Here is a 144,179-nt window from a genome sequence, read left to right as displayed (position 1 = left end):
TGGCTCGCAGCCTAATTATTACCAAATTACTATTAGAGCTGGCCTACTGGTATTATACAGCTAATATATATATATTGTTTAGTATTAAGCTTTGCTTGTTCCATATTCAGTTTTTCAGCAAAACTTGTTTGAGTCCATAAGAAAAGATTCATTCTTATATCTGGAGGAAGATTTTTTTTCCAATAAATATTAATGTTAGCCCGCGACTTTGTTCCAGTTTTAAATTTTGGCCCACTGTGTATTTGAGTTTGACACCCTTGATTTACTGCCACCAACATAAACATTTAATTTCAATAAATCAAAAGTTTACTTCCTGTCAACGTCTGTGACACCTAACGTTGAAGAAGGCAAGGTAATGCTCAGATTCACTAATCTGAGTTATCACCATGCACCTCATTAAAAAAAATTCAAGTACAAAAACTTCAGAGTGCAGTTTTATTCAACACAGTTGTGAAAGAATAACAACATGACAAAACAGTTAATTTACACCTTATAAAGTTACTTTCACACTAGTACCAGATACTGCTGGTAAATACAAGGTGAAGGCCTTTTTAATGGTAAGTAAACATGTAAAAAACTGTAAAAAACAAACAAACAAAAAACCCAACAACCCAAAACAGATGACACACCTTATCCAAATAACAATAATAATGATAATAATGATAATAATAATAATAATAATAATACTACAGTGCATCTGGAAGGTGATTCCTATAGAATCAAACCATTAACGCCGGTCAGTTTGACGCAGGCATTGTGAAATAAAGTGTTTCTAACTTAGATCATATGTTTAGACAGCTTTGAATTTTAGGCACAGCAGCTTACCGACTTCAGAAATCTTCCATCAGGTGATAAATTACTACAAGAGCTGGTTATTGTGATTTTCTGAGTTAAATTTCTGTCAGTCTGTGATACTCTGAATGTGCAACAGATTGTAAACATGTAAATCCTGGTAGAAAAATACTTCATAACTATGTTTTTTGTCGTTATTATTATTAGGATCCTATTAAAGCTGGTTGTAAGAAGTTTTCAGTGGTTCTCTTGAACGCCACTACCTACAGAAAACGCTGTGCGGGGTTAAAGTGCAGAAAGACAAAGCTTCCTCAACTTTGTGCTTGTAATTCCTCCTCATTTGTTTCTTTTTCACTTTTCTGTCAGATCTTTCTCTCTCTATTTTTTTCTTTATTTAGAAGTCCCAAAAATATTGGATCAGTCATCCCGATAAGTTGGCACTCTTAACACATGTTTAATTAAGTCTCTTCCACAAGATTGTGCGGTGGGTTTTCTTGCTCAAAAACCTCCCTTATTCGTGCTATGCAGACTTCTGCAGCCACATCCGTCTCCTTGGAGAGCTGGTACAGGCTGAGGAAGCCATGTGGGAGGTCCTTCGCCACTGTCAGACTCACAGGTTGGCCCATGTCTCGAAGCTTCTTGGCAAACATCACAGAGTCGTCCAGCAGGGCATCGAGAGCAGAGGCCTGCGTGGGCAAAAGAGTCAATTCAAATTCTGCTGTGAGTAATAGACTGCAGTTCAACTCACACTGGACTTTATATGAGGAGAAATCAAGTAAGCTAAATGTTAAAAGTGCCTTTTGTATCTAGTACATTTTCTAGAGCATCTCTCCCGTTGAGCCACTGTGTTACTCAGCAACCAATGATCAGTGAGTGCTACATATTGTCTCAAATGACAATCTCGAAGCACCTGTGATTGGACCTCTGGCTGTGGTCAAATTTTCTCCTCGTTCCTCTCACAAAACATTTCTTTTACCCTTTCTAAATGCATCTGAATGTGTTCCATGTGCCTCCCTGTTCTGCAGCCTTTTGAGCCAGCCACAGCAATAAAGTTGCTTTAGAAACACTCTCTTGTTATGTCTTTCTGCTGGAATCATAATCAATGTTTTTCTATTCCATCTATTTTTTTCTGTTCAGGCGAAAGATCTGGGGCTCATCCCAACTGTCATAGGGCAGAGACAGGGTACACAATAGACAGTCTGTCAAAAGACTAACACAATAGCCCTTTTCCAGTAGTACCTACTCAATTCGGCTCAACTCAGTTTTTAGGGTTTTCCATTAAGTGATAGTACTTGGTAACAGGTACTTTTTAAGTACCTGCTCAACCGGGATTCCAAATGAGCGAAGTTGATCTGAAAAGGTGACGTCAATGGACTGCATGCCACTGATTGTCCAATCAATGGCATCACTCAATGAGTCATGAGAGCAATTCCTTCACAAAAAAACAAAACCAGCAGTTCGAAGTCCAGAAAAAAAACGAACACTGTGGCTCATACGTCAGACAAAAAGCCATACACAGAGCAGTAGGTTCAGTGGCTTGCAAAATTATTCGGCCCCCTTGAACTTTCCCACATTTTGTCACATTACAGCCACAAACATGAATCAATTTTATTGGAATTCCACGTGAAAGACCAACACAAAGTGGTGTACACGTGAGAAGTGGAACGAAAATCATACATGATTCCAAACATTTTTTTTTACAAATAAATAACTGCAAAGTGGGGTGTGCGTAGACCCGCGAGTGCAGTCAGTTGCCCATAGACATGGCTCATAAGTGCTAATGACTAAATGTGCACCTGTGTGTAATCTAATGTCAGTACAAATACAGCTGCTCTGTGACGGCCTCAGAGGTTGTCTAAGAGAATATTGGGAGCAACAACACCATGAAGTCCAAAGAACACACCAGACAGGTCAGGGATTAAGTTATTGAGAAATTTAAAGCAGGCTTAGGCTACAAAAAGATTTCCCAAGCCTTGAACATCCCACGGAGCCCTGTTCAAGCAATCATTCAGAAATGGAAGGAGTATGGCACAACTGTAAACCTACCAAGACAAGGCCGTCCACCTAAACTCACAGGCCGAACAAGGAGAGCGCTGCACTGCACAAAGTTGGCCTTTATGGAAGAGTGGCAAGAAGAAAGCCATTGTTAACAGAAAACCATAAGAAGTCCCGTTTGCAGTTTGCCACAAGCCATGTGGTCCATCTAATCTGACTGAGCTGGAGCTGTTTTGCAAAGAAGAATGGGCAAGGATTTCAGTCTCTAGATGTGCAAAGCTGGTAGAGACAGACCCTAAAAGACTGGCAGCTGTAATTGCAGCAAAAGGTGGTTCTACAAAGTATTGACTCAGGGGCTGAATAATTACGCACAGCCCACTTTGCAGTTATTTATTTGTAAAAAATGTTTGGAATCATGTACGATTTTCGTTCCACTTCTCACGTGTACACCACTTTGTATTGGTCTTTCACGTGGAATTCCAATAAAATTGCTGTAATGTGACAACGTAAAGGGGGCCGAATACTTCTGCAAGCCACTGTATACCATCGCCTCGATGTCCTCCATTGTCACTTGTTGTTTGTGTCAGACACAGATGAAATCACAGGACTTTTGACCGCTTTCCCATAATGCCCCGATGCACATTTATGTGGTGCTTAGTTGTAATGGAAAACAACTAAAACGGAGTAGAGTCAAGTTGAGTCAAGGCGAGCAGAGAAGGCACTAGTGGAAAAGAGGCAACAGACACGCTCATTGATCTAACCCCATGCATGGAGAACCAGTTAAGAAGGCCACCGCTAGTAAGCAGTGACTGAACTTCAAAATAAAAGTGTGGGGATTGTTGTTATCCACTGGTTAGAGTGATAATTAAATAAAGAAAAAAAATAGTTTCAAATATACTTTGGGCAGCCTTTAGTATACATGGGCGTATATATGTATACACCCATGTATACTGGATGTCTATGAGTGTGAAGCCCATGGGCAAAACTGATCAACTAAAGAAAAAGACAGAGGTGTCTATTGTGTGACAACAAATCGAGTTTTATGGCTAGAAATTCCAAAAGTTGCCCAAATCCTAATGTAAACATGAACTCTTTCCATCTCCTTTCTTACCACTATGTGTACAGGTGGCAGGCCTTTCAGCATGCTGTTGGGAGCCAGCAGGGGTGACACAAATGGATTCTTTATAACTGGACAGGATGTTGGGTTAACCATAGCAAGAGACTCAGAGCGCAGAGGCTCAAAGCCTTGTGGGTAACAGAGCTGAGCTCCAGAGTTGGGTACGGAAGCTTGGTTGGACATGTGGGTTTCAGTCTGTCTCTGTGAAGATGAGCGGGAGAGCGAGCGACCTGAAGTCCGCCTTGGGTCCAGAAAGGACTGGATCCAGTTAGAGGCTCCCTGAGTGAGATCACTGAGCAGCATGGCCGTGTCTCTACTCAGAGTGCTCAGAGTGCTGCTCCCCATTGCAGGCTGCACCGTCTGGTAGTCCATACCTGAGAGGATACCAATGTTTGGTCAGCAGAGGAAACAACAAACGTGAAGAAAAACAAACAAACAACAACAAAAAACCCACACAACGGTCTGGCACACACTTGTGAGAATATCTACTGAACTACAAATCAGTAGATATGCCCAATATCTAAGAGTTTTACAAGTACTTTTTAAGGTACTTTAAAAAGAGGGTGTTCTATTGCTTATACATGAGAAGAATTTGTCACATATGAACAGATGCAGCTCAGTCCCACAGTCCAAAAACATGCTATTAGTGATTTTAAAGTGGCCATGGATGAGAGGTAGGTAGAGAGTTTGACCGTGTAACCATACAGAGCACTGTATGGTTATAAGAGGGTTGTATTTCAAAGTCTTTTCAGCGGTTAGTAAGTTGTACTTGAGAAAAACAACTGAAAAAACAGCTTCAGAAGCACTTGGGATTAAATCCATCGAACATCTATTGAATAACTCTTGGATTATCTTTGACAGAGACCTTCTGCTTCAGTCTCAAATATAACTGATGATCGTGAACAGTTGTATCACAACTACTACCCAACTACAACTTTGAGACTTTATTCTAGTTAGTCTTCTCATTTTCACCTTGATTTAAATCTAGATGTACTATTGTCTGTATACCAATAGTCTTGGGGGACTACAACACTCAGTCTCTTTTTGAACCTGAAACACTTCTTGTGTGCGGCTGAGTGCAAGAAGACAAACGCAACAAGTGCCATCGTTAAAAAACAATAACTCAGCAACCTAAAAGAAACCAGATGAAGAACATCAAAACAAATGGAAGATATGTGAAATATGAGCATTAATGGATTGGTGAGGCTGTGCTGGCTTTATTGTTTGGCTTATTACGCCAGTAATGACGTCAGAGAATGAGAGGCAGTGGTGGAGTGAGCCAAAAAATAAATAAAGAGAGGGAGCAGTGTCAATAAAAACAAAGCGATGAATCATAAAAATAATGCGTTATTTTCAGACTGTTTTACAGCAGTTACATTCCAGAGCGCTAATAAACACACCCAGATCTCTGCTGCTCGTAACTGACGAGCAGGCTTCATCACGTCTGCTGCGGCTCCTTTGTGTGTATCAACCGTCACATTGACATTCAGCTCTGAAATGCATTGAGACAGCCAGGATGTAATCTGCTCTGTACATTTTTAATAACAGGTTCTGTGATTCGTCTCTACGCCAGCTGACTAATTTGCCTATACAAGCCTTCAAATTTTAGCCAAAATGATCTTTTTAAAAGTTAATTATCTGGAAATTATCAGAAAGCAGATCAAACAGAGTACCAGTGCTGGTTTTTGTTACTCTGCATCACAGACATTAAATTGGTGGAGGGTTGCTAGTATATCCCATGATATTGATGCTTTTGGCTTTAGATTGTGACACTTGGATTAACTGTAAAATTGTTTGGTTCCAGTTTTTAACAGAGCTTAAGACTGTTTATTAAGTAGGTATATCCTGAATCTATGACGGCTACAACTTACATGAGGATGTAACTTGTAAATATATTTACAGATATTAAGGAAAATGTTTGCATGGCTTCATTAAATATACCAAATTATACCCAGTCTGCCAGCAGACTCAGTTCTCTTTATAAAGTGCCATATTACAGCAACAGTTACCTCAAGGTGCTTTACATCGTTTTTGTAGGCTAAACCCCAACAACAATACAGAGAAAACAGCGAAAACCCAACATTCAGATGTCCCCTATGAGCAAGCGCTTTGGCGACACTGGAAAGGAAAAACTCCCTTTTAACAGGAAGAAACGTCCGGCAGAATGAGGCTCAGGGAGGGGCGGCCATTGTTGAAATTATGTCATTATTTCCCGGTTTAAAAATGGCTGTGGTATGACAGCAAAAGCGGAACCACAGACAAACTGATCTAGTTTTTGTTTCTGTATATAGTGCAGGTCCACTCAGAGCATGAAACACTTATATTATTAGAATGACGGTGATAAATACATGTCTTTGTTTTTGGTAATTAACTAAATATGAGTGAAAACTATACATGGTTGTGAACAACAGGTCACATGACTGAAACCTTCCAGTTTTTGCTTTGGCAGTTATGCGTGGCTGACAACAGGAAGACATCTAGGCGGTGCGATGAAGATTAAATCGAAGGTAGGCACAGATTTTGTTTTTAGTACATGCTTAATTAGAAGTTTGACGGGGCAAGTTTTTCCTCCCGCATTTGACGGTTTATACATAAATCCTCTTGATATTCCGTGTTCTTGTCAGGTGGCACCTGGATGTACTTGTGTTAAATGATCTGTAAAACAACACACCTGATCTCCGAGCAGGCACACACGCCCTGCACACAAACATACCTGCATAAGCATTAATGCACTTGGTGAGTACACCTAGAGGCAACAGCGGGTCAATGAGAGTGAGCAGTCGGGAGGGTGAGGCATCGGTGGTGAGCAAAGTGGCGGGGTAGGCGGCCATAATGCCGTCAGGGATTCGGATGCCGGTGGATATGGCCTTCATGGACACGGTGATGCAGAGATTCCCTCCAGCACTGTCGCCTGCCAGACAAACTCGCTCTGCAGTGGAGCCTGACAATAAAAACAAAAATAATTCCCACAATAATTCTTTGGGACCATGGCTGCAGATTCAGATGTGCTGTTGTGATATTTTTAAACTGTAAAAATACTTCCTGCCATGATTTTGTCAATCTAGTGCTCAATCTACTACTTGCAGTAAATGCAGTCATTTATGTGTGGTGTACTGTTGTGTACTTTTTTTTTTTTACTTAAGATATCTCAGACTATTTATCATCTGTTTTTAAATTAATCTCTCATGAGAAAAAATTAAACAAAAGAAAATTCCTAAGGTATAAAAAGTAGAGAGTGGGGTAAAGGGCTGATTTTATGGCTTTCTTGGCTTTGGGGTTCATGAACAGTTTCAAAAATTCTCAGAAAAACTTATAAGAAAGACAAAATTTGAAAAAATAGGTTATTATGGACTGGTTTTACTGGTTTGCCCCACTTTAAATCAAATTAGGCAACATGTGGTCCATGAATTACAATGAGTTCAGCTTTACAGTAAGATAACACACACTGACCCAGCAGATGACAGTTATTCAGTGCCCAGCAGTAGGCGTAAAAACATTCCTCTAGAGCTCTGGGAAAGGGTGCTTCAGGTGACAGAGAGTAGTCGACGGAGAGGACCGGGACATTCAGCTCCTTCGACCAGCTGCGAAGATAGTTCTGCAACACGAGTGGGTTAAAAGGCATGCGATTAATTTATATCCACAGGAATGCAAGATCTAGTGCTACCTGTTACTATTATTATCATTGGAATTTGAGTAGAATTAATCAGAACAGCTATGACAAATAATAATAATAATAAAAAAGTGTGTCTTCTGTAGTGTACCTCGTGAGATCTCGAAGTCTGGGCCACAAAGCCCCCTCCATGGAAGTGGATGAGCAGCCAGGGGGAGCGAGGCTGTTTCTGTACCCAGGGCAGATGGGTGGAGATGGGGGGAGGCTTAGCACGGGACAAAACTAGAAGCTCTTCACTGTCCTGTAAAGTGAAAGGATGAGGAATGGGATCATAAAATAAAGGAAACAAAGCAATCAAGTCTTTTAACAGAAGTCATCTTTCAGCATGTGTACAACCACATTTTTGCAGCTCTCTAATAAAAACCTTGAATATTTCCCCTGTGCTCATTTTTCATTGCCCATCCATAAGCAAATTTTACTGGTTACTAAAATAGCTCTACTAGTTTTATCCAATCTCAAAAACACATAATACAAAAAATACAGAATGTATTTCCTCGCTTATTCTGTAAAAAGTCTGATCCTCACCATATTGGTCAGTTGTGTCAACAACTGTATTTACATATTATAGTCTTTTAAATGCCTTCTCTACATAAAATGTCTTTTTTTCTTCTTCTTCTACTCTACGAGTTGTTGACCTTCACCTGTCCTTCTCGGAGTTCATAGGAGATCAGACGCATGTGGACTGGCCCAGGGCCCCAGTGAGCTATTGGAGGTGACACGGTGACAGACAGCCTGGGGTCAGAGGCCAGAGGAAGGCATAGAGTGACTGGAGGCACGGTCATGGTGAAGTTTACTTGCACTTGTTTGGAGGCTATTCTGTTGAAGCCCTGAAAAGAGTAAGAAATGGAAGAAAGTTCAAATGCTGAAGATAACTTTAGGTAAAAGACAAGCAAAAGAAGGAGTCTGTGATACTACCTACTGCTAATAGGCCGGACTCTGTGAGGTTCCAGAAGGACTTCCAGAACTGCATGTCCAGATTCTGGGTAATGCGCTCAAACTCAGCGCCCCGGAGCTCTGGATCAATAACATACTTCCCTGATGTGAGGAGAGACAAGGCTGCTGTTCCTAAAGGAGGACAGATACTTATTTTAAAGATGGTTAAAGGTAAAAATGCCCATTTAGAAGAAGGAAATGTAACTTTTGACAACATCCTAAATAAAAAAAAAAAAACTCACCTAAGCCAGACTGTTGTTTACCATAGGTTTCTCCATATGAAACCATACTTATGACAACAGTCTGCAGGAACGGGCGAATGGAAGGGGAGTACTGTGAAACAAAATAAGAGGGGCATTTAATAAATACATTCAAAAGACAGGCATCTTACTTATTTTTACAAGTATTAATTACCACCACATAACATAAGAGACTTGTGTGAAAGACCTAGGGATCGGTTCACCCTGCCTGGGACAGGGTTACCAGGGGCTCGCCCTGGAGCCAGGCCCAGGAGCATCTGGTGGCTGGGCCTTAATCCATGGGGCCCAGTGTAAACTTACCTAATCTGCATATAGTAAGCGTAATGAGCCTATATTACAGTACTTGATGATAGTCTGTGAAGTCTTTGCTTTTATTTCTAAATAATAAAAATAAATGGAATTTAAGCTGCCAGAAATTAAATCGCAGTTAAAATCCTTGTCATGTTTTTATTAGGGGAAAGGTCTAAACCTACTGCAGGGCTGCAGGTGGCAGAATTGACAAATCAAACCAACAAAAATAAATAAATAAATAATAATAAATTTTTTATATATATATATATATATATATATATATATATATATATATATATATATATATATATATATATATATAAAAGAAAAAATACAGTTGATTACAAATATTTCTCCACTGTTGGCTGACCTGAAAGCCCAGACAGCGGCCGTAGAAACACGCTTTGTGCATGGAGGAGTACTCCTGCACAAAGCTGCGGCTCAGGTCCTTGTCCTGCAGGGAGTACAGCTGGCCGCAGTCGTTGTCGTTGATCAGCTGCTGGGCGAGATGGAGAAGAGCTCGGAGCTGGCAAAGGGCGCTGCAGTACGCCTCCATCTCAGACGTGTTGTGGTCAACCCTAAAGAAGGGGTTGTTGTAACTGGAGGCAATGTAACGGGCTTTGTGGATGATGTGCAAAAGGCAAGCCTCCAAGACCTGAAAGAAACAACAGGATGAGAGGTTGGAAGGCAATGATACATGAAATGCACATGTTTATTATGGCTTTTCATGAAATATAGTTAATTTTAAAAAAGGCTCTCATGCAGCCCAATCACACTGAGATGATGGGCTTTTTATATCTGTAGTGATTATTATAACATTTATGATGTGCTCCAAAACCTATGAAAATTTAAGATTGAACCAAGATTAAAACAATCTTGGTACCTACTATATAAATATTAGGAAGAACTACATTTCACAGTAGTGTAACCACCAAACCTTAAACCACACAGGAAGTCAACCATTTTTAAACCATTAAAGAATTTTGTGGTTGTTTTCCAATTTGCAGAGTTTGTACTTTAACCCTTTAAAGCCGGTCGGAGCGGGCACGCTCTGTTTTGCGTAACTATTTTTAAATCCCTGTAGAACTGGAACCACGTAAGCTAGCGCAATAATGTTTTTTGCATATGAAACCGGAGGAGTTGTACTTACATCTTATGCCATCAGCTTGTCCTAGGTCACATTTTCCTCAAAAATAAATCTATGAAGACACTCAAAATAAATGTCCTGTTGTTGTAAACTATTTTTTTTGCAACTATTTGTATTTAAAGTTTTGAGGGATAAGCCTCAAAGTAGACATATATGTAAAAAAAACAAAAACGATTTTCAATTTTTTTGTAGTTTATTGCACTTTTTTGCAATTTATGTAGTTACTATGGACTTAATGCATACATATTATTAAAATTTGGGCTATAACAGTTGTATTGATGTATAGCAACTTGAAGTGCTCCCTAAAATGACTCAATGGCTCAGCATGTAAAAATATAAAGTAAGCTCTGGCGGACTTGGTTCTATGGTAGGTCTTAAAGTGTTAACTCACTGCAGACAATTAATCAGACTGATATGATATTTTGTCAGTCTTCTACAGATTTTTGCATTACTTTGTTTGTTTGTTAATTTGTTTTATTCCTATGCACAATGTCTAATATTTCTCATGCTTTAGGAGTGTCTGTATAACTCAAGATATCAACAGTTTTTTTTTTTAAATTTAAGGTTTACACGTAAAAAAGATCTCTTGAACTGAATTGATATTTAATTTAATTGATATTTTTATATTGTCGCTGAATTTCTATAAACTTAAAAAAACAAAACAAAAAAACTCAAATGAAAAACCTAAATGGAAAAATATGTTAACTGAGCAAAAACAATAGGGTCCAACCCTCCCATGATCCTAAACCGGATAAGCAGAAGAAAATGGATAAACAGATGAATAAAAATTAGTGAATCGGTACTTGAATCATCTGAACCCCACACTTCTAGTATTTGCAGAAATACAAATATTAAAATGTTGTTGTTGTTAAAATGCAATAACCTACAATCTAATAAACTGTTTTTTTTCTAATCATTTAAACCAAAGATCTGAAAAACCAAACACACTGTTAGTCACATAACACACACGGTCCAGCCACCGTCATACCTTGACCAGCGTGCGGTAGCCATTCCCGGGTGTTTGTTCATCAAAGTCATAATGGTGATAGACGGCGGTGAAGCTGGTTACTACAGGCTCCAGGGCTCGACCATGTTCCTGAATCTGTTTCAGACAAGTGACCAGACGCTCAACAGCAGTGCCGTGTGGCAAACGAGAAGGTCCGCAAAAAACAGAGATGTTGTCTTGGCACACTTTCTCCAAGGTTGCAAACACAACCTCGTGGTCCATTTCTGGGGCTGTGAAGGAAAGAGAGAGAAAGAAGAAGAGACCACCGAGTGAAACTTGTCATTCATTTGAAGCTCTCTGTGTCGATTCAGCAAACCTCTGATGTGCGCTTTATACATCTAAATAAAAGACTTAGGGGAAACCCAAAGATCGCAATGATCTCATTGCCATCTCATGCTCATTGATTACACTGTATTATCTGTTCAAGGGTTGAAGTTCAACTGACCTCATGAGAGCAGCTGACTGTTATGCAATAAAGAGCAATAAAGATAAGGAGAAAACGTGGCAGTCACAAAATAATAAACAAATCTGTGGAAGACTTCTGTAATGGCAAAGATGGTGCATCTCCAAATGAAAATGAAATGAAACACGCCCTTTATTATAATATAACGGGGAAGGTATCCAGTAGTGTACTTGCCATTGGGTCTGTGCTGCATCATATTGTCAGCAATTAATCTTGCAAAAAATGTTTAAGTAATATAACAATGTCACGTTGCAACATCTTTGCTATAACAACACTATTTACCTTCCCTAACAACGATACATTGCGTGATGTCTTCTGATGATTTAGCTGTGGGTCGGGGAACTCCAGGGCTCAAGGTCCAGTGTCCTGCAGGTTTTAAATGTGTCCTTGATCCAATACAGCCGATTTAAATGGCTAAATTACGTTCACAACATGTCATGAATAGGGATGGGTACCGGTATCCGGTGCACATTTCGGTACGAAATGTCATACACTTTGGATTCTAGCCAATCGTTTTATCTTTGCAAGCGTAGTAGGCGGGCCCAGGTACGTACGTTCTTTTAGAGCAGAGCTACAGATTAAAAATGCCCAAGGCGAAGCAAAAGATGCAAACTCAGCAGCCTGCAACAAGTGCTTTAAGCTTTAACCCTTAAGGACCCACGGTGACACTGGTGTCACTGCCCCTTTACACTTAGAGAATTGGTTATATATGATCCATTTGATATAAGACCCCCGTAATTTTCATGAAAGTAGAAATAGGTCTGGGCTCTTAAGGGTTAAGGTGATACTGTGCAAAGGAGGTAACACCTCGAATCTGATGAAACACCTGGCGACGTATAGCATTTTGTTAAAAGCCGAGAAATGCGCCGTATTTGATAGCTTGCTGCGAGAGCTCACACCGAGCACATCTACTGCGGGTGGGTTGCCTGTTATCGGACCCGGAGTTAGCAACATCCCCCAAAAACCCGAAAAGGGGAGAGTCCTGGCCCCTAGCCCTGCCAGTGTAGCAGAAATGATGACGGCAGCAGCAGCTTCTCTGCGTGAGTAGCTTAATGTTGTCCGTGTGCAATTTACGTTGAGTAGGCTAACCACGTTATTACATTAAAGCATGTAAGATGAACTAGCAAACACCGTCGTAGTTACATGTGGCTGTCTTCTTGTTTGATGGCAGATACTCCCTTCACCCTGGCCAAAAAGGCTAAAATGACCAAAGAAAAAGTGAAAAACAGCTAAACATGAGAGGTTTTTGGACAAAATTAGTTTTTTCCATTGATTAAGCACTGCTTCCAGGCAAGAATGATGCCATAAATCCCCAATAGCTGCAGAAAAGGCTAACATTGTTATCTTTTTACAAAAAAACCCAGCTGAACATGAGAGGTTTTTGGACCAATTTTGTGTTCTCCATTCTTTAAGCACCGGTTCAAGCACCGTTTAAGCACCGGCACCGTTTCAAAAGTACCGGTTTGGTATTGGTATCGGATAAAACCTAAACGATACCCATCCCTAGTCATGAAGTCCTCCAGAGATCTGGTAATGAACTAATCATTTGATTCAGGTGTGTTGACCCAGGGTGAGATCTAAAACCTGCAGGACACCAGACCTTGAGGCCTGGAGTTCAACAACCTCCAACACAGAACTTTGCAAAACATGAAACAAAAAACAAACTTCCTACTAAAACAGGAAACAAACTACATACACAGGGTTACCCAAAGTGTCGTGGGATTGTCCACCATGGATGCACCACTTTGATATTTGGATCAGATACCCATTCAATCCCGACTAACAAAAGCTGGATCGGCTGTCAGTGGTAAAGAGCTGATCTATAGGCCCATCTGTTCACCCGTTATGTTTGCTGTAGCACTTGTTGGAATGCTTTTAATTTTTTATTAGGATTATTTAAATTTAACAGTCATGTGTCATAAAGCAGGAATAGAAACTACTATCCTGCACGCCAGAATCAGCAGACTCTGATCAATTAAAGGGAAGTCAAACTAGATGTTTCTTTACACATAAAGAATTCTTCCCGGTCTCTTCCCACAGTGAGGAATAGTTTTTTAATTCAACACTTGTGTCTAATTGGCACCCTATATTGAATTAAAACTGGAAAAAGTTGAATTAATGCATTCCTAAATATCACACACACACACACAACACAGGAGAGGACATTCACCCACTGAAGATCATATTGCATATGATGATTAAGAAAAAGAGCAGTCACAGTTTAACATGCTACATTAAAAACCATTGTGGAAATGGTCATGGAGACAATGGACCAGTGTGTGTGGTGTGGCTTTACTAAAGAAAGAAAAGTAAAATCTTTCATGTCAGCAGGAGCTGTCAGAGCACAGAGCCTGCAGCGAAGAGTGAAATCGGGACACCGTGCCAAATGTGGAGATGCTCATAAACACTGAAAGCTTTGTCGCAGTTTTGACACATGGTCGATTGTGTTTTTCCATTTCTGGGCAGCACTCCGTGCCTTAGAGAGATGACCTTTAGGCTTCTCACAATATTTTAATACTATAAGGGCTGCAGTGTGATACACATCTGCCTGCAAAGCCCACTAAACAGCAGTTAGAAACAAGCTCGCACAGATGACAAGGGCTGCAGCTATTCTATCGCTAATTGAGCAATAATAAATATTCAACAGAGTGAAATGAACTGCTTATTTTTGACATCGCAATGTTTTTATTAGTTTCACTGCAATCCACATTTGTCAAAAAAACCTTACTGCTGTATTTGCGTGCCATTTCAAAAACATATTTCTTAAGAAAATATTTTCTTAAATGCAAAATTAAATAATCTGAAGTAGAGCTGGGCGATATATCGAGTTTTTAAAAAATATCGATATATTTTTATACGAGATATAAGATGTGACAATATCCTTTATATCGATATAGTCTATGTTACTTGTGGAGCCGCAAGTTTGCCTCTCTTTCGTCCACTTTTATCTTTACGCAACATTACTCAGCCTCGCCTCTCCTTCACTGAACACAACTCCCCCTCCTCCCCCATCGCTTCACCTGCAGGAAGCGACAAGATGGACACGGCAAATCTCCGTTAACGAGTTACTGCACATCGCCCCGTGCGTGGGGCTGGACGCCGTCAACGTGTTAGCTAGCTAACCACGCTAACGAGCTAACCACGCTAACGACATGCAGCCCAGAGGCGCTGCACAGCCTAAAATCCTTTCATTTTCTCAAAAGTTGACAGTGCGCCTTATGTATGAATTCTGGTTGTGCTTGATGGCCGCGAACAGATTTTATGTGGTACACAGCGCTCAGCAATCTGTCAAAAAATGTTTTAGTACGACTTTGGTAAGCTACGGTGCTGCACCGGTTGATGGATTGTCGGAGCATTACGGCTACCGAGGAGCCTCGCGGAGTGATACGTACTGTGCTTCAACGTAATATTACCCTACTGTGTATAAGGACCATAAATGGCACCTGTTAAGAGACGTGGTTACGAAGAGGATTTCAAACTCAATGCTGTGAGTCACACAGTAGAAGTTGGGAACAGAGCAGCTATGAAATCTGTCTTTGTTACTATGCTCAGTGTCTTTTAGTTTACATTTTGACTGCACAATTGTGAGCTTTTTGTTATGCACAAAAACAACATTGTTTTCTTTTATTTATGGAGCATTATTATTTAATAAATGCTCATAATTTATTTTTGAGTAAATTTTATGTACATCTATGCTCTATGTTAATAAAAGTGCCTGTGTGACATCTGGGACACAGCTTTGACTAAGAAATCTCTTTTTGTTCTTACTTTATGGCTTTAAAAAAAAAAATCAAGATATATATCTTATATCGCCGTCCAGGTAAAAAATATCGAGATATGAATTTTGGGACATATCGCCCAGCCCTAATCTGAAGTATGGTGATATTAGCTAAAAATAGGTATACAAACTTAGATTAACAGATGGAAAAATAAGAGTTCTTACATTATTATATCTTCAGTATGAAGTAGATTTGGTGTGTGTTGTCTGTGTGTTTACATGTGGTAGTGAATAAGTGAGTTTGTAAGCCTATAAATAAGCATGTGCAATGAAGAAAAGCGAGTACATCAGCATTCTCAGAACTGAGGCTTGACCTGTGGTTTGATGTAAAATTTCATGGTGCAGAAAAAGTTCTGATGGTGTAGATGCTGATAATGTTAATAATTGATGTTAATAATAATTCAGTGCCCAGCCTAACAGTGCCAGGTCAGTGGCTCATGCAAAACTTTACTGGTTTGCTGTTATTTTTAGATGTTTAAGTAGTTAGTTAACTACTGTGCGTGACTAGCCAAATAGTTGACTAACCGTTGCTACTGTCACTAGTCGGTACCAGATGTAATAGTCATTTAATCGAATTGTTCTATACATTAATTGATACACGATGCCAGTAAATAGTTGTGTCCTAATGTTATGCAACCATCTACTACCAGATGCATATGATGAGAAACGACATTAAATCTGTTAACCTCGGCCCGATTTGTTGTTAACGCTATTATTGCTAGTTCTTTTAAAGGTGAAAAAATTAGATTGCAGATAAATGTATCATATATGCAGTCATACATCGAAAGGAGTCAGCTGAAGCCTTCTGGGTAAGGTGTTCCAACTGATGTATGCAGCGACTGACCTGGGAACACTTCGACGTTTCCCTTGATAAGCTGGAGGAGGTGGGTGGGGAGAGAGAATTCTCGGCTTCCCTGCTTAGGTTGCTGTCCCCATGACCCAACTTCAGATAAGCAGAAGAAAATGGATGGATGACTTATCGATTTGAACTTTTATTGAAGCGGTTGCCATGAATTTTCAAACAGCGTGCATAAAACACGGCACAAAATCACCCTTTTTAGTCACCATTTATTCATTTTTCAGGTGGTAATTTGTCATGTTTTTAACAACCCATTAACATGTTTGCAGTAACGTGTTTTTATATCATATTTAACATCAATTTAGTGTTTTTCTTCTTCACTGTTTAGACTACAATGTGCAATGTTTATAAAGCACCATGCAAGGTGCTGCACAGTTAAGCAACATGACTCGTTATTGAAGAATGGGGTTAAATTGTCTTTGTTTAAAAGGCTTTGGACATAAAACAGTTCCCAAATTTGGCTTTATATATCTGAGTGTAAATTTAAGTTTTAGCCTAGTTGGTTAGTCTAATTTACTTTCCTTGTTTAGTCGACAAGGAACTTAGTAGCCAGGAACATCCCTAGTTGTAAAACAATTTAATTTATATTTTATTGAGATTTTATAATAAATATGCAAAATAATGTTATCAAAGAGTTGAAATAATGTCACCCTCTTAGATTCCCCCCTGCTTGTTGTACCTACTGTTGTGACAGAAAACAGGACTGCTTTCATCAGCTTTCAGCAAATTGCCCAATTCAAACATGGTATCAGATTGGGTTAGGAGTTCATCTGAACTTCTCCAGCTTTAGCTTTGGCTTTACACTCAACTATGACACCATCACTGTCACTACTGCTGTTGTGTTATCGGTCTTTTTGTTGAAAAACTGGGGCCTGGATGGATTTAATGTTGTAATACTCTGCATTCACAGTGGGGGCTCTTACATACACTTCTACTACAGGCTTATTTTTAGCCACAAGTGTGGAAGAAACACTTGCCTTTGAATGGTGACAAGTAAGTGTTACAGAGTTGTGGATTAAAGAAAGCACCAAAGCAAATAGATTGTGTTGAGGGGTTTTTTGTGTAATCAAGTTACTGATTCGCTGCAAGCCTACAGATAACAAAAACTCTGTTCACTTCCCTTTTCTGAGACTGTTCCCAATGTAAAGGTCAAAGTGCAATTTCAAAGAATCATTCAGCTCCACTGTTTCTTAGAAACACCAGTGGTAACTAGGACCCCAACCACAAATAAACCTCAGTTCTTGGGAACATCATGAGAAAAGTTTATTCCTTATGGCTATACTTTGAAGATCTGTGTAAGTTCGTGGAAAAGCCTACAAAAAGAGATCACTTGCACTTCTTTGCATTTTCTTTTTTTCTCCTGTTGAGCTTTTCAAAAGTCTGATCAGACGATTAATCTTATTTTGTGCTTTTAGACACTATTTAGCTGCAGCTCTTGATATTATTTGGCAACCAATGCCTTTCATATGCTGCAGATCTTTTTCCCCTTCCTTCACAAACTTGAATAAAATTGCTTTCATGTTAGCCTACTTATCCTCAGCACAGGGCCATCTATCTATGTTTGTCTGTGGAAAAACAACAAAAACTACCTCACAAAAGGGTGGTGCTTGTGGCTCACCATCCATGGCTCCTCACATATGAAACTGCACAACTACTTTATCTTTTACATATACATATATTTTAATACTTGCTTCTGGTTTATGTTGTCTAAAGGTAGGATTATTACTGCTCATTACTAAATGAGTCCGTTTTGTTTACATTTTAACAACTGGAGTTTAAAATGTAAACGAATATCACCGGACAACGCAATCAACACTTAGCCCGAAACAACACCCTAAATTATCATTTCACTCTGCCGCTGGCCAGATGTGAAACGTGTCTCACTGTTCCACCTGCAATGGTCCGGTTTTGTGATAATATTACAGTGATTCCGTGTTTCAGTTTCGAAGTTACATAACCAAAACTAAACTAAATGAGCCATTCGTGGCAGCTTGGTGACATCTGTTTAACGATGAGTCCACGCCTCTTTCGACGGGAGCAAATGTGCTTCCCTGCTAAATCTCTTTATTTATCAAAGTAAAAAGCCTGGCTTGTCACATGGCAACCCCTTTCAAACTAAACAGCTAACAGTAGCAAACACTTGTCAGCAACAGCGGTAGCAGGCTGCTCTGTCCGCTATCAGTTGTCTTCCCGGACATTGGTTTCACATTTACAGTCTGTATCATTCCGCGTTTTAAACAGCAAATCTGATATATTAAACGCTGAAAACGCGCCCACTGTCGAAGCTAACAACGAGCAACAGTTTGCTACCGGTGACAACTTCGCCCATAACGCGAAGTTTCGGGACTGTAAGCTCTCCACCAATACTGCCAAATGCCACCGTTTACAAACAGATACAACCACCTAAAACGTCGCTAACGTTTGTTTAGCTGGATAACACTGTGCAGATGAGCCTAACACGACAGATGTTATGTTACGTGGGCGGTTATGTGACTTCGTTGAGTAGTAAATGCCTTCACTCACCTTCCCGCATCTTCTTCCTTGATCTTCTGACGATCTCTGTGAGCGCGCCCGCAGAATGCTGGGTAACGTCATGTGAGAAAAGCGCGTTCACGCGTCTACCATGACACCAGTTAGCATTATTATTAATCCACAGGTGGGATAAAAACAAGGATTATCAATACTGAGCTGCATATTTTGATGCCATGGCAGCCATTATATTATATAATCTGTTTTAAATCAAAGTTCTGATGACTAGGACATTTATTCACTATATATTAGTGGCAGGACAGTCAGGACAAGCAAGGCAATTGGTGTCTTCCTTGACAAATTACAAAGTAGAGCAATCTCTGTTCTTTCATCTTAGAGGCCTCTACTACTACTATCAAGATAACTTGAGGATTAACCCTGGGTTGTCTTTACTACAAAGGTGGCTCACTTCTTATCGGGGTCCCAAAAAGTTGATTCTGTTCATTTGGACATATTGTTTTTGTAATAGAGTGAATTGTTGCCCCCCCAACTAGCGACCAGGATTTTAAAAATTTTCAGTGTTAAAGAGGCTGTTGAGGGACTGTTCAAACATAAGAAAAAACACTGCATGTGGGTCGTGTTGTCGAATATAATGAATCGAAGGAAGATTTTGAGTCATATTTGGAGCAGGTGGAGAAATTGATGTGGGCAAATGATGTTTCCGATGAGAAGAAAGTGTGCCCATAAAGGACAGAACAGACAAGAGGGTAATAACAAAATAAAGAGCTGGAAGGGACCTAAAAAGACACAGGAGCAAAGCAACCATGCTATCAATGTGTTGGAAACATTCTGGACATGAGTGCCTTCCCTGTGTTCTACATTTAGTTTAGTGGAACAAGGGAAGGCACTAGACTAGAAACTATAAATATAACATAAGCAGAAAACAACTAAGAACCATGAATAGTACGAAATCACACAGTATGATTAAAACAAGAAATATACAAGGAGGAATTTAATGGGGAATCCAGAAGTTGTTTTTTATGATTGTTTATCTACTAATAGTAATTTTGTTTGCAAACATTCAGAATCTCTGAAAACTGGTAATAGTCAAATTGAACATTGTTGTCATAATAACAATTACAAAACAAAAGAATCAAACAGTAAAACAATCAAAAAAAGATTCAGAGACAGGTTGCTTATGTACTACAGTTAAAACATTCACTCCACGGGAGTCTCTAGTGGCCATCAGATTAGTTGCAGCTATCAGGACATCTATAGTGTACAGAATATTTACTAGAATTTAAAAAATGGACAATATGCAAGATTTTAAGAGTTTAAAACACAGTGGTCTGTAATTGTAATTTTCTGATATTTATTACAGAAAACAATAATATATATTTCGCAGGAAGCAATGTCATATTTGAGACACTGTAGGGAATAAAAGGCTGTAATGCAATTGCAAGAAGCCTGCAATTGCATTACAGCAAGCCTGTAATGTCCAATAATGCAGTTTTACAACTAGTTGATTAAAGTTAAGTAACTACCCAATTTTGTCAAGGTTAGCTCAACTTACAATAGAAAAACATAACTAATTATATTTTAAGAAGATTTTAAATGATTCGTCTTGGGTAAAGAAATATATATGTATATATTAAATACGTATAAACCTTAATGTTGAATAAATACTGAATGAAGAATTTGAAAACACCCTGCAGATTAGTAGATGTATAAAAAAGACAAAGAAAGCCATTTAAATAAAGAATTCTGTGCTTAAATAATGAATTGTACAATATTAATATTAAAATATACATTTGTAAATTCATTTACAAATTCATTTTTAATTAGTTTATTAATACAAACATGACTAAAGTATTTTTTAATGTAATATTTAAATTTAAAATAAAAACATTATATTTTAACCAATATTTCAAAATGAATTATTAATCTATTAATAGATACTTCAAATCGAAAATGAATTTCACAAAAAAGAATTAAAATCTCAAATAAAACCTAATTTTCAACATTTTTTAATTCCAAAATTAAAAAAACCCCCAGATGTTCAAAATCGCTTTTCAAAACACAATTTAAAAAGAGAAATAAGTATATGGATACAAAATTCAGAGATTCATTTTTGACATTTAAACTGGTTCCACAACTCATATGAAAATCTATTTCCCTTTGATGTTAGTTCACAGATGAGCATTTATATTAGCATATTGATTAGCTCTGGGATTAAACAGGATTAGCTGCCTGGATTTTTCTACACTGCTGTTTGTGCTCATAACTTTGCGTTGCTAATAAGTGTAAGCACGCACAAAAGCTAAAATTGATTCAGTTTAGTACTTTTCTCTGTACGCTCTGTGCTTATAATGGCCCTGAATACTGCGATATATTGAGCAAATGATGTAGAAATAATTTTAACAGAGGTCATAAAGTAATTAAATCACTGCTGTAATTTTATTTGTTTATATTTTGTTTTTGTGTGAAGGTTTTTTTGATGACAACTTGGACTCCTCCGTGAGATGAGGACACACCCACATCTGTTCCATACCACAGTCATGGAGGATGTTACAGCTCATAGTCAGCTTTGCGGCATCAGACACACACACACACACACACACACACACACACACGTAAACCACCAACTGGATTTCATGCAGAAGAGACTGCCTCAGTGATGATTGTCTCTGCGTCCTCTACTTTACCTCCTAACCATTATCCCCTTCAACACACAATATAAAGTCACACCAAAAGCATTGTGTAACTTTATTAAGAATGATGTTTGTAACTTGTACACATTTGTACTTTTACTTGTTTTATCAGCTCAGTCCGCAGGCACACTTGGAGGTTCAGCTCTCTGTTTCTCTGCAGGGTCCCTTCATTCTTCACATATCCGTGTTTGGCAGAGTGTCAATCCGGAGGCTGAATGGTCCTTGTGCAAGCACACACACTTCTTAGCAGTGCATGCGTATGTCCAACCAATCAGGGAGCTCCTTACACTGTTGCAAAGCTAACATGTATAGCTTCGGGATTTCAGAAATCAGATAGCTAATCCAATAATTAATCTGCCAGCTAATCCAGGACGTAATCCAGTAGTTAATCTGTTAGCTAAACCACTTTCGAATGAGTTGTGGAATCGCCATTTAAAATGTCAGAAATATATTTGTTGAAAATCTTTGATTTTTTAATCCACTTACTTATTTCTCTTTTTAAAATTGTGTTTTTAAAACAATTTTCTAAATCTGTTTTTTAATTTTGGAATTAAATTTTTTTTTTTGGAATGAGGGTTTGATTGAGAGTTTATTCTTTTTTTGTGAGCCTTATTTTGGATTTAAAGTATTTATTAATAGATGAATAATTCATTTTAAAATATTGATTTAAAAACAGTGTTTTTATTTTTAATTAAATTATTAAATAATATTAAATTACTTTAGTAGTGTTTGAATAAATAAAATTAAAAATGAATTTGTAAATGAATTTACAAATGTATATTTTATTGTACAATTCATTATTAAGCACAGAATTCTTTATTTTGATGCGTGTGGCTTTGTGATCCTCTATATAGCACTTATAAGTATCCGATTTGGGTACATAAGGTCATCACAGTCACAGTGTGTTTATTCAACATTCGGTGCTACTTCCCTGAACTGTCAAACAGGTCACACGTCTACTGATATTCATGCAGGTGCTCTTATTTAACATCCTCTCCTCTGCAGTTTCATACCATAAACAGATTTTATAAGACATAAACATGTAATGACTTTGCTTAAACAGATACTTTCATTAGCGGGAAAAATACAGGTATATTTCATGTCTTGAGCTTGTAAATCATCACCTTGACAGGAATGAGGAAAAGTTTTTATTTGCTTTGACTCAATTCTTCCGCTCTACCACTCAGCATTTTCTCCTGCAGACTTTTGCATCACACTTAAAATATGTTTACATTTTTAACATGTTAACAAAATTGTTAACATGAGTAACACAACTTGTATCTTTGTTGCTCCTAATTTAGCAAAGCACTATACTGTTGAAAAGACTTCTGGGGTGCAGGATAAAATGCGGTGAACCATATTAAACCAAAACACAAGCCACTGTCCAATCTCAGTGTGCTACTGTTCAAAGTAGAACCGCCTAAGAAGTGAACATAGCTTTCTATTTAACCTTTGGAGTGCAAAAATCCAACATTTTATCATGTAAAATTATGACTCAGGGTTGCATGTGTTCTGGAGCCTCTCCAAACTGTGATAGGGTAAGAGGCAGGGTACACCCAGGCAAGGTCACCAGCCCGTTAAAGGGCTCAAAGTATAACAAGTATCTTATATATGTGGTAAGACAACTCGGAAAAGTTGTATTCGACAATTTAGAGCTTCAGCTTAGACCACTACTATTACTATTTCCAGCACACTTGCTTGATAAATAGTCAATTGGCTACAGAAACTCTAAAATAGATAAAGAGGATTAAAAATCTGTCATAATTACACTAAACTTAACAACAACAATAACAATAATAATAATGATACATTTATTTGTATTAGATAGTATCAGATACCATCAGTGTTGGGAAGGTTACTTTTAAAATGTATTCCATTACAGAATACAGAATACATGCCCCAAAATGTATTCTGTAACGTATTCCGTTACGTTACTCAATGAGAGTAACGTATTCTGAATACTTTGGATTACTTAATATATTATCATGCTGTTGACAACTATGTGAATGTACTATTGCTGTGATTTATTACTGTTACTGAAGGTCCCCGGCTCCGAACCGTAGTAAAGGGACCTCTGGCTAATATGTCGAAGTATTAGCCAGAGGTCCCTTTACTACGGTTCGGGTTCGGGTTCCGTGTCTGGCTCGTAGCCGAAAACTAGCTTTACTTTGTTGTCTGGGTCAACTTTGCTAGCGAGAGACAGAGAGAGGCCTCGAAAGGCTGCTCCAATGGAACTTATTGTTTCGGAGGAAAACACGAACACAGCGTACAGAGTCTTAATAGCTTACTTACAACTGGGCTCCTCAGGCTCTCTTCTTGGCTGCAGTGGTTATTATTATATTTACATGCTTCCAGCTCCCGTTTTTGCTCGATGACAGCTTGTATTTTTCCTTTTTCTCCCTCCTCTTGCTCACATTCTACAGGCTACATTCTTTAGAGCTATACCTGTAGCATTCTGCCTATTAGCTTAGCACAACAACAACAAAAAGCCGGTCTCTCACCCAGGAAACACAGAGAGAGAGAGAGCGTCGCCCTGTAACCATGGCAACCGTAACGCTGCCGCCTGGAACAGCAGAACATAGCTGTCAAACAAAACCCAAACAGTCCTGACCCGCCACAATATGAAACAGGGAAGTACCGTGTAATCCATTTATTTCAACAAAGTAACTGTATTCTAAATACCACTGTAACGGAATACAGTTACTCATATACAAAATATGAGTAACTGTATATTTTAAATACGTAACGGCGGTACATGTATTCCGTTACTCCCCAACACTGGATACCATTCATGTAGGTCTATCTCTTGGGTTATAATATCTATTGTCTGCAACCTGCAGTGAAACAGATAAAAAAAAAAAAAAATCTTTATACCAGAATTTAAAATCGCTCATGCTGGACTGCTTAAACAGTATTTATAGTTTCTATTATTATTTTTGATTTATGAAATACTCTGTGCTACCTTGTTCCTCCTGAAAAGACTGTTTTTTAATGGCTTATGGTCGGTTGCAGGATAAAGGACTGTGAAAATGATTCAAACCAGGTTTGCTGCAGCTACAGCAGAGTACTATCCACAAAACAAAAACACTATAGTGAACACAACTATACTTTTTGTCACGATCCGCAAGGCAGAGCATGAGGAGATCACTGGTGAAAGATGTGGACTTAAGAGCAGACACTGACAACCGACTTACTGAGTGTGAACTTTATTCACAGTGGGAGGCAAAATACGAACAAAAGCAGAGAATGGCAGAAACTCAAACTAAGAAAAGCCTAAACTGACAAAACTACCAAGAAGCATGCAATCTGAGGCAAGGAACTAGAAAAACTTGAAACGCAGGTGAAAACTCAGGTATGACAAGTAGACGAACCAGCAACAAATAGAGGAAGACACAGGGCTAAAATACACAGGCAGGACAATGAAAGGCTGGGCAATGAGTGGGAAAACAGCTGGGACAAATGAGACATAACAAGACAAAGGAAGCTAAGCTCATCTCATCTTTTTAAACTTGCTTTTGGTTGATTTCTATTTTTAGGTTTTAGCTTCTGTGAAGCACTTTGTGATTTTATCTTGAAAGGTGCTATATAAATAAAGTTTTACTTACTTACTTACTAAGCAGAATACACTGACATAGGACAAGGACAACCAAAGTAAAACAGGAAGCACGAGACATTAGCAAAGACGCAGACTTGATACAGAGATGTGGAAACCATGACAGACTCTGTAACATGAAGCACAGACAAAAGTAACTAGATGAGGAACACAGGGAAGACATAAAGACAGAAGAGTAAGCATACAACACATGGAGAACAGAATTAAACCTTCACCAAGAACACAGCGATGGCACAGAAACAGAACAGAAACCTAGATACCAGGAACTAAACAAATAAACAAAACAAACAAATAAACAAACAATATAAACAGAAAACCATAATTCAAAGAGTATAACTTAAACCCAAAATACAAACAATGGGTCACCAGACCCAGTGCCGTGACACTTTTAGAGTGCATCTGAAACAACCATAACATTTTATTATGTAACATTACAACTCAGCATATTTGAAAGTTTTTAGTTTTCATGTTATGCTTAGACTGTTATGAAATACCATACATTTAGGATTTATCTTTTGGGTTGTGATATATAATATGTGATTTTCCATATGCTTCCAGACTAAAAGGAAAATAAAGATGTGGGACACGCCTGTGGAGGTGATAAAAGAGATAATTATGAGTTTGGGCTTGCGGTGTGTAAATCTGACATTTGAAGAGTAATACACATTTGAGAGCTTAAAAACATAAATTGGCAGAGATTTAGGAAATATTTTGAGCACTAGTCATCATTCCTACTAGTATGGGCCAGCGCATGACATATACAAATACAGGTCAACACAGAGGTATCCAACTCCAGGCCTCGAGGGCAGGTGTCCTGCAGGTTTTAGATGTGTCCTTGATCCTACACAGCTGATTTAAATGGCTCCTCAACGTGTCTTGAAGTTCTTCAGAGGCCTAATAATAATTTGATTCAGGTGTGCTGAACCAGGGTGCTATCTAAAACCTGCAGGACACCGGCCCTTGAGGCCTGGAGTTGGATGCCCCTGGGCCAACACAGGGACAGATAAAACAGATTTCCAGTAAACAGAAAACCATCCCATCCATCTATTGTCTTCTACGTATGCAACGGTTACAGTGGAAGCTGGAAGCCAGCTCTCATGAGTGCACAGAAAGGTTACACCCTTTGACAGGTTGCCAAGCTATCATGAGGCTCAAAGTATAACTACCATCTTATAGTTGCTGAGAATTATGTAAGAATCAACTGAGAGTGTCAGCTTCTTAGAGTTGGCAATGATATTTACTTCCGAGCACCACTAATCTAAAATTTGTGGTTTTAAGTAATACACTTAAAGCTTTTAGTAGCTTTTAGAAGAATTGTTAGATAATGAAAACTGCTCTCCATGTTCAAATTCATGTTGGTTTCTGTTACTCACATGAATTCATATTGGATAATATCATTTTTAGGTCTTTAATTTCTGTGTCAGTCTGTTGCTACCGTTTTGTTTTTCAAGCAAAAGTTAAAGGCTAAAGCATGACAGAAACCATGTGATAACCAGTAACCTTGGATAAATGTCTCAGACCTATCTTGAGTTAGTCTAACAACTAACGCAGCTAGTTTACCCATAAACTGTAAGTTGTTGAGCAAACACCTCGGACTTCCGTGAAGTTCATGCTGGCCTCAGTAAAGAGAACATAAAACTGACTCAGTATGTTTTTTGTATGTTTTTTGAGGGGTGGGTTAAAGAGATATATAGAAATATAGAAATAATTATGCTTTCCTTCAGCTCTTATGTAAAATAATATTAATGGATTATTTTTAATAGACTGTGTTTTTGGTCCCTGACCTTTCTGGATTTGCTTATGTTCAAACCTTAAGCAATTTTAAAGGAGAACATCATTTTTTGTTGGCATTTTGCCTTTATTTGATTGAAGAGTGAACTTTTTAGAATTGGCGTGTGGGGAGAGAGACGGGGTAATCCACATGCAGCAAGAGGCCCTGGGTTGAAATTAAGCCCAGATCAATGCATTGAGCCTTGTGGCATATGGCCATCTGCTCAACTATCCGCTCAACTAAAGAGACCTGAACATCACCATGGGCATCACCATGAACATCACCATGGGCATCACCATGAACATCACCATGGGCATCAACATGGACATCACCATGGGCATCACCATGAACATCACCATGGGCATCAACATGGACATCAACATGAACATCAACATGGACATCACCATGAACATCAACATGGACATCAACATGAACATCACCATGAACATCAACATGGACATCACCATGAACATCACCATGAACATCAACATGAACATCACCATGAACATCACCATGGGCATATCCATGAACATCAACATGGACATCACCATGAACATCACCATGAACATCAACATGGACATCACCATGAACATCACCATGGGCATCAACATGGACATCACCATGAACATCAACATGGACATCACCATGAACATCAACATGGACATCAACATGAACATCACCATGAACATCAACATGGACATCACCATGAACATCACCATGAACATCAACATGAACATCACCATGAACATCACCATGGGCATATCCATGAACATCAACATGGACATCACCATGAACATCACCATGAACATCAACATGGACATCACCATGAACATCACCATGAACATCACCATGGGCATCACCATGAACATCACCATGGGCATGAATTTTGTAGTAATTTCAGGCTTTAAATTGGTTTTGTGGACTTTTATTTTTCCAGGATTAAATGACTTTGCAGCACAACTTTAATGACTTTGTTTGAATATATTTTGAATTTTCTCTAATCCACCAAGGCCCAAAATTATGCAAACACTGCCAGTAATTTATTTGTTAAATGCCCCTTAGCAAGTTGCATCTCGACCAGATACGTTGGTAGCCATCAACATGTTTCTGGCAATATTTTGGCTGAAAAACTCTACTTTCAGTTGACTTTAGTGGACTTTAGTGCAGAGTAGAGCTTTCTTAACACCATGTTTGCTTATCAGCCAGGGATTCTGTTGGAGAGCCTGCCAGAGCCTCTTCAGGTTTCAGCTCAAAAAAGTACTTATCTTGCCAGTATCACTCAAAAAACCTCACTGAGTTTCTCAGTCTGTTTATCTTTGACATACCTAGCACACCCCTGGTACAGAGGCTAAAAATCCATATTGCAGGCATTGACCAGTCTTGGAATACAATAACTGACTAAAGTTCATTCTGTCACCTGTCCTTGGTATCCAGGAAATATGATTTGGAGGAGGTGTTTCTAACGAATGTGGCTTTCTCTCTTCCAGCACAGCGATTGCATGAATGGGCTGTAGACATTTACACTTTAATTATTGCAGGAAGCAATAATTAAAGTGTAAATGTACATCTTTTGGAAATGTACATCATGGGTTCCCTGGCAGTGGGCATCATCATGCCTTTGTCATCTCCACTCTGTTTGGGCTTTTTCTTTCTGGAGAAGAAGGGTGAGAATCTCAAACCATGCATCCACATTTGAATCAAATCTCTGTTAAAAACAAGTATCTGTTGCCTCTGTTGTCTTCCGCATTTGAACTCTTGCAGGGTGCCACCATTTTTTCAAAGTTGTATCTCAGTAATGCTTACCACAGGGTGTGGATAAAAGATACTTCAAGTATTTTGGGATCCCTTTTATGCATACCACTGCTCCAGCTGTGCTCAAAGCCATGGGTAACAATGTGCTGACTTCACCTTTGTCTGCTTGGATAATATTTTCATCCTCTCCAAGACCATTTCCAAGTATCAAAATCACATCCTGCAGGTACTGGAATGCTTATTGGAAAACGAACTGCATGTCAAAGGACAAGGATTTATATTGCATGTTGATTTTGTGGCACTTTGGGGATTTATTACTAAGCACAGGTAAAATGACACCCAGCTTAGGTTCAAATGGTGGAGTAGACAGTTTTGGCAATGATGAGAAATCTCCAGCATTTCTTGGGGCTTTTCAACTTTTACAGTCATGTAATTAAAGATGTGAATGTACTGCATTTGCCTATTCTGTCCAAAAGAAGTCCTCCAGTTTACTGTTCATGGGACCGCTTAGACCTCTATCTGTTCCTGGATGGCCATGCTCCCACATTTTCCTGAACCTCATCAGTGTCAATAATTGACCAGTTTTCCAAAAGTGCTCACTTTGTGGCTCTGCAAAAACTGCCCACAACTATAGAAAGGGCTCAGCTTCTAACTCGCCATGTATTTTTGCTTCATCCTACTGGAAACCATTTAGAATCAAGGGCCTCTGTTGGAGTTAGAGGTATCCCTGCCCTGGTACAACAGCCACTTCTATTCCCATCCAAGAAGGTTTGGTGTGCAGCTCCTTCTGAGCAATATCACCTCTCCCACTGTTGTCAGCTTTTGATGGCGGCCCGTGCAGCTCTATTGACGACACAAGAACGAAGCAAGCATCTGGCTTACCTACGGCATGGCACCCATCTACTCTGCAGGTTTGATTATCTTCCAAAAATATCCAGTTATGAAATGTATTTCAGAAACTATTTGACTGTGGGGTAACCTGCTGCATAGGTCTTGTTGCCACAGCAACATGTGGCCATGCAATGAAAATTTTCCTTGCCCATGTGAGTAAAGGGGCTCTGTAGCTTCATGATTAGTGTGCGTTTGTTCCGTTTTTTCTTACTTCACTTTGATTTGTGCACGGCTGTAGGGGAGGCTAACACAGCGGAGCTCCATCAGTTCATCACGCCTCCACTGCATAAGACGTGCCGGGACCTGAGGTTGTGTTGTTGTGTGTGTGTATGTGTATGTGTGTGTGTGTGTGTGTGTGTGTGTGTGGGGGGGGGGGGGGGGGGGGGGGGCACAGAGGGAGTGTTCGCCCAGGTCACCAAGCTAGGACCGCCCCTGCTTGCTTGTAACCAAACCTGTTGAAACTTTTATCTCAACTCCCAAGGTGGAGTCCGTCCTAGTGTTGACCCTTCACAAGAATTCTCCTCTGGTCTTCCTGTTCCCTTGACTTTGCCATTGTTCTGAGGATTAGTCACTCCAATGTCTGTTGTTAAACAAATCCTTTTTATGGTGCCAAAGAGAAACTACTGGTTATAGTCAATCATTATCACTAACATGAAGTCATGGGCTTCAGCCTTGTCAAGTTAAAAGACAGTGTAAAACCTTTAACATCACTTGTTTGTTTTATATTAACCACTTTTAGTTTTTTTTTTTTTTTTTTTTACCTTTGTGCTGAAAACATTTCTAGAAAATTCCTAATTGATTCCTGATCCTGGATATTTGACCAAAGTGACAGAATTAAAGAGGTATTCAAATGTAAACTCCAATGAAAATAGGAGCTGATATGGGTGATTTATTGGTTGAAAGGCAAGCCTTTATTAAGAAGTCGGAAAAAGAATCGCCACATCTAAACCACGGTTCATTTAAAAACGTCTGTCACCTAAACACGCCTGTATAGTGGCGATGAAGGCTCAACACAACTTTTGTTAAGTATAGGAGAGGAGGGGGTGATGGGAGCACAGGTGATGAGTCGATGAGTCAAATCACCTCTCGGCCCTTTTATCACTTGTGTCACAGACACACACGCACGCATGCACGCACGCACGCACGCACGCACGCACGCACGCACGCACGCACGCACGCATAGTTAAAAACAAGCAATTCTACAGGAAAGATCTGCTCTGCTTGTGTTCTTTCTGTTAGCCAGGAAAGTCCCCTTTAAATACTGCATTCAAAGATGATGTGATAGAAACTGTATGTAAAGTTAATTCTAGCACAACATATGCTACAAAAGCTTTCTTAAAACTTAATGCCAGCTGCTTAGGACACCAGTGCATTGGTTTTGATTAACTTGATCTCTATTGATCTGTTGGAGAAATGGCATTAATACCTATTATGCTATATATTATGCTTCCTGTTTATTGCACTATAGAGTGCATCACGGTGGCTTTTGTCATTCTCAATATTTTGATGTAAAAGGTTACAAGGCAATGCTTGTTTGTTTTGGAAAATTAATGGCTTCATGAATAACTTCATAAGGGGCGGCTCTGTGAAGAAAAAACTAGGAAGATTTACAAGCAATAATGTAAAGAGAATTTTTTTCTCTAGTAAAAGTAGTTGCTGTGAGCAAAAAGTTCAGACAGATTTTTCTACTTTTGACTCCGTATGATTTCATTGAGACAGCCTGAATACGGTCATGGTAGACACGCAGCTTTAGCTGTGAGTCACCCCAACTGCTTTTCATACCAGACGTGTAAATCAATTTGTGTGTAATTTGAGGAGTGCTCAAAGCAACACACAAACTAAGTAATTTAAACACGTGAAACTATTTTACAAATGTGTATATCCAAACCTGAAAACAGGTTATTAACATTTTTAAATGATTTGAGTTCAGTTTGACAAATTTGATTATTTTGACAATCTAAAAACTCCCCCTGTGTACAAATGTCTAAAAACATTTATTCACTCACTTACAGAAACTTAAAGGCATGTGCACAAATCTCCTGAAATGACAAATTTCACGTTGTCTGCTTCATGTAAATTGACATTCTGTGTTTCTGGGCTTCCTCTGTACTCCTGCATTGTTGTTGTAAACTAATGTCTTTAGATTTGACTACAGATGTAATCCAGCTAATGCAGAATAGCACTTAGATGTAAATCTTACTTTCCTCTGATAACAGTAGCCTGTGTCTAATCTTTGATTCATGGCTAATTCAGAAAATTTTGAACATTCTGAGTTCATCACAAAATTAACAGCTTTCAGCTGACATCAGCTTGAAGAAAACCGGGAAACAAAGTCTCTTAATGGTCCTGATCCTGGTACAAAAACACATGAAATCAAAAAGATGGCATTATGGTAACGACATGCAATATATTTACAGGTGTTTTCTTTTCTGATACGTGTAATAAAAACAGTCAAAGCAAGCTAATTCTGAATGGCTGGTAGGTTTAGATTTAGTCAGCTTTAGGATGTGTATTTAGTTTATTCAACAGGCATACAGTAATAAAATCATCTATCTGCTGTTTTAATTCCTGCTTCTATTTTAACCAGCATTTTTTTTTATTTATTTTTGTGTTTTTTTTTAATGAACTTGGACTAAACCATGCCAAATCTGACTGTTCCTTGTGTTCTTTTGACAGCGTGACCTCCCCCTCCCCCCCAAGTGCAAGCGGTTTAAAATAGTTCAGTAACTTTATTACCTATTTACACTTTAAGAAACTATTGCTTTATAATTACAAATTGTGCTGGCTCAAACTGGAAACAACATTGTTATGGAGGCTCAGTGGTTTGTGCCACTGTAAACCATTAACTGTCCTCCCAGTCTCCCTTCATGGTTCAGACTATCAGTCTCTGCAAACCTGCACAAATATCTATCTTATCAAAAGAATATCTGTGTTTGCTTCCTCTGCGTGCCAACTACTGTTGAATTTTATTTTGCATGAAGTTTCAGCACTTTTCTCCTTTTTCCACAGGCTTTAATGAAACACATCACAGGAAGAATGAATGTGTTTCGTACATAAGCTCTTCAACACACAGCTGGATATTTTCAATTGTGAGTTTGTATGTAGTAGAGAAATGGTTTTCAGCTCTGTCACAGGACATTGCTCAAAAAGAATTAATTAATTGTTCTGTAGTGAAGCTTAATCCATATTCCCCACTATTCTCTGTTATATTTTCTTAGAATAAGTAACAGGGACCAACCAAAGTCATATGTAAGATTTAAGATAGATATATCAATTAAATCTTCAGCTATTGTCGGCAATACAGAATTTTTATGCTGCATTTTCTAGAAGGCAGTTTAAAGTGCTTACAAGAAACATTAAAAGATATGGTTAAGGCAGGTCTTCCAGGTGCCGCTTTAGCCCACAGGGTGATTGGATGACCACATGCTAAATGGCACTATGGCATGTGCCTTCCTGCTTTCCTGTCCAGTATTTGTTATTGAGCGCAATAAGACAGGTCTTCTCTCTTCCTTCACAGCTTGTCTGCATAGTTGTAACAGTAAAGACACTGTTCGAACACATTCTGAATATCAAAGCTAGTGTTTCTGAACTGTGTTGTTTTAGCCTCTTTGTACTGGTTTCCACTATGTTTTACAGTAGATTTATTGATTTCTGTACTGGACATTGCATCAGAATAATAAGGGGTGTATTTTCAGTTCACTTGTTTGTATTTGGGTCCTCAGCACTCCTACACTCTACATACAGCTCATGACACTTCTTTTAAAGCTGATATTTTTATGTTGTATTTGATTTGCTGCCCTTGTGAGCAACTTTGCAGGGTGAATTTTAAAAATTGCTCATTGTTGTGATATTTTTAATATATTTTTGCCCTTTTTAATGTTAAACCAAAAAGTTTTTGGTTCAGTCTAAACACAGTTTGCCATCATCTAACCTGATGTTAGCTGAGAGCCAAAAGCTTCAGGCTTCAGGAAACACTGTCACAAATACTTTTTAGACAGGACGCTTTTTGAAGCAAAAATTATTTGCGAAGCTCAACTTAAAAATGGGTTGAAATTGCTTATTGTAACTCAAAAGTTACACACAAATCATTGTACACATTTTAAATTTTTTTCTCATGCTGTATATCATAATATATGTGTTTATAACATAGTTTCTCTCCAATCAGCGCAGGACCTTGTGTCCAGTAAAACACTTGAATCCAAGTTTAAGTGACATTAAACCTGATCAGTATATGCAACAGCTTAGTTATATCTGTAATGTATGGATATCATATATTACATTGGATCAAAATTTTCATTTTTTTTATTTTTTAAAAACATGAATCTTCTCAACTTATGACATAATAAAATCAAAGTACACATACACCTGCTTCAAAAAAGAGCTCCATAAGTATGTATAAGGAGTTTCTCCATCTGAGAAGTAGAAATTTTATGAAAACTTGCTAATACAGACATTCATAGAACTCACTGAGTAACGTGACTAAACCTGCTGGTCTGGGTACAAAAGTGGGTGGAGAAAGACCAGCATCATAATGGGCTGAGCTTCACCTGCTGTAAAAGCTGTATCCTTGACAGAGAGGAGAGCAGAAAGTGGATACCATGCTCTGGTCAGATGAGGATATGGATACATATGTGAAGAGAGTGACAGAGATCTGAGTGAGAAGAAGAAGGCGCAGAAAAAGGAAATGAGACTTTGAGCTGCAGTCTGAGGCTGACTCGAGCATTTTCATCAACAGTCTAAATAGCAGTTTGATTAAAGTTTTAAGATATTTTATCCAATAATGGCAACTCTTTGGCGATTTACACTTTTTCTCTGCATGCTGCTGATGGCGTGTGGAGGCTTGAGCCTGGCTAGTAAAGAAGCAAAAACCCGAAGTTCACAAACAGAAACTGGGACACACAACACAACTGAAGAAGGTGGTCATGGAGCGGGGCCCATCACTACACTGCCTATTGTGACCTGGAAGTGGGATCACATCAGCGTACAGTACCTGGTGGCCCTGTGGGTTTTGGTTTGCTGGCTCTGCAAACTCCGTAAGTCTTAAAAAGTCCAATTCATGGAAGTGCTCTCCTTTTCTGAAATCTGTTAAAAATAATCCTCTGCACCCAAGATATTTTTTAAAATAATTTTGAAGTAGTAATAATTTGTTTCTAGTTTAGGGTTACGCACAACATGTATTTTTGTCACTGGTGCAATTATTATTATTTTTTTTTATTATTTCTCAGGTAAGAGCTCTTAAATGTATAAAAACGTGTGTGCTTATACACTTTAGTGATATTTAAATAGAGGCAATGTAAGATTAACCACAACTAGAATTTTAAAAAAAACCATGCAACTCTGTTTAATTAAAACCCCATCATCTTATATTTCACGGCTCTTCCTGAGCTTACTCATCATATAGTGAATTTTTGGATGTGTGACGGACGATATTTGAACCTCATAGAAATCAATGTGAAACATCGGCAACCCGGCATGCCGCGTTGCTTAGCAACACTTATTGTTTAAGCCGACTTTTACTTGATGGCCGCTCTAACACGAGCCAAGTCTGCGGAGAGTCTATTTACAAATATAAGTAAAGATATTGGCCATTAAAAACACATAAAAACATAGGAAATCACCCTTTTTTTTTTGGCAGACGATCCCTTTTTGGCAGGATACTCGATCAGACAGAACTCGCGGAATATCTGCCAAAAAGTGAGCGTCTGGAAAAAAAAGTGATTTGCAGAGTTTTCGTGTGTAATGTCCTTATCTATATTGTTTAAATAGAGTTTGGTGAACAGGCTTTACAAAGGGGTTATATATAACTTGCCCTTTTTTCATCTTTATGACCCCGTGTTATTGCACCTACATTATAACCAATCCAATTATATTTGCCACTTAAAATATCTTTATAGTACTATTGTTATATTTTTAGCAGTTCCTGTAAGCCTCTTGGCCAGATTAGCCTTTAAAACGAAATGTTCAACGTCAATGAGACTTTTTAACTGGATAAATAAAGGTGAGGTTAAACTCACTTAAAAAAAAACTGATTATAACTTTTTCCTTGTGACTGGAATGTTGTTTGGGGCTCCAGATGACTTGACATCATAAGTTTTCATGTCCCAGGATACGGGGACATTTGTTTAACATATTATAGGCCAACAAGTTATTTATAGGAGTTTAGAAATGGGTAGGTACTTTTTGGCATATACCACTGTTGCACTTTGTCTTCCAAAAAGTGATTTCCAACGTGTGTATTTTTATTTTTTTTTATATGTAATACCTTTACTTATAAATAGACTAAATAAACAGAGAAAATAGACTTTAGTGAATAGGATTTACAAAGGGGTAATTTATAAACTAAAGAAATGACTTATTTTGCAAGTATTTTAACCACTGGGCTATTTTACCTACAATATAACTAATCCAGTCCTTTTTAGCCAGTTGAAATATTTATAACTATTGTTATACTTCTTGCAATTTCTGCTGCCCTCTTGGCCAGGTCTCTCTTTAAAAAAAAAGTTATGTCATTGTCAGTTTAACTGGATAAAAGAAGGATATTTAAAAATCACTTTGCCAAAAAAATTGTGGCTTCTACCTTGTGACAAGAATGTTGTTTGTAGCTTGAGTATGAGGGATAGTTAGTGGGGGTAGGTTAATTGATCAATCTAAATTCCCCATAGGTGTGAATGTGGAAGTGAATGAGGTGTACTCTGCCTCTCACCCTTTGACAGCTGGCATAGCCTCCAGCGCCCCCTACAATCCTGAAAAGGATAAGCAGAAGCGAATGGATGGATGGATGGATGGACATGAGGGATACATTTGACATATGTTTCACATATCATAGGCCAATAAGTCATTAAAAGCAATTTAAATATGGAAAATCACTTTTTGGCAAATACGAGAAATCATTTTTCAGCACAACATTGTCTGTGCAGTGCGTCCAGAGTGTAGAGAACTATTTCAATCAAGTAAAGAGTGAAATTCAGAGCATAGCAGTCAAATCAGACAGGTTTTTTGATCCTGAGGTACAGAGCTGAGGATGTGAAGCTGCAGACTAAGGCAGAGCAGTGTGGATGGTTGAGGAGAGGTTGCAGTACTGGTGATCAGAAGCAGACGTGGACGAGATGATCTTAAAAATAGTTTGTCCAGCTGTCCACATATCCATCCAGCCCTTCTGACTCTCTGAGAGCTGGCACAGCTTCCAGCCTGATGAATATGTTGGCTGAGGGCGAGGAGCTTTCTCTAGCCCAACCAACTTCATCCAGGAGGAAATGTTGATCTCATCATCGCCATTCCAACATCGGCCATCCAGGTCCACACTACTGAATACTGATGGATATGTGGACAGCTGGACAAAGCCTCATCACTGCAGCAGCCTCCTCTGCGCTGATATCTAAAACAGAATTTCCAGTTTTGTTTTGCTGTTGTGAAATATAGGTTACTGGGGTCACTGGGGACACATTTAAACATCTGTAAAATGTAAAAAGAAAAAAACAAACCAAAAAATCACTTAGAACTATGACAAATGCAATTGAATGAAAAAAAAGAAGAAAAGGTTTAAATCCATATTTATACATACATTTTTTTCACAATCCATTAGATGCATGAAGCTCTCAAATTCAAGACCCTTGAGTTAGTACATTAAAACCTTATATCTGTCCACAGTCCCTAATTATAGTCTGAATCTGGATTCTCCCAATACCAACAGCATTGTTATTTAGTAGTCAGTAGTCAGAATGAAACTAATCAGGTTTTAGCAGGAAGCAGTTTTGCTATAGTTGAAAGGCAGAAAGTGACAAAGTCCAAAGGGGTTATGTCCTGCTAGTTCAGGGCATAACAATTAAAATACAAAGTTGCCTGACAGTCAAATGAAAACTCTGACATGGAGCAATAAAGGAGAAACACACAAGGCAGGGTAAATACACACAATAACAAATAATAAAGACAAGGACATGGTTATATATGCAGGAAGGTCATGAGGAATGACTGAGCCTAATCAAGGAGGTGAAACTAAACACAGTACACAGGAGACTAGAAACTACTGTAACAAAATGAAACCTCAAATGACTCAACAGGAAAATATGTTACACAGAGGCAGGAATTTGACAAGAAGATACAAAAAGGCACGGAGAGGCTAAACTGAACCAAAACACAATAAATTAAATATAAATAACAATGTAAATTCCAAAGTAATAAGAACTGGGGACTAAGAATCGTAACACAGAGGGCGACAGGAAACCTGATCAGAAATGGAGTTTAAAAAAACCCCTGGACTACTATGGAAGAGACAGAAATCAGGAGAAATTAAACAAACAAACAAAAAATAAGATAAAACCAAATTAGGTTATTAATTACAGACTCGATAAGAAGTCTACACAACAAAACTCAGTGACCGTGACACCACACCACACACCTGTTGCAACTTTTCCACACATTATACAGTATACACAGATGGATTTTGGCTCCATCTCATTTACAGTACATGTTTGAATGTATTTCTTCATTTGAAGGAAAGCTGGTGAAAATGCTCCTGAACCCACAAATTTAACAGGTATCCAATGACCTCTGTTCCATCACTGACTGTGTCACAAATCCCCGTGGACGTGCCCAGAAAATACAAACAAAGCAATAAATTGTCAAAGCAATAACTAAACCAGACAGTCACACACTGCAATCTTGCGTATGGTCAGTCGGCCTATAGTCTACTGGTTTTTAATTTAGAGCTGGTCACTAGATAATTACATGTCTGGCTCTTGGGGCCAGTGCTGCTGGTCTGTTTTGTCAGTCTTTTCTTGAGTTAAACCTTTTTAAACGTAAAGCTAACTCCTCAAAATCTCAGCTGATCTACTTCACGAGAGACCGCACAGATGTGGTTTTATAAGGAGTCAAGTTAGTGATCGAAAGTGAGAGTTTAAAAGTGTAAAAATATATTTTTTTGAAGTTATCTCATTATTTTTTGTTTGTTTATAGATTTCCAGTATTTTTTTTTTTTTTACAAGAGGTTCCTTTGAGTTAATTTTAAAGAAGTGATTAACCTTTGCATGGTGTGGAGAGAATCTTTAACTTGCTGGAGGTCCTTGAGTGAATATGTTTTAGTAATGGGAGAATATATGTCATGATCCTGGGCCATGTTGGCCCAGCATTCTTAGTATTTATGTATTTTGTTCCTTATTTAGGCCATGGTTCCTGGGTTGCTCTGTTACATTGTTCCTTATTTGATTTCCCCTTGTGACTTTTACCCCCTGTTTGCCCCTCTGTGTGTGTCTGTGAGCCCTCGTCTCCCCTCGTGTTTTATTCCATGTTTCCCCAGCCCATTATGCCAGTGCTCTCTCTCTCCTCCTGTCTGCACCTCTGTGTACTTCCTGTTTTACTTTGACAGTCTCCCGTCAGTGTTGTGTTTACTCCTGCCATGTCTCATTATGATTATCTGTGTCAGCTGTGTTCCCCGTGTGCTCCCACTTCCCTCGTTAACCCTCTGTGTATTTATGTGTATGGCTGTATCCCAATTCAGGGTCTGCAGCCTTAAAGTACGCAGCCTCAACGATCCTCAAGGGCCGCGTACTTAAAGACCGCTAAGGCCGGAAGTGCGAGGCTTGTGAAATGGGACGGTCTAGCCTCCGTCGCGTTGCCCAGGTTGCCTAGCAACCATGATACTAACAGCTGGAAACGTTTCATACAGCTTTGTTTGACAGAAATGAAGGAGAACATCTTTTGTTCATTTGTTAGTTTGTTTCTACATGAGCTTTGATCACGTCCTTAAAATTCAGGGAAATTAAGGACGCATTTCGAGCAGCCTTCGAATTGGGACAGCCTTCGTCGCATCGCGGTGACGTAATCGGCCTTAAAATGCGGCCTTTAAGGCTGCAGACCCTGAATTGGGATGCAGACCCTGAATTGGGATGCAGACCCTGAATTGGGATACAGCCTATGTCTCCCTCAGTTCAGTGTTGCGTCGTCAATGTCTCCTCCCCAAACCTGTGTGCCTTTCTGTGTTCCCTCGGTCTTCTGTTAGCATTCCCAGTTTAGTTCTGTTTCTTTGTAAGGCCTGCAATAAAGCAGTGATTTTGAGTTCAGTTCCTGTCTCCGTGAGTTTTGCGTTTGGGTCCTCATCTGCCTCCACACAGCCAGTTCATGACAATATATTCACTTTTACTGTGATATGAGTCTTACATATATAAAATTGGAAGCTTTATGATTGTTTTAGCTGCTTTCTATATGTTTGGAGTGACATACACAAATTTGTACATTAACTCTAAAACCTAAAAGCAAAAAGACTTATTTTTCATCCAGCAAAAATATTCATTTCGATTCTCTCCTTGCACAAATGTAAGCTGTATTGGGGACTATAGTTTTTGGAATTTAATCTTCAACTAATTTTAAATACAAATGTGCACAACATAAGTGCAACCCTGTGGGGTAAGAACAGGTGTACACTCTGGTTCAGTAGTTTTTATTATATAAATTTTAATGACACTTTATGAGCTAACATGTGGTTATCTTTGGTTATGCAGACAGGTTTCACACACGATCCAACCACCTCACTTGTTGCTCATATCCCCAGATGCTTTTTTTTTTAGATAAGCAAAAGTTGATCATTTGCAGAAGTTGCAAATGGTCAACTAGAGTTTTATATTTAAGGTTAAGTGAACTGAAGTGAACTGAGCTTTGAACATTTGCCAGCTCCTTCCTGACAGGAAGAAGAGCCACTTAAAATCAAAGGTTGTTACAATTGATTGATGGTTCTTGTCTTTGTCTTGTTCTTTTTTATCCTCTCAGTCATTGAGGCCAACCATAATGTCACCAACTACATACCCGAGAGTGCCCTGCTCATCTGCTCTGGTTTCATTTTGGGTGGCATGATTTGGGGTGCAGACAAGGTGCAGACCTTCTCACTGAACCCGACAGTCTTCTTCTATTTCCTGTTGCCTCAAATCATTCTGGATTCAGGCTACCACATGCCAAACAAGCTCTTCTTCACTAACCTGGGTGCTATTTTGATCCATGCCGTCATTGGGACCTGCTGGAATGCTGCCAGTTTGGGGCTGTCACTATGGGGGTGTCACATGGGAGGAGCCATGGGTAAGAGAGGATCTTTAATTTATTCCATTTCAGCACACCTGCTGCTACGACTCACACAGAGGAAGCGATCCATTCTGAGATGTTTAGACTGATAGCTACGATTTGTGATATTTGTAGTGTTGTTTAGCATACTAAAGGATTATTAAAAATCTAAGTGAAAGAAGGAGACATTTAAAAATATCAGTTAGTTACTTCGTTGGAACTAACAATCCACATTTTGAGGCATGACTGATAAGGATTTGGTCAGTAGCATGTTGGTTATTATAATCCAGAAGGGGCCAAATTTGGAAAAAAGGGTGGATTTCTACATTATCAGCTACTGATAGAAAGCTTGGTTATTAAGCTGTATGCATAAACTGGGGGCTAATTAGTGCTATTTTTTTTTTTTTAAATACTCACACTTAACTCACAAAACGTTTTGCACAAACTCTGCATCGTAATAATTGAACTGTGCATAAAACGTGCACAGTAAATCTTGCTGGCTGCACAAAACAGAGAAAAAAAACTTTATTTATATAACAAAAAACTAAAATACAAATTCATGTTTCTCAAAGTGTAGCAGACAAATAGTGAGAAAAAAGGCAATTAACAATGGAAGAGAGACAGACCATCATAACACACACGTTGTTGTGACACAAACATAAGCTTCAAACCTGGCTTTATATTTTACCCCTGAAGGCTGTGATTGTTCTGGAACAAAGACATGATGAATAAATGATAGTTAGTACAGTCACATGACTTAAGCAAGCTGCCTTAAAAGAGCTTTCTTTAGTATTACAGTAATCCTTTAATCCTTTACTTTTATTCTTTGTTTGAATACATTAAACAACAGCATCAGTAGCTGCTAATTTGGTTTAATTCCCAAACTTTCTCCAAATGCAGACTTAATAAGTTTATTTTATGCTTAGGCCTTGTCCACTGCACTGGATGAGACTGGAGACACGATTTATTCTATTAATGAATTAGAATGCTTACTTTGTCATTCTCAGCTACAGAAAATATGAGCTAGGTTTATTGTATTTCCGGCCCGCTGTATCTGTACAGGTGACCTGGACATCGGTCTGCTGCAGTATCTTCTTTTCGGCAGTCTGATGGCTGCTGTGGACCCCGTGGCTGTCTTAGCTGTGTTTGATCAGGTCCACGTTAACGAAGTCCTCTTCATCATAGTGTTTGGAGAGTCGCTGCTCAACGACGGTGTGACAGTGGTTAGTATGATAAACTCTGTAAACGCAAGCTTTTCACCAAACCAAAACGGGGAGTCTGCTTACACACCGCAAAGAGCAATGAGGCCGAGACCTTACCGAGACGGGGAGCTCAGGTTTCTAGAATCCAAAACAGCAGCGCCTGTTCCTTTAATGACTATTAAAACCTTTACTGTGAAAAAGCAAGCCAGAGTCCTTTAACAGAGCACCTGGTTAACAAATTTTGATATGAAGAAAAACAAACTCAGTATTAATATTGATGTCTATGCTATCTTAACATCCAAAAACCTGCCTCCTAATAATGTCAGAAAGCCTTCTAACAAGACAGAATAAAAATTGCGTATACATCGCACTTCATTTGACTTTGACCTTTGACTGTACTTGAGATCATTTTTATACTCTTGCATTTAAGAATTTTTTTCGTTAAAAGAATCACATTACATTTAATACATTTAAAGGGTTTAATTGTTTTATTATTATTATTATTATTATTATTATTATTATTATTATGTTACATATTTTGTGTGCAGGTAAACTTTAGCAGTTTCTAAAATAGAAAACAAAGGGCAGTTCATTCTGATATTTCTCAGTTTGAATATTTATGATTGCTGGTGATTAATAATCAATAGCTTACTTCATTACTGAAATAATCGATGGCTTCAGCCCTAATTTGAATCATGAAGTTACACTCTATTCACTGCTCGAAAGCTTGCACACCCTTTTTAAAAACAAGGTTGGAGGCCTCTGATGGAATTACGGGGAGTGTTTAGTTAATTCAAAGCTGAATGTAATAACTGATTTATGATACAGCATTAAATAAACTCAGACTTAATTTCATTTAATGTATGCCACGAGTGTGAGTACAAATTGCAATAAAGCAGGTGTCAGCAACTTTGTTTGGTAACAAGATCCAATTATGTAACTAGAATAGAATATAATAGAATGGCCCTTCTTGTAATTGTACATGTACAATGAAATTTTGTGCTCCATATCAACTGTTCAGGTATAAAATAAAAACAGTACACAGCAGGAATAAATAACAAACAAGAGAAATATATACATATATAGTGTTTTTTAACAGTCCGAATAGCGAGGGGAAGAAATTGTTTGTGCATCTGGAGGTGTGGGACCTGCCGAGCCTTCTTTACGAGGGCGTTGGTGTTATGGGTCCAACATTAACATAAGACCATTGGAGATGTGGGTGCCCAACAAATTAAAGATTGAGACAGATTCCATCTGTTCTCCTCCTATAAGAGGGGAGAGGACCTGTCTATGCCTCTTGAAGTCTCTACCTATGTCCTGAAGAAACTGGACCTTTGGTGATTAGGATGTCTGGACTTATGGTGCTGAATGAGCTGTAGTAGTGATCATATTGGGCAAAGGTGCGAGATCCTCTACAAGTTTGATGCTGCTGTTGTGGATTGGGGAGCTCTGGCCTTTGTAGTTGGTGAGCGTTTGGATGCCCCTCCACACCTGAGGAAGTGAGGAAGCCCTCTATCATTCACCTGAAAGCCTCCTTGGCCTGTTTGATGCCCCTCCTCAAGTTGGCAGGGATGTGGAGCAGTTCTTTTCTGAGACACTGGAGCTGCAGAATAAGATGGAGATAGAGCTACTCAGCAAGTTTTCAATGTGCCTCATTAGAAAGTGGAGCGAATGGGAAGGGGAAGGTGTGCTCTCCTCATCCAGCACAGCGATGCAGGTGCTTCCGAGCCCGTTTAACTACTGATGCTGTATTAAGTGACCAGCCCAGACTATCAGTTATCTGTACTCCCAGAAACATGATGCTGCCAACTATCTTCACCACTGCTGTGTCATCTGCATACTTAATGATGTGATTAGAAGCAGGTGCAGCACTGCAGTCATGTGTCAGCATTGTTAACAGCAGTGGGCTTGGGAACGAGGCCTGTTTGCCTGATTGAATTCTCCTACTACAATACAAACGCCCTCTGGCAAAGTGGCTTGAAACTCAGTGAAGGTCTTAAAGATCATTCAGGGTCTATTTTGTGTTTGCACTGGAGGGGATGTTTACAGCCATAATATTCATAGCGGTAAATTCTCTGGGCAGGTCACACAGTCTGCCACTAACAGTGAGCAGCTCTGTTTCAGGAGAACACTGACTTAAGACCGCTGCTGTGTTTTTACTTCATCTGTTGCTTGTGTAAATATAAAACCCACCTCCACAGAATTTACCACAAAATGTTTGGCTCCTGTGTAGCCACATTGTGATTAACCCCATGCAGACTAACTACATACTCAATCAGAACCATGGCACAGGAATCTCTCACCTCCCGTTTTGATGTTAGGTCCAGCACTGAGAATATGATGGAAGTTTATCTCCTGTTGAGTGCTACATACTAGAAAAGAAAAGTCTGAAAACATTCCAGTCCGACTGTCCAAACGCTGACAGTTTTTTGTTTGTTTGTTTTATATATACTGATCACTCAATAAGTTTTCTTTTTTTTCTCTTAGGTGCTTTTTAATGTGTTTGATGCATTTGTATCGCTGGGAGGAGGCCGAATTAATGCAGCAGAAATTATTAAAGGAATAGGTAAGCTATAACATTTATTAATCTGGTAAAAGAAAATGTATTTGTTCATGCAGTGTAATTGCTCACAGCCAAGTCTGGCAAAGTGTAGAGTGTCCCTGTTGCAACACACAAATGTGTTGACCATTTTGATTTGTCGGGTGTGGACAATAAATTAAACACTTTTTATGCTATCACTGCCCTGTAAGGCAAGTAGGTTTAGAGGGGAGTAAACAATAGCACTAAAAAAATAGATTTTTATATGTTTCCTCTCTCTCCACAGTTTCCTTCTTTGTAGTTGCATTTGGCGGTTCCCTTGTGGGCATAGCATTCGGCATACTAATTTCACTTCTGACCAGATGCACAAAAAACATCCAGATCATCGAGCCAGGCTTCATCTTTGTCATGGGATACCTTTCCTACCTGACTGCTGAGATGCTTTCTCTGTCTGCTATCCTTTCGTGAGTATTTCACAACTGAAATATAATTTGTTTGATTATGTCTGTATCCATTTTATATATATATAAAAATGAGGTAAACATATTTAGATTTTACTTTGCGGTTCCTTCTGTAGGACTACATTCTGCGGTGTGTTATGTCAGAAGTACGTCAGAGCAAACATGGATGAGAGTTCCGTCCAAACAGTCAAATACGCCATGAAGGTTTTCGCCAACGGATCAGAAACCATCATCTTTGTTTTCCTCGGTATCTCGGCCATCGATAAGGTTATCTGGGTTTGGAACACGGGCTTCATCCTCCTCACAGTCTTCTTCGTCTTTGTGTATAGATTCATTGGTGAGATTTTGTTGTTTGGCTATCACTGTTGAGTCAAAGCATCACACACATTGTGGGGTAAAAAACTTGGTGTGTTATGCAAAGAAATCTTCTGCTGCTGCAGCACAAAGATCAAATGACACACATTTACAAGAATGCATGTGTCAAGAACACTGAGCGACCGGACTCAGAGGCAGGATTCACAGTAATCAAGTTTAGTGAGTTTATTTACAATGAAAACACCAGAGTGATACATACAGGTAGTGATAAGGGGAAATAGGGGCTCCAGGAATCCAGGGGAAGGGGCAGCCAAACAATGTCTTCTCATTTACTCTGCTCAGGCTGTCTCTAAAAACACTGTGCAGCAGGGAAAATCCAGGAAAGGTCTGTACACAAGAGGGACAACAATGAGATTAGTATGAGGCAAAGAAAACACTAGACTTGAGTGCTGGGCTTTACTAAAAGTGTAATTCAACAATCCAGCAAAAAGCACCACCGATGTGTGAAGTCTTTAAATAACTGTGTGTGTTTGTATGTATATTCCAGGTGTGTTTTTCCTGCAGTGGATCCTTAACAGGTACAGGCTGGTTCCAGTTGAATTAATGGATATGGTGATCATGAGCTACGGTGGCCTACGAGGGGCTGTTGCATATGGCCTGGCTGTGTTGCTGGATGAGAAAAAGATAAAGGAGAAAAACCTGATGATCTGCACTACACTCATTGTGGTGTACTTCACTGTCATCTTGCAGGTAGTGAATATTTGGAGTTGATAATTAGCTAAAATATGTGTACATTAGTTTGCTTGTTAATTACACAGTCTGTGTTAGAGCTTAATTTTGTTGGCACATTTGTGCTTGACATTGTTGCAGGGAATAACGATGAAACCTCTGGTCATGTGGCTTAAAGTAAAGAGAGCTGCAGTGGCTGAGGTCTCACTCCTGGAGAAAATTACAAACAAGGTACATCTTATAAAACACGCCATGTTTCACCGACAAAAACGTTTCCCGCCCAGTTTCTACAAAGTCCTTCTCCTTTCTTTAGATGTTTAATCACACTCTGGTTGCCATAGAAGACATATCAGGACAAATAGGAGATAACTACTTCAGGAGCAAGTATGTACAAGACTTAATGCATAATTCTAAAATGCCTTTTAATTTTAAAGTAAGCAACAGTGATATTTCTTTTTGTAAAGGTGGAGGCATTTTGAGGAGAAGTGGATGACGCCATTTTTGATGAAGCCATCTGCAAGGAAGAAACAAGATGACGTGTTTGATGTCTTCCATCAGCTGAACCTTAAGGATGCCATGGAATATGTGACTGAAGTGAGAATCATTTGTGCAAATTCAAGTATATTTTGCTCAAGTATAAATTAAATGACACTGAGAAGATTACTGATGTTGTCTTCTGTTGCAGGGCGAGCGTAGAGGCTCTCTGGAGTTTGTCCGTAATGACAGCGCCATTCTTGATTTCAAGAAAAAGCTGGAAAGTGAATACACAGAGGCCATGCCTGACATCCCACCATACATGATACATGATGATGGTGCAATGTTCACTATGGGGTGAGCAATCTGGATTTTTATGACAGTGTGAAAATATATACAGAGGGTAAAATAAGTATTAAACACGTCACCGATTTTAAGTGAATATATTTCTAAAGGTGTTGTTGAAATAAAACTCTCACCAGATGTCAGTAACAACCCATCCAATCCACACATGCAAAGAAATCAAACTATTGATGTCCATAAATTCAGTTATGTATAATAATGAGAAATGACACAGGGATAAAATGCTTACTGGATTTTTTTTTTAATGCTTTGTACAAAAGTCTTTGTGGTTTCAAGAAACTAGTCACATGCATTGCCAGGAGCATCTGGTCATGGGTAGTTTATTTTGAAATGATGTTCCTTCCACTTCTGGATCGTGGCCCCAGCAGTGCTCACTGCAACCTTCACTAATTTCAAAATATCTTCTCTAATCAATGCCATCAGTGTGTTTTGCAACAATTATGCTCTGACGGTGTTGCGAGAGCTCACTGGTTTCACTGATCATGAGATGCTTGTCGTGTGGCACCTTGATAATGAGACACCAGTTTATAACCCATCAATTGGGACTGAACAAGCTGAAGTTAATTTGCACTAAGTGGCTGGATTGCGTTCTGATTGCTGGTGTCATGACTTTTCGTGGCTTTTTGCATCTCCCTTTCTTCATGTGTTCAATGCTCTTTCTTTGTGTCATTTGTCATTTTACACACAAGTTAATTTCTTGACATAGTTTGATTTCTTTGTATGTGTGGATTGGATGGGTTGTTCCAGATAATGTTGTGAGAATTTGATATTAATAGCACCTTTAGAAATATATTTAATTAGAAAATTTGTGTACTGATTTGATGCATTCAATACTTTTTATACCTACTTAATAGACACAACTTACTGCGACTATTCAGTGCCTTCAAACAGCTTCCGTTCACCACCATATTTTAAAAATGAAACCAGACTCTTTTGATATTGTTGTATTGCTTTAAGTCACTGACATGATTGGCTTCCTCTGCAGTAGAGACCATATTCCATCAGTGAGCCTGGAAATGCACGAGCAGACCATGAAGGCTATGAGGGAACCTGAGGCAGTTGATGTTCACCACCTTCTGGATCAGCATCTCTACAAGAGCAGAAAACAGGTAATGAGCAAATTCAGTCATTACATGAGGGACTTACTAAAGCATCCTAGTAATGCACGTCCATTTAACCATTAAATTACTGAGGTGAATATGAACGAAAAACAACAAACTGTTATTTATGGCTGGCTATAGACAGATGTATATTTTCTGTATATATGCAAATCCTCAGCTTATTTGCTTGAACTGTGGCTGAGCTTGACTTTGTGTCCTGGCTGAACTATTGCTGGTTTCTGTTTTATAAAGGAGTAACAAACTGACTTCTCATTCTGTTGTTTATAGTATCGCCACGGGTTCAGTCGCAGTGATTTCAAAATCAACAGAGATGAGAAAGAAGTCCAGGAGATCTTTCAGAGAACCATGAGGAACCGGTTGGAGTCATTCAAGTCTGCAAAGATGGGTGTTTCACCTCCAAAGACACTTGTCAAGTACTCAAAGAAAGAACAGCAGGAGAAGGTAAAGACAAAAAGAGGGAATAAGCACACCCTACCACTGTTTACAGAGTTGATTATGTCTCTTGTGAAGTCCAGTGAAGACGAAATACGGTCCTTCCCCAAAGCTTCATTTTTAGTTTTTTTTCCATTTGACTTCAGTGTAGTACTGAAAATCCTTAGTACAAGACAGCGGTCTGGAAACTGAAAACCAGCTGCTGGACTTTTGGGAGAGAAATGTTGTCCTTTTCTTTTTAAATGTTGGGTGGCTCAATAGACCTGTTTCATGATGCTCCAAATGTTTTTAGTTGGTAAAAGTTCTTGACTGCAGGCAGGCTGTCAGCACCCAGACTCTTCTATGAAGTCATGTTGCTGTGATAGCAATCTGCAAATTAGCAAAGCCTTCCCTGAAAAACATGTCATCTGGATGGGAGCATATTTTGACCTTTATACATACCTTTTAGCACTGATGGTGCCTTTACAAATATGCAAGCAACCACTTCCATATGCATCTCCATACCATCCCAGATGCAGGCTTTTGAACTGAGTGCTGGTAACAATCCAGAGAGTCCCTCTCCCCGTTAGTCTTGAGAATGTGGTGTCCATGTCTTGCAAAAAGAATTTCACATTTTAATTCATCTGATCATGGAACAGTTTTTTCATGTTGCCTCAGTTTCTTTGTTTTTATGATTTTTTTAAAAGGTACATTGTGTTATATTTCTTCTTTTGTCTTTGATGTCAAGAAACATTTAATTTTATTCATTTTTAAATCCTGCCTGGAAGTTTTATCAGTCAGAATCATGATCTGAATGTACTGTTATGCCAAACAAACTTGGATCTTTCCAAGATCAGCTCTATAAATTCTCTATAAATTCTCCTATTGTTCATGTGCGTCATTTATCTAGGTCAAGTTTATTTATATAACGCATTTCCCAGAGCTCATGCTGCACAAAGTCTTTAAAAACTAAAATGCAACTAAAACAATTAAAATGTGCAGCAATAAAAATATAAAAGAGAAAAAGTAATACAATAAGACAATAAAGACAGCCAACACAACAATGGCCATAAGGGATATTTAGACGTGGAGTGAAAACAAAAGGAAGCATTAAACAATACTTGGAAGTGCACAGATTTGTGGGTGAATTGCCAAAGGACAATGGGACACTGAGACATTAATACAAATCAAGGAGGCCGAGACAAGAGAATTAGATTCAATACACAGCACAGGTGACAACAAGATGCCAAAGGAAAGATAGAAGCTAAACACAATGGGGCACAAAGGAAAGACTAAGAAAACAATAATCAGCAATAGTAAACGATACAAAATAAACCGAAGTCAGACACTTTGCAAAATAATCAGAAACTCAAACAAGGAAATAGGACTCGAGATATGCAGAAATGTGGCAAACACATAAATAATAATTGATTGTTGTTGATAAGTGATTGCAGAGTGCCCTCTGCTAGACAAACTAGGTAACATTGATATTGGTGTGACATGGCTGAGGGCGTTGATCTTGTCTCTTTTACTTTACCTTCAGTTTTTTTTAAACATCATATGTGATTAAATAAATCTCCTTCGTTCTACAGATCCCAAATGGAAAGTCAGTGAGCAAGACTAAACTCTGCCATTCTGGTGATGAAGGTTTGTCTGCTCGTGGGGTTTTTTGTGTTTTTGTTTTTTTTTTCAGATTTAAAGTCTTTACAAACTAATTTTCTCATTTTCATTTTATAGACTTTGAGTTCTCAGAGGGAGATAGCGCCTCTGGCTATGACTCGTCATACCCTTCTTTCTCCATGAGAGCCACGTACAGACCAGGAGGTGAGATCAATGCACTTTCTACATCCTGTATGAAACCAAACATATGTTTTTGAGAATGATTAAGAGAATAGCAGATGCTGTTATTATAAACACAGAGATTAGGGAAACATACAGAGGGAACTAAATAGACAGTTTGTATGCAATAAAAAAAAACCAAAACAGGTGAAATATAAAAGTGTGGTAGAAAGGTCTCTACAGAGCTGCAGATGAGCCACAAACCACACCACACAACAAAAAGTATGTAAGGTATGTAAAAAGCTGCAGGGTAAAGGCACCAGACTGTCATACAACACAAGGACTTTGTACTAGTGGACTGACAGGTTAAAAACCAGCTAATGTTCAATCCGTCTGTGTTGAATATTTCCATTCTTACCTGTTGGGAACAGTTTAGGGCTACAGTGCAAATATGAAAGCAGCTCATTATCAAAGAATTTATTTTGAATTTCCTAATACTGTTCTGACTCTGCAAGCAAACACCTATAAAACACTTTCACAGTTGAGTTGAGTTTATGTATAAATGTCAAATAAAAAAACAACAACAACTCCAGAACAGCGAGTGTATTTGAGTTTAAATGTTTAAGCTGAATTAAAGTGGATAGACCACAAGTGCAAGGGATGAGCAGCCAATAATGGTTTCACTTGTATGAAAATGTAATGCAGAGAACAACAGTGGCCCTAATATTGAACCCTGAGGTACTGATTCAGTTTTTTCTTTCATTAAGGTGGGATTGAGAACCCAGCCTTCATGCCAGATCTGTACCCCACGGATTTGTTGCAGGAGATCCCTCCTTGGCTGGCAGAGGGTGAGCCCGACAGCAGCATGGTGGCTCCGTCATTGCGAGCCCAGGCGAACCTTCCCAATTCACCTATGGAAATGCACCGCCTGGGGCTTCTTCCTGCCAGCACTCGCTCTACTGACACAAAGCAGATGAACAATGATCAGTTGCCCCCTCCGCCAACACCTCCTCCTCCTCCACCTCCCAGTGGCCACATGTAACTGTATCCCAATACAGACACCCTGTTCTGTCTCACTTGAACCTGGAACAAAGACACAAAACCAACCTCAGACTAATTAATCATCTACTCTCATACTGACAAGAAAATGTTTATTTTCCATGACTATGGTTAGCTCCTGTGTTTCTACACAAAACATTTACATAACCTCTTTAAACAACCCCTGCTGTTTTTAGGTTCACCCTTCACTTGGCAAAAGAAAAACTGCACTGAAACAAATCCTTTATGTTCAACATTAGATATATGTTGAACACTGTCATATAGTCTATGGTTTGTAGTAAACATGCTATTGAAAATTATTATTTAAGGTTTTTTTTTTCCAAAACATCTTAATATTATGTATAAACCTTTCAAATGATGTGTAGATATCAATTATAAAAACAGTGATTTAAAATACTTTCTGAATCTATAATCCATACATTCGTATTGCAGAATACCACAACAACTTTCACCACTTGGGGCACTATTTTGTGTGAAAGATGAAATATTACTAACAAATAAAATGCTACATAGGTCAATGATGCAAACACATTTTAGTGGGATGCATTTAAACATTTGCAGCATATATAATGCAGATTCTTAGTAATATTTAGTGAGGCTCCAGCCTGCTCTGAACGCTCTCTGTTTTTCGACTTTTGACTTGTTACATTCCCCTGAGGGGTCTAGGCGGTGAGGGGGAAGTAACAAAAAGTGTCCGGGTCAGGAAAAAGGAGTCAAGGAGGCAAAAGGGTTAAATTAAATAGTTTTATTAAGCCGCTATCACCATTTAAGGAAAACAAACAAAACTCAAGCGTTGGTCAATAAAGTAAAAAGTAAGTCAAAAAGAGAGCAGCTCACTAGCTACAACCACACAAACACACAGCTCACTAGCTACAAACACACAGCTCACTAGCTGCAACCACACTAATGGCACTCTGGCCCAGAGCTCACCTTTCCCTGGGATTAAATACTTTTAATTACTGACGACAGTCAGCTGAGTAAAAGGGAAAGGTGGCACCTCAGGCAGAAGCGATTGAAGGACACTCCCACACAGGCACCTTCAGGAGGAGGCCCTGCTAGGGCCGTAACAGACTCTTGCAATGGAAGGGAGAAAGGACATCCCAAATATGGTCATCTCAGATGCTCCACCCACCTTCCGTTTCAGAGGGTCAAACAATTAGGAAAAAGTTGGTTTAAAGGCAGATGATGAACTAAGAGGTATTCATTAAGGGCCAGTAGAAGATAAATGAGGGTATCAATGAGGATTATTATGAACCATGAATAATGCAAAGCTACTCTTGTCTGAGAATCAAAATCTGCAGGTGTAAATGAGTTTGATGTGCCCATTTTAATTTCTTGTATTGTTTTAATTTTCTAATAAATAGAATAGGTGTGACTGTTTCTCTGTCTTTCTGTGTTAGCTCTGGCGACTTTCTTAGGGTGTACCCTCCCCAGCACCCTTCACAACCCTGAATTGGATAAATGGAAGAAAATGGAGAGATGAACTGATTAAGTGTATGATCAAAAATCACATGAAAAAGAACTTTAAAAAGATGTAAAAAAAAAAAATCGTTTTAATCAACTCCATCTGAGAAGTTTAATATTGGTGAGAAGCTGCTAATAAAGCCATTCACAGGCTTAAATTATACCACTGAGTAAAGTGACCAAACTTGCTGGTCTGGGTACAAAAGTGGGTTGAGCCAGGCCAGCATCATAATGGGCAGTGTTTCACAAGCTTTGAAAAGCTGTATCCTTGATATACAGGAGAGCAGAGAGTGGATACTATGCTCTGGTCAGAAGAAGAGGTGGATGTATGTGGAACATTTATGTCAACAATCTGATGGCATATAGTTTGCTGATGGTTTATAAGGGATTTTATCCAAGAATGGCAGCTTCTTGGGGATTTACACTTTTTCTCTGCGTGCTGCTGATGGTGTGTAGAGGCTTGAGCCTTGCGGGTGAAGATCCAGATCAAACTTTATCAAGCAGTGGTCAAGTAAAAACCCGTAATCCACAAATAGACAATGCAATGAGCTCAAACCACGGCACAACTGGAGAAGGTGGCCATGCAGTGGAGCCCATCACTACACTGCCTATTGTGTCCTGGAAGTGGCATCATGTCACCACCCCGTACCTGGTGGCGCTGTGGATCCTGGTTTCCTGGCTCTGCAAACTTGGTGAGTCCTGCAAAGTCCTGTTTCTGCAAGGCTCCGCTCTCCCCTCATCAACCAGAAACCCTGGAAAAGCTATTTTTGCACAAAGCTATTAAAACCTATGAATTCTACACTCAATTTGAATATCTATTGTGTAGAACACAGAAAAAATAATGAGAATTTAAAATTCCTTTAACTATTTGCTGCTATCTACATTGTTAATTGGTGATTTTGCCTCCACACCTTAGGTGTTAAAGTGGGATTCAGTAGGTGGGATGTTATAGCAGTGCAGAAAAGAAAATAATTGTAGAACATAGAAGTAGGTCCCAATAATTTCCAGATTTCTTTGCCTGCAGGCTACAGGCTGTGAGCTGTGCTGCTACTCTTTGTAGATTCCATCCATCCATTGTCTTCCACTTATATAAGCAGATGTAACATGAGCTACCGTAACTGATTTCCCACTCCTAGACAGTGTAAACCTCTTAGACTGACCATGAACACTATCGCTGCTCTACACCAACCCAACATTCAATTCAACACAATTTACTTTTATAGCGCCAAATCACAACAGTCACCTCGGAGCATTTTAGATTATAAGGTACGATAATATAGAGAAAATCACAAAAATCTGATTATCTCACTTTGAGGAAGCTAATCGCTATTAGCTGTCCTAAAAGTTGCTAGAAGTCGCTAAATGACATCATAGCCTAATTTGCATAATTGGTCATGATAATGTTACTGTAACCTACATTGTAGGAGAGAAAAATAACATTGTGGGAGAGACATAAAGTGAGTTAAAAATGTCTTAAATGCATTTAGAATTTATTTAAACTACAAATTAAATTTCTTTGAACAATTATTGTTTTTTAATGTCACAATTCCAACCCTGCTCCTTTATCCAGGCTTGGACCGGCAAAAGTGACCCCAAATGGGCACTCTGGTGAAGTTACTTTGTGTTAGTGTGTGTGTGTGTGTTTGTAAGTAGTTTTAAACCTTGTGATCCACAAAACAACATAACAGTAGAACTGACTGCGTTACAGTCAGTGCGGGAGTTGCGGCTTGCAGTTTGGACACATAGGTGTGAGCATCTCCTGCCCTGATAGCAGCTGGGGGAGGACAATCCTCCGCCTGTGAGCGCGGGCGAGGTGCCCACCACAGCACCCGCTGCTTGTTGAGAGTAAGAACGATACACGCTTTTACGTCAAGAAGTTGTCATAAATAAGTCTCCAATAACACCAGAGAAAGTTGCCAGATTAGTTGCTAGTCGCTTTTTACAAAAAAAAGTCGCTAAGGGGGTCTGAAAACTTGCTAAATATAGCGACAAAGTTGCTAAGTTGGCAAAACTGCATGTGGCTAGCTACCATAGCTGTGTAGCTAGCCACCACGTAGAACATCATTATATACCAGCTAGCCCAACTTCAGCAACCTTACAAATGTCACTAGTGTTTAGTTTTCTAGGTTCATTAATGTCTGAAGTGATAGTAGAGCTGTACATTTTCAAAAATCCCTCATTCAGAACATGGTATATTATGTTTAGGTGGAAACTAGCGAGCTAACTCCTTGCTAACTTTGAACTCCGTTAAATTTGATGAATCCTGTTTTCATGGATGCCTGGATGTTAAACTTAATTATTACACTCGGTAGAGCAGCCATAGTGATCATTTTGTTAAAGATGAAGAATTTAGACAGTTTTTAACTCTAGGTGATCCTACAGTGTTCATTTGACTTAGGGCAGGGGTCAGCAACCTGCATGCGGCTCTTTAGTCCTTATAGTGCGGCTCCGTGTGGTTTGGGAAAATAAATTAGAAGTATTTAGCTGAAGTGTATTTTATTTATGTTAGTTCTTTTTTAAACTTGTAGTTCTAAATTGGAAGATTATTGTGATATTGAAATATAAAAATAAAATTATATTCTATTATTTTTAATCGCTCAAAATAAGCGTCACACTCGCGGAAGCCGGTATACGCTATTATTGATTGATTGATATGTTTATTGATTATTGATTAGCATTCAAATATCTCAGTGAAGACAGAACAAAGATTTACCACAAAGCAAGAAAGCATGAGACAAGGCTAATCAAAAGGTATTGGCTGAAGCATTTGCTTATTACGCCAACCCTTTTAACAAAAGATCTTTTAGCATGCAGCTCCTGTACACAGGGCTCGAAGCAAATAATAAAATTCAATTCAATTCAATTTCATTTATATAGCGCCAAATCACAACAAATGTCGCCTCAAGGCGCTTCATAGATACAGAGAGAAAAGCCCAACAATCATATGACCCCCTATGAGCAAGCACTTTGGCGACAGTGGGAAGGAAAAACTCCCTTTTAACAGGAAGAAACCTCCGGCAGAACCCGGCTCAGGGAGGGGCGGCCATCTGCTGCGACCGGTTGGGGTGAGAGAAGGCAAACAAAGCAAAAACAAAACAAACAAACAAACAAACAAGAAAAAACACCACCACCTTAGTAAGTAACTACATCAAAGCAAAAGAATCAAGAGGTTTTCTGTTTTTTGTTTTTGTTTGTTTTTTTTTGCTCTTTTCATTCTTGATATATATATTTTTCTAATACTCTATTTTTAAACATATTTTTAAACAAGGAAAATGAACTACACCTTTTTAAATCACTGTCATAACTATTCCACAGGTTAACTCCTCTAACAGAAACACATCTCTGCTTTATATTTGTCCTTATCTTGTTTTTTTTAAAGAAATCTGTTCCCCTTAAGTCATATTGACTCTCTCTGACTTTGAACAGCTTCTGAGTACTGGGGCAAAGCAAGTTATTTTGTGCTTTATACATTATCTGTGCCATTTTGTATTCAACTAAATCATAAAATTTCAGGGTATTCAGATTAATAAACAAAATGTTAGTTGGTTCTATATAGTTTGATTGGTTTATAATTCTTATAGCTCTTTTTTGCAACTTGAAAATAGGAAGAGTGTTCGTTTTATATGCATTACCCCATATCTCCAGACAGTAAGTCATATATGGAAGCAACAGAGTACAATAGAGTGTGTATAATGATTTTTTGTTCAGGACATGCTTTGTTTTATAGAGAATAGCAATGGTTTTTGACATTTTTGTTTTCACATGGTTTATATGAGACTTCCAACTCAGCTTATCATCAATTATCACTCCAAGAAATTTATTTTCGTACACTCTTTCAATTTCAATTCCATTAACCCTGATTTTAGATACATTTTTCATTTGTCTAGTGCCAAAAATAATCAATTTTGTTTTCTTTATATTTAATGATAACTTATTTACATCAAACCAGTTTTTTAATATATTTAACTCCTTTTCCGCTGTAGTCAGAAGCTGTTCTAGGTTTTTACCTGAGCAATACAGAGTGGTATCATCAGCAAACAATACACATTTTAACAGTTTGGAAATGCTACATATGTCATTTATGTATAATATAAATAATTTAGGGCCCAGCACAGAGCCCTGAGGAACACCACAAGTTACCTTCAACTGCTTAGATTTTACATTATTGAATTCGACATATTGATATCTGTCATCCAGGTAACTTTTCATCCACTTGTATGCTAACCCTCTTATGCCATATCTCTCTAGTTTATTCATTAATATAGAATGATCAATCGTATCAAACGCCTTTTTTAAGTCTATAAAAACACCAACAGTATATTCCTTATTATCTATAGCATTAGATATCCCTTCTACAAGTTCCATCACTGCCATCGAAGTGGACCTTTTCACTCTAAAGCCATATTGGTTATCACTTAGGAGATTATGCTTCTCAATATATTTATCAAGTCTACTAACAAATAACTTTTCTAAAATTTTTGAGAACTGTGGGAGCAGTGATATTGGCCTATAATTGGTAAACTGACTTCTCTCTCCGTTTTTATGGATTGGAATAACTTTTGCTATTTTCATTTGTGAGGGAAATACACCAGTTTGAAAGGACAGATTACAAATGTATGCGAAAGGTTGCACTATATATTCTATAATACTTTTAACTAATATCATGTCAATACCAAAACAGTCAGTGGACTTTTTATTTTTAAATGTCTTCACAATGTTAATTATTTCTCTATGAGTTACAGCACCAATAAACATGGAGGACACATTCTGAGTAATATGTTTATTTAGGTCGTTATTATTTCTTGACTCTGGAATTTCTTTTGCTAAATTAAAGCCAACATTTACAAAGAAATCATTAAATTCATTTGCAATGTCTTTAGTTTTATCAAGCACAATATCTTTATCTTTTTTAAAATAATCTGGATAATTCTTATTTTTTGAGCCCTTTTTGATTATACTATTTAATATCCTCCATGTTTCTTGTGTGTTACTTCTACTTTGCTCCAATAATTTGTGGTAATATTCTTTCTTACTTGTTCTTATAATATTTACTAATCTATTTTTATATAACTTGTACTTTATTTCAGCATCTTTTGTCCTCTGTTTTATGAATCTCTTATATAGATTATTTTTCTTTTTACATGCATCTTCTATCCCCTTTGTGATCCATGGCTTATTTGATCTGTGATGCTTTCTAGTGATTTTCATTAAAGGACAATGTTTTTCATATAGTGAAATTACAGTTGATAAGAATGCATCATATGCACTATTTGAATCTTCATTTGCAAAAACCTCATTCCAATTGTGTTCCTTTAAGTCCACCTGGAGGGCAGCAATGGCTCTTGTTGTTCTAAGTCGTATCATATCGAATATTTGATTCTTTTGTTTAGTTTTAATCCCAAAATAATTTTGAAAAATTGCAAAAACAGGAAGATGATCGCTTATATCAGTTATAAGAAGTCCACCTACTATTTCATGGTCAATTTTATTTGTGAATATATTATCTATCAATGTAGCTGTATCAATTGTTATTCTACTTGGTTTTATAATTACAGGGAAAAGGGAGTTACTATACATTGTATTTATGAAATCTGTTGTTTTCTGATGTCCATTTGGGTTTAGCAAATCTATATTAAAATCACCACAAATTATTTGCACTTTTTTATCATTTAGGTTGCTAAACATAGCAGCAAGTTTTTCATTGAATTATCGAGACTTTCAACCCCAGGTAGGCCAGTTATGGATCTTTGGATCCACATTATGTCAGCAGCTGTTCTCCACCGTGAACTACGTTAAAAACAAACACTGCTCACGCCTCACAGATGACAGCTTACAGTCCTGCGTAAAAATGAAAGTGACTTTGTACAGCCCCGATTTGCAGATGCTGTGCGCAGAGGTTCAGGAGCAGAAGTCCCATTGTAAACTTTTTCACACACGGTTGCTGTACGCATACAGCCGGCTGTAGCTTTGCAGCTCACAGCCCGACACATACCAACAACAACACAAGAGCATAGATGGCACAGACGTTATGGTGGCGTGGTGTGATTGCAGGTGCCGCTCACATGCGCCCGCCTCCCCTGCAGCGGCGCTGCAGACCACACCCCGTCACACACATTAACCAGGTAAAATACATATTTAGGCAGAATTCTGCAAATATCTATTTTTCCTTTTTTAGCAGCATAGTGCTTTTTCCAGTTATTTTTTAAAAGTCAGGTCAAGGCTCCAAAAGCCCAAAGGCGATATAAGGATGGCGGCTCACAACAGTTTTTATTTGCTACATGGATCATTTTAGTTCAGCTGGGTGTCTTTCCTTTTGTTATATTTCTTTAAGAGTTCAAAATGTGTTAATTACATAAATAAAATGTAATTTTCTCTGTAGCACTTCATGGATTTCATAAGAAACACACCTTAGTTGTTCACACACAGCATAAAGGTAAAAAACAATATATACAGTGTTATCTTCATTTTAGATGGTGGTCAGAGGGCCCGGTGGCGCCAGTGTCCGGCAGCCTCGCCTCTGTCAGTGCGCCCCAGGGTGGATGTGGCTACAATGTAGCTTGCCATCACCAGTGTGTAAATGTGTGGATGACTATATATGTAAAGCGCTTTGGGGTCCTTAGGGACTAAGTAAAGTGCTATACAAATACAGGCCATTTACCATTTACTATTTAGGGACCTGAAGTGGAGTTTGGACCCAGAAACGGCTAATGACGTCAGAATTAATAACTGCATGATTACACCCCACAAGTGTTAGCTTTATTTTGATACCAAAATGGTTAACACAGAGTTTGTAACTGTAGAGATTCAAAAATACTATTGTAATTTTTATTTTCTTTTTTAATTGTCTACCCTGCGCCTGCATTATTTAATCACCAAAACTTAATACACCATGTCCTCTCTGTTTCAGTATTACTCTCAAAGCCAGCAGACTTTATACTCTTTGTTCTACGGGAAATTTGAGTTACAGCTACCCTAGATGACGATTTTTGAACAAAGCATTTCAGAGAAATTTAATTCACAGGTACTTAGAATGTCACTGCAAGGGCAACTTTAGCTGCTGTTTACGCCAAACAGGAGGAGAAAAGTGGGATCAGTGGCTGAGATTTGACCCATGTGAATTAGTTCATCTTATAAGCAGATTACATCAGTATCTCTATCTGATTAATGGATATATCTGAGCTCTTTTGGTAGTTAAATCTTGTTTCTCTCTAAGAAAAATCGTTAAATCTTACATAAGAGCTCTGCTTGTAATCAAGTACCACACATAAAAAACCCCCCACTGTTTTCTCTTCTGTTTCAATTTCCCAGTTTGGACATACAGTAATCAGGCAACTCTTGTTATAGCTTCCAAGCACATACTACTGGATCACTTCACTCAATTAGAAACCTTCCTATACAAATCTGACTGACAGGAAAAATCTAGTGTCAAATTTTCAAAATAAAAGACCAACATTACTTGTACTGTTGGGCAATGATGTACACTTTAGCGTCAGGCTTTTAAACAAAACAAAACAAATAAACACAAGAACAGGAAACTACCTACATTCAAATGAATGGATTGATTATTTGCTCATACTATTTAAGAATGTACTCACACTAGGCATTGCTTTTATTTTGACTGAGGGTTCTTAGACAAAACTAGGTTTGGGCTTTTGTTCTAAACTGCTTTGGTGACCTAATTTTTAATTGCAGGACCACAAAATCTTACTGAGAGCAATTTCCTATAGAAAAGAGGGACACAAATTCATGGAAAACCTTTACTAGATCAAGTTATGATCTTGATCTGTTGGTTGGCATTCATTTCAGAAAAATTTGTACAGGAGTATCATCTAACCTAACTGAGATAAGTTACGGATGAGTTTTAGACAAAAGCATTTCAGAGGACTTAGAGAATCGACCCAAAGTTTTGCACAATTACTCCGGCAACTTGAGCTGCTGCTGTCTAGAACTGATAGGGATGGGTGGTGTCACTGGATGAACTTTTATTTTAATGAGTGTTTTCTAACTGATGAATTTGATCATTTGCTCTCAGTGATTACTGGGTTTAAGTTTAAGGGAAATGGGCCATGGAACTGTGGACAATGTAAAAATATGAACAGGGGTTGTGTGCGGCAGGCAGGAATGGAGGACCCAGTATGAAGACTCCAGGATGGAAAAGGTAAACTCAAAACTCAGCTTTACTGCTGGAAATCAGAAAAACAGAAAACTAACTAAACTGGAAACACTCATGAAGCTAAAAAGGCAGACAGACAAGACATGACACTGGATGGAAGAAAACAAAGGGGTTAAATACACAAGGAATGACGAGTGAACAGGAAACGCGACGAACACAACTGGGGCTAATTACGCACAAGGAGACAGATGATGCAAAGCTGAATATAACACATGAGACGAGGTACCTTCAAAGTAAGAGAGGCAAAAGCAGAACATGGCGCACACACACAGGAGACAACCAAATTAAAACGGGAAGTAACAGGAACACACCCACACACACAGACCAGACCTAGATAGACACGACACAGACGAGTCCGGGAAAGAACAGACATGAAAACACAACAGACAACGAAACACAAGGACACAGGGAAGGCAGTATAACAAAACTAAGAACTACACAACAGAAATACAAAACTAAACCCAGGTATCCTTACAAATGTCTACGTGTATGTGTGGACACATGAGCAGTTTTGTGTACATCTTTGCTGATATAAATGTGGGACTGTGGTTGTTTGTTTATAACTAAACAAATGGGATCAGATACAACCTGTACAAATTATTTGTTATTATCATGCAAGCTTTGACTATGCATAATTGGGTGGTGCTTGCACTGACAATCCACCACACTATCAGTAGTAATGAAATGTTATTTGTGTTTTGTGGGTTTACATTTGGAGTATTGTAAAATAAGAATATTGCTCTGTAGATTTGGTAGACCTTAAAAAAATTAACAGATGTTAAGTTTTAAAAGAGAAAATCATAATCTTAAAAAACACAAACAATATGTGTACACCATATTATACATCCTCAGTCGCAGGCAATGGCATCGTTTTTCTCAAGAACCTATTTCCTCTTTACAGATTAACAGTGCTGTCTTTCTTCCAGCATGCTTGGTACTAACTGAAGTACAATGGACAATAAATGCAGGGTCATCTATTTGTGCTTTCTCAATAAAAAGCTTCTTTATAGCCATCGGAGTATAACACAATCTATTCAGCTAGCAAGCAAAAGACCAGCATTAATGGATTTCACCTTCTTTGGTGCAAACGAAAGTGACAACGTTACACTGCAGTGGCAATGAGAAGACAACCTCCATTCAGTGCAACTAGAATGTCACTAATCTCACCATGAGTGACAGAGATACTTGCAAAAAGCAAAAGTAGAGAAAAAACAATCAGGAAATAATAGAAAATCAATAAAGAGATTTTAAATTTGAGTGTCAGTCACACACAAATTTGTACAAGCACCTTTTATGTCTAAGTACTTTCTTTCTAATTTTTGGAGGTTGTCTTCTTGTTGTCGGTGCACAGGTTATCACTGTTATGTGCACCAAAGCAGGTGAAATGGATCCTGCTTCCTAACTGGACAGACTGATATCTAGAAGGTTTATCTGTATGTTATATTTTGATGATCAACTCTTCATCCTCATCATTATAGTAACTTATACTTGACTCCTAACTCGATTATGTCTCAGATACCAAGTGATCAACCCAAATCCCTCACCTGCTGAAACAATTAATTTTATGTAAAATAGGGTTCTTGAAAAAGCTCATGGACCTCAGCATGCAGTTTAGCCACAGTGTCTGGAGAAAACCATCCTGGGCATGGAGAAATGTTTACAGTTTATATAGGTGTGATTTAAAATGATATAGAGTGACCCTGGCAGGGTTACTGAAACATCTCCAATTCAAGGACAACATTTCAGACACTTACTGTCAGTCTAATTTATAATAAAAATCTTAAATCTCTAATATTCTATAATATAATGCACAATGTTGCTAACACTGAAACTTATTTATCTGAAATTTATTAATTTAGTTTATTGTGTTGTTTAACAACATTTAATCCTTAAGCGTTGGGACCACAAATGACAAATTTTGTTGAGCACAGAGGCTGAGATGAAAAATAACACACAACAATCTTGAAGTGTAGCTACTGTTCCTCCCACACTGAAAATAACCTTCATCTGACCTTCGTCTGAGTGCTTGCTGTGGTGAAGACCTGCGGTCAGAATGATTGAAAAGTGATTGATTGCTAGCAAATGATCGCTAAATGTTCTTAAAGCACACACACACACACACACACACACACACACACACACTAGTAGATAGTAGATAATGTAAAGATAAAGTACACGTTTTTACGCTGCCTCTTAATGTTGTTATGTTATATCAGTTTAAAATACTTTTTAAAGCTGACAAGAAGTGTGTGTAGAGAGCTTGAATGCTCCACTCGGCAGAGCAAATGAGTTTGGCACATCAGTACATTCAAATCATATCTCTGTTTCCGAGTGTAGATGACAGGACAGGTTAAAAACAAAAAATAAACATACACAATAAGTACATAAATAACAAAAACATCAATAAAATAAAAAGTATAAATAAAAAGTGTACGGATCCTGAAATATCGATTCCTCCGATACCAGTCATTTATGTTCTAGAATAGATTCTCACATTAAAATATTGATATTTTAGTAATTTAGAGTAAATTTGTAGTTTATCATTAACAGGAACACAGTGGAAAGAAACTATAACATTCGGATTGGCTGTATCCCAATTCAGGGTCTGCACGCTTGAAGTATGCGCACTACGCGCACTACGCGCACTACGTACGGTGCGTACTACAAGTACGAGAAGTGCGGAAATGAGAGGCTTGTGAAATGGGACGGTCTAGCCTCCGTCGCGCTGTTCAGGTTGCCTAGCAACCATGATACTAACCGAGAGAAACGTTATATTCATATAGTTGACAGAAATGAAGGAAAAAAAATATTTTGTTGGTCATTCATTCTTGTCATGACATCACTTTGATCAGTTGAGTATCTGAGGCTGAGACCACGGGACTGTAAAACATGATTGTTGGGCTTCATTTCTGTACTGAACAGTCATTTCAAGATTAGTTAGTAAATAACAATTAGCTAATGTTGTTCATGAGACTAAAATCATCTCACTGTGGTAATGTAAATATAATATGGCCAATATTATATCTATATATATATATATATATATATATATATATATATATATATATATATATATATATATATATATATCTCAGGATATATTACAGTGAGCTTGAACTCTGGGTCAAAGATTCAAGTTGCAGTTATTTATATTTCCTATCACCTTAAATCTTCAGTCAAAGACAAGTATCTTTGACAGTGTATATACAGTTCTATTATATATTAGAGAAATACTGTTTGTTTAATATGTTGGCATCATTACATTTGGCTCAATGCTTACATATATGTGTAAAAAGCAAATGTACGAGCTGTGAAAACTGTTTCTGATAGAATGAAGAGTAGACTGATATATTAAATATTCCTTTATTGGGTGAGAAAATCAGACCATGTCATAACTGCTTTAAGTCATACAGAATAGATATCAGAGCCTTAAACAGGCTGACTTCTGCTAAATGGGTCAAACTGGGCAGAAAGTATACAAACACATAGCATCATTATAGAATATGATGTAACACTATAGATCAACTTACCTCAGAATATTCAAATTCAGATTCAAATTTTATTTGTCACATACACGTCATACACAGTACAATAAGCAGTGAAATGCTTAGACAACTGTTCGTGACCTAAAGAAAAAAAAAAAGGAAAGGCTATGAATAAGATAGGAAATAAATATGAAAATTAAAAAGGGGTAAATTTATCTCGGAAGGAATAAAATAAAATAAAATAAAATATAAAAATAAAGTTAAAAATGAAATAACTGTACAACACAAATTAGAATGAAGGGTAAATTTAACTGGGTAAGAATAAGATAAAATATATAAATTAAAGTTGAAAAATAAAATAACTGTACAACAAAATACACAATACGCAGTATAGAAATATATAAGAATGTATGAAGAAATATAAATATAAATATATATATACGCAATAACAGCAGCTGTACAAGTATTAACTGGAAATGAAGAATATAATGTCCAGTGTTGTGCAATCCACATTTGTAAGTGTCTTTGTGCAGTGCAAATATGCTTAAAGTGATTTAAGTGATAAAGTGAAAACAATGTCCAGAATGTCCAGTGTGTGTGTAAGAACTATATGTGTGGGTCAGTAATATATAAAGCATATAAACAATTACAGCAATATGATGCAACAAACACAGCAGTACTACTAATCCAAAATACTTCCTCACTTCCTCACACACTGCTGAGTTTGTCCTGGTGGATCATCAGGGGTGCAAAGCCTCACACATAATGTGCAGCAGTGGGTCCCTCAGTCTGTCCTCACTCTGGACACTTGCAGTTGTCACACATGGAAATCAAATGTGTGATAAGCTGCAGGATTCAAACACAAGTGTAACTTATAAATACATGTTCATACTTTTATTCCACAATCAGAGAGAAAGAAACAGAGAGAGAGTGCAGGACAGACAGACAGGTGACAGTCTCAGGTGTTTACACTGCTACAAAACAGAAGGAGGATTTAGTGTTTGTGTTATTACGAGTGCTAAACAAGAAGAGTTCCCAGCTGGTACAGTGGACACATGTGTGACTCCTGTGATTAAAGCATCTTTCTTTCAGCTTAACGAGTGAACCGTCAGCTCGTTCAAACACACGTTAAAGTCCGTTTGGCTCGACACCACCGAACAGAGGCAGCAATATAACATAGCTAACATTAACAGTGCAGTGAATCCTGCTTGTGCCGTGATATTCAGGACTGCAAACCAAGCAGCATCACTGACTTTCAGCTTGTTGTGTTTGTGGATATATGACTGACTTTAATTATCCATAAAATCATCACATTCTCTGTAAGATTAAGGTCAACTATATATATTTTTTGAAGTAGAGGCTTTAAAACCAAGTTAACGCTGAAAGTACAAACATCACTAATGCCACACAACTTTGCCGACATGTGGCCAACAGTAATGTTTTAATGTTCTTCATTATTAAACATTCGCACATAAATAAGTTACATAATATTCAGTACTTACTTTTGACAGTTCACTCTTCGGCCGCTCCCTTCTGCCATATTTTGCGGCAAAATTATCCACACCCACCGCCGCGCTATGAATTGTGGGATATATGGGACCACGAAGCGTGCACCGGACCACGCTTGATATTTGGGGGAATCGACGGCGCATTTGGAGTATGCGTTTGAAGTACACTTCGAATTGGGACAGCCGTCGTCGCGTGGCGGTGACGTAATCGCACTTGAAATGCGTACTTCAAGCGTGCAGACCCTGGGGAGCAGCCAAGATGGCGACCGAGGTAGACGCTCTTCTCCGTGACTAAGCAGGATTTTGCAGTTTTACTTCCCTTTCAGCCGTCGTTTTTTCTCTGAATCACAAATTAGTTATCCTACTGACTGTTTATTCAGTACACGTATGCGGCACTTCTAAGTAACGGCTTCCTGAACCATACTTCAAAGGACTTTTTCGCAACCCTAGCCTCTTTGCAAAGCGATAGCTCAGCTAACAGCAGGAAAGCTCTGTTACCTCAGCGATGTTTCCAACAACTCAGGGTAGCAAAAGGAAGGAAAAAGAAACACCCATGAAATTTAAAAGTCTAACCAAAGGAGCAACCAAGGAAATGGAGAGAAACACAGATGTAGCTGGCTCAAAAACCAGCCCCAAGAATGCCGTGACTGCCGAACATGACTACAACCGCAGCAAAAGTCCTGAACTGATGCCACTGCCGGACTCGGACCCCGATACTCCAGCCAGACCACATGGTAAAAAACACAAAGGTTAATATAACTCTTGCTGATGTGCAAAACAACATTGCTGCTTTAATTAATGAGCGCTCAGATAATCTGGAGGCTATGATCAGCAAGAATACTGTTAACATCGAGACCATGAAGAAGTCTATTGACTTCATGTTCTTGGAAGTAGAATCTTTGAAGAATGTCACCAAAACCATTAAAGCTACTTGTGAAAAAAACAGCAGCAGAATGTCTCAAGTAGAACTGAAGGTCAACGAAGTTGAAAGATGCCATCGGAGATGGAATCTCAGGCTCTCAGGTGTCCCTGAGCAAAAGCAAGAAGACATCACCAGAAAAGTACTTGACATCTGCTGTGTATGGTTTTAATTCTAAGTCTGATAATGACTTCTTATTGGATGCCCTTGAATCTCCTGTTATTAATTGGAGGCGATTTTAACATTGCACCAGATCCTTCACTAGACAGATGGCCACCTAGCTCAAATAACTCTCTGTCTTGTTGTTTAAATACATTTATGCAAAAGTTTCATTTAATAGACATTTGGAGATTTAAAAACCCTAAAGCCAGACTATTTACATGAAGTAACAAATCCAACTCTTCTAAATCCCGTATTGACTTCTGGTTAATCTCTGATTGCTTAAATAGGGATAATGTTATGGCCAATATAATGCCAACTCCACTCACGGACCACAAAGCGGTATCACTTCAGGTCTTTTTCAATACTAATGCTGCCCAAACTTGTAGGAGCTGCTACTGGAAACTTAATAACTCCCTTCTAAAACATGAAAAAGTGCTTGAAGATATTTTGTCATTAATCAAACGTTTCTGGGATAAAGCCCTAACCAGTCATCTCTACTGTCAAAATTGGGAACTCTTTAAATTTGAAGCCACTAAATATTTAAGAAAGTATGGCTCATCTGCAGCAAAACAAAGGAAAAATGAAGAAATTAATGTAATTACTGCTCTCACTCAGATCCCACCAGAGAACCTATCTGAAGAAGATAAAACTGACTTAGCTTTGCAACAGAGTAAGTTAAATAATATCTATAAACTGAAAGAAGAGGGAGCCTTTGTGAGATCAAGGAGAAGATGGTTAGAAGAAGGTAAACAACACTCATCCTATTTTTTTAAATTAGAGAAATCTCGTTCTAAACTTAGTTCTGTTCGGAGACTTAATATTGACGGTATTATAACTGATGATCCCCGAAAAGTCTCCACCTATTGCTCCAATTTTTATAAAAATTTATACAAGTCAGAGTTTGATGAGAGTGCTGCTCTGAACTTTATGGAACAAATCCCTGATGTGCGAACAGTTAAAGAAGATCAGATGAGTTTCTGTGATAGGCCGATATCTATTAGTGAAGTGCTACCTGCTATTCGACATCTTAAACTTAATAAATCCCCAGGCTTAACCTCTGAATTTTACATTACTTTTGCAGATCAACTGGCTCCATTTCTTCTTAATGTATACATTGAAAGTCTTACAAATCAGTCTCTTCCCCCCACTTTATCACAAGGTCTGTTAACCCTAATCCCAAAGCCAAAGAAAGATCCCACTTATATTGACAATTGGAGGCCAATTTGCCTCCTTAATAATGATTATAAGATCCTAGCTCAGATCTTTGCCAAAAGACTGAAAGCTGTTTTGAATGATATTATTGATGAAACTCAGTCTGGCTTTATGGCTAACAGACACATATCCAACAACATTAGACTTGTTTTTGACCTAATTGATTATGCAGATTTGTGTAGGGATGATAGCTTTATCTTATTTGTAGATTTCTGCAAAGCGTTTGACACGATTGAACGCGGTTTTATTTTTCAGGCTTTGGACAAATTTGGCTTTGGTCCTTATTTTCAGAATGCAATTAAAACAATGTACAAAAATGTAAATTGCTCCATCAAACTACAAGCAGGTACATCACCTAGGTTTAACTTGAACCGCGGTATCAGGCAAGGCTGCCCCATCTCCCCATACTTATTTCTCATTTGTGCTCAACTCCTCTCTGATTATATTAAACACAGTCCTCTGAAAGGTATAACAATTGCGGATGAAGAAATATTCATTAGTCAACTTGCTGATGATACCACTCTCTTTTTAAAAAATGCTTCACAGGTGCAGATGGCTATTAACACAATTAATTCCTTTTCTTTAGCTTCAGGACTCCACCTAAACATTGGCAAATGTGAACTGCTTGCCCTTAGAAATTGTACCAGTCTATCTATTGCTGGCATCCCAGTGAAAGAGTCTGTCACTTACCTTGGTATAGTCATTAATAAAAATCAATCCACCAGGTGCTCCCTTAATTTCACTCCAATTTTGGACAAAACACATAAAAAGCTAAATGCTTGGCTGCAGCGGGATTTATCCATTAAAGGGGGAGTTTTACTCACGAAAGCAGAGGGTTTATCTCGTCTAACTTATGCTGCTTTGTCTCTTGATGTAAATAAAGAAACCCTGGCAGATATTGACAGACTTATTTATAATTTCATATGGAAGAATAGAATTCATTATATTAAAAGATCAGTTTTATCCAACTCATACCAACATGGTGGAGTAAACTTTCTTGACTTCTCCTCATCTCATTAAACAATGTGTTTAAAATAAACTGGATTAAACAATTTTTCAGGAACCCAACCTCAAAAATTGGTGGTCTTAACTTTCTTTTGCTTTGTAATTACAATATCGATAAAATCCCTTTACAACTTTCATAAACAAATGCTTCTTTCCTGGTCATTGATTTATAAACACAACTTTTCTCCACATAGATACTATATTTGGAACAATAGAGACATTTTATACAAACATAAGTCTGTGTTTTCTAGGGGTGGGGGAAAAAATCGATACTGTGTAGTATCGTAATAATTTGTTTGCTAATAATGTATCGATACAGGGACAGCAGAAATTGATATTTTGTTACAAAAAAGGTTTTTGTGCTCTGACTTCAGAGCATGTTGATCCTTTTTCTGAGCAAGAATCCTGACATTCCTTCACTGTCCAAATGTGTTTAACTTTTTTTTGGCAGCAATAAACATGACAGTTTACTTATTTTAATTGAAGACATGTTTTATTTTAATTAAGTTTAAAACTTTTTTATTTAATGTAAAATTATATTTTGTTTTAATTTACTTTCAAATTCTTCAGTTGCTGAATGGGCTGCATAGTTTTCATAAATTGCATAGTTCAGAATAGCTATAATTGTACCAGATGGTTGCATTCAGTTAAGCTGGACTAGACTATAATACAAACCATTCAGTTTGTCAACAATACAACTGACTGAAATGAGAGAAAGACTGAGTGCGAGACTTTGATATTAGATAAAATGAATATTGATAAAGTTTACCTTTATGTACAGAATCTGAATATCGCAAAATATTTTTAAAAATTGCAATAATATCGTATCGTGCGTTAAGTATTGTGATAATATCGTATCGTGGGATGTATGGTGATTCCCACCTCTAGTAAGTAATTGGTTTGATAATGGGATTCATCGTGTTGCACAACTTATAAATCCAGTTGGAGGTTTACTCTCTTAATCAGAATTTTTGAATACATATGGTCTTCCTGTTCCACCAAAGGAATATGCCATAGTGTTTGATGTTATCCCTGCTGGGGTCTTAATGTTGTTTAGAAATCTTGTTGTTAGTGATTTGACCCCTTTACCACTGGATCCTGCTGTTACTTATGTCAGTCAGGTGTGTTTCCCCTCTGTAAAGAGGAAAAACAACCGTGAAATACGAACTCTGTTTCAAAAAGACAGAACTTGTGTCCCAACGGCTGTCGCCTACTGGAATAACTTATACCAGGACCTGGAATGGGAGAAGATTTCGACCTTACCGTCGAAATTTCTATTAAATAACAAAGTAAAGGAAATATCTTTTAAAGTTATTCATCGTTTTTGCGACCCAGAAAGAGAAATAAGAGTAATATTAAAACTAAGTAGCTGCCGCCATTGTTGGAGACTGGAATTGGCTGGGCCGCGGTATGAATTCTGCGATATGGTTTTTCAATTTTGTTGTCCAGGTGGAAAATTGGGAGAAATTCGGGAGAATGGTGGCTCCGGGAGGGGCACTGAAATTCGGTGTTCTCCCGGAAAAATCGGGAGGGTTGGCATGTATGGTTGTGGCAACATCACTAACCTTGTCAAACATCTCAGAGTAAATCATATCACAGAATATGACGAGCGTATGTTGAGGTGAACTGAAGAGGAGGACAGGGACAGGGACAGGTGCTGCTAGGGTGAGACAGACGTCTCTCACGGAGTCCTTTAGTGCTGCAGTCAGGCAAGGTGTTCAAATAGCACAACTTAAGTTTTTTTTATTTCTATATGATGAACTTTGCATTATTAAGTGATAAGAACAAGTAATCTGATGTCCTGTAATCGTTAATACGTTTTTGTACAAAGTATCGGTATGGGATTAGTATCGTCGATACCACCCTGAATATTACTTGGTATCGGATCGGAAAGAAAATCAGTGGTATCGCATATCACTAATAAAAAGAACAAATGTTAAAAAAAATTCCTTGAATATGAAGGCACTTTTTTCAGCAACCTGCCAGTTAGTAGGTGACTTGCTCTGCAGCCATCAGAATCACATTTGGTAATGATAAACACAAATTAAATACAAAAAGAAATAACCATGTTTTCATTTATACATTTATTTTAATATAGGTTTTTTTTTTTTGCTTTTTGTTTTTTTTTTGCCAAAGCAACAGTGAGCCGCTGGTAATGGGTAAAAGAGTCTCAGATTTGAGACCGTGGAGTTAGTAGAACTAAAGTACATTAAAACCAGCCAACTGTTATGAATTAACACTGTTCACCTTCTGTCTGTCCCCAGGAGTCTGTAATTGTGGGTTAAATCATTCTCCCCACACGAGCAGCACTGTGCGTGAGGCTTGCAGCAGCTGGAGTTGAGCCAACGTCACACTCCTGTTACAATATTGTCACAGTGTATGCCAATACAGGTGGATTTTGGCTTCGTCAACTCTCTGTTTCATTTAATTTACATGATATATTTAAAATTACAGTCTCTGACATTGCATTCACCTTGTAAGTTGGACAAAGTCATACGTTTTTTTTTGTTTTGGCACAAAAATCCCCCTGCAGCATCACTTAGTAATGTAAAGACAAAACGAATGATTAAGCTTCTTAACTGAGTCAGGAGTGTTTTGTGCCCTTCTGAAGAAACTGCTCCAATATGTAATGATAGGAGTTTATTTAGGGACTGCTTTACGACACCTTTGTTATTTCTTCTTCGTTAGGGGCAGCTGTGTTTCAGGTGGTAGAGCATATCATCTACTGATCAGAGGGTACTTGGCCTAGACAGTGAACACTGCATTCACATGTGTGTGATTGGGAGACTTAGATTAGTAGTAGGAAGCACTTTGAGTGCTTAACAGAGGAGAAAGGTGCTACGTAATTTCAAGGGAGTGTTTAACTAAGACTGCGTAAGGTCGGTGTCAATCATTACTAAGGAGTGAAACTGGTTGAAATGTTCCTAAACTAAAGGTATTCATTCAACAACACTAACTATAACATAACAAACTGGAGTGGATGGGACCGGAAAGTACAAATGCAGCAATGACCGGAGAATGTTTCAAATGTCACTGAATAACCGAATGACATCTTTTGCTCCTTCTTTAACTCTTCAACAACACACTCATACATGACCTTACTCATAGAGGAGTAGTGAACTTATAAAAAGGCTGAGTCCAGTCCTGACTGAGGACACAAAGTCGCAGACAGAGTGTTGAATATTGTGAGGGTAGGAAGCCATTGGCAGAGGTGTTTTTTTTTTGTTTTTTTTTACCTCCTGAGGTAATACAGGCACGAGAAGGCTTCTTTTCTTCAGTCAGTTTATTTTTTTCAAATGCTACGCTGTGGATATGCACTCTTCTGGCTGTTGGGGTCAGTGTTGTTGATCTGCGTTGTGTCACCAGTGAAGGGTGAAGCTGTGGTAACACATGAGGGGTCCCACCTGAAGCTGTCCGAATCCAGTCACTCGAATGAGTCTCAACATGGCCACAGCTCCAATACCACAGGAATACCCATCGTTAGCTTTAAATGGCACCACGTGGAGACCCCTTATTTAGTGGCTTTTTGGGTACTGGTGTCATTTTTGGGCAAACTGGGTATGTAATACATATTGTAGAATATAAATATGATAAAAAAAATTCTATGCTCTGTTTATTACACGAGAAGATAAAAGAAAAGAAGAAGTATAGTTTGCCTCTTGCAAACAGAGAAGGTGATGTGGAGCAAGCTTTCACTTTTGGTAGCTAAAATCCTCTAAATGAATAGCTCAGGCTTATAAAATATAAATATACAGATAAAAACACAGAGGTGAAAAATTGTATACTTGATACAAGTTGCTGTAATTTAATCTTTAATTACATTTAACCTCTTAAAGCCTAAAATATGAAATGATTTCAAAATTGAGAATTTGTTGAGCCAATATAACAAATGTATAACATTTTAATTTCCATATATGACTTTTGATTTGTATCATATTTGCTACTTCTGGCATTTAAAAAATGCTGAAGAATGTATCTTGAATGAAATTTCTTTAGGTTTTTCAGGGGTGAAAAAAAAATCACACTGATAAAGGAGAAGTCTCAAAAACTGCACGTATCAAACATGATACAGCAGCATTTAAGAGGGTAAATATAAACATGCAGAACAGAAGTGTAACCCCGTGAGGTGGGAATTGGTTTACAGCTGTGGGACAGTAGGGTTTATTGTTAAATAAACTTTAATGGCACTTCCTCTGCCCATTAATCATGAGGCTATCTTTAGTTATGCAGTGAGGTTTCATTCATCCGCCACGCTGGTTAATCATGTGCTTTCGTGTTTTTTTAGATGAGCACTACAGTTAATCATTTGCAAATGTTACAACCTCACAGCTCCAACCTGACTACAAGCAGATTAATCTAAAATCAAAGGTTATTACTCTTGATTCATGGTTCTTATCTTTTTTTTTTTTTTTAATCTTGTTTTCTCTTCTCAGTCATTGAGGCCAACCATCATGTCACCAGCGTCATACCTGAGAGCGCTCTGCTCATCTGTTTTGGCTTCATTTTGGGTGGCATGATTTGGGCTGCAGACAAGGTGCAAACCTTCAGGCTGACCCCGACAGTCTTCTTCTTCTACCTGTTGCCTCAAGTCATTCTGGATGCAGGCTACCACATGCCAAACAAGCTCTTCTTCACCAACCTGGGTGGAATCTTGGTCCATGCTGTCATTGGGACCTGCTGGAATGCTGCCAGCTTGGGGCTGTCGCTGTGGGGGTGCCAAATGGGAGGAGCCATGGGTAAGAGGGGCTTTGTAATTTCTTTGTGAATGCACCAGAGAGAGAGATCTAATATGATTCCTGTACATCACAAAAGGTTGATTCTGTTCATCTGGAAATTCAGTGGGAGAAACATTTCAACACTCATCCAAGTGACTTCTTCAGTCTCAGCTGACTACAGGTTTCCCTAACCCAAACAGTACATTTGCACAATAACTGAAACAATGATATTTGATTCAGAGATGGTCTTTCCCTTTTCACATAAATGGCCTCCTTGACTTCTAGCTCAAACCAACGCTCCTCCCTGTCCAGAATGTGTAAATCCTCATCATTGAAAGAGTGTCCATTTGCCTGTAGGTGGAAATAAACTTCCTTCTGTGTTGTGCCATCCGCTTCACAAGAGGTTGTTTGGTTTCCTCATTGTATAAATCATGGCAATCCTCCTGGCACATAGCGCACTCTACATTACTCTGTTTGTGTCTGGGGATCCGATCATTGGGGTGGACCAAATTTTGGCGCAGTGTGTTTTGGGGTTTAAAGCCACTGAGGTGTTGTGTTTAGAAAAAATGTGTCTGCGAATCAAGGAGGGGGCTGTGCCTTACAATGCTGTGATTGCAGCCATTCCCCAACTTTCTGTGAATGGTACTCATAGGCATTGATCCATGGTCTTTGATCAATGGTCATGACAATTTGCATATTAATGATCAAGGACTTGACCTCCCAGCCCATTGTTCATTCAGTTGGCTAGTTTCAGTCATTATTCAAATGTACTGTTTATAAGATTGGGGGTGTACAGATGTACAGAATCAACCTTTTGGGATTTACTTACCTGGATGATTGAGCATCACGGCATTTCCTGTACAGGTGACCTGGACATCGGTCTGCTGCAGTACCTTCTTTTCGGCAGTCTGATGGCTGCTGTGGACCCCGTGGCCGTCATCGCTGTGTTTGAGCAGGTGCACGTTAACGACGTCCTCTTCATCATGGTGTTTGGAGAGTCGCTGCTCAACGACGGTGTAACTGTGGTTCGTATGCATCATTGTTGTCTTTAGCATTACTTAAGTAACATAACCTGTGAGTTTGGTGAGACATCTGTCATAGGCATGTCCACTTTGAAGACATGAAGTGTAAAGAAAGTAAACATTCCAGCACTTCAGTTTAAGTGGTTTTACTCTAGCTGATGTCTTGCCATCTTATCTGAGCTTCTTTGGTCCATAAAGGTGTTTCTGCTTCATTTGATACGAATCATGAAGTTCCACCCCATTCACTGCTGAAACTTGAAACCTGTGACTTTATCATTAGAAGTGTGACCTTCTCAGAAGCATAAGTGCTATATCATATTGCTCCTTAAAGGAGAGGTGTACTATAAAACTGAATACGTGTCTTAGAGAACTGAATTAAGCTTAAAATTGAAAGTAAAATAAAAATTAACTAATTAATTAAATGTGGACAGAATTTTCGCATCAGAGATAATTCATCTCATAAATCAAGACACAATGCTCTCCCCTATATAAGCAGCCTTTATAGGTTAAAAGTATCATTATCAGTATTGGTATCGGCAATACTGGCAATGTATTTACTTTATTTCTGGCCCTGTATTGTATTGATATAATCTGTAACTAGAGTGAAGCAGAACAAAAGGTTAAAGGTGTCCTTAACTGGTTTCTGGCTGGGGAGCTAGAGGAGGAGCGAGTGTTCAGCAGCAGTCATCATTTGAGGAACATTTTCCACACAAAACCAGTGTGTTTTTTTTTTTTTTGTTTGTTTTTTACTATCTGTGGCATTGTGTCTCATGGCCAAATGAAATGATTTCAGAAGTTATGGTTCTTTTGTTTGCATCCATAAGCTGTGTTGCCATGTTCTTGTTAGAGAGAAGAAACTTTAATCTGATTGCCCCGAAAGAGTTCATGAGTGAAGCATATTAAGACAGTAAAGCACCTGGTAACACTTTATTCATACCACCGATAACTAAGGATGTAAGTCCCCTTCAATTAAATGGAATTTATTTTCATTTCATTTATATAAAATAGCCATGTGATTATCAGCAGTTACCACGCCTACCTAGCACGTCAGAGCCATTTTCCATCAACAACCTCCATTATAGACCCACCTACAGACACGTGACTGGACAGACATCACATGCAGTAAATCTGGGCCCATGTGGGTTTTAGCCTTGCAACGTCTGATTGGTTGAAGTAACGTGAACGTGGCATTGTTACTGTGATTCTATTGGCTCAAACGATTAAAAAAGGTGTCAATCATGCAAATTGAACGAAAGAGACCAAAGTTACAGCTCCTCAGAGTTTAAAGGGCCAGAGACCAATTAAATGCTCCATGCGCACAGCAGAAAAGGGCTATCACCATGTAAATGTGTAGTTAACAGAGATGGGCAGTAACGCGTAATCCGATTACTTTTTTCAAGTAACGAGTAAAGTAAGGGATTACTATTGCAAAAACGGTAATTTGATTACCGTTACTTTCCCGTAGGAACGCTGCGTTACTAAAACCGTGATTTTTTTTTTGCAAGAATGTCTCATGACAGTGACGTAAGCGAGTGCGACGTTCGTGACAACAGCTGTGTGCAGATCATTGACTGTAGAGAACATGGACGACGCGACAGCTCCCCAAAAATGAAGCCAAAACGTCTCTATCACCCCCTGGTGTCTGGCTGCAGTATAGGTCATAAACCCCGCCTCCTCCATGTTAGCGGATGGGACTGGGGTCAGACTAAAATAAATTAATTCTCCTTAGATAATTTTTTTCCAAAGATTCTTTCTTGTGTTATCAATAGTTCTCATCACGCTGATTGATGTTCAAGGGGTCTCCTTTCCCATAAGTTTGATTCTAATTCCTACCGCGGTGATGTTAAATTGGGGTGAAACGTCATCATAAGAGCTTTGACTGACAGCTGCAGTCACGGAGAAACTTGCGTATCTCTGTTCGGGAATAGCAGATAGAGCGTAGGCTCTGAGAGGACGCCCAGCGTTTACGCTACGAAAACACGACCGAGTGTTTTAACCCGACAGCCTGAGGTGTTCTTCAGTAAACTGGACTACCCGACAGAAGGACCCGAGGCCCCGCTGCGCTTTTTCGGTAAGTTAAACGTGTTTGTAAGCTAATCCGTAACTACCGTCCTTAGCTAGCTCCTGAGACCTAGCTAGCTAAAATGAGCACTCGGCTGTCAGGGTTCGTTTAGCTGTGCAGGTGAATGAATTTACTAAAGAAATCAAGAGAAACGCCCCGGGCTGCTCAGTCACTAATTACTGTTACTGTACTTTTATTACAAGTATTATACTGTAAAAGCAACAGGCTGCACCCTGCTTCAGCTTCTGTGCAGAGCTGAATATTAAATATGTGCAAACAACAGCGTGTTTTCAGTCTCTTGCTACATCTGTAAAGACAGCTTTTAAAAGCTTGTACTTCAGTAACTCCTCATTAATCAGGAACTATGGATTAAAGTACTGTAATACTGAAAAAAATGTAAGAGAAGAACTTCAGATCCCGAGTGTGTGAGGACAGAAGAATCAGCTTTATTTCAATATTGAGGGATAAAATTTATATCTGAGTTAGATGGTTCTGTTGTCTTTGTGATTACAGGAGCTGCCCTCAGATTCAGACCTCAGCCCCATCGAGTGACAGCAGACAGATCATCCAACATGTTCACATGTTAACTGCAAAATGAACTGATGAAAACAGTACAAAGGTTAAAGTACCACACATGCTGTAGTGAAAGCTGCAGCTGTTTTATTGATGAAGTTAAAGACAAAAAAAACCAAAAGGATTAAATACTCATGTAACTGTGTCACTATATATCAGCATTAACAGGACCTCAGTTTGGTGTTTCAGAAAGCTGCTGATCTCAGACCTGCACAACTTCCGTTTTAAACACTTGATGTACTCAGCGGCATGAAGAGCATATGAGATTTTCTCTAACACAATTAAATAAAACCTGATGAAGGTCAAAGGTCGTCACTTGTATGTTGAACTACAAACTTGTCATCTGGAATTTTTTCACAGTTTTTTTTTTTTTACACATAGTGTGTTATTTACCATAAAGTGATTCAGAGTTATTCATACCAGAGTAACCAGAGAGGATCACATATTTTTAAATATATAACTTTCTACAGGACTGAATATAATATCTTTATGTAAAACTCCGGAGCCTCTGGGGAGTATCTGAGTATTTATAACATTACACAAACCAAAGGTCTCATCACAGTGTTGATGAAATGCTGGGTTTATCCATCTCCTGGGGTGGGCCTACGGAGGAGTGCTGAAGATTTCCCTGTGAGGGAGCTGCTGGTGAAGATGATGAGTCCTGCTTGATCAATGTGATGAGCTTCAGTCTTCCTGGTGTTTCTTAAATGATGCCTCTTACAGCGGGTCAACAGAACTTCTGGCACAGGACAGCTGTGATGAAAGAAAGGGAAGAATATGTCTGTGAAGGTTCTCAGTCATCCAGGTCATCGTAGTCAAAGGAGCTTGCAAAGAAAAGCGTCTGGACTTCTTTAAGTTACTTGAAGACGTTTCACCTCTCATCCGAGAAGCTTCTTCAGTTCTAAGGTCAAATGGTGGAGAGTCCCAGATATAAACCTAGTGGGAGTGTCCCACCAGTTGACCTTAGAACTGAAGAAGCTTCTCGGATGAGAGGTGAAACGTCTTCAAGTAACTTAAAGAAGTCCAGACGCTTTTCTTTGCAAGCTCCTTTGACTACGAAAGGGAAGAAGTTTCTCCAAACCTCTGGACCCAGGAAACCCAGCTTGGTCCTGATTGTCTTCCTCACTAGTTTCTCTCCAGGGTGAATGTAGCTGTTGATATAATATGGACTCTATTATTAAATGAAAAGAACAAATTAGACTACACTACTGAAACGTTCTGCTGATGTATTTAAACTCTCCATGTTACCAGGCTGTAGAGGGCTCTGAAGATTTAAACAGTTTTAGATTCATGACACTCACAGTCTTATGTTAAAATCTCAAAGGACAGCATTATATTTTTGATATTAACAGTAACTCTGGGCCTCTGTAGAGTGTGCAGCTGATCTCATCGCAGTCTAAAAATGGATAAAAAAACATAAGTGTTGAAGACTATTAAGAGTAGCAAGTGTGTAGCATCGCTAACTAGCTAGCAACAAGCCTCCAACACAGTGCGTATGCTAGCGGCTAATCTAACTAACGAATTAACAACACAGTGATTTTAGAACTATAAGATGATAAGCTGTGTGTCTTTTTTTTTTATTTTTATAACAGTGACATGGTTGTATTTACCTTAATTAAACGAGTCGTCAGTCGCAGTAAACCAGCAAAAAAACTTGAGCAGCCGGGCTGCGTAAAAAGTGTAGAGGGGCGTGTTTGCGGTCACGTCCAGCGGGTGTGTGGGCGGGAGCGTTACACAGTCGCTCCACCTCAAGTCACTACTGCGCAGACTCTGGCTCCAAATTTGCAAGATGGCAGCCTCCACAAGCGGGGTATTTTGGCTTCATTTTTGCACAATGGTAGGAGGCGGGGTCGCGTCGTCCATGTTTTCTACAGTCAATGGTGCAGATCAACAATGGATAATATATCAAGTGCCAGAGAGTATGAGCGTGCAACGTTTAAAGCGTGGAAGTACTGACCTTACTTTGAGTTTGATTCCATAAAAAGTGACAAAAACATTAGCATCCGCTGTACACTGCGAGGGAAGAAAACTTCTTTTTACAGAGAAAAAAACCCCTAAACTTCCAAGCAAGCACCGAGTGCGCTACGACGTAATGGGAAAGTCACAGAGAAACTGCGGTATCCTTCCACTGACCGCTGCGGCACACCTGCACCAGGGTAAACCTCCGCCTACGCTACTCCTGCTTTACAGGCCAAAATAGAGCAATAGGACCGCTAGTCTTTGACTTTATTTATTTTCTGCTGTGTTTTACTTGCATCTATTTGAAAGAGTGAGTGTAAACACACACAAAAAAAAAAATTTTATGTTATATGCTGGAATGTGCAGAAAATAGGTTTAAATATTAAACAAATTTCTTCCAGTCAGAGAATGTTGCATATAATTAAATTTTTGCTTGATGCATAAAGTTAAAAGATTAAAACTAATATAACAAGTTTTAAAAAGAGACTTTTCCATTTGATTACATTTTGTATGATGGATTATGCAGAAAAAGTAGAATTGGGCTGAAAGACCTATCACTTTATCACCTATTCAGGTTGTAAATCGGGTTTTTAAAAAGTAACTAAGTAACTAAGTAATTAATTACTTTTGAAAATAAGTAATCAGTAAAGTAACGGGATTACTTTTTGGGGGAAGTAATCAGTAATTAGTTACTGATTACTTTTTTCAAGTAACTTGACCAACACTGGTAGTTAATTCTTCAAAAATATATATATATATATATAAAAAAAAAAGCATTTTTAGGCCTGTTAATAAAATCAATTATTTCTGCTCTTAAATACCTAAAAAATTAAACTGGCATGGTGTCCAATTGTGTGCCAAAATTAGACATTTTTGTACAACATGTGGATATTCATGTATTGACAGGGCTGTAATTTTTCACTGTTTCACTTTACAAACATAAATCTTTGCACAGATGATGTTTATATGTTGGTTACTGAATTTCTGTAATGAAATGTGAACTGAGGCATATTTTAAAAGGTTATATGCTAGGATAGAGGATAAATTCTATTTACTTTTTCTGTGTTCCATTCTCAGTAACTTTAACACAGTAATATCTGCTTCAATATTTACACCTCTGATGAAATTTCACAAGTGTTAGCTTTATTTTGATACCAAGATTGTAAGGACAGAGTTTGTAATTGCAGAGAAATAATCAATTAATTTGGGCATTGCATTTTCGAGCAGGAAGCTCAGAAACCCCTTTGGGACTTAAGAGGTTATATTTACCCACAAATACTTGAGCTATACTTAAGGTAAGCACACTACTTTTTAAAGGAAACAAGAAAATAATTATACTATAAGTAAATTTAAGTACCATGTAAGTAATTTTAAATAGTAGTTGGAAATTTTTAGTTTTGCATAACTTCATGTGCTTTAAAGGAACTAAGAAATAATTACACAGCAAGTGTTTTAAGTAGTGTATAAATTATTTTAATAGATCCTTATTAAGTGGTAATTCGTGGAAAAACAATGAAATATTTCCCAACATAACATCAGGTCTTATTATGGAGGGACTTACCTTGCATAACTTCCAGGTATTTCACAGGAAAGGAGACATTCTGTTATACAATACACTTGTTGTGACTGTGACAGAAAAAAAATTAAGTTAGACGTGGCTCCATCATTATAAGGTCACATAGGCCTACACATTTGGTGGTATTTATTTATTTTTTGTAACTTGGTACGCTGGAACAGTACTTATCACATCCACAGGGCTTCCATTAATGCACATTAACACAACGACGATTAAATAAAGTCGTAAAGAGGCAGTATCAATCAATTCTGTAAAACTGCCCATACCCCCAAAAGGACAGTGTAGCTACAATGTAATACTGTTTGTTTTTGCAAAACAAAAACCTGTTACCCCCTTACTCCTGTGTGTAGTACTTGTAGGTAAATATAATTACCTTGCAATTTCAAATAAAATACGTCAAAATCCCATTTAATTACAGGGGAATTGCACCCTTTGTCATGGGTCCTTCTTTACTGCTAAATGACCAAACATTATTTTTTCTTCTTCATCTCTTAGGTGCTCTTCAATGTGTTTGATGCATTTGTGTCACTGGGAGGACCTAAAATTGATGCTGCAGAAATTGTCAAAGGAATAGGTAAGATATGACATTTATTAAACTCATAATAGAGGATTTGCCTGTGTATGGGCTATAAACACTTACAGTCACGTCTGGCTAAGCAGAAATAGTTTTTTTGTTTCTTTTTACAGCATTATTTTGTTCAGTATTATGAGCTTTTTCATCAAAATGCATTGACCATTTCAAGCTACCACGATGCTTTTATTGGCATTGGCTGGGAACTGACCTCCCAGTTCCTTCAGTGGTGCTAGTTTCAGTCGTTATGCAAATGTACTGTTTATAAGATTGGGGAAACCTGCAGTCAGCTCAGACTGAAGAAGTCACTTGGATGAGTGATGAAACGTTTCTCCCACTGAAAACGCTACGTCCAGATGAAGAGAATCAACTTTTGGAGATGCCTTTATTTACTCCTTTTTTTTTTTTTTAGCAGCAGACAGTTAGGACAGTAGGGAGTAGTGGCATGTAAAGAGATGCAAAACAAAACAAAGCCTAAAAGTAGATTTTTACACATTTCCCCCTTTCTCTACAGTTTCCTTTTTTGTGGTTGCATTTGGCGGTTCACTTGTGGGCCTTGTTTTTGGCCTACTAATTTCACTTCTGACCAGATGCACAAAAAACATCCAGATCATCGAGCCAGGCTTCATCTTTGTTTTGGGATATCTTTCCTACCTGACTGCCGAGATGCTTTCGCTGTCTGCTATCCTTTCGTGAGTGCTTTACAACTGAATTTGTTTTATTATTTCTGCATCTATTTTGCATATTTTGTAAGCATATTTAGATGAAAGTCTACTTTTGTGTTTCCTTTCTGTAGGATTGTCTTCTGTGGAATGTGCTGTCAGAAGTACATCAACGCAAACATGGATGAGAATTCGGTCCAAACAGTCAGATACGCCATGAAGGTCTTCGCCAACGGATCAGAAACCATCATCTTTGTTTTCCTCGGCATCTCGGCCATCGATAAGGTTATCTGGGTTTGGAACACGGGCTTCATCCTACTCACGCTCCTCTTCGTCTTTGTGTATAGATTCATTGGTGAGATTTTGTCTTTTTGGGCTCAGTTTTGTGTCCAAATAAATTTTTCTACTGCTGCCGGCCCATGATAGACTGAAACACGAGAATGTATGATTTTCCTAAAATGCATTCAAAACTCATGAAGATTCATTTGAAGATATTTTGTGAGTCCTTATATAAGACTGTGTGTTTGTAAGTGTGTTTGTGTTCGTACTGCAGGTGTGTTTTTCCTCACCTGGATCCTCAACAGGTACAGGCTGGTGCCCTTGGAGTTTGTAGATCAGGTGATCATGAGCTACGGTGGCCTACGAGGAGCTGTTGCATATGGCCTGGCTGTGATGCTGGATGAGAATAAGATAAAAGAGAAAAACCTGATGGTCTGCACTACACTCATTGTGGTGTACTTCACTGTCATCTTGCAGGTGAATTTGTTGCTTTTTCTTAATTAGTTAACTATCTTTTTCGAAGGAAAAAAAGGCTTCTGGCAGTAGCTTAGCTGTTCCTGGGACTGCACTCCTTTGGACATTTGATGTTGTGTCTGGAATCTGCTGGAGTCACTCTTCAAAGTTTAGGGTCACAGCTCCTAATGTAGGTAAGTATAGTGATAATAAGACAGCTGAACCAAAGTCCAGCTTCTGGAGGCTCAATGAGCAATAAAAAGAGGAGCTTGCAGCTCACATGCAGCTCAGTTACCTGGACGCTGCCTCCATGGCAAGATTCTCTGCACCTCTCTGAAATCTATTCCTTGGAATGGCCTGCAAGTAAGCCCACAGAATAAATATTGCTCTCAAGCCCTTGTATTACAGGTATTACTTACGGGTCTAACTATAGTGCTCTCAGATGAACCCACGTCTTGTCATTTCTCATCTCTGTGTTTACAGTAAAGCCTGTAAAACCTTATTACTGTTTGTTTTTGTGTCTGCCCTTGGGTCCACTTCCTTGTACTGGCCTCTGGGCCCCTTCTGACATGAAAGTAAAGAAGTACCAATAAAAATCACCAATAAAAGCATTAGGAGCTGTCACTCCCAAACACTCCAGGCACAACATCAGAGGTCTCTCTCCAAAACAAAGTAGTCCTAGGAACAGCTAAGATACAGAGAACCCTGTCCTCTACCCGGTTTCTGTTAAAGCTCATGAACTTACCACCCCCCCTAACACTATTGCATTACTGGTTGATATTGTTGCAGGGAATAACAATGAAACCTCTGGTCATGTGGCTTAAAGTAAAGAGAGCTGCAGTGACTGAGGTTTCGCTCCTAGAGAAATTGACAAACAAGGTAAATCTAAAACTAAAAATCTCTCGTTTCACCTACACAACCATTTTCTATCCAGTTATTGCTGAGTCCTTCTCCTTTCTTTAGACGTTTAATCACGCTCTGGTTGCCATAGAAGACATATCAGGACAAATAGGACACAACTACATGAGGAGCAAGTATGTATAAGACTTGACACGTAATTTGAAAATATCTTCTCATTTTAAAATAAACTTTAAAATAAGCATTTTGTTTCTTTTTTGCAAAGGTGGAAGTATTTTGAGGAAAACTGGATGTCATGGATTTTGATGAAGCCGTCTGCAAGGAAGAAACAAGACCAAGTCTTTGATGTCTTCCATCAGCTGAACCTCAAGGATGCTATGGAATATGTGACTGAAGTGAGCGTTATTTTGCTAAAGTAATCATTAAAGAAAACTGATAAAACTGCCACATGTAAAGAAAGCATGGTCTTCTTCTGTTCCAGGGTGAGCGGAGGGGCTCTCTGGAGTTTGTCCGTAATGAAAATTCCATTATTGACTTCAAGAAAAAGTCTGAAAGTGAATCCTTCGATATCAACAATGCAAATATGTCAAATGATCTTGGTGCAATGTCCACTACGAGGTGAGCAATCTAGATTTTTATGACAATAGGAGAAGAGCTAAAAGCAGACTTAAAAGTCAGTATAGGATCATGTTGTGAAATCAATGCACTGCAACTGTTAGTTAGATTAGATTAACAAACATCTTCTATGCCTGAAGCTTCAATTTGCCACTGTGCTGTAAAATGGAAACCAGAGTTAATGTACTACTTTAATATTGTAGTATTACTTTACATCGCTGACATGATTTGGTTTGCTTCTTAGTAGAGATCCCATTCCATCAGTGAGCCTGGAAATGCATGAGCAGACCATGAAGGCTGTGAGGGAAGCTGAGGCAATTAACGCTCACCACCTTCTGGATCAGCATCTCTACAAGAGCAGAAAACAGGTAATGAGCACATTGAGTCATTACATCAAGGGCTTACTAAAGCACATAAGTGCCGCGCTTCTATATAATTAGTACAAAAGAAGAATATTTCCAGGCATCAGTGAGAACTATGCTTCAGCATACCAAGACATTTTGACCAATTTTAAGCTCTTAACTTTGTGGGAACAGTTTGAGGATGGCCCCTTCCAACATGACCGTGCACCAGTGCATAAAGTAAAGTTTATAAAGACATAGATGAGCAAGTTCAGTGTAGAAGAACTGGCCCGCACAGAGTCCTGATCTCAAAATACCGGAGCATCTTTGGGAAGAATTAGACTGGAGACTGCAAGTCAGGACATCCTGTCCAACATCAATGTCTGAGTTCACTAATAAATTCCCATAAACACACCTAAACCCACGGAAAGCCTTCCCAGAAGAGTTGAAGCTGTTATAGCTGCAAAAGATGAGCTGAGATTATATTAAACCCAAAGGATTAAGAATAGGATGTCACTCAAGTTCACATGTGTGAAGGCAGACAACCAAATACTTTTGGCCATATAGTGTAGTATATAAAGGAAGCACTGTGGTAGATGCATTGCAAAGTGGCTTGCAGATGTGCAGGAACTGTGAGCATGAGCTCAACAGATCTTCTAGTCTATTAACACAGAGCTGAACCTAAGCCTAAGCTTGACTTCATGACCTGCTGTTTTTGATTTTGTGAAGGAGTATTAAGCTGTCTTCTCGTCCTCTTGTTTACAGCATCGGCACAGATTCAGTCGCAGCCATTTCGATATCAACAGAGATGAAAAAGAAGTCCAGGAGATCTTCCAGAGAACCATGAGGAACCGACTGAAGTCGTTCACGTCTGCAAAAATGGGCGTCAAACCACCAAAGACGATTGTCAAGCACACACAAAAAGAACAGCAGCAGAAGGTCATAACTTCATTTCTATATTTATTTTCTTCCTGATGTAAAATACCACTTTTCAAAACTTTTTTTTTACTGTTTTATACTATCTTTATCTCATGTTTAGACATAATTAATGAATGTGTGTGTGAATGAGTGGATGACTGGTTGTGTAAAGCGCTTTGGGGTCCTTAGGGACTAGTAAAGCACTATACAAATAAAGGCCATTTGCCATTTTCCCAAAAAATCACTAGAACTGATTTTTAAGTTGGATACTGATACCAATATTTGATGGTGGTTAACAAATTTAATAGACCACCAACCTGTGCAAGATTTATAGCACAGCTGCCCTAAATTAACAGTATTAGCAATTACAGAAATGATTTCTATTTATCTGTAGTTGATAATCCACCAGTATGCTTACACATTTGGTTGAAAGTCATATTTTTAATTCTGAAACATAATTATTCTTGTTATCCACGAATTCTCAAATGTTTTACAAAAAGAAGAAAAAAATAATAAAGAGCATTATGGTTTTTGGCGAAGATGCCAAACTACAGTTATTGGCATTCCTGAAGATAAATTAGTTTTAGTGGTTGAATTTTATGCTTCATTAATATCTCAATTCTCAGAAAAGTCCAGTGTTTCAACTCAAATTTGGGTATCGGATCATTTTTTCTTTCAGACACATGAAACATGCACAAATCTCCCAAACAGTTTTATGTACATTTATTTAATTGGTTGTTTACGCTCTGCATAACTCTGCTTGGATCAGCTGGTTGTTGTGTTTGTGAGGGTCCAAGCAAGTGTATCGCTAACAGTGAAGTTACAGAGTTCCCTCTGGTGGACAAACTATCACGTTTCTTGTTACTTTATTCATTTTCATTTGTCAGCTGCTATAAATGCCGATACCAATCAGCCATCAAATAGCTAATATATTCCTATAATATTGGCTTACTCATAAAACTGTTTAGGCTTTACTAATCTTTTATCCGAAAATTAAAAATGCTACCAAGTCCTAAACATGAGAACAAATGAATATGACTTTTTGAACCACCAATGACTCTTCTTCCTGTTACAGATGCCTAATGGAAAGTCAACGGACAAGGCTAAAACCAGCTATTCGGATGATGAGGGTTTGTATGATTGTTGGGTGTTTTTCTTTTCAGATTTAAAATAGGTAACCACTTAGAGAGCCAATGAAAATCTTGTCATGTTCATTTTTAGACTCAGAGGGAGACAGCGCTTCTGGCTATGACCAATCATACATGAGAGCCACGTACAGAGCAGGAGGTAAAACAAGTCTGTAAATCCTGTATCTAAGAGCAAACATATATTTTTCAAGAGTGACCAAGAGAGTAGCTGGTCACTATAACTGGTCACTATAGTAACTATAAACACAAATATTACAGAACCATACTTTATATGCAATTAAGGTCAAAATAGATACAATATGAAACAAACTCCCTTCAGTGCAAAATTTACTTAAGTACCATTTTAAAAATGTAATCTTTAAAATGAAATTCTCAGTTTTCAGTCTTTGTGTGTTTCTGTTTGAGAAAACAAGGGCAGGGGATTTACTACCTTTCTGTGCAGCACACAGCAGGAAATAGTCATCCTCAGGCTCGCACTACTGGAAATACCGTATGTGGTTTATGTAAGGGTGAGCTGCAGGGTAAAAGTACCCGACTGTCATACATCACATGGACTTTGTACTAGTGGACTGGCAGGTTAAAGCCTGGCTAATGTTCGATTCATTTCTTTTGAACCTTTTCCTTCTAACCTGTTGGGAACAGTTTATGGCTGCAGTGCATGTGTGAAGACAGCTCATGATCATAGGATTGCCTAATTCTGCTCCGACTCCACAAACATTTGTAAAAAATGTACACATTTTACTGTTTTATGAAAAAGATTGTCTTATGTTGAATTTGATGTTAGCAGTAATCGTAAAAAGTTAAGACGGTTGGAAATTAGGTGGTACTAAAAAGAATTAGCTGGAAGAACATTTTTCTAGTTTAACTGGTAACAGAACAGTAACATGACTATGTCTAAAAAGATTATCTTTGAGAGGCAGAGTTTATCAGAACAAAACATGGGTAGAAGTTCATCAATCTGCAAAATGTTGTTCCTCAAAATAAAATGGCAAAGACTTTGATTATCTCATCACACGACTCAGAAAATCTGGAGAAATCTCTGTGTGCAAAAAACATGGCCAAAGATCCACAACAGATTCCTGTGATCTTTGGATTAAAAACTGGCATGACACTGTTTAGGAAATCACAGCATGGGCTCAGAAACACCTCCACATGTTGTCTGTGAACAAAGTTAACCACGACATGCAGAAACGCAGCTCACTTGAAATGAACTGGATGGGACACATGGACACTGCACTGTTATTAGCGCTCACTTCAAAAGCTTGCATCTCTAATGGAATGGGGGTATATTAATGCCTATGGAAGAAAAGTGGAAGCTAGACTGTTGTAAACATTACTCTCTCCAAACGTCTTTTAGACATGTTCCTACGACCATTGAAATTGCCTTATTTTTTTTCTTTTTGTCATTTTAAACGTGACACGTTCTATTATAAATTATGTTTGCAAATCGTTGAGAACAACAGAAGCCATAATATAGAAACCAGAGGTTCTAATTCAGTTTCTTTTGTTCATCCAGCTGGGATTGAGAACCCAGCCTTCATGCCGGACCTGGACCCCATGGATTTGTTGCAGATTCCGCCTTGGCTTGCGGAGAGTGAGCTCGACAGCAGCATGGTGGCTCTGTCACATCGAGCCCAGGTGGATTTGCCAAGGACCCCAAGCAACCTGCGCCGCCTGGCCTCTCTTCATATCAGCACTCGCTCCACTGACTCCTTCACACTGGAGAACATTCCAGACACACAGCAGATGGACAGCGATCAATTGCAGCCGCCCCCTCCTCCTCCTCCCAGAGACGATGGCTACGTGTAGCTGGATCCCAACCCAAACACTCAACTCTGTCTCACTTGAATCTGGCTGCCAAAGAAACAAAACTAAACTCAGAACGTTTAAGTGTGTACTCTAAGAATATTGACTAGGCAATATTTTCTTTTCCATGTATGTGATTAACCTTAACTCTTGTGTTTCTACGCAAAACACTGACAGTTTCATGACCTGCGTGTTCTTTAGACTGCTCCTGTTTTTGTTTTAGGTTCACGCTTCCCTGGGCAAAAGAAAACTGCACTTAGAGCAAGGCATGTTATTCACAGGGCACATAGAACACTGTTAAATATTGTCCTGTGGCTCAATATTAACATGCAATTGCAAATCATTCCTTAAGGTTGTTTTCCCTTAAATGTGATGCAACAAACAGAAGCAAAAAAAAAAAAAAAATCCCAAATATATATTTTTGTTTAGGTCTCAATAATAAAAAATAGGATTTAAAATAACAATAATTGAAAATTGATTCTGAATCAATAATATATAGACATGCTTGTGTTTTTCCTCAGAATTTCAACTGAGGTTAAATAATAAACTTGAATAATAAAATTGTAGAAATGTCACATATATGATGAGGCAATATATTTATTTGTGAATCTAGTGCATCTCGAATATATTGTACTAGACTGTAATCATTTAAATATGGATTTAAAAAGAGAAATTGTATTTGTTTTGTTTCTGTGGAGTCAGTCAAAAAAAAAAAATCCAAATTAAAGCAGAAAAAGATGCATCCAGAGATATTTAATCAAATCTTTCTAAATCACAAACTCTAGATAATTAAAATAAGTCAGTAACAGGAATAGGATATTATTTTAAGTCTCAATACTTTTAGCTTAGTTACTGAATTCACTGTACTCGTGGGACTGGGGCAGTCAAAACATAACAAGCTACACTGGTAACACAATTAAATATCACCATAAATTAGTAGAAAAATCGTCGTTTTGTTTATAAATAGTCCATTTCTGAGGTTTCCAAATGTTTTGTGACATAATCCAAAATTATTTTTTCGTTTCCAGAGTCCTTCAGGTAGAAATGAGATCCGTGGAACATCTTTATGGTGAAATCTCCTGATGTGATGTCTTTCCAAGCTGTTAATAAAAACACACACACACATTAATTTCACTTGATCACCTGTAAATCTTTCACGTACTCAGTCACACATTCTTGCTGCCTCTGGTTCAGATCCCGTGCTCTCTAATAAGAAACAGTTAGCATTAGTTAACACTGCCAAGCAAAAGATTTACTCATCCCGAAGGCCGCAGACATCCCTGGACCAGGTGATGCCATAAACCAGGTAGATCATCATTTACTAACCAAAGCTAACTCCACCTGACATTTTTTAAAGGTGGTTTTCACCACATAAGAAACATCCTGACAAACGCCACCCACTCACTGTGAAACGGGGCTTTTGGTGTGTACATTTTAATTTGATTATTAACTTGTGTCTAATTATGCAATTATTAATGCATTTATTTAAATTTCTTTACTACTCTGCTTGAGCGCTTTGTGCTACAAGGCTCATTCACCCATTCATACATACAAGAAGTTGTTTCTATGGCTGAGTGCTTTTGATCTAAATTTCACACTCCGATGAACAAACTGCAAGATACTGAAGTCAGAGTTCAGTAGAAGGAGACGGATTGTTAGGGTTACTTATACACTGCTCTGCTGAGGGCAAAACAAAGAAGGGAGAAGCACAAAGTAGCAATTTGCATTTAAGTCAATGTAATAACCATAAGAGTAATGTACAGCCCCTTCTGGACACCCTTGGCCTGTTAGAGCACTGACCTTGTAAATCATGAGGAATGTCATCCTTCCCGTCAAAACACGTGACCGGGCAGGAGAAAAGCGGGCTGCTCGCCTTGTTACATCTGCAGACAGGTCAGCAACTCCCATCACTGACAACATCTACGCTTGGTTTTAGAAATGTTAAGAGCAGATTAAGTAACAGACAGCTGTCCGCCCACCTGTAGTTCTCCACCACGTGCAGGTCAGCCTTCAGGGCGGGAAGGAAGAGCTTGAGGACTTCAGGGTTCGCCAGCAGCTCAGGAGGAGTTCCTCCAATCGAAATTAACCACTTAAGAAAATCTTCATCAGACAAGTCGCTTCTCTTTGGGGTTTTAATGCGAGTCTCTGACTTAAAGACAAAGAACAACACAGTACAGTGCTGTTGTCGTGTCGTATCAACAACACCCAACTCTTTTCTTACGTTAAAGAGGCCAAATTACGAACGTTTAGCTTTTCCAAATGTTATCGCTGATGTTTATTGAATATGAACATCAGGATTCATAGATCAGGTCTTTCATGGCAGTTATGTGTGTACAGATTAAGTCTAATTAATTTAAATGGATTTTAAAATACGTGATTAGCTTACAGTGAATATAGTTTCAATGAAAGATTATGTGGCAGCAGCACAGAAATGTAGAATAAAGCATGAAGTGGTGACATAACAGCACAGAGAGGATTTTCACGTTTGTCACTGCATCACTTATTACTAGATCTGAAGTCCACAGCCCCAAAAAACAGGTTTAAGTTGGTCTTTTTTTGCTTCGTGGAACTAATAAATATCACAAGCAATAAAAGAAAAAATACTTAAAAAGCATACTTCCAAGCAAAAAAAGACTTAAGTAATAAGTAGTTTTCCAGGTCATCCAGTAGTTTTACTTACATAAGGTGCAGAAGCACCAGACAGAAAGATGTGAACTGGCTCCATGTTGTGAATTTTCTTCAGCGCGTCTGAAACAGCGAAGCTTGTGAAGGCACCGAAACTGAAACAGATTAGAATTTTTTTTTATGTTGCAGGGATTAAAACCATGCAGGGTTCTGTTTATGACGACAGCTAGAGCTGGGCGATGTATCGAGTTTTTAAAAAATATCGATATATTTTTATACGAGATATAAGATGTGACAATATCCTTTATATCGATATAGTCTATGTTACGTTATAACTATACTTGTGGAGCCGCAAGTTTGCCTCTCTTTCGTCCACTTTTGTCTTTACGCAACATTACTCGGCCTCGCCCCTCCTTCACTGAACACAACTCACCCTCCTCCCCCATCGCTTCACCTGCAGGAAGCGACAAGATGGACACGGCAAATCTCCGTTAACGAGTTACTGCGCATCGCCCCGTGCGTGGGGCTGGACGCCGTCAACGTGTTAGCTAGCTAACCACGCTAACGCCATGCAGCCCAGAGGCGCTGCACAGCCTAAAATCCTTTCATTTTCTCAAAAGTTGACAGCGCGCCTAATGTGTGAATTCTGGTTGTGCTTACTGACCGCGAACCGATTTTATGTGGTACACAGCGCTCAGCAATCTGTCAAAAAATGTTTTAGTACAACTTTGGTAAGCTACGGAGCTGCAGCGCTTGATGGATTGTCGGAGCATTACGGCTACCGAGGAGCCTCGCGGAGTGATACGTACGGTGCTTCAACGTAATATTACCCTACTGTGTATAAGGACCATAAATGGCACCTGTTAAGAGACGTGGTTACGAAGAGGATTTCAAACTCCAGGCTGTCAGTCACGCAGTAGAAGTTGGGAACAGAGCAGCTGTGAAATCTGTCTTTGTTACTATGCTCAGCGTCTTTTAGTTTACATTTTGACTGCACAATTGTGAGCTTTTTGTTATGCACAAAAACAACATAGTTTTCTTTTATTTATGGAGCATTATTATTTAATAAATGCTCATAATTTATTTTTGAGTAAATTTTATGTACATCTATGCTCTATGTTAATAAAAGTGCCTGTGTGACATCTGGGACACAGCTTTGACTAAGAACTCTCTTTTTGTTCTTACTTTATGGCTTTAAAAAAATATATCGAGATATATATCTTATATCGCCGTCCAGGTAAAAAATATCGAGATATGAATTTTGGGTCATATCGCCCAGCCCTAACGACAGCCTTGTTTTTATTCAGGGATCATTTATTCTCGCCATACCTGTGGCCAAACAGAGCGAATGGCTTCTCCTTTAGCAGCGGCAACAACACACTAATCACTTCATCCACGATCTGCTGCATGTTTTCGAAGAATGGCTCTTTAGCTCGACTCTCTCTGCCGGGAAGTTTGACAGCCAACACTACAAAAAAAAGAAAGAAAGAAAGAAAGAAAGAAAAACACTGTAAAGACATGAGGTGATGTTTCTTCTGAGTATTTGTTTTCCTTTGATTCAGAGTAAATGAGTGAGTGACCATAAATAATTCAAAGCATAAACGTCCCCTGAGGCATGTGTAGAAACCTAATTCTGATGATTGAATGTTTTTAAATGCCAGGTCTGTTTTTAAGTGACGGACTAGAGTGCTGGCAATTCTGTTCATAACTGGCATGAGGTTGCAGACACAAGCCGTGGAAATCAGCTTTCTCTGAAGGGTGGCTGGCTTGTCCCTTACAGACAGGGTCAGGAGTTCAGTCATTCGGGACTCAGAGGAGAAGTACTACTCCTCTACTACACTACCACTGGAGCCTATCCCAGCTGTCATAGGGCATGAGGCGCGGTAAACGCCAGAGTTGGTCGCCACTCTTTCACAGGAACCATTCACATATATGTGCAATTTAGAATCACCAATTAACCGAACCCCTGTGGGAAGATACTGGAGTATCTGGATAGAAGCCGCAATGTGCTAGAGCGCATGCTAACAGAAAGGTCCCGGCCAGAGTGGCGAATTCGAACCCAGGACCTTCTTGGTGTGAGGGAACAGCGCTAATGCCACCACCTGTAGACACGAGACAAAGACACGAACGCAGAGGCAGCAAGAATAAAAGCAAACTACAGGAGAGAGACAGAGTTTAGTAAAAACTAATGATCAAATGCAAATAGGTGTGTAAACATGCAAAGACTGAGAAGACACACTAATCATGGGAAGCCCTCCAGCAGACTAAATGTATTGCAGCACGATTGGGGGACAGTTCAGGGTCACCTGATCCAGCTCTGGCTTATAAACTTTAATTAAAAAGAAAGTTTTAAGACTGATCTTAAACAGCAAAGTCCTCTGCTGAGATATTAAGGTACTATGAAGTCTTTAAGATACGATGGGGCCTGATTATTGATTATTTTGTATGTGAGGAGAAGGATTTTAAAAACTATACATTTAAAAGTTAAAAGGTAATCTTGATATATAATCATGGCAAAACTTTTTTCTAACGTGTTTTTTCCCCCTCAACTCTTTTGCAGATAACAAAATTTAGTCAAGAGCCAAGGAATTTATTCTATGCTCCAAAAATCTTTTGTCCAGCTGTTCTTTAGTCATAAACACAGACGAGAAGACTAGTTAGACCAGACCACCACATTTCTTTTCCACTTGCTTCTTGGAGCTTTCGCTACAACGTGCAAGCACGTACACGTGAAATGCTTTCTGGGCACCTCACCTTCAACAGAGCTGCTGAGGACATTTCCCCAGCGAGCGTAGTGTATGGACCCCCCACCTGCCCAGGGGAAGCAGATCAGTCTGGCCACAGCATCTGGTCTTTTCTTGAAACAGTTTACCACCGTCTCCATGCTGATTAAGGAGAATAAGAGCATTACGACCTGAGATTTGTTTGCACTTGTGTTAAAACAAGAGGTTATTTAAAAAAAAATCTACCCATTACTTTCTGTCTGCTCCATTAACTTCTTCTAGGAAAACCCTGGGAAGCGTTCAGTGTAACATTTCCTCATTGGCTTCTTCTTCATGATGAATTCACTGGCGCTGAGCACACGTCGAACTGGTGCAATACCGCCACCAACCGGTGCTCAGTGGGAAAAACCAAACATGCGATCTCGTGGAGAATAACAGTTGATCAATTTCTGGTTACAGGAAGCAGCTGAATGTACCTGATGAATCCCACCAAGCAACTTGTTCTTTTGAAGTGTATCAGTAATAGCCAGGTTGACTTTCATTTTCCCTTAGGTTTTGGGCCAGCTGCTTTCTCTGATCCTCATATTTCAGTATAAATAAAACGTGTTACCTCTTTTCCACAATAGCTATAGTATATGGAATGCCAGGACTGCCAAAACGAATTAATTAAATACACCATTAAATAATTAATTAAACGTGTCATTAATTAAATAAAATGGGAATTAATTAAATACATATTTATGGCATATTTAATTAATTATTTATTGCCATATTAATTATTGATACATTTTTTTAATTATTTAATGGTGTATTTAATTAATTCATTTTGGCAGTCCTGAACCCTAGGGCCAGGACTGCCAAAATGAAATAAATAAATGAGAAAGTAAAACTGAACTTGAATCTTAATGTCTTAATGTGCTTCTTCTTTAGCCACTCATCTGTTTTCTTGGTGGTATGTTTCGGCCTCGTCCATTGGCCCCTCAGTCCGATGATGTCATCCATTATACTTAGCAGAAAAACAGCCCCAAATGGTAAATGGCCTGTATTTGTATAGCACTTTACTAGTTCCTAAGGACCCCAAAGCGCTTTACACATCCAGTCATCCACCCATTCACACACTGGTGTGTGTGTAGGCTACATTGTAGCCACAGCCACCCTGGGTTGCACTGACAGATGCGAGGCTGCCGGACACTGGCGCCACCGGGCCCTTTGACCACCACCAGTAGGCAACGGGTGAAGTGTCTTGCCCAAGGACACAACGGACCGAGACTGTCCAAGCCGGGGCTCGAACCGGCAACCTTCCAATTACAAGGTGAACTCCCAACTCTTGAGCCACGATTGCCTCAAATCATAATATTTCCCCTATACTTAACTGTGGGGATAATATTCTACAGCTCGTAGTCTGCATTTCTCTTCATCCCAACGCTGCAGGTCGAGCTGATGCCAAAGAGTTTGATTTTGGTTTCATCTTACCACAGCACTTTCTTCCAAAGCTTCTCTGAATCATCTCTGAAGTTCACTGGCAAACTTAAGATGGGCCTGGACTCGTGTCCTCCTGAGCAGGAGGACCTTGCCGCTGCTGCAAGATTTACATCAATGATGTAGTGTGTTACCAGTAGTGTTCTAGCTGACTGTGGTCCCAAATGCAACCAAGAGTTGCCACCATCTCACCAAGCTTCTTGTTGATGGTCTTGTAACCCATTCCAGCCTTGTACAGTTATTTGGTCTTGCCCATATTGGTGGAGAGGCTGGAATCGAAGACAGGTGTGTTTCAGGAACATAATGAGTTGAGTGCAGGGATATCTGTAGCTGATTGTACTCTGCTTGCCACATGGGTACACAGCCAATCTGTGGGAGCTGGAATTCTGGCTGGATTTTATGGGATCAAATTTTATTTCACTCAATGAGGTGCAAATCAATTTAGAACTTTTATGTAATGTGTTTGTTTTCTGAATTTTTGGTTGACATTCTATCTCCTTCCTATAAAATGAGTCTCATTTTTACGAAACTACCATAAAAATTAGATTCTTTTCTTTAAAAGTGAGCAAACTTACAAATTCAACAGGGATCGAATAATCATTTCACCATCATAAATTCTGTTTCTATCATCCCAGAGCTCTTTATTTCTCTTTTTATTGAAAGTTCATGTATGTCTTCTGTTGAAGAAATCTTTCTGTGGCCTTGTAAATTTGCCCAGTAGTTATGTTATTTTTCCAATTTCTGCTTATAATACTGCCGTCACTGTTGTTTTAATTGAACATGTACAAGTATTAGAGCCTAGTGTTTGTTACAATTTAACTAATGCATAACCATTCACTGCAGACTCATAATCCAGTACTTATCTGACTAATTGCTCTGGCCTTTTCACAAAAACTTTCTTCCTCTCTTTCTTATTGCAAAATGTGAAAAGTCACTCTCACTATCCTTAAACAAATAGTTTATCATAAAGGGCTCACTTCTTTCCTATTCTTACTTGTATTTGCCTTCATAATAGAATTTCCTCTATCTACCTGTGCATTCAGTCTGTATTTCCCAGGTTTATGATTGAGGCAGATGTAAAATTATATAAATGGTTTCTGGGGACATCTACAGTACGGAGTAAGTAACTCGCATGAGGTGTGTCACTGTGTCTTTGACCTGTTCTGACTGTTACAATACCTGAGCAAACAGGTCAAGCCACGGAAAAGTACGACAGCTAAAATGCAAATAGAATACGTCTTACTTACAAACCTGATGTACATAGTTTAGAAAAAAGTTTCCCAGATGTGATGTTACTGCCTACAGATGGTATTTCCTGATGGAGTAAATCAAATTAAAATATTCCTTTTGTCTTAATCAAAGCCTCTAAACCAACTCAGAATGTCTTGGGAGTCTACATAAGGCGTCACCATTCTTATATTGATTTGAATTGTTGTTAAGGCGCTGGTCAGAGTTACAACAGTTAGATTTTCCTGAAAGTAACATTTGGTTATATGTGGCTGAAAGTAAATCTTTGAAGCCTACCATTTTGACCTAATCTTGTGTTATTTCAGTGGCAGCCACAGCTGAAATGTTTCTTGATACTTTAGAATTAATATATCTTATGTGTGCTCTCCAGTTAAGTCTCTCATTACCCTAAGAACCTTTAAGAATTTCTATGGACTCGTTCAATATCAACACTGTTTATTTTGTGCTTTAGTTATCTCATCCAATAAATGTTGCAGATCATGACCAGAGCTGTGTTTGTAGAGAAAATGTTTATCATCAGCAAATGGTGTAATTTTAACCCTTTGGACATAAATATTCTAAGGAATTCGCCATACACACCTTTGTCTTGTTTCTGATATATTTTGGCCCCAGTTCTGTTTCATTAAATTGTTTTAAAAGGCATTTGATTCCTCTGTTCTTACTCGTCTGTTTTTTTTCCTGTCCAAATTATTAATCTTGTAATTCCTATCATAGAGTATAAAAACTGGAAGATGGTCTCTGATATCATTACTCAGAAGTCTACTTACTGTCTTATGTTCAATGTAATTTGAAAAAAATGTCTATGAGAGTGACACAATGTAACGAGTCTCTGTTAGGTCTGGTAATTTTAGAGAATAGGTTCATACAGTCATTGTGTTAATGTTATTTAATGTTTATCTGAGTTAAGCAAATCAATAGTAAAATCTCCACAAATGAAATTTTGTTTGTGACCTATTTCTGTAAATGTTTCCTCCATCCAGTCTTTAAAGGCCTCAATACCAATACCTGAAGCTCTGTATGTACAACTAACAATTTTCTTCTACTTTTGTCTTTATAGATTTCAGCTGTTGTACATTCCAAGACCATATTAATCACCATTATCATATTATTCACTACCTTAAATTTCAAATAGTTGTCCAAATACTCACTCCTTCTCCATCTTTGTTTTGCCAAAATATGTACCTGACTCATAACCTTGCTGTTCAAAGTCAATATCATATGTCCATTATCTAATAGTATCCATATTAATCCAAGTTTCAGATAGGGCAATGACATTGAATGGATATGAAAACTGGTTTAGATATTCCTTTGTGTGATTAAAATTTGCACATAGACTTCTACAGTTAAAGTGGATGACTGATAATTTATTAATCCACTCGTTGTGCTGTTCATTTGTATTGTAGCAGCAATATTTATTGATAGATCACCGCACCAGCTTATTCTCTTCTATCTCATATTCCAAGTCCTGTGTATTGTGATTTATATATAGTAAAATGTTTTTTAGTTCCAGTTGATCATATTCTGCAATTTAGTGAATGATACAGCTGGTGTCGTTTGGCTAGATGTTCATTGATAAAGACGTTAGATGCTTTTGTCTCAGCAGTGCGTTGTTGTGCTTGCAATTTCCAAACCTTAAGATGATCGCTGGTTTGTTGTCAGTCACTCTGCTGCACTGGTTTGAGATAAATACCTTCCTGAGAAAAAAGCTGAATGCTGAAATGTGAGATGTGCAACACTGTAGCTGGACAGCACTGTATCAAAGTTATCCGAAAACCAAACATCAACCATGATAAAAGTGGATAACTGATCATTTATTGTCAGTCTTAATCCACTCATTTTACTGTTCATTTGTATAGTAGCAGCAATATTTATTGATAGATCACCGCACCAGCTTCTTCTCTTCTATTTCATATTCCAAGTCCTGTGTATTGTGATTCATATAGCAAAATGTTTTTTTAGTTCCAGTTGATCATATTCTGCAATTTAGTGAATGATGCAGTATTAAAAGTTATCCAAAAACCAAACATCAACCATGATCAAAGCCATTTTTTACTGTAAGGTCCAATCTTCTGTACTGCTTATCTTGCAGAAGACAAAGAGAAGAACCCCGTATCTCTTCTTCACCTAAGATTTATACTGGATCACGCCAGAAGGCCCAAAGGCCAGTATGAAGGGTGGACCCAAAAGCAGACTCAATAGGCAAACATTTTCACAAGAACATGAGACTTTATTAAACTCAGGAATCTTAATCATGAAAGTGTGGCAGGAAATGAACATCTCAGGAAAGCACACAACAGGGAGCTCTGGGGTGTGGGTACCCAGGTGAGTGTCAAGGCATGCCAAGCTGCGAGGAGAAGAGTAGGCAGGTGAATATTCAGCAGTTGCGTGATGGCAGGATAGACTGGTGTCAGTAAAATCAGAAGAACGACGAAGTTTGAAGGCAGAGGTAACTGGAGACACAAGGACATGAGAGGTTAACACAAGGAACAGCGAAGTGAGAACCAAACATGAAGGCAGATTTACCACCATGGGTTAGCAGATTATCTGGCAGAGTGCAGAAGTCTGAGTTGGTCTTAAATCCCAATCCAATGATTACTGCTGATGGTTTCCAGTTGCGGTTACAGATGCAGGAAGCAGAACTAGAGATATAATGGAAAAATACATGAAAACACTAGACTCTCAACCCGGACTGTGACAGATCGTCCTTCCTCACCCCTCTAATGTGGCATCCAATCATGTTATTGACATCTAATCACCTGATGTCGACCACCACCTTATCATTGTCTTGCTGACTTCTCCAAATACATGATTTAAAACATTTAAACTTTAGAATGAATTCATTACATTTTCATTTCTGTTATTAGCAGAAAATTCCATTACAAATCAGCATTCGTTATATTCATGAATATACTTCACTTCATCTTTGACATTTTTATGTAATTTCCCTTCAATTACCTCTACCATGACCTTATTCCTACATAACATCCATTTTATTAACCATTACTGTAATCCAATTACTTTTTTCAAGAAACGAGTAAAGTAAGGGATTAAGATTGCAAAAAAGGTAATTAGATTACCGTTACTTTCCCGTACAGACTTCAGAAAGGGGAAGTTATTGCAAGCTGCACAGGAAGTAAGACACAAAGGAAAGAGGAACTTACCATATAAGGAGTTGTTTGTATCGAAACTGGGTCTGACATGCTGCAAAATATATAGTGAGACTGGCTGCGCTGTCTTTTTAGACTTGAGCTGGCATTTTTGTGCTAAGTCTCCATATTCCGGAATATGTAAAATTAAAGATCATTTTTTAAGTTAGACCACTTTGAGCCGTGTCTTTTTTGGCCGTTAAAGAATACAAAGAACTGGATTTAATACTAGTAAAACCAATTTTAAAAAGAGACCTTTTCCATTTGATTACATTTTATACGATTGATTAGGCAGAAAGTAGAATTGGGCTGAGAGATCTATCGCTTTATAACCTGTTTAGGTTGTAAATCATGTTTCTAAAAAGTAACTAAGTAACTAATTACTTTTGAAAATAAGTAATCAGTAAAGTAACGAGATTACTTTTGGGGGGGGAATAATCAGTAATTAGTTACTAATTACTTTTTTCAAGTAACTTGACCAACACTGCTCAGATGTGATCACAGGTAAGTCGGGGGGACTTCAATCTCTCTCTGTCTTTCCCACCTCTCTTGACACACTCTTCAATCATGTTAAAATGTTTAAACATAAGTTATGACCTGTATCATCATTATTCTTAATGTAACAAAGTACTAGCCTGTTCCTTATGTTTCCTTGTGAAAAGACTGTTGGTGTGCAGGATAAAATGCTGTGACCCATATTAACCCTCTCAAGGCAGGCGTTGCCGATTTGCAACAGTTAAAAACTAACAACCTGATTACCCCACATACATATTTTATGATTTTTTTTTTTACTCAGAAGTACCACTGCAGGACTTGGTTGTGCATTAGCAACAAAAAGTTTAATTTGAGCCTGAAAGGGTTAAACCAAAACATAAGCCACTGTACAATCTAAACATGCTACTGTACAGAGTAGAACTGCCAAAGAGGTGAAAATAACTTACTGCTTGACCTTTGGAGTGAATATAAAATTGCAACATTTTGTTATGTAAAATTATGGTACAGGGAGTGATTGTGCTAGAGTCTATCCCAGCTGTTATAGGGCAAGAGGCAGGGTACACCCTGGAAAGATTGTTAGCCTGTCACAGGGCTCAAAGTATCACAACTATCTTATATATGTGGTAGTTACGACAACACAGCAGATAATCTACAACTAATCTAACCTAATCTGTCTAGGTATCTAAATTAGAGCACTACTATTACTAACAGCAAAGGAAATGTAAAGGAATGGATTTTGGACTTTAGGACGTTCAGAAAACCAGTGACCCCTGTTTCAGTCCAGGGGGTTTATGTGGATATAGTGGGAGACTATAAATACCTCGAAGCACACATGGGCAATAAACTGGACTGGGTTAAAAATTCCACTGTACTCTACAGAAAAGGCCGGAGCCGTCTCTATTTTCTAAGGCGGCTGAGGTCTTTTTAAATCTGTGGGACAATGCACAGGATTTTCTTTTATCAAAACACACTGCAACAGTTGCACACCCTTACTATTTGCACATCCTCGACAGAGAAAATAACAAAGCACAGTATGGTAAGAGGGGTACCTCATTGCCAACCTGTGTCAATATGTAATTTGTGCAATATACTGGGAATTAATAAAGTATTCTGATATTCTGATTTGTTTAATATTTTTTTCATTGTTTTCCTAGAAAAGTTGTGTTTTGTTTTACATTTAATTGACCCACTTTTGCATTGTGGCGATTTGCTGCCTTGTGACCCCATGATAAAACATTATGTACAGGTTAAATGTAGGAGTTAAACATTGATTCAGAGTTATTCTTTTTTCAATTTTTGTTTTGTTTATTTAAATCAGTCATTTACTCGGAAACTTTGCACGCCAGTAGGATGAATTCGCTGCTGCACCTCACTGCTGCTCTAGCAAGACTTACACTTGCCCTTTTATTTTATGCACATTTCTAAAAATGTCTCTTTAACCAATGCTGCAGCCACAACGAGGACCACAAAAAACAAAAAACGAGTCCAGCTTCATCAAACTGTCTCTTCACCCTAAACAGCCATTATTTTTGTTAGTTTTGCTTACTGTTAACAACACACCCAGTTCCACGTCACACTCTCCTAATTGAACCCTCACCCCACAGTCTTGCGCTGCAATTTTGACCCTGGCACACCTAAAGAAATAACTCCTAAACAGTACTGCAGTTGCCCAACTATTAGGGTTGGCAACTTTGACGTGCGGCAACATCAACCCTCTCAGAGCGACTTTCAATGTCATATTTCCTATTGACGTGTATAATTAACTGAAGCAGCATGTAAGCCAGTCATGCCAGAGCTAATATGCCACCACAGGCAAAGCCAACATAAAATTTGCTTACCTGTTTGTTATTAGATTGCACGTCCGTGGTTCATGGTTCCAGTTTTTAATCATGTGTGTTAATTATATGCAATAAAGAGAGTGTTGTTAAAAGGGAAGCAGAATGTCAATATAAAATTGTATTTATTAGTCAGTACACAGCAAATCCAGCATGTCCAAATTAACACTGTCAGATTTGATTTCAGCACTTTTAAAGTGTCTATATGGGTCCACACCAGAGAGTGTTAATTTAACTCTTTTTGGAGAGTTGGTACGTTAACTCTGATTTGTTAACACCAAAATCTGTCTGGAGTTGATAATTTAACACTTACTAATGCTAACTAGGTGTTAAGAGTCTATATATTAACTCTCAAAGAGTATTTTAGTTTAACTACGTAAGAGTTATCTGCTATATCTGCTAATTAATTCTAAAAAGCGGGAATTTTACTGTTCTGAACTTCTAGAAATTTCTCTTGGAAATAAACATTTACTAAAAAGACGCAATGGTTTTTGAAAAACATTTATTGAAAGATGTAACAGTGTACATGTTCTCACTTTCATTAGAATTTTGTTTATCAAAAGGTCTGACATGGGTGAGCTGGTAAATGCAAATAACAGCATTCTCATCATTTTAATAAATACAAAATACAATATGCATGTCCTTCATTCATCACTTTGTGTAACTGCAACGCACTTCTGCTCTCCCCCATATTCCATCTTCACAAGCATATCCTATGTGGAGATTGAATAAAAATTAGTAGACACTAATTAATGGCACAATCAATTGCAGCACAGTAAAAAAAAAAAAAAGGAATCCTTTTTGAGCCATTACTTGTGTAAAGTATTTTCCTAAAAGACAAGGACACAGGCAACAGGTAATACTGAACTAAATGTAAAACCTCAACCTTTTTCATTTTTACCTAAACCGTGTGCACAAAACTCTGGAGGATCTAAATGCTAACGTAGAACCCAGTCAGGACATCTGCTACTGCTGTTTGCTCGTTGTTGTTTTTTTTTAATGGGAGATCGTTTTCAGGCTTCAAGTAGCACCATTATACCAACATTTCACATTCTAGACATTGTTTTAGGTGTATTTGACCAAAGGTTTGACTGAAAATTCACATGCAAGCTTTTTTTCAAGGCTGTGGTATTTGCCCGCAAACAATACCTTTCAGCTAGCTAAAACAGAATATTATGCTATCAGCGAGCAACATGGCTAATGCCTTCCACACAGCTTTGTCTCAACTCCAAAGAGCCACAGAAGTAAAAGCTAATAATAATATTTGAAACAATCTTTGAAAAATGACTTACCAAGCATGGCAAACAACTCAAATATGTAGAGCAAAATGTTCTGAAACGGCTTCACTTCAGCTTCGATTGGAGCCGTGCTGGGGGCGGAGTCTGTGAATTTACTCTATTAGTGTCATAGCCCCTGTAGGAGTTCAGAGTTAAGAGGTCAAGAGTTAATATTTCCATTGTAACACCTCCAGATTTGACACTCATTTTTAACACTCGATTTTAACTACTATCATTTTACACCTCAGAGTTACATTAAAAGAATGTGACTCTACTTAGAGTAAAATTAACTCTAAGACTATTAACACCAAAACATTTAACACTTTTGAATAAGCTTTTAATGATATAAGTTTGCATATGATAGAATACTGCATGATGACCTTTTTATGACTTAGACTGTTGTCCACTACAAGACTGTTTAATAAATTCTTTCTCACAGCGATAATAGCTGAACAAACTGTTATTATTTCACTCCTGCCAGGAAGAGGAGAGCTGGACACTTATCTGCGCTCCCTAACAAGAAGAGGGGCCGCGTCCTTCTGAATCTCATAACACACACACATACACCTGAACCACTCTTATCTTCACTCTCTACACACTAACATTCCTCTGCCTGTGAATAGGCGTATTCACTGTTGTATTACTTTTGTATATAAATAAAGACAAGTGCAAGAACAGAGCGCACATCACAGGGCCCCCACTCTGGTGTGAGCGTTCTGTGATCATGCCCTTGCAAGTAAATGCTGCAGCGTCTGTGTGTTTCTACCTTTAGATTCTTAGCTGAAGAAGTGTCTTTAGAATAAATCTCTTGACACAGAAATAACACAATGGTAAACATGCCCCTGTCCCAGGTTTTTTGGAACACGTTGCAGGCATCAAATTCAAAATGAGTGAAGATTTAGAAAACGACAATAAAGTTTATCAGTTCTAACATTAGATAGCTTGTCTTTGTAGTGTAATCAGTTGAATAGGTTGAAAGGATTTGCAGATCATTGTATTCTGCTTTTATTTACTATTGAAACAATGACCCAGCTTCATTGGAATTGGGGTTGTACGTGCATTTAATGACATATCCTGGTCAAAAATGTGTTATTGGAGCCCAAGGTAATGTCATCCAGAGTAAGCATCTGGTTAGATACCATGTTTCTAAGATTTTTGCGCCAAGTGTAATAAAGTCAGTTTTATCTGAATTTAGAAGAAGAAAATTAGTGGTCATCCAGGTCTTTATATCTTTAAGAAATTCCTACAGTTTAACTAATTTGTGTGTGCTATCTCACTTCCGTGAAAATGTAGGCTGTACCTTCTAATAATACTGTTTAAAGGAAGCATTTATAATGTAAAGAGAATTGAAATTCTGATGATGATCTTCTAAATTTGTGATATGCCCTTTCCTCTCCAGCTTATGAATTATCTGCTTCATGGTGAGTTTTTGAGAGTTGTACCAGGGAGTCGAGTACATCTGATTTGAAGCTTTCTTTTTCAGAGATGCTACAGTATCCAGACTCACAACGCCAGGAAGATGTACAATTATTAACAAGATAACTGTGGGAGTTCAGGTAGCTGCTCCACTCTGTGTTATTACATGGTATTAGAGAAGGTAACAGTGGATGAAACATATTCTTAAACCTAGTTACAGCACTTTCAAAAAGGCATGTACCATGATGTAAACTACTCCCCACTACTGTGTAATCCATTATTGTTAATGCATATATTATTAGGAAACGATCAGACGAGAGAGGGTTTTCAGGAAACACTGTTTAATGTTCAGTTTCTATTCCATATGTTACAACAAGATCTAGAGTGTGATTAAAGTGGTGGGTGGGTTCTTTTACATTTTGAAAGAAGCCAATTGAGTCTAATAACAGATCAAATGCCATGTTGAGGCTGTTATAGCATCTACATGGATGTTAAAATCACCCACAATAATTATTTCATCAGATAAAAAGTCTGAGAGATTAGACAGAAGCTCTGAGTAATGCCAATAGATAACAACAACTAAAACTGGGTTTTCTCTTGGCAACGTCTATTGATTTAAACAAACCATGATAAGACAAAGGACCCAACACACAACGTTGCACAATGGATGCCCGTTTATTTGCTAAATCTCTCTTTGCAGCAGCTTTTCTACTGCTTCCTGCTGCACACCACACACAGCTCCTCATATCGTGGTGGCCTACTTAAATGGGTAGACGTGATTAGGTGATGGAGGTCAGTTATGTGGGTCAGCCTTCCTTGACACCACACCCTGATCCCACTGCTCCATCCCTCCCGTTTGTAGTTGTGCTACAAACGGTTTACTGGAAGGAAGAGGGAATCAATTTGTTGGTAAATTATTAATAATGTATTAACAGGGACTTAGAAAGCTTCCTGCTTCCTGGTGCCAACTCTGGATAGTCACGTTTTGGGAGAGTTGAATAAGTGGCCAGTGTAACCGGTGTGATTCTGCGTTGTGTCTGATCTCTGATAACAAAGGTAAAAGAAAGAAAGGCCTCCAAGTAAATAATTTGCCCACTCCAGCTCCTCTCCCACAGGGGAATTGTAGAAAAGGCAGCATTTATTTTTACATTGAACATAAAGTATGGATTTACACGTAACGTATTTGACATAAGATAAAACAAAAACAACAACACAAAATCCGACATACCTGATTACAAAGGTAAAAGAAAGAAAGGCCTCCAAGTAAATAATTTGCCCACTCCAGCTCCTACGACCAAATACAAACAGTGGGGAAGAGGGTTAGCTCAACCCACCACAACTTCCAAGCTAGCATTTATGGCGCCTAAAACACATTTATAATACACACATACTACACACTTATAACATCTAACAAAAACAGGCTTAATAATGACAATAATTGAACTAAAATCACAATCAGAAACATCCAGGTGGCTAAATATGCATTATATGAGCGTTTTACAGTGTTGGGAAAGAAATGACACCAACCTCTCCCACAGGGGAATTGTAGAAAAGGGGAGAGGCAAAAGGGGTACACTGTATTTATAGGGTTGCACCAAAGAAGAAGAAGAAAAGAATGAGGAGGGGCTCTAACTGATAATGAACATAACTACAGGCTTGGAGGTCCTAAAAGTCAGGTATGAAAGGAACAGTTTGGGGGTTTAGGACACATTTTGTGTAATTATAACAATGTGACTTATGACCCTGTTACATTAGCTTTCTAAAAAGGATTTCTAAAAATGAGAAGTGCTCCATCTAAAGTGGGATGGATACAATCGCTCCTAACAAGACAGGGGTTTCCCTTAAAGTTTCCCAATTATCCCTCATTGTTATTGTGTAAGTTACTCACATAAAGGCAGTTCTGGTAATATCAAAGTATTAGTTATTTCATTACTGTCTCAGCCTTGTGCTGCTCTGATTTTTTCAAGCAATGGTCATATGTTAAACTGTTACATAATATATATTATGTTTAACCCGAGTGACCACCCGGTCAGCTGGTGGGTAACAGGCATCTCCGAAAACGTTAGAGCACTATGCAAATATGTGATGTCTTGATGAATCGAGCAGATATTTGAAGTTTACACAGCACCATTCTCGCATGAAAATATCTTAAAAGTTTATTTTGTGACCCAGAAAGAGTAATATTTCAAACTCTGCCACTCTGTGTTCCTCCGCCACTGTCTCGTTTGAGTTTTGGACGAAATGGATTCTGGGATATTGCATTTCGTCATTTCGAGCTGATTGGAGACCAGAACAGCCAATCAGATTTTTTTGCATCCAAGTCTGTGATTGGCTGGTTTTGTGGCACAACTATGACGGTATAGAGAAAGAGTTGAGCAGCACGGGCAGAAATGTTGAGAGCGCGAGCAACACATTGCGAGCGAGCGCAAATGCAAAAACTGAGCGAGAGGGGCTGCTATTGTGTGTGTGTGGATAATAGCAAACACTGAAATACATTTTTTGAATGCAGGAATGAATTTTGTTCACTCAAATTCAGCTTTTCTTTGCTCAAAAAAAATTTCTCCTCAAAATACAACACTTGCACCTGCAAACTTTTTTTACGTGCGCTCAATTTTTTTTTACGTGCGCTCAGAATAGTGGCACAAAAATAACGCCATACCACACACAGCTCCTCATATCGTGGTGGCCTACTTAAATGGGTAGACGTGATTAGGCGATGGAGGTCAGCTATGTGGGTCAGCCTTCCTTGACACCACACCCTGATCCCACTGCTCCACCCCTTTACTGGAAGGAAGAGTGAATCGATTTGTTGGTAAATTATTAATAATGTAGTAACAGGGACTGAGAAAGCTTCCTGCTTCCTGGTCCTAACTCTGGATAGTCACGTTTTGGGAGAGTCGAATAAGTGGCCAGCTTTCTAAAAAGGATTTCTAAAAATGAGAAGTGCTCCATCTAAAGTGGGATGGATACAGTCGCTCCTAACAAGACAGGGGTTTCCCTTAAAGTTTCCCAATTATCCCTCATTGTTATTGTGTAAGTTACTCACATAAAGGCAGTTCTGGTAATATCAAATTATTAGTTATTTCATTACTATCTCAGCCTTGTGCTGCTCTGGTTTTTTCAAGCAATGGTCAAATGTTAAACTGTTACAGAAACCCTGTGATGACCAGCAACCTTGGATAAAGGTCTCAGACCTATCTCGAGCCAACGTAACAACTAAGGCAGCTAGTTTACTCATAAATGGTAAGTTGTTGGGAAACACCTCAGACTTCCCTGAAGTTCATTAAAGAGAACATAACATGTGTCAAAAGAGAATTAAAATGTAACAATAATTGTGCTGTCTTTATGTTGTCCTTTAGCTCTTATGTAAAAATAATATTAATGGATTTGGTCCATTAATAAAAGACCATGGGATGAAATGAAAGCCATGCCAGTGCATTAAGCCTTGTGACATATGGTCATCTGCTCAACTAGGTGAGCTAAACAGAGACCTAAGATCATAATGAGTATGAATATCATGGTAATTTTAGGATTTTAATTTTTTTAATTGTTCTTTTTCCAGGGTGGAATGACAGTACAGCGTCTACACATCTTCAGTTACTTAAGAAAAAACTGGGTGTTTTTTAGACTTGCTGGACCAGAATGCGTTGGCATGATGTTGGGGCAGCATGGGTGCTAGCAACTTTTTTTTTTTGACAAAGCCATGATGGCGTCCCTACCACAATGCTCCCCTGGGCAACCACCCACGTCGCCCATTTCAAAATCCGCTACTGTGTCCGCAAAAGGCTGCGTATGCAAACAAAGTGTTGTAGAGTTAATTTTAGTTAAACTTGTGCTACAAAGGCTTTCATACAGAAAAATACATCTAAGACGGAGGATTTAAGATCAAAACTTAATTCCAGCCGCGTTGGACACCAGTGCACTAATTGTGATAAACTTAATCTCCTTTGTGCTGCTCTTGCATTGACATTAAAAGGTACCTATTATGCTATATATTATGCTTCCTTTTGCTTGGGATGGTAAACCTACAAGCCAAAATTCCCATTAAAAGTTTTACAAATGCATGTAATATGATACAAAATTGTAAACTAAGATTTGCAGATGTGTACAGGGATTTATGTGTAACTCTTTGAGGACTCACAAATATGAGCTGCAATCTACACATTTCAAAGCAACTTAAACAAGTGAAACTATTTAACAAATACTTATATCCAAACCTGAATAATATAGTCAACATTTATGCACAGTTTTTTTTAGTTAATCTTACCATTCTTTGATAACAGCAACCAAATTTTGGTGCTAGATTCATGGCTAATTCTGAACTGTTTATCACAAAGTTTTCAGCTTTCTGCTAACATCAGCTTAAAGACGTCCTGGAGACAATGATTGAGCTGCTAGAAGACATTTTTTAACAGTAGTCTAGTGTAATCTAACAAATATTTCTTTAGTTTCAAGTACTTTAAAATCAGAAAGTTATAAAAGCTTGCTTGTCATCCATAACTCAAAATTTAATTTTTTGGGGGAAAATAACTCAAAATTTCGAGTTAATAAGTCGACATTTGAAGTTAGTTTCTCTAAATTTTAAGTTAGTAAGTTGAAGCTTCGAGTTAATGCTGCCAATCAATTCAAGTGGCTTTTATTGTCACTTCAAACATGTACAGTGGTACAGTACTGGTGCTACATATGACATATAACAGACAAACACAGGACTACGTAAAGTGCAATGTGTAAAAATTGCAAATACACAAGACAAAACAGTGCAACACTAGACAGACCAGGACGATACAGACAGTGCAATGGAAATATGCACAAAACTGAGTATTGTGCAAAAAGTAACTTGGTGTCTGAAGGTGTGCGTGTGTGTGAGAAACTGCAGATAAGTGCTTGGTTGTGACATGTATGAAGGTGTCACAACCAGTGTCCGTGATGGAGGGAAGAGAGGCTCCAATGACCATCACGCGATTAGTCCCGTACTTTAGCTAGAATGAAAAAAAGACACAAAGCTGAAGTTATTCTGTCTTTACGTTGCACAGCTGCCTCTTCTCCCCTCATTCTCTCCCCCTCCCTCTCTCTCTTGTTGCTACTTCAATCATGAAACTGATCAATGATCAGCTGATCATCTCTCTTGTTTGTTTATCTCCCACTTTGCGCCAGAAACAGGAAACCAGCGGATGTTGCGCTAAACAACAACAGCAGCACGTTCAAGCTTGATAAGCTGTTGTTATATTTTATTTAAAATTAATTTCTAGTATCAGCTGATGTTTGCTGGAGCCACAGCTGTAAAAGCTGCTGCTCATGATATCGGTTTGGAAACATGAAGGTGATACAAATCATACATATAAACCAACAAGACAGTGTACATCACTGTCACAACAGCGTTTGTTTTCGTTCAAAGGCTTTATGGTTTTTCCTATAATACCTGGTGGTGTAGTCGGTGATTTTTTTGTCACTTCAGCTTTATATATTATGTTTAACCCGAGTGACCACCCGGTCAGCTGGTGGGTAACAGGTATCTCCGAAAACATTAGAGCACTTATGCAAATATGTGATGTCTTGATGAATCGAGCAGATATTTGAAGTTTACACAGCACCATTCTCGCATGAAAATATCTTAAAAGTTTATTTTGTGACCCAGAAAGAGTAATATTTCAAACTCTGCCACTCTGTGTTCCTCCGCCACTGCCTCGTTTGAGTTTTGGACGAAATGGATTCTGAGATATTGCATTTCATCATTTCGAGCTGATTGGAGACCAGAAAAGCCAATCAGATTTTTTTGCATCCAAGTCTGTGATTGGCTGGTTTTGTGGCACAACTATGACGGTGTAGAGAAAGAGTTGAGCGCGCACGGGCAGAAATGTTGAGAGCGCGAGCAACACATAAGCGCAAATACAAAAACTGCGCGAGAGGGGCTGCTGTTGTGTGTGTGTGTGGATAATAGCAAACACTGAAAGACATTTTTTTGAATGCAGGAATGAATTTTGTTCACTCAAATTCAGCTTTTCTTCACTCAAAATCAATTTCTCCTCAAAATACAACACTTGCACCTGCAAACTTTTTTTACGTGCGCTCATTTTTTTTTTTTTACGTGCGCTCAGAATAGTGGCACAAAAATAACGCCATACCACACACAGCTCCTCATATCGTGGTGGCCTACTTAAATGGGTAGACGTGATTAGGTGATGGAGGTCAGCTATGTGGGTCAGTCATCCTTGACACCACACCCTGATCCCACTGCTCCACCCCTTTACTGGAAGGAAGAGTGAATCGATTTGTTGGTAAATTATTAATAATGTAGTAACAGGGACTGAGAAAGCTTCCTGCTTCCTGGTCCCAACTCTGGATAGTCACGTTTTGGGAGAGTCGAATAAGTGGCCAGCTTTCTAAAAATGATTTCTAAAAATGAGAAGTGCTCCATCTAAAGTGGGATGGATACAGTCGCTCCTAACAAGACAGGGGTTTCCCTTAAAGTTTCCCAATTATCCCTCATTGTTATTGTGTAAGTTACTCACATAAAGGCAGTTCTGGTAATATCAAAGTATTAGTTATTTCATTACTATCTCAGCCTTGTGCTGCTCTGGTTTTTTCAAGCAATGGTCAAATGTTAAACTGTTACAGAAACCCTGTGATGACCAGCAACCTTGGATAAAGGTCTCAGACCTATCTCGAGCCAACGTAACAACTAAGGCAGCTAGTTTACTCATAAATGGTAAGTTGTTGGGAAACACCTCAGACTTCCCTGAAGTTCATTAAAGAGAACATAACATGTGTCATAAGAGAATTAAAATGTAACAATAATTGTGCTGTCTTTATGTTGTCCTTTAGCTCTTATGTAAAAATAATATTAATGGATTTGGTCCATTAATAAAAGACCATGGGCTGAAATGAAAGCCATGCCAGTGCATTAAGCCTTGTGACATATGGTCATCTGCTCAACTAGGTGAGCTAAACAGAGACCTAAGATCATAATGAGTATGAATATCATGGTAATTTTAGGATTTTAATTTTTTTAATTGTTCTTTTTCCAGGATAGAATGACAGTACAGCGTCTACACAACTTCAGTTACTTAAGAAAAAACTGGGTGTTTTTTAGACTTGCTGAACCAGAATGCGTTGGCATGATGTTGGGGCAGCATGGGTGCTAGCAACTTTTTTTTTTTGACAAAGCCATGATGGCGTCCCTACCACAATGCTCCCCTGGGCAACCGCCCACGTCGCCCATTTCAAAATCCGCTACTGTGTCCTCAAAAGGCTGCGTATGCAAACAAAGTGTTGTAGAGTTAATTTTAGTTACACTTGTGCTACAAAGGCTTTCATACAGAAAAATACATCTAAGACGGAGGATTTAAGATCAAAACTTAATTCCAGCCGCGTTGGACACCAGTGCACTAATTGTGATAAACTTAATCTCCTTTGTGCTGCTCTTGCATTGACATTAAAAGGTACCTATTATGCTATATATTATGCTTCCTTTTGCTTGGGATGGTAAACCTACAAGCCAAATTCCATTAAAAGTTTTACAAATGCATGTAATATGATACAAAAGTGTAAACTAAGATTTGCAGATGTGTACAGGGATTTATGTGTAACTCTTTGAGGACTCACAAATATGAGCTGCAATCTACACATTTCAAAGCAACTTAAACAAGTGAAACTATTTAACAAATACTTATATCCAAACCTGAATAATATAATCAACATTTATGCACAGTTTTTTTAGTTAATCTTACCATTCTTTGATAACAGCAACCAAATTTTGGTGCTAGATTCATGGCTAATTCTGAACTGTTTATCACAAAGTTTTCAGCTTTCTGCTAACATCAGCTTAAAGACGTCCTGGAGACAATGATTGAGCTGCTAGAAGACATTTTTTAACAGTAGTCTAGTGTAATCTAACAAATATTTCTTTAGTTTCAAGTACTTTAAAATCAGAAAGTTATAAAAGCTTGCTTGTCATCCATAACTCAAAATTTAATTTTTTGGGGGAAAATAACTCAAAATTTCGAGTTAATAAGTCGACATTTGAAGTTAGTTTCTCTAAATTTTAAGTTAGTAAGTTGAAGCTTCGAGTTAATGCTGCCAATCAATTCAAGTGGCTTTTATTGTCACTTCAAACATGTACAGTGGTACAGTACTGGTGCTACATATGACATATAACAGACAAACACAGGACTACGTAAAGTGCAATGTGTAAAAATTGCAAATACACAAGACAAAACAGTGCAACACTAGACAGACCAGGACGATACAGACAGTGCAATGGAAATATGCACAAAACTGAGTATTGTGCAAAAAGTAACTTGGTGTCTGAAGGTGTGCGTGTGTGTGAGAAACTGCAGATAAGTGCTTGGTTGTGACATGTATGAAGGTGTCACAACCAGTGTCCGTGATGGAGGGAAGAGAGGCTCCAATGACCATCACGCGATTAGTCCCGTACTTTAGCTAGAATGAAAAAAAGACACAAAGCTGAAGTTATTCTGTCTTTACGTTGCACAGCTGCCTCTTCTCCCCTCATTCTCTCTCCCTTCCTCTCTCTCCTGTTGCTACTTCAATCATGAAACTGATCAATGATCAGCTGATCATCTCTCTTGTTTGTTTATCTCCCACTTTGCGCCAGAAACAGGAAACCAGCGGATGTTGCGCTAAACAACAACAGCAGCACGTTCAAGCCTGATAAGCTGTTGTTATATTTTATTTAAAATTAATTTCTAGTATCAGCTGATGTTTGCTGGAGCCACAGCTGTAAAAGCTGCTGCTCATGATATCGGTTTGGAAACATGAAGGTGATACAAATCATACATATAAACCAACAAGACAGTGTACATCACTGTCACAACAGCGTTTGTTTTCGTTCAAAGGCTTTATGGTTTTTCCTATAATACCTGGTGGTGTAGTCGGTGATTTTTTTGTCACTTCAGCTTTATATATTATGTTTAACCTGAGTGACCACCCGGTCAGCTGGTGGGTAACAGGTATCTCCGAAAACATTAGAGCACTTATGCAAATATGTGATGTCTTGATGAATCGAGCAGATATTTGAAGTTTACACAGCACCATTCTCGCATGAAAATATCTTAAAAGTTTATTTTGTGACCCAGAAAGAGTAATATTTCAAACTCTGCCACTCTGTGTTCCTCCGCCACTGCCTCGTTTGAGTTTTGGACGAAATGGATTCTGAGATATTGCATTTCATCATTTCGAGCTGATTGGAGACCAGAAAAGCCAATACGATTTTTTTGCATCCAAGTCTGTGATTGGCTGGTTTTGTGGCACAACTATGACGGTGTAGAGAAAGAGTTGAGCGCGCACGGGCAGAAATGTTGAGAGCGCGAGCAACACATTGCAAGCGAGCGCAAATACAAAAACTGCGCGAGAGGGGCTGCTATTGTGTGTGTGTGTGGATAATAGCAAACACTGAAATACATTTTTTGAATGCAGGAATGAATTCTGTTCACTCAAATTCAGCTTTTCTTCGCTCAAAATCAATTTCTCCTCAAAATACAACACTTGCACCTGCAAACTTTTTTTACGTGCGCTCATTTTTTTTTTTTACGTGCGCTCAGAATAGTGGCACAAAAATAACGCCATACCACACACAGCTCCTCATATCGTGGTGGCCTACTTAAATGGGTAGACGTGATTAGGCGATGGAGGTCAGCTATGTGGGTCAGTCTTCCTTGACACCACACCCTGATCCCACTGCTCCACCCCTTTACTGGAAGGAAGAGTGAATCGATTTGTTGGTAAATTATTAATAATGTAGTAACAGGGACTGAGAAAGCTTCCTGCTTCCTGGTCCCAACTCTGGATAGTCACGTTTTGGGAGAGTCGAATAAGTGGCCAGCTTTCTAAAAATGATTTCTAAAAATGAGAAGTGCTCCATCTAAAGTGGGATGGATACAGTCGCTCCTAACAAGACAGGGGTTTCCCTTAAAGTTTCCCAATTATCCCTCATTGTTATTGTGTAAGTTACTCACATAAAGGCAGTTCTGGTAATATCAAAGTATTAGTTATTTCATTACTATCTCAGCCTTGTGCTGCTCTGGTTTTTTCAAGCAATGGTCAAATGTTAAACTGTTACAGAAACCCTGTGATGACCAGCAACCTTGGATAACGTTCTCAGACCTATCTCGAGCCAACGTAACAACTAAGGCTGGTAGTTTACTTATAAATGGTAAGTTGTTGGGAAACACCTCAGACTTCCCTGAAGTTCATTAAAGAGAACATAACATGTGTCATAAGAGAATTAAAATGTAACAATAATTGTGCTGTCTTTATGGTAAATGGACTGATTCTTATATAGTGCTTTTCTACTCTCCCGGAGTACTCAAAGCGCTCTATACAACACGCCACATTCACCCAGTCACACCCATTCTCACAAGCACTATCTCTATACTGAGTGCTTTCTAACTACACTCACACACATTCATACTCCGATGGATGCATCGGAGAGCAACTTGGGGTTAGTATCTTGCCCAAGGATACTTGGCATGCAGACTGGAGGAGCCTAGGATCGAACCTCCAACCTTCCGATCAGTAGGTGACCTGCTCTACCTCCTGAGCTACAGCCACCCATACTTTATGTTGTCCTTTAGCTCTTATGTAAAAATAATATTAATGGATTTGGTCCATTAATAAAAGACCATGGGCTGAAATGAAACCCATGCCAGTGCATCAAGCTGTCATGTTCCTGGGTCTGTTGACCCAGCGTTTTGAGTTTTGCTTTATTTGGATGATATGTTTGAGTTCTTTAGGGTAGCTAAGTTGTTTATTAGTTTCCCTTTGTGTTTTCTACCGCTGTATTTAAGTTTCCTTCTCCCTTTGCCCTTTATGTGTTTCATGCTGCGTGTCTTATGTTGTCAAGTTTATATTGTCTTGTCTTCGTCACATGTTTCCTGTTATATTTTGAAGGTCTGCATCCTATGTCAGTGTAGTCAGCTTTGCTTCCTTTGTCTCGTTATGTCAGACTAGTGTCAGCTGTTTCTCCATGTGTTTCCACTTCCCCTAATCACCCTTGTGTGTATTTAGTCTGTGTGTTTCTGTTCATTCCTTTCATTCCAGGTTGTCTGTTGTTCACGCAATGTTCTTTACACCAGGTTTCATGTCCAGGTTTTTTCATATTGTTGTTTAGATTTCCCAGTTTAGGTTTGTGTTAATTTTGCTTCAGTTTGCCTTGCCTTTTGTTTGTACCTTTTACCAGCCTCATTAAACGGCTCGCTTTTTGTTAACATTAAAGTTTTGTTCCCTGTTCCTTGGGGTCTGCGTTTTGTAGTGATGGGCAGATGAAGCTTCATGAAGCACTGAAGCTTTTCATCCAATTGGTTCACCCCAGCGCAAAGCGTCTTGATGCTTCATTTGCTCTAGTAGGACACCTACTGGACGTAAAAATATTAGTTGGCATGAATTTGAAGAGTGTGGCCTTTTGCACACAGCCTGCAAATGTCAACAACAAAAGGAGTGTGTAAAACATGTATATTGTAGTGATGGCAGCATACTGTGTATATTTATACTGGCAGTATGGAAAATGATTATTTGGAAATGCTTAAAATGGAAATGATCATTTACTGTGAGGTGAGGTGAGGTTGGGGTGTGGACAGTGGTTGTGCTTTTGTAACGTTGAGGTATGGACAGCTACAGACTGAGGCTTTGTCCTGCCTGTTCACATTTTATTCTGTAAAAACTAAATTTTCACTGCTTTTATGACCTTTTTAGTGGGGAGAACATAGCTAGGATTGAATGATTTAACAAATCTTTTAAATCCTTTATCCTTCACAATGCTAAATGGCTGGGAGTCCTCAATCACCATGCTAACCAGGTCTTCATCTATTTGAGATTGTCTTTATTGTCTTTCCTCAGGAGAACAAAGCACAAATATAAATATCACACATAACTTATAACAGCTGTATAATATTGTTATATCATTTAGTAACATTACTGCATGCTATATTATCATGGCATTTGATGGTTCACCTGGTCTTGCTCCACAATCGGTGTTCCCCCTATTCTCATGCAAAGCTATGTAGTGCCTAAGCATGGGTGAGGTGTTGTTGTTATATCCCAACTCCCTGGCACATAGCAAACACTTCAGCTTGTACAAAAGTAAAGCCGCTTAACATAAATTGTATTGCACCATCAGTATTATGAAAATACATCTTCTGTAGAAATTTACATACCTTGTTGGGAGGAATAAGATCAAAATGTTCCCACACAGGGGAGGACATCCTCCTCTTCTTAGCTGGCTCCATTTTCTCCTGACTTTCTCTCCTCACTCTCACAAACCTCCAAACTGTCTCCAAACTGTCTCCAAACTCTCCATCAAACACCCACATCTTGAATGAAGTCTGAGGGGTTTATATCGTTGTCATAGCTCGTGGCAAAGTTCGAACCACTTCATGAACCAGTCATGTGGTACAGCCGGGCAGCGAGGCTTCGGACGTCATCATTTTCAGCTCCTCCCATAAATGAAGCAATCCTTGATACGCGCATCGCGGAAACACCCCCTAAATTACTCGACACAAGCTTCGAAGCCTCGATACAGAACGTCACATCACTAACGTTTTGGGTCCTTCTCGTCAATTCATACAGTCTGCCCTCGCCAGACTGTGACAGAACGACCTGACCATGATGGACCCAGCGGACATTTATTTCACAGACTTTTTTGAATTCAAGATTCGTGTTACGATTCCTCACGGACTTTGGATTATTTCCTCTGCAGGCAAACAGGAGGAGGAGAAGAAGGCTACTTGGGCTCAGATGACCCAGATAGCCACGGCTAACCCAAGGTTTCTGGATTTTTTGCCTGAGGGTTTAAAGAACTTTGTTACTGCCTCAACCTGCTCTACCTCACCATTATCACCACAGCCCTGCGGAGAGGCAGGTCTTCCTTCGCCGGCTACAGGAGTAAGAGTCGGCATGTTCAGGCTCTCACCTGTGTCACCACAGCAGCAGACAAGTGCTGTGTTTTCCTCACCACAACCAGTGGCTGCACAATTATCTAGCTTCTCTGTGCATTGACCTTTTCCAGTGTCTGCTGGGGGGCCCGAGAGGCCCGTCCAGTCTCATGCCTTGACAGCCAGAGGGCCCAAGGGGCCCGTCTGGCCTTCGTCTGTCTTCACTGGAGGGTCCGAGGGGCCCGTTCAGCAGCCTGCTCCCGCTGGAGGGCCCGAGGAGCCCGTCAAGCCATCAGCTTTGCCTGCAGCAGCCGCTTCAGCTTCAGCCTCGCCTGGCCCTGCCACGACCCAGCCAGAGGTCGACGCCACGCCTCTGCTCGTCTCGCCTGCCACAACCCAGCCAGAGGTCGACGCCACACCAATGCTCGCCACGCCTCTGCTCGTCTCGCCTGCCACGACCCAGCCAGAGGTCGACCCCACGCCTCTGCTCGTCTCGCCTGCCACTACCCAGCCAGAGGTCGACACCACGCCTCTGCTCGTCTCGCCTGCCACGACCCAGCCAGAGGTCGACACCACGCCTCTGCTCGTCTCGCCTGCCACGCCCCAGCCAGAGGTCGACGCCACGCCTGGTCCTGCCACGCCCCAGCCACGCCCCAGCCACGCCCCAGCCAGAGGTCGACGCCACGCCTGGTCCTGCCACGCCCCAGCCAGAGGTCGACGCAACGCCTGGTCCTGCGTGCTTCGAGTTAATGCTGCCAGTCAAGTCAAGTGGCTTTTATTGTCACTTCAAACATGTACAGTGGTACAGTACTGGTGCTACATATGTCATATAACAGACAAACACAGGACTACGTAAGGTGCAATGTGTAAAAATACACAAGACAAAACAGTGCAACACTAGACAGACCAGGACGATACAGACAGTGCAATGGAAATATGCACAAAACTGAGTATTGTGCAAAAAGTAACTTGGTGTCTGAAGGTGTGCGTGTGTGTGAGAAACTGCAGATAAGTGCTTGGTTGTGACATGTATGAAGGTGTCACAACCAGTGTCCGTGATGGAGGGAAGAGAGGCTCCAATGATTATCTCAGCTGCTCTCACTATCCGTTGTAGGGCATTGCAATCTGATACGGTGCAGTTACCACACCAATGCCAATGACGAAGTTCTGAATGGCTTAATTTCCTTGTTACCTGGAAACAGACGGGTGGACACAGACACACTCAAAATCAGGTAGTGATAGCGTCAGTGAGCTAGCAATGTATAATAAACATGTACATAATAAATATGCTGTTTTGCAGGCAATAACACCATGCGATTCACCTAGTAACACAAGGATTTCATCATCTATGAAACCGTGCTGACCACGCAGTACTCAGTAGTTTACTCATTCGTGACCATTAGCTGTAACGGGGTGGCTGTAGCTCAGGTGGTAGAGCAGGTCATCTACTGATCAGAAGGTTGGTGGTTCGATTCCTGGCTTCCCCTAGTCTGCATGCCAAATATCCTTGGGCAAGATACTAACCCCAAATTGCTTTCCGATGCATCCATCGGAGTATGAATGTGTGTGAATGTTATCTAGAAAGCACTTAGAGAAATGTGCTTGTGCGAATGGGTGTGAATGGGTGAATGCACAAGTTGTGTAAAGCGCTTTGAGTGCTCAGAAGAGTAGAAAAGCGCTATATAAGAACCAGTCCATTTACCATTACCATTTAACACTGGTAGCGCTGATAGCTGATGCCTTCCACGTTCTGCTTCTTGGTAACAAGACCATTAAGTACCTTCACCGAGCTTCCTGATTGGCAGAGGTAACTTGAAACTTCAAGCTTTTTCAAAGAAATCTCGACTTCTTAACTCAAATTTTGAAACACGGAAATTTTGAGTTATGGATGGTAAAACAGATTTTTTTTCAGCTTCCATAGAACGCTCATAATGGTCGTGTAAGTGCTTTAAAATAGATCACTTTCTTAATTACATAGTAGCACTTCATATCACACTATCAGTTTGCAAATTGTGTGGGCTCATGCAGTACACTGGCAACAATATTTGTTTTCTTCTGTTTGCATGTTGTTATTGTTAGATATGCTGAATTTATTTTTTTTATTGCTGACCTGTGTGTTTTGCTTATGTAATAATGTGAATATCTTATCTCTGGGACTAATACTTATCTTACTACACAATTTATTTATTGCATTTTCCAGGAAGGCCGTTCAAAGTCATCTCCAAGGAACATTAAGACATATCATTGAGGCAGATCTTTCAAGTGCCCGTTTAGCCGACAGGGTAAATGGGCAACCACATGCTACATAGATAAATGCAGCAGCTCAGGTTCAGCTCTGAGGTGCTATGCTACGTGCCTTCCTGCTTTCCAGTCCACTCGTCATTATGGTGTCGAAAAAGACAGATCCTCCTTCTTCCCTGACAGTCTGTCTGCATCGCTGTAATGATAAAGACACTGTTCTTACATTCTAAAAATCAAAGCTACTGTTTCTGAACTAGGTTGCTTAAGCCTCCTTGCACTAGTTCCAAGTATGTTTTATTATAGATTTATTGGGTTTGGTGGATTTATTGGACATTGGATCAGCCTAATAAGAGGTGTGTTTGCCGTTCATTTGTTCACGAGTCCTCGGCACGTCTACACTACACTCATGATACTTCTTTCAGAACTGATTTTTTCATGCTGTGTTTGATTCGTTGCCCTTGTGAAAGACTTTGCAGGGTGAATTTTAAAAAGTGCTCAATAAATAATTATCATAATTTTTCTGTTATTTTTATGACTATAAAACATTTATAAACATTATAGATTACATATATCTTATTTTTTCTCTTTAATATTCCACCTTTGCACGTTTCTGCAGAAGATAAATTTAGGGTTATTAAGACAACGTGACTAATGGAACGCTAATCCAGTCCAAGAATAACTTCTGTGGCTGTAAATGAGCATAATATGTCAACTTTAATTATGTCTTTGTTTAAACTTTGCAAATAATCGATTGTAATCAGGCAGCACGGTGGTGGAGTGGTTAGCACTGTTGCTTCACAGCAAGAAAGTTCTGACTCCACCGGCTGGTTGGCCGTCACTAACAAGACACATTTGCAGCGATCAGAGAAGTTTGAGACAAGTGTGTGGAGCGCCAGCCAGCCCATATTTACTCGAATTGCAAACTTTACACTTAATGAGTATCCGGTTGCTTTGGGGGATGTTGACCTTTCAAGCAGTATATGTCAAGCAAGCAGTCTAAATATTGCATAAAGATATGGGAAACTTGTGTTGCAGGGCCAAGTTATTGCTGGAATATACAGGTTTACACGGGGAAACCTGCAGACAGTGTTCCTGAAAAGAATCAAGTGAGGTTTGTGGTTCTGGAGATCAATTGGAGGTCTGAATGGACATAAGATAATAATTTCTTCATCACCTGACATGTGTACTTTGGGGATAATTTCCTCTGTACACAAATAAAATATTCTCAGTTAAAACAGGTGTTACTTTATATGACTGCATAAAAATTTGAAAATGTATCAAAACAATTGTTCTTTGTAACTTTGAACCAAAGTGGTCTGTGATCAACAGTATCCTATATTTTATCCGATTATTGCTTATAGTCAAAATAATCCTGAAATTATCCCTTTTAGAACCCGAATTCAAGGCATATAAAGTCAGAATATTGACACATACAGGGCATAAATTACAAACACATGTTCAAAAACTGTAATGTCCATAACAACTTAAGTTGATAAAAAGATCAACACAAGAAGTAGCGATAATATAGCTATTATAGTCTTTATGAATAGTCTTAAAGGAACAGACATTTTTGGGACTCATTGTTGTAAATGTTCCTGTCATAACACCATACTAAGTGTGAACCTAGGAAACAAAATATGTTTGGTGGCCAAAGTTACAGTATTTTCTTTCTTTTGAATGGATAAGTTCACATACACATGCTTCAAACAAGCTCATATTAACATGTGTTATTTACAATAGGATTAAAAAGAGCTTCATAAGTTTGTAAATAAGATGTTTCTTCCAAAAATATTTTAATCAACTCCATCAGAGAATTTAAATATTAGTGAAAACTTGGTAATAAAGGGATTCACGGACTTTAATTATACCACTGAATGATGTGGCCACACTTACTGGTCTGGGTACACGAGTGGGAGGAGAAAGACCAACATCATAATGGGCTGAGCTTCACCTGCAGTGAAAAGCTGTATCCGTATATATGTATATGTAAGATGTTGGAGGACAATGAGAGTGATCTGAGGGAGAAGAAGGCACTGCAAAGGGAATGAGACTTTAAGCTACAGTCTGAGGCTGACCTGAGCATTTGCATTAACAGTCTAAATAACAGTTTGATTACAATTTTTAAAGCATTGTATCCAAGAATGGCAACTTCTTGGGGATTTACACTTATTCTGTGCATGCTGCTGATGGCGTGTGGAAGCTTGAGCCTGGCTAGTGAAGAACCCCGAAATTCTCAAACAGACAATGGGACGGGCTCAAACTCTAACACAACTGAAGAGGGTGGTCATGGAGCGGTGCCCATCACTACACTGCCTATTGTGACCTGGAAGTGGCATCACATCACCACACAGTACCTGGTGGCCCTGTGGATCCTGGTTGCCTGGCTCTGCAAACTCAGTAAGTCTTGCAAAGCCAAATTGATGGAAGTGCTCTTCTTCCAGCATTATAAACACCTCTGCACCCAAGAAATTTTGTAATTTTTAAATATGTATTTTTAAATATGTGTGTAGTTTAGGGTTATTCTGATCATCTATTTTTGTCACTGGCTCATTTTCTTAATTGTTTTAATTATTTCTCAAGGAATAAAAATAGTTATGAAAAAAGAGTGTGTAAGTTCCCTTATATTCGAATACGTCCAAATCTTATATCACAAGGGAGTTCAGGGTCACCTGATCCAGGCCTAACAGTATGCTTAGCAAAATGGAAAGTTTTAAGCTTAATCTTAAAAGCAGAGAAGGTTTGCTACAGGCTTTCCCTCCCATTCTATTTTTAAATACTCTAGGAACCACAAGTAAGCCCACTGTCTGAGAGCAGAATGTTCTAATGGGGTTATATGGTACTATAAAGTTATTAAGATAAGATAGGCCTGATTATTTAAGACTTTGTAAGTAAGGAGCAGGATTGTGAATTCACTTCTGGATTTAACAGGGAGCCAATGAAGAGAAGCCAATACAGGAGAAACATGCTCTCTCTTTCTAGTCCCTGTCAGAATTCTTGCTGCAGCATTTTGGATTAGCTGAAGGCTTTTCAGGGAGTTTTTAGGACATCCTGATAATAATGAATTACAGTAGTCCAGCCTGGAAGCAATAAATGCATGAACTAGTTTTTCAGCGTCACTGTGAGACAGAATGTTAAAAATTACCCCAAGGTTGGTGGCCAAGCTAATGTCATCCAGAGTAAGCATCTGGTTAGATACCATATTTCTATGATTTTATGGCAAAGTACAATAACCTAATTTTTCTTTTAATTTAGAAGCAGAAAATTGGAGGTCAACCAAGTCTTTATCTTTAAGACCTTTCTGCAGTTTGTGTTATCTGGCTTCATGGATAGATAAAGTTGTGTTTCATGTGCATAGCAGGGACAATGTAAGGCATGCCTTTTAATGATATTGCCTAAAGGAAGCATGTTGATCATATTCAGGATTGAAATATTAATTAATGTTAGGACTTCTTTGAGCAGTCTTATAGGAATGGGGTCTAAAAGACATGTTGATAGTTTGGAGGAAGCAATAAGTTAAGTTAACTCAGAAAGATCAATTTGAGAAAAACTAAATGAATATCAGTGGTACAGAAAGTGGTTACATCTGTGAAATGATTATGAGTAATTTTTCTTTAATGGTTAAAATTTCATTTGTGAAGAAATTCATGAAGTCAGTACCAGTGCTGTCAGCGTTAATCTCGTTAAAACCGCTCTAACGCTTTTACGCCGTGCAGCCCCGCACACTGCGCTAACTCGCTAATGGAGATCTGCCGCGTTAATGCGGTTATGGCGTTAACATCATTTTAACAAGATTAACGCTAAAAAGCACTAGTCAGTACCAGTTAGCATTAAATGAATGGCTTGTTCAACAGAGTTCTTACTTTTTGTTCGCATGGAAACAAGGCTAAAGAGAAACGTAGGGTTTTTCTTAATTTCTTTAATCAGTGATGAACATGATTGATGAAGATGTTCCAGCTTTCCAGCAGTCGCAAACACTTTTTCGAGGCTAAATGATGATCTTCAAAATTATGAGACTGAAGAAGTCACGAAACGTTTCTCCCAGAAAACGCTACGTCCAGATGAACAGAATCAACTTTTGGAGATCTTCAAAATTAGTGATACGCCATTTCCTCTCCAGCTTACGACTAATCTGCATTAAGGCACATCTTTGACAGTTAGCAAAATGTTATAACTTAACATTGTTGACCTAATGAGACAATTTTTATTAAGCCATCAGGTAGGACTGAATAAGGTGATATTATGTTGCTTTGTAATTACTAATAAATTACAGCTGGTGACATGACTTTTCATGGCTTATTGGAACTCACATTCTCCACCTCTTCAATTATTCCCCCCCCCCCCCCCCCCATGTCATTCCTCGTTATTACACATGAATTTCTGAACATCTATAGTTTTATTTCATTGCATATGTGAATTGGATGGGTTGTTACCAAGATCTGGTGAGAATATCATTTCAATAGCACCTTTAGAAATATATTTGCATAGAAAACTGGTGACTTATCTTACCTGCTATATATCTGTCCACAGTCCCTAAATATAAATAAATTATTGCAACAGTTGCAAATGATCAAATGGAGTTTTATGTATATGGTTTTACTTAAAGTGCAGTGAAGGTTTGAATGTTTGCCAGCTCCTACCTGACTACAAGCAGACTGGCTTAAAATCAAAGGTTGTTACAAAGGTTGATAGTATTGATTCATGGTTCTTGTCTTGATCTTTTTTTTTCTCCTCTCAGTCATTGAGTCCAACCACCATGTCACCAACGTCATACCCGAGAGCGTCCTGCTCATCTGCTTCGGTTTCGTTTTGGGTGGCATGATTTGGGGTGCAGACAAGATGCAGACCTTCTCACTGACCCCGACAGTCTTCTTCTATTTCCTGTTGCCTCAAGTCATTCTGGACGCAGGCTACCACATGCCAAACAAACTGTTCTTCACCAACCTGGGTGCCATCTTGGTCTATGCTGTCATTGGGACCTGCTGGAATGCCGCCAGTTTGGGGCTGTCGCTGTGGGGGTGTCACATGGGAGGACTCATGGGTAAGAGAGGATTTTTATTTTGTTTCATTTCAGCAAACCTGCCTCCACGGCTCACATAGAGGAAGTGATGTCAAGGCTCAGCAGCCCGAGATGAGAGATGGACTCAAACGCAGATTCAACCTGAGACTCGAGAAAGTGATAAACAAAAGAACTTTATCTAACAATGGCGTGATGCATAAGGTGAACAGAGCTAAGCTAAGGGACTATGAACATGAACTGTGAGACTAAGGGAAGGTTGCAAATAACATGAACTGTGAGAGGACACTATGCTGGCTGGAATTGGGATCTTGGTGGGGGAAGCAGAGGCAGGTCAAGGGTAAAAAAAAAAGGTCAAGAAATTTCCAGTTAACTCTGTCAAACGCTTTTTCTGCATCTAAAGAAAATATTGTAGTTTTGATGTTTTTACTGTATGAATAGTCTATTAAATTAAATATTCGATGTGTGTTTGTTGATGAGTGCCTACCTTTTATGAAACCAGTTTGGTCAGGATGAATTAAGAGGGGGGTTATTTTCTCTAATCTCTTTGAGAGAGCTTTGCAGATTATTTTAAGGTCTACGTTTATAAGGGATATTGGACGATAGCTTGAGGGATATACAGGGTCTTGTTTGCAGAATTCATATTTGATGGAAATCTGCCGTTTGCTTTGATTTCCAACAACGTTCTGTAAAAAACTGGTGCTAGAATCGTCCAGAATTCTTTGTAGAATTCTGCAGGAAAGCCGTCTGGACCTGGAGCCTTATTATTGGGCATACTTATCAGGGCTTGCTGGAGTTCACCTGGCGTCAGTTGCACATCCAGTGCCATTGCTTGAGTGTCTAATAATTTTGGAAGAGTTATGTTATCCAAAAACTGATCAATTTCCTTTTATTTGTGGTGAATACAACGTCTTATAGAAATCCATGAAAATGTTGTTTATTTGTTTCGGGTCACATATTGTGTTCCCAGATGAATCTTGAACAGCACATATAGTTGTTTTTTCTTCATTTATTTTTAGCTGGTTTGCTAGAAATTGACCGGATTTATTACCATGTTCATCATTTTGTAAGCGTAGTCTTTGTACTAAGAATTCTGGTTTTTTATTATCAATTATTTCATTTAAATCTAGTTTTATTTTGCGTATTTTATTCAATGTTTCCTGATCTTGGTGGGACACGTAGGCTTCTTCTAGGGATTTTTTGTTTTTTTTATAATTTCTGAATATTTTTGTTTTCTTCTTTCTTTTTATGTGATGAGAAAGAAATTATTTCTGGTTTTTCTGGTTCTTGCCTGAGAAGAGTAAATGTTGATTAAGGGCCCAAGCTAAAAACACAAAGATCGAGAGGTCACACAAGGTTTTAGCTGATGATCTGGTGGAGAGTGCAGGTCAGAGTTGGTCTTAAATACTGTGCACTGATTGCGGTCAATGAGCCAGCATGAGTGGAGTCAAGATCTCGGGAGAGAAGTGGAAAACTACTCCAGGAAGACCAAAACTCACTGGATCATGGCACTTTTAATGCTCTAAGTGGGAGTCTGTAGAGATTAATTTGCCTTTGGAACGAGCCTCAAGTGGCCACTAGAGGAACTGCAGTTTGTAGTACTTCAGCCTTGGCTTTGTTTTTTTGCCTTGAAGTTTGTTCTGGAAACAAAGACACGTCACACAAATTATATTTTTACATCCGCGGTGACTCAGGAAAGCTGCCTGAGAAGAGTTTTCTTTAGTATAAAACCAGTCCTTTAAAACATTCCTTTTACTCTTTGTTTGGATACATTAAACATCGACATTACTAACAGCTAATTTGACTTCCTTTTAACGCTTCATCAAAATTCAGACAAATAAAAGTAAGATTTAAGTGGATTTTTAGTCCATTACAACTCCAGGCTTGTCTGAGACTTTATACCAGGAGCCCCCAATCCCAGTCCACGAGGGCCGGTGTCCCTGCAGGTTTTAGATGTGTCCTTGATCCATCACAGCTGATTTAAAAGGATAAATTGCCTTCTCAACATGTCTTCAAGTTCTCCAGAGGCCTGGTAATGAACTAATCACATGATTCAGGTGTGTGGACCCAGGGTGAGATCTAAAACCTGCAGGGACACCGGCCCTCATGGACTGGGATTGGGACCCCTGCCTTAAACCTTTGGGTGAAGAATACTGAGTCTGACCACTGCCAAACCAGTGCACTGGATGAGACTGGAGAGAGATTTGACTTTTCCTACCAATAAATGAGAATGTTTTACCAAATGACACAGCATTTCATTCCAGCATTTCAGTTTGCAGCAAAGTGCCAGATTGATCATAGTTACAGTACAATTGAGCAAAACTGAATATATTTCCCGCTCTTTGTATCTGTACAGGTGACCTGGACATCAGTCTGCTGCAGTACCTTCTTTTTGGCAGTCTGATGGCTGCTGTGGACCCCGTGGCCGTCATCGCTGTGTTTGAGCAGGTCCACGTTAACGACGTCCTCTTTATCATAGTGTTTGGAGAGTCGCTGCTCAACGATGGTGTAACAGTGGTTCGTATGCATCATTGCTTTGTTTAGCATTACTTAAGTAGCATAACAGTTTGTGAGTTTGCTGAGAAATCCATCATAGCAATGTAGTAGAGTAAGTAAACACTTGGGCACTTTAGTGTAAGAGTTTTACAAATTGCACATGCAATGTGCAATTTGTAAAAGGAAACTATGAAAGGTCAGTTTGGCATGTTGTACTGCATAAGGACAGTGAAACAAAATCTGACCAGCTGAATTCTTTCCTCCTTCCTTCGTCTCTGTAAATGTACAGTTGTGGTGAAAAGAAAAAAGCTCTTTTACGTATCAGGACATAGTAAATAATATCTCGTCCTTAATAGTCTCAAAATTAGGTGAATCAAACCAGAGGTGTCACCTGTTTGGAGTGTTAAGTTGAGGACCAAGATGCAGATATGCAGAAAAAGAAGAAATAAACAGAAAACACACCTTTATTGGTTAAAATGTCCAGCAACAACATAACATTAACAAAAGCAGCTGGAGTAACACTAGGGAACACACTGGGAGTAAAGAGACAGTCTGACAAGGACTAAGAAGAAGACAGAATTATTTATGTACAGTGGTGTGAAAAAGTGTTTGCCCCCTTCCTGATTTCCAATTTTAACTAACTGGTTGGGCCTCCCAAAGCAGCAACAAATGCAATCAAGCGTTTGCGATAACTGGACATGAGTCTTTTACAGCACAGTGGAGGAATTTTGGTCCATTCATCTTTGCAGAATTGATGTAATTCAGCCGCACTGAAGGTTTTTCGAGCCTTTTTAAAGTCATGGCATCTCAATCAATTGAGTTAAGTTTTTATTTAAACAGCGCTAAAATCAACAGTTGCCTCAAGGCGCGTGATATTGTAAGGTAAAGACATACAAATACTACTTAAACAGAGAAAACCCCAACAATCATATGACCCCCTTGGGATGAGGGGAGGAAGACAGTACAAAATACATGCTGTAGAAGAGAGTAAGGGATGGATAATAACTAACATTATTACATTACTAATAACACAGAATGATCGAGAAAGGTGACAGAAGAAGAAAAACTCAATGCATCATGGGAATTCCCCAGCAGATTAGGTCTACTGCAGGGTAACTAAGGCAGGATTCAGGTACACCTGATCCAGCCCCAACAATATGCTTTTGCCTCTAGCAGATCATGGAGTTTTGCCAGTTCCCTTGCAAAACTGAGACAACTCTTTATGTTCCCTGTTGCTCAGCACTGGTTTTTGTATTGGAACTCTGCCATGCAGGCCATTTCTGCCCAGTAACTTATGATGGAGTCATGAACTCTGACCAGGACTGAGGCAAGTTAGGCCTGCAGTTATTTGGATGTTGTTCTGGGTTCTTTTGTGACCTCTTGGATGAGTTGTTACTGAACTCTTGGAAAAATCAGAATCAGAGAGACTTTATTTATTCCCAAGGGGCAATTAAGACACAACAGAGCAGCATGATGTTAAAAATAAGGACGGGGCGTAAACAGGCAAAACGAATGAGAAAAAAAATACTTAAAATACACAGTATATACACACTTTTACAATTAAAGTCACTGAATAAGTGAATAAAAAACTATAGGTGACTAAAAGTGAATAAACTGTCGGCAGTATAAAAAGAGTGTAGAGTAGTTTATGTTTATGGTGTGGGAAATGGGCTTATTGGCTGGAGTTAAAAAGTAGAGTGGCTTTCGGACAAAGGTGGCTCACTGCATTTTCTCCTCCTGCAGAAAATGCAGTGGAGGCGCCGCTCAGAGGGGAGCCGTTGAAATGCGGCGTGAAGAATGTGAGAGGGGTCATTAATAATTTTGGCTGCCTGTCTAAGGGCCTGTTGGCTGAAAAACCTGTGAAACAGTTCTGACAGGCAGGCCAATGATTTTAGAGTACACTGATGCAGTGTGCTGCAGTCTGTTCCTGTTCTGAAGGCTGAGGGAGTGGAACCAGCAGGAGATGGAGAAGGTCATGATGCCTTCCAGGAAGGCATAGTAAAAAGTCATCATGATGGGTGTGCTGACTCCAAAGTATAGCCACTGGTGGCACCTCCTGAAAATGTCCTCTGTGTTGGCAGAGAATTTCAGGAGGTTGTCAAAGATGGTTCCCAGGTATTTGTATACCTCAACTACCTCCACTGGCTTCCCATGGATGGTGGTGGTGACTGAAGCAGCCAGATCCCTCTGCCTACTGGAGATGGTCACCACCATCTCTTTGGTTTTGCTCACGTTCAGTTCCAGTTTGGAGCTGTTACACCTCTCTACAAACTCCTGCATGCTCAGCACCCTCACCTAAATCATAAGGCGTTGCCATGTTGAGAATGTGATGGAAGTTTTTCTCCTGTTGAATGGTACAAGCTAGAATGGACAAGTCTGGAAAACATTTTTACCAGATGACCACTCATTAATTTTTCTTCCATCCAATTTTTCTTTCATCTCTTAGGTGCTCTTCAATGTGTTTGATGCATTTGTGTCACTGGGAGCATCCCAAATTGATGCTGCAGAAATTGCTAAAGGAATAGGTAAGACATGACATTTATTAAGCTGTTAATAGAGAATTTATCAGTGCATGCAGCTGACTGCACGTTTCCACAACCTTATAAACTAGGGCTGAGACAAAACAAAACATTTCTTCCACTGAAAACGATACGTCCAGATGAACAGAATTTACTTTTTGGGACTCTCTCTCCACAGTTTCCTTCTTTGTGGTTGCATTTGGTGGTTCCCTTGTGGGCATAGCATTCGGCATACTAACTTCACTTCTGACCAGATGCACAAAAAATGTCAAGATCATCGAGCCAGGCTTCATCTTTGTCATGGGATACCTTTCCTACCTGACTGCTGAGATGCTTTCTCTGTCTGCTATCCTTTCGTGAGTATTTCACAATTGAAATATAATTTGTTTTATTATGTCTGTATCCATTTTCTATATGTAAAAACTGTAGTAAACATATTTAGATGCACAAAGTTTATATTTGTGTTTCCTTCTGTAGGACTGTCTTCTGCGGTGTGTTATGTCAGAAGTACGTCAGAGCAAACATGCATGAGCATTCAGTCCAAACTGTCAAATATGCCATGAAGGTTTTCGCCAACGGATCAGAAACCATCATCTTTGTTTTCCTCGGTATCTCGGCCATCGATAAGGTTATCTGGGTTTGGAACTCAGGCTTCATCCTCCTCACAGTCTTCTTCGTCTTTGTGTATAGATTCATTGGTGAGATTTGGTCCTTTTGCTATCACACGCACACATTGTGGTTTAAAAAGTTTGTGTGTTATACAAAGAAATTTTCCGCTGCTGCTGCTCCCAAGATGACACAATTTTACAAGGATGCATTATTTCCCTAAAAGAAATCAAAAAGACACAATGATGTAAAGTCTAAATAACTTTGTGTGTTTGTGTTTGTACTGCAGGTGTGTTTTTCCTCACCTGGATCCTTAACAGGTACAGGCTGGTCCCGCTGGAATTCATAGATCAGGTGATCATGAGCTACGGTGGCCTACGAGGGGCTGTTGCGTATGGCCTGGCTGTGATGCTGGATGAAAACAAGATAAAAGAGAAAAACCTGATGGTCTGCACTACACTCATTGTGGTTTACTTCACTGTCATCTGGCAGGTAGTGAAAGTTTGGCTTTTGTTATTAAATGTATACATTATTTTCTTTCTTCTTACACAGTCTGCATTAGAGCTAAAGGTTTGCACATTACTGCTTGACATTGTTGCAGGGAATGACGATGAAACCTCTGGTCACGTGGCTGAAAGTAAAGAGAGCTGAAGTGAAAGAGCTCACACTCCTAGAAAAAATGACAAACAAGGTAAATCTCAAAAAAACATCTCATGTTTCACCTACACAACCATTTTCTGTCCAGTTATTAGAGTCCTTCTCCTTTCTTTAGATGTTTAATCACACTCTGGTCGCCATAGAAGACATATCAGGACAAATAGGACACAACTGTCAGAGGAGCAAGTATGAAAAGACTTGGTACATAAATTCAAAATGCCTTTTCATTTTAAAATAGGCTACAGTGATCTGTTTTCTTTTTGCTAAGGTGGAAGTATTTTGAGGAGAAGTGGATGTCGAGGATTTTGATGAAGCCATCTGCAAGGAAGAAACAAGATGAAGTTTTTAATGTCTTCCATCAGCTGAACCTCAAGGATGCCATGGAATACGTGGCTGAAGTGAGCATCATTTGTACATTCTCAGTATATTTTGCTGAAATGCTCATTATAGAAAACGAATAAGTTTGCCGCATGTAAAGAAAGCTCTGTCTTCTTCTGTTGCAGGGCGAGCGTAGAGGCTCACTGGAATTTATCCGTAAAGAAAGTGTCGCTATTGATTTCAGGAAAAAGTTTGAAAGTGAACACTCAGAGGACATGCCTGGCATGAGGGCGAACATGTCAAATGGTCACTGTGCAAAGCCCACTACGAGGTAAGCAATCTGGATTTTTCTGATAATAAGAGGAGAGCTAAAAGCAGACTTACAAGCAATTATATAATTAGGTGGTGATGAATCAGAGGCCACAAAACATTATTTTAATTTGAAGAAAAATCTAACTAGCTAACTAGGAGCACTGCAACTATTCAGTGCCTGAAAACAGCTCATTTCACAACCCTATTTTAAAATATAAACCAGAGGGAACATAGCCCTTTTAATATTCTAGTATTACTTTAAATCACTGATGCGATTGTCTTCCTCTTTACTAGAGACCCTTTTCCATCAGTGAGCGTGGAAATGCACGAGCACGCCATGAAGGCTATGAACGAAGCTGAGGCAGCTAACGCTCACAACCTTCTGGATCAGCATCTTTACAAGAGCAGGAAGCAGGTAATGAGCACATTCAGTCATCACACGGAGGGCTTACTAAAGCAGCTTAGTGCTGCATTTTCATTTCATTGGAGTCAAAATGTTAAATGTTGTCATTGTGTTCCTTAAATTTGTAAGTCTTAGTTCAAGCACCATGATCAAAGACATTCCTTTGTTTCTGACCTCCCCAGCCTGTTGGTGGGGGAGGCTGTAGTGTTTTATTATAGGCACATCCTACCTTAGCGTTCTGTTTCTTATTTAGTGAGGAGGTTTTACTTCCTGCCTTTGTGACCTCACCTGTGTTTGTGTATGTTGAGACCATTGGAGGGGCTAAGCCATATACAGGGTGGGGGAGATGATCCTTTTTGTGAGCAGGAGGTCACACAAATGCACACCCTAACACAAACACACACACACACACACGTGCGTGCACACACACACACACACATTCTTGCACCTGCACACACACACAGATGCTCGCACATGCATGCACACACACACACACACACACAGATCCTTGCACATACATGCACACACACACACACACACACACAGATGCTCGCACATGCATGCACACACACACATGCTCGCACATACATGCACACACACATACACAAAATCAAAGTAAAATCAAAACAAAAAATGCGTATATAAAACTTTTCTTCTGTCCTGCTCATGCCAGTCACTCAATTCCTGTGAAAAGATATGAAAGGTTATTCTACTGTTCTCCTTAAAGTTTACACTAATAAACTAATAAAAAAAAAAAATGTATCAGTCAGGACCACGGTAGAAAGATATTTCCAGGAATCAGCATCAACAGATGCAAATGATCAAGTCAGGCACAGCAGTTACAGATGCAACTGTGAGCAGTTTCATGCACCTCAAATCCAGCTGCCTGAGATTTATAATTATAGAATTTGTATATTTGTATATCAGCACTGATCAATGAGTTTTCTTTTCTTGTTCATAGCATCGCCACAGGTTCAGTCGCAGCAAATTCATAATCAACAAAGATGAGAAAGAAGTCCAGGAGATCTTCAAGAGAACCATGAAGAACCGAATGGAGTCAAAGACGGGCGTTTCACCAAAGACAGTCATCAAGCACACAAAGAAGGAACACCAGCAGAAGGTAAAGAGAAAGAGAGGGAATGAGTTTACCACAAAGAGCAAAGAGCTGATTATGTCTTTGTGAGGTTCAGTGAAGAAGAAGTGTCTTCTGCAAATACGGCCCTTTCAGATACATGAAACTCTAGTAGACATGATACATTTGTGATGTCTAATTATATCCTCAATTCAGCTGGTTGTTGTTTGTAGTGTTGTAAACATGCTTGTTGCCATCAGGGAAGTTGCAGAGTGCCCTCTGCTAGACAAACTATGTAACAGCAACATTGGTAGCATAGTTGAAGGGTGTTGGTCTTGTCTCTTTTTTTACTTCACCTTCCATGTTTTTTGAAACATAGCGTGTGATCACATGACTCTTCCTCCTCTTACAGATTCCAAAAGGAAAGTCGATAAGCCAGACTAAACTCTCCTATTCTGGTGATGAAGGTTTGTATGTCTGCTTTTGTTGTTGTTGTTGTTGTTGTTTTATAGATTTAAAATCTTAGTCAAAAAATCTTCTCATTTTCATTTTTAGATTTTGGGTTCTCAGAGGGAGATAGCGCCTCTGGCTATGACTTGTCATACCCTTCTTCCCCCATGAGAGATTCCAAATCAGGAGGTGAAATAATCCACTTTCTACATCCCGTATGAAAATGAGAGAAAACACATTTTTCAGAAATAATTAAGAGAGCAGAAGATGCTTTTACTATAAACACAAAGATTACAACATATAACAGAGGGAACTAAATAGACAGTACATATGCAATACATTTAAAAAAGGTGCAGTACATGTGTGAAAACAACGCATTATCATAGGATTATTATAGAATTGCCTAATTCTGCTCTCACTCTGCAAGCGAACACTTATAAAACATTTTGACAGTACTGAGTCGTGTTGAGTTTGATGTATGTACACAGACAAGAAGGACCAAGCACAATGAAAATCTGCAAACATAAAGAGTTATATAGACTTAGCATCCAGAGAACAGAGGTAATCTAATAAAATATGAAGTACTGCTCAGGTGCATTAATAAAAAGGAGCAGCCAATAACAGTGTCACTTGTATAAAAAAAAATAATGCAGAGAACAGCAATGTCTCCAATATTGAACCCTGAGGTACTAATTCAGTTTTTTTCTTTCATCAAGGTGGGATTGACAACTCAGCCTTTGTGCCAGATTTGTACCCCACGGATTCATTGCCGATCCCTCCTTGGCTGGCAGAGGGTGAGCTCGACAGCAGCATGGTGGCTCCGTCACTGCGAGCCCAGGCGAGCCCGCCCACATCACCGATGGAAATGCGCCACCTGGGGCTTCTTCGTATCAGCACTCGCTCTACTGACACAAAGCAGATGAACAATGATCAATTGCCACTGCCACCAACACCTCCTCCTCCTCCACCTCCTAGTAGCCACATGTAACTGGATCCTAATCCCAACACCCTGTTCTGTCCCACTTGAACCTGGGACAAAGACATAAAACAAACCTCAGACTAATTAACCATCTACTCTCATATTGACAAGGAAATGTTTTCTTTTCCCTGGCTGTGTTTAGCTTCTGTGTTTCTACACAGAACATATACAGTTTCAAACCTCTGTGCTCTTCAAACAACCCCTGCTGTTTTTAGGTTCAGCCTTCACTTGATAAAGAAAAACTGCACTGAAACAAATCCTTCATGTTCAACATAAAAGATATGTTGAACACCCTCATATAATCTGTGGTTTGTAGTGAATCTGCCATTGAAAACCATTATTTAAGGATTTTTAAAAATATCTTAATATGATGCCAAAACTTTTCAAATGATGGGGATTTTCTGTATATAGCAATAATAACAACAGGGTTTAAATAGAGTGATTTAAAATAGTTTGTGAATCTATAATCCATAGATTCGTATTGCACAATACAACGAAACCTTTTACCACCAGGGGGCACTATTTTCCCTGTCAATGTGAGACATACTATTACTAGCATAATAAAATCCTGCATAGGTCAATGATGCACATGGATGTTCACACCTGCGTTCATCACGCAGGAAATTTGTAAGCTTTCGAGTAGGCGTAAGGATGGTTCCACAGTATGCGGCATCAACTTTCAGACATGGGTGGATCTACAAGGGGGCATGGGGTGGCATGTGTCACTCTAAAATAATCTCTTGCCATCCCTAGTGCCGCCCTAGTTTTGCATGTGATTGTTTTGTTTATATAAAAACAAATAAGCTAGCATTGACACTTTGAGCACAGCTAAATATAAACTGGATATGAATTCTAAAACTGAATTTATTGCATAGTGTTACCGCCAACCCCCACCCCACACACACACACTTCACCATTAAAAAAATGGTTCCGCCCATAGTGGGGCCCAGCTTTAATTCTTGTTGTCAGTAGCAATCAACCTATGATTGTGCCAGAGCACATTTTGAATGAACACCATGGACATTTCAGATTTCATCACAGGTGGTTGATTGTTACACTCTGGAATTGGAGTGAAGGTGAGTGTTATTAACCCTCTGGGATTATTGGTTGTTTTTTTTATTTTGTTGTTGTTAAATAAGAGGGGAGTTTGGGGAGTGATAGCAACGAGAGAAAGTGAGTTATGAGATGTGAGAGATTTGTGACGTTTAGCGTGTTTGGAGTGTGTAGTTAGTGCGTTGTCTTGTCTTGTGTAGTCAGTGTAGTGTAGTTGTTGTTTTGTGTGCTGTGTGTGGCTTCTTATTCAGACACCTGATTGCTCTGTAATTTTAATTTTAGTAGTATTTTTGAATGGTTGTACAAAAACACCTGAGGCATTGGCTGCATTTTTAGGTACAACTTTATTGTTTAAAAACATTTTACGTTTTAAAGTTTATATTTGCATTTCAAGTTATGAAAATAATTCACTAAAAATGTTTGTGGTTATTACATTAAAAATTATATAAGATTTTCCTACTAGGATTTTATGTTTGTTTTTTTGTGTGATTTCAGATCAACTGTGTTAATACAGTATGTCAATAAAAACAAATAACTCTAAATTTCAACATGTGAAATTGTGCTGAAAAGGACGATACCAAGCAAGGCTAATCTAGGTAAATATAAAGGTCAAATCAAAAGTAATCAAAAATGGACAATTAAATCGTGGGCCTTAGAGGGTTAACCAAGTAAAATATAAAAAATTAGGTTTAAATTTTTGGTCAAAAGTGTGTTCATGAAAGTGCAGATTTCTGTCATTTTGTTTAAATTTAAGCATGTGACAATTTTAACATTTCTAATAAAAAAAAGTTTGAAACTTAAGTTAGAATTGTGTTTGTAAATGAACCATCCCATTTTGAGTAGCTTTCTGGATTTTATACTTACGTATTATATAAGCTATACAGTATATACAATCAAAATTCACATGTTTTATTTCATCCACATGTTTATTTATGTGGGCTAAAGATAAGAAGAAAGTTGTAGACTATATTTATATGAAGCATGTATATACTTACTGCATTTGATGTATGTTAACCATATATGGATGTAGCACTTGCATATGTGCAAACAAGAAATATGGCTTTGATTTTGATTTCCACGTCAGCCTTAGAACATTTCTTTAGATCTAACTGTGATGCAAACACACTGCAGTGGGAACTATTTAAACATTTGCACAGATTCAATGTACTCATCTCAAGATTCATAGCACAGTTCAGATTCTTAGCATAGCGGTGCCGCTTTTTAAAAAATCTTTTTAGGATTTTGGGGGGTTTCTGTGGTTTTATTTGGGGGGTGGGGGAGACTTTAGAACCTGAAGTAAATGCTCTTGACACACTCACATGCGCTTCTGGACAGAGACCTCAGATGTTGTTCCTGGGTAAGTATCAGAGTAAGAATCTGGTTAGTTACCATATTTCTAGGAATTTTAGGGCCAAGTACAACAATCTCAGTTTGATCTGAATTTAGAAGCAGAAAGTTGGAGGTACATCCAGGTCTTCATGTCTTTAAGACATTCCTGCAGTTTAACTAATTGGCGTGCTATATCTGACTTCATGGATAGATTTGGTAGAAAGTTGGGTGTCATCTGCATAGCAGTGAAAATGTATGTTATGCCTTCTAATGATACTGCTTAAGGGAAGCATCTATAATATAAACAGAATTGGTCCTAGCACTGAAGCCTGTGAAACTCCATAATTAACCTTAGTGTGTGAAGAGAACTCTTCATTTACATGAACAAATTGGAGTCTGTTAGATGGATATGATACAAACCACTGCAGCGCAGTACCTGTAATACCTACAGGATTGATTTAATCGTTCTAATAGAATATTATGGTCGACAGTATCGAACGCTGCACTGAGGTCTAGCAAGACAAGCACAGAGATGAGTCCAATGTCAGAGGCCATAAGAAGATCATTTGTAACCTTCACTAAAGCTGTTTCTGTGCTGTGACGAGCTCTGAAACCTGACTGAAACTCTTCAAATAAGCCATTCCTCTGCAGATGATCTGTTAGCTGTTTGAAAACTACTCTTTCAAGGATTTTGGAGCTGAAAGGAAGTTTGGAGATTGGCCATTAATTAACTAAGACAGCTGGGTCAAGAGATGCTTTTTTAATTAACGTTTAACTACTGCTAGCTTGAAGCCCTGTGGTACATAGTCGATTATTAGAGATAGGTTGATCATATTTAAGATTGAAGCATTAATTAATGGTAGAACTTCTTTCAGCAGTCTTGTAGGAATGGGGTCTAAAAGACACGTTGATGGTTTGGAGAAATTACTGGAGTTAACTCATAAAGATCACTGGTGCTGAAAGTAGCTGCAGATAATTTTACATCTGTGAGATGATCATGACTAATTATTTCTACTAGTTAAAATTTTATTTGTGAAGGAGTTCATGAAGTCATTACTAGTTAATGTTAAAGGGATGGTTGGTTCAACAGTACTCTGACTTTTTGTCAGCCTGGCTACAGTGCTGAAGAGAAACCTGGGGTTGTTCTTACTTTCTTCAATCAGTGATGAACAGTAAGATGTACTAGCATTAAGGAAGGCTTTTTAAGTACCAAATTATTTCTCCAGGATAAATGATGATCTTCTAAATATGTGAAACACATTTTCTTCTCCAACTTACACATTATCTGCCTTAAGGTGTGCGTTTGAGAGTGTTACGGATTCAAATATTGGGAATGGATACAAGAGGAAAACCAAAATAACAACACTGGTCCGGCCGGGTCAAGTCAAACGATGATTTAATGAACACACGCGTGGGAGATGGACACCATACACAGACAGCATCAGATCTCAAAATGGTGGAGCCTTGATCAAACTCTTATAGCCTCTAGTGGCCCCCACCTAATCATCAGAGCCTAAACATTCTTTCTCACACAGCGCCTAAGCTACGACCTTGGCTCCCTGTTTATCTGCTCCTGATGAAATGGGGCAGTATGCTCTGTTCTCTTCTAATCAGACAAATGAGACGATGACTTTCTGTGAACAGTATTTCTTATAACTCAGCAGTATAATGCATCATAAAACAATATCATTCATTCACAATAAATCAACAGTCTAATGTAATGCAAATCAGTTTACCAAATGTAATAATTATCACCTTCTTCTAGTTCAGGAGCATAATGCAAACTGAAAACTACATAATAATTCACAATCTTTAATTAGGGGTCTAACATGGCATAAAATAATATCATAATCCCACAATTCCCCCTGATGAGCTCTTTAGACATAAAGAGCTCACTTACACCCTGCAATCCAGTGTTGCCGGGTTCATTTCTCCTTACTCCTGAGACCTTTTGTCCCCCTGTTGGGTGAACCATATGTGAGATGACCTCTGTGTTTACGCAGTTCAGATGCAAGAAAAACTTTTATTACAACAACAATAGTAGGTACAGATGACACTCCCATCACTCCCCAGTTCTCCCACAGCTTTATTTCAGTGCTACCTTATACCCTCCAAACGTACTCGGACTAGAACCTCTGTCCGAGGAGCTTTTAACCTTTATTTTATTGCTGTAGGCACCAGTGTCTTCCAGTCGGTTATTCTCTGCTCTTGTTTCCTTCAACCTCAGGGGTTAGACAACCCTTCAGTCGTTGCACAGATCAGGGGATTATTCTGCCCCGATTTCAAACAATGATCTGTGTATTCTGGGGTCACCGCTGTGTTCCCCAGGAAAAGGAACAGAAAGGTGTTCTCCTTATGACCAACAGCCTCTCGAACGTCGTTGGTGTGGTGTTCCTGGATTTCCGTCAACCCCTTCGTGGTTATTGCTGTGTTTATGGGATCCATCCTTTTGAGGTGACTAACTGGAGCCCAAAATGCCATGACACTTGAACCCCGTTGATGTTTCAGCAGTCACCGTGTCTGTCTCTGCTGCCAAGGATCCTCGTATATCTGTGACCTCGTCTGGTGTCTGTTCCTTTCTCTGTAAGAGACAGAAAACCAAAACACCTCTCTTCCTAGCTCTAACAATCTAATGTTGCTGTCTACTGATCTTTTGGTGATTCAGAATTGGTTTAGAACATTCAGAATGTCCCAAGGACTTATCCTAATTTAGTGTATGTGTGTGTAAGCGTGTTTGCATTTAGCCCGCTGCACTCAAGGCATTTCTTACACTTTATCAGTCCGGACTATCGCCGAACGAAGCTTATGACCTTCAAAAGACCGAGTGCCAACTCATTATAAGCACATTTGCAAGATATATATAAAAATGATTAAAACCACTCATTCTAATAAAAGACATAAAAAACAAATTAGCCATTTCTAATTCTAACATGTGTCCATTCAATGAAGCTAGAAAATTAAAAAACAAGGTTAGTGAGCTCATATCTTAGAAAGTATCAGACTTTCTCCTATCCAGTGTCATTGCTCCAGTCTTGTTATTCTGTGTTAGGGAATGAAATCAATTTAATTGTCATGTTAGATCTGTTCAACACCTGGCTCCGCCCAGAGCCTGCGTTCACAATCGTCTACAAACAAAACCTGTATTATTATGAACTTCACTTCAACATGAACTTGTTGACTACTTTTGACACCTGTAGATAGAAGATTAACATGGGGTTATAACAATCACTGTAATACAAATGTTAATATGTCAATAGCTTCAATAAATGTTCAATGCAATGCTTGTTATATGATTCTGATGTAACAATAATGCTGATGCTAAAATAACAGTAAAACACACCCTTTTTATCCCTTACTGACCACAGCAGGGGCCTCTATGTTTTAATTCAGCCATGAAGCTCACCTGATTCATCACTGAGCCCCACCGGCACTGGCATCTGACAGGGTGGTGCTGCATATTCTTCCTTTAATGTCACTATTTTCAATCTGTTAATTAGAGTGCTTAAACATGAAGTAGACTACATCCACTACAAGTCAAGACAACTGTGAATGTGGCCAATTATCAATCTATTACCAATCAATAACAAAAAAAAGCTTTTATTTTATGCATGCTTTTAGTCAACCACTCACCCACAGGATCTCCAATCCCAGAAAATTCCTTCTCCTCATTTAATAAGTCTGTCCTCCTTCCATGCCCTGGTAACTGGTCCATCCAGAGCTGTATCATTATGAAATATACATACAACAAGCCAAACCACACCTTGGTCACACCAACCCTTTTCCGCCCTGAAGATGTCCAACGCCATCTTAGTCTGGACTGTCAAAGGTGATTTTAACGCTGATTGTTCCGACAATCCATTTATAACATTTCCTGGTCAGATTAGCCAATCCCTGCACACTGGAATAAACATAATCAACATGATCAACATTTTCCTGCGTGTTTTTTCACCATCTTATTAATTCCAATGCTCCATCCTTATGTGGTTTGTTGCATTATGTTTATCTAGAACTCCACAATTTTTCATGTTTGGGGTCAAGTTTTAAGAATTTGACCATACGTGAAATTAATGGTGTTATTGTAACATGGTAGACTAGTGTGCCCGTGTTAATTCAGCTCCATATTATTGTGTGAAGTTGCACTGGGTTGGGAGTGGTTTTTTGTGTGTGTGTCACATTTTTGGTTAGCCAATGGCTGGAATGGGGTTGGACTAATTAGAGGCAGGTGTACTTGATTGCACTGATACACTGGTCTACTTATAGCCCACACTGCAAACACTGCTGTGTCATTTTGTCTCTCTGTGCATGTATGTAATGTGATAATCTGATATGTTTGAGATGGATGGGTTTTGCGCTATGAATTTTATACTGAAGGTGTCATTTTATCTCTCTGTGCAGGCCAGGGCCTATTATATGCCACAGCCTAAAGGCAGCAGAGTTTCAGAGGCTGGAGTGATCACTGGCTATATGCTTGCAGGGTAGTGGGTCTCCAAGGACAACTTCTACCCCTGTTAAAGGCAACATGTGGAGTGCAACTGGCCGTGTGGCATAGCTGGCTCTGGCCTTGGGACTGTGTGTTTTTATTTGATTCATAAATGGGACACTGGACTGTTTTATCTTTTATCTCTTGATATTTTTAATCACTAAATTATCTTTTAGAATTTTATTGACTGTCATCGTTTTGCCCACGACTGAGACGGTTGGTCAGACCTGAAATCTTTCTTTGGGTGTGTTACATTATCACCCCCATCGGGGCTTACCTTTCCCACTTCTGATGATATTCCTCCCTATTCTTTGCAAGTTCCCCCTTTTTTGTGGCGAGAAACTGTTGGTGTGGTCAAGTGGGCGCCGTAAAAACAAAAGCTCAGGACAGAACAGTTATCAGTCATGTACTTCATACAAAATTAGCATATATTGAATTTCATATTGATCCTCTGAGTGTAATGGTACATTTTAATTTTAATTTATCAAAGCTAAACACAATAATTTTTCTTTATTTTGCTCTTGTTCTTGTGCAGCACCACATGCCCCTGTCGGTTCTATCTTACTTTTCTAAATTATTCACTATTTCAATGGAGAACCTAAATGACGTGGACCAAGGTTTGTCATTACATATCTCTATTTTGAATGTGACAAGTCTATCATTCCCCTGTTATTCATACACAGCAAATTCAAAAGTGTTAAATGTTTTGGTATTAGTAGTCTTAGAGTTAATTTTACTCTAACTAGAGTCACATTCTTTTAATGTAACTCTGAGGTGTAAAATGATAGTAGTTAAAATCGAGTGTTAAAAATGAGTGTTTCTATTTCAAATCTGGAGGTGTTACAATGGAAACATTAACGCTTGACCTCTTAACTCTGAACTCCTACAGGGGCTATGACACCAATAGAGTAAATTCACAGACTCCGCCCCCAGCACGGCTCCAATCGAAGCTGAAGTGAAGCCGTTTCAAAACATTTTGCTCTACATATTTGAGTTGTTTGCCATGCTTGGTAAGTCATGTTTTCAAAGATTGTTTCAATTATTGTTATTAGCTTTTACTTCTGTGGCTCTTTGGAGTTGAGACAAAGCTGTGTGAAAGGCATTAGCCATGTTGCTCGGTGATAGCATAATATTCTGTTTTAGCTAGCTGAAAGGTATTGTTTGCGGGCAAATACCACAGCCTTGAAAAAAAAGCTTGCATGTGAATTTTCAGTCAAATTTCTTGGTCAAATACACTTAAAACAATGTCTAGAATGTGAAATGTTGATATAATGATGCTACTTGAAGCCTGAAAACGATCTCCCATAAAAAACGAGCAAACAGCAGTAGCAGATGTCCCAAGTCCCGACTGAGTTCCACGTTAGCATTTAGATTCCTCCAGAGTTTTGTGCACACGGTTTTAGGTAAAAATGAAAAAGGTTGAGGTTTTACATTTAGTTCAGTATTACCTGTTGTCTGTGTCCTTGTCTTTTGGGAAAATACTTTACACAAGTAATGGCTCAAAAAGGATTCCTTTTTTTTTTTTTTTTTTTTTTTAACTGTGCTGCAATTGATTTGTGCCATTAATTAGTGTCAACTAATTTTTATTCAATCTCCACATAGGATATGCTTGTGAAGATGGAATATGGGGGAGAGCAGAAGTGCGTTGAAGTTCCACAAAGTGATGAATTAAGGACATGCATATTGTATTTTGTATTTATTGAAATAAGTGATGAGAATGCTGTTATTTGCATTTTTTACCAGCTCACCTATGTCAGACCTTTTGATAAACGAAATTCTAATGAAAGTGAGAACATGTACACTGTTACATCTTTCAGAAAATGTTTTGAAATTGTGGTGCACAGTTCAGAATAAATGTTTTTCAAAAACCATTGCGTCTTTTTAGTAAATGTTTATTTCCAAAAGAAATTTCTAGAAGTTCAGAACAGTAAAATTCCCGCTTTTTAGAATTAATTAGAAGATAACTCCTACGTAGTTAAACTAAAATACTCTTTGAGAGTTAATATATAAACTCTTAACACCAAGTGCCAAATTATCAACTCCAGAGAGATTTGGTGTCTAACACTAAATCAGAGTTAACGTACCAACTCTCCAAAAAGAGTCAAATTAACACTCTCTGGTGTCCACCCATATAGACACTTTAAAAGTGTTGAAATCAAATCTGACAGTGTTAATTTAGACATGCTGGATTTGCTGTGTAGGTATCAATAGAGTTTTTTCTTGCTTTTTCTATCAAAATTGATTGACTTTTTACAGTGGCCCGCTATGGTTAATAATAACATGTTCAGTCATGAGTGAAATCAAAGCTTCTCTTCACTTTAGCATTTAACATTCCCAACAACATAATGTGATACATTAATCGAAACACAGCTAATAAAACACAATTTTCTTGATGGAAACATCAGTAGCTCAAAATTAGCAACCAAAGGGTTAAGTCTGCAGTTCACACTCATGTGAAACTACAGCCTCCCCCCCTAGTCTCTGTCCTCCTACTCCTGCAAAAACAAAACAAAGCGAGACAAAACATCCACCCTTCTTTTACAGGCTGGGTGAATTGTTTGTGGACATTTACTAATCCTAAAGTCGGTACCGTTTTTGTCTCAGTGTCAAGTCAGTTTA

General features: G+C 38.7%; 5 protein-coding genes and 1 long non-coding RNA gene across 10 annotated transcripts; 4 read left to right on the top strand and 2 right to left on the bottom strand.

The window, feature by feature from the left end:
* Window positions 1-427: 427 nt before the first annotated feature.
* Window positions 428-18,871, bottom strand: lipea (lipase, hormone-sensitive a). The gene is made up of 11 exons (XM_087834972.1): window positions 18,835-18,871; window positions 11,194-11,441; window positions 9,429-9,713; window positions 8,750-8,840; window positions 8,494-8,639; window positions 8,216-8,401; window positions 7,666-7,815; window positions 7,355-7,499; window positions 6,618-6,845; window positions 3,899-4,278; window positions 428-1,478 (listed from the first exon to the last, which is right to left on the bottom strand). Exons 1-11 carry the CDS (start codon window positions 18,842-18,844, stop codon window positions 1,251-1,253), a joined length of 2,097 nt encoding a protein of 698 aa, XP_087691098.1. The 5' UTR covers window positions 18,845-18,871; the 3' UTR covers window positions 428-1,250.
* Window positions 18,872-34,115: 15,244 nt separating this feature from the next.
* LOC102785606 (sodium/hydrogen exchanger 3-like) lies at window positions 34,116-52,382 on the top strand. Of its 2 annotated transcripts, none has more exons than XM_087835586.1 (16): window positions 34,116-34,551; window positions 40,277-40,579; window positions 41,624-41,784; window positions 44,251-44,329; window positions 44,589-44,766; window positions 44,880-45,100; window positions 45,626-45,828; window positions 45,949-46,038; window positions 46,121-46,191; window positions 46,272-46,401; window positions 46,493-46,638; window positions 47,633-47,753; window positions 48,033-48,206; window positions 49,769-49,823; window positions 49,914-50,000; window positions 50,723-52,382. In XM_087835586.1, exons 1-16 carry the CDS (start codon window positions 34,299-34,301, stop codon window positions 50,995-50,997), a joined length of 2,547 nt encoding a protein of 848 aa, XP_087691712.1. In that variant the 5' UTR covers window positions 34,116-34,298; the 3' UTR covers window positions 50,998-52,382. The 2 variants fall into 2 exon arrangements, with proteins under 2 accessions (XP_087691712.1, XP_035765225.2); XM_035909332.2 differs by having other exon boundaries at window positions 47,630-47,753.
* A 496-nt stretch (window positions 52,383-52,878) lies between these two features.
* LOC102790860 (sodium/hydrogen exchanger 3-like) lies at window positions 52,879-88,668 on the top strand. Of its 3 annotated transcripts, none has more exons than XM_087835581.1 (16): window positions 52,879-53,170; window positions 73,376-73,678; window positions 74,522-74,682; window positions 81,345-81,423; window positions 81,935-82,112; window positions 82,217-82,437; window positions 82,636-82,838; window positions 83,604-83,693; window positions 83,778-83,848; window positions 83,938-84,067; window positions 84,154-84,290; window positions 84,532-84,655; window positions 85,394-85,567; window positions 86,622-86,688; window positions 86,768-86,833; window positions 88,211-88,668. In XM_087835581.1, the coding sequence occupies exons 1-16, from the start codon at window positions 52,879-52,881 to the stop codon at window positions 88,501-88,503; spliced, it is 2,589 nt and encodes an 862-aa protein (XP_087691707.1). In that variant the 3' UTR covers window positions 88,504-88,668. The 3 variants fall into 3 exon arrangements, with proteins under 3 accessions (XP_087691707.1, XP_087691708.1, XP_087691709.1); XM_087835582.1 differs by lacking the exon at window positions 52,879-53,170 and adding an exon at window positions 72,239-72,500 and having other exon boundaries at window positions 86,622-86,676; XM_087835583.1 differs by lacking the exons at window positions 52,879-53,170; window positions 86,768-86,833 and adding an exon at window positions 72,239-72,500 and having other exon boundaries at window positions 84,535-84,655; window positions 86,622-86,676.
* A 554-nt stretch (window positions 88,669-89,222) lies between these two features.
* olah (oleoyl-ACP hydrolase) lies at window positions 89,223-94,180 on the bottom strand. Of its 2 annotated transcripts, none has more exons than XM_087835585.1 (7): window positions 94,102-94,180; window positions 93,880-94,010; window positions 92,455-92,593; window positions 91,181-91,280; window positions 90,480-90,649; window positions 90,301-90,383; window positions 89,223-89,600 (listed from the first exon to the last, which is right to left on the bottom strand). In XM_087835585.1, the coding sequence occupies exons 2-7, from the start codon at window positions 94,007-94,009 to the stop codon at window positions 89,458-89,460; spliced, it is 765 nt and encodes a 254-aa protein (XP_087691711.1). In that variant the 5' UTR covers window position 94,010; window positions 94,102-94,180; the 3' UTR covers window positions 89,223-89,457. The 2 variants fall into 2 exon arrangements, with proteins under 2 accessions (XP_087691711.1, XP_087691710.1); XM_087835584.1 differs by having other exon boundaries at window positions 94,095-94,165.
* A 27,833-nt stretch (window positions 94,181-122,013) lies between these two features.
* Window positions 122,014-134,707, top strand: LOC102791435 (sodium/hydrogen exchanger 3-like). The gene is made up of 16 exons (XM_087834656.1): window positions 122,014-122,269; window positions 124,608-124,910; window positions 127,243-127,403; window positions 129,829-129,907; window positions 130,080-130,257; window positions 130,379-130,599; window positions 130,797-130,999; window positions 131,109-131,198; window positions 131,280-131,350; window positions 131,433-131,562; window positions 131,668-131,813; window positions 132,089-132,209; window positions 133,159-133,317; window positions 133,682-133,736; window positions 133,825-133,908; window positions 134,436-134,707. The coding sequence occupies exons 1-16, from the start codon at window positions 122,014-122,016 to the stop codon at window positions 134,705-134,707; spliced, it is 2,529 nt and encodes an 842-aa protein (XP_087690782.1).
* A 7,214-nt stretch (window positions 134,708-141,921) lies between these two features.
* On the top strand, window positions 141,922-143,494 carry LOC148096680 (uncharacterized). Its single transcript, XR_015717086.1, has 3 exons — window positions 141,922-142,177; window positions 142,450-142,570; window positions 143,163-143,494. It is a non-coding gene; the product is annotated as an uncharacterized LOC148096680 (long non-coding RNA).
* Window positions 143,495-144,179: the final 685 nt, after the last annotated feature.

This window comes from Neolamprologus brichardi, chromosome 22 (genome assembly GCF_056152115.1).
Source record: "Neolamprologus brichardi isolate AB-2024 chromosome 22, ASM5615211v1, whole genome shotgun sequence".
Lineage (NCBI taxonomy): Eukaryota > Metazoa > Chordata > Actinopteri > Cichliformes > Cichlidae > Neolamprologus > Neolamprologus brichardi.
This window is presented reverse-complemented; position numbering and strand designations above follow the sequence as displayed.

Excerpts from the sequence above, each read along its gene's own strand:
- LOC102791435 (XM_087834656.1), top strand. The coding sequence starts at position 122,014 with ATGGCAACTTCTTGGGGATTTACACTTATTCTGTGCATGCTGCTGATG. Across the intron at positions 133,318-133,681 it reads AGAAGGAACACCAGCAGAAG|ATTCCAAAAGGAAAGTCGAT; the intron begins GTAAAGAGAAAG and ends CTCCTCTTACAG. Across the intron at positions 133,737-133,824 it reads CTCCTATTCTGGTGATGAAG|ATTTTGGGTTCTCAGAGGGA; the intron begins GTTTGTATGTCT and ends TTTCATTTTTAG.
- lipea (XM_087834972.1), bottom strand. Across the intron at positions 4,279-6,617 it reads GTGCATTAATGCTTATGCAG|GTATGGACTACCAGACGGTG; the intron begins GTATGTTTGTGT and ends GTATCCTCTCAG. Across the intron at positions 1,479-3,898 it reads TGCCACCTGTACACATAGTG|GCCTCTGCTCTCGATGCCCT; the intron begins GTAAGAAAGGAG and ends TTGCCCACGCAG.
- olah (XM_087835584.1), bottom strand. The coding sequence starts at position 94,117 with ATGGAGCAGACAGAAAGTAATGG. Across the intron at positions 94,011-94,094 it reads GAGCAGACAGAAAGTAATGG|CATGGAGACGGTGGTAAACT; the intron begins GTAGATTTTTTT and ends CTCCTTAATCAG. Across the intron at positions 91,281-92,454 it reads TTCGCTCTGTTTGGCCACAG|TTTCGGTGCCTTCACAAGCT; the intron begins GTATGGCGAGAA and ends AATCTGTTTCAG.
- LOC102785606 (XM_035909332.2), top strand. The coding sequence starts at position 34,299 with ATGGCAACTCTTTGGCGATTTACACTTTTTCTCTGCATGCTGCTGATG. Across the intron at positions 44,767-44,879 it reads TCTCTGTCTGCTATCCTTTC|GACTACATTCTGCGGTGTGT; the intron begins GTGAGTATTTCA and ends TTCCTTCTGTAG. Across the intron at positions 46,639-47,629 it reads GGTGCAATGTTCACTATGGG|TAGAGACCATATTCCATCAG; the intron begins GTGAGCAATCTG and ends CTTCCTCTGCAG.
- LOC102790860 (XM_087835581.1), top strand. The coding sequence starts at position 52,879 with ATGGCAGCTTCTTGGGGATTTACACTTTTTCTCTGCGTGCTGCTGATG. Across the intron at positions 73,679-74,521 it reads CCAAATGGGAGGAGCCATGG|GTGACCTGGACATCGGTCTG; the intron begins GTAAGAGGGGCT and ends TTTCCTGTACAG. Across the intron at positions 82,438-82,635 it reads CTTTGTGTATAGATTCATTG|GTGTGTTTTTCCTCACCTGG; the intron begins GTGAGATTTTGT and ends TTCGTACTGCAG.